The sequence below is a fragment of the Protopterus annectens genome, chromosome 1.part1 (genome assembly GCF_019279795.1).
Source record: "Protopterus annectens isolate FY-2018-M chromosome 1.part1, PAN1.0, whole genome shotgun sequence".
NCBI classification, from domain to species: domain Eukaryota; kingdom Metazoa; phylum Chordata; order Ceratodontiformes; family Protopteridae; genus Protopterus; species Protopterus annectens.
Window position 1 is genome coordinate 926746773 of NC_056726.1, and position 144179 is coordinate 926890951.

The following is a 144179-nucleotide window of genomic DNA, read 5'->3' on the forward strand; positions in this document are numbered from 1 at the left end:
CTCAAAGCACTTCTAGGAGTGGAGGACATTAACATTTCTGCTGTAATGGAGAGGTTGTTCACAGCAGCAGACAGCAGCCCTGCATTAACAGGCTATGATGCAGTCCACAGCTGTCAGTCTCCAAACATGGACCACACCCCTCCTCCACAGGAGGTGTTGTCTACATATTCATTATGGATATCCACACCTCCAGACTACTATCCCAGCATAATGCATCGGAGATACTTCTGGTACAGCTGCCTTTGGGTAATAATGCAATCCAGACCATAGCCTGCTATGGGTCCACATCTATGTCCCTAGACTGTCAATGCACATTCCTCAACACCCTGGCATCTATGAAGGTCCAATGCAACACTGACATAGTAGGAGACTTCAACTACCCCTCCATCACCTGGAAAAAGTAGCCAAGCACCACTACAGTGGTCCAACATGTCCTGGAATTCATTTCCAATTCCCTGGACCGACTCATACTGACACACGGTAGAGGATGCAACAACCTTGACCTATGTTGACTACTTACATAGGGGACTGTTGCTCATCCACGGTTGTCAATCCCTGCCTGGTGAGAGCCATCCAGGCTGTAATCAACATGGAACTCAACATGTCAGCCACACCCCCCACAAAGTTATCCAGCTTGCAAAACCTCTCCAAAGCTGACTTTGCAGCCATAAAAACAGGAGTAGATGACTTCACTGCACCCATGGCAATGGGAAATAGCTCCATGACTGTCAAATCATACACATATGCACTGTAAAAGCAGGTACATGAATGCATGGTACTAGCCATAGCTAACATAACCCAGACACTATCCTCCAAACACTGGGAGACAATGTGATGGTCCCCTGCCATTACTAAGGTGTACAACAGAAGAAGGACACTGTTGCAGAAAAATATGGTGTCCCATGACTGTTTAACCCCTTACTAATCTCAAACACAACTTGGGATACCTCATGGAATCCCCTACATGCATCTATAAAGGCAGAAATGCAGCAGACAATCACAAAAGCCTTTGATAGTTACATAAACAACATCTACAACATTAAACACAAGTGCTGTGAGTTACTGCACAATGCTAATTCTTATCTTGAGACAACAGATATTGGCCACAATCTTGGCAACGCATTCAGTTCCAGATTTACCCCTCTCTCCCCCCACAAGTGTACAATCACAATGGCAGGCACCCAGCAGTACTGCAGGCCAGGTTAGACCTGCATTGTCCACAGGCAAGAATACAGCTTCCATGGGACACCAACATATCCATGGCTGTGTTCTATATAACATACAAAGAGACTTTGGTCCAAATCTGTGTGCCCTGTTCAGTCACAGCCTCAACTCAGGTTTTTTCCCTCAAACATGGCACACTGCTACAGTCATCCCTCTACATAAAGGGGTAGCATCTATAGACCCTGTGGATTTTTTGCCCCTTAGCCTGACAGGTCTACTATGTAGGGGTATGGAACACATCATCAAGGACCTGGTTGACCAATATATAGGTGATCTCTTACCTCTGGCCCACACAGTTTGGCATTGTGAATGGAAGATCATGCCTGCTTAACCTGGTTAACGTTTTTGACTGAGTCACCGGCTGTGTATGACAGTAAGGCACTGCATACAGCCTGCATCAATCTGTCCAAAGTTTGTGATACCATCCCTCAGTGAGTGAGGTATTATTGATAAACCCCACAGACTAAGCATCAACCCATATATCATTGTTTGTTTTGCAAACTGGTTCACAGAGCACACGCGTATGACAGTGGCAAACGTCAGGTCAGACTGGCAAGCAGTCACAAGTGGAGTCCCACAGGTATCAGTACTGGGTAGTGTCATGTCCAGCATTTACTTCTCAGGAGTACAGCCAACATAGAGGAACTCTGGCTGACCAAGTTCACAGAGCACTGCAAGCTGGGAGCTATCATTAACTCCACAAGTGATGCACACATCCCACAGAAAGGACTCACTGAGACCACTGAGTGTTGTGGAGACCATGCCCAGAGGCTTAACACCACAATATGCATCATCAGCTCCTTTGGTAAAACATTCAGTTCCCAGTAAGTACCACACCGATGGGAGCCCAATGAACACTGTATGCATTATAATAGATCTGGGGACACAGGTTGACAGCAGGTTCCCCTTCAAGCACCACATTGCCACTGTGGTCAGGAAGTTCTTCTATATGGCACATTGCATTACCAAGGGTTTTGCATCCAGGAAGACAGAGGTTATGATCTCTGTCTACCATTCCCTCATTAGACCACTCCTTAAGTATTATGGCCCATTTGCCATGTACCTCACTAGACACCTGCAACAGCTGGAGATGCCACAGAAGCACCTTTCAAATGGGTTCCTAGGCATTACATACACATCCTACACAGACAGACTAAGAAGACTCAAAGCTATTCTCTGTGTCATATCATCCTAATTAGCGACTATCTCTGCTTGACTTACAAAGCCATGTGTGACCCAGCTGTTTTAGAGATGCTATATATAAAGTCATCCCAATCCATCCACACCACACGCTGCAGAGACTTCTACCTCATTACCACAATCACCACAACATGCTGGTGAGACAAGTCCCTCAGCAAGAGACTGCACATGCCCTGGAATACACTTCCCATACATGTAATGCAGAGCTGACCCTGTTTCAAAGGAATATGGATGATTGGATGGGTCATAGACAGTTCAACCCAAGAATCACTGCAGTGGCTCTACTTGATACAGCCACTGGGAAGTAACATCAGGTGGCACAATGGCAGGGCCCTTCTATGTGCTAGGCTTGTAAAGGCTCCTGGGCTATTAGCCTAGCACACACTTGTGAATGTATAAATGAAATAAAATTAACAGGACTGATAAAGTAGGGCAGTGTGTGGGAAACATATCAAAATACTTATGCTTGCAAACATACACACCCACATTTGCCAGATACAGGAGTAGAACCTATGACAAAGTGGTTATTTGTAGTATAGTGTGAAGCATTTATCACATGCACTACTGAGCTTATAGGGCTGACAGCTGGCCAAAGTTGGTGATAAGGGACTCCCATCATCTGGACTGATAAAGTGGGGCAGTGTGAATTGTTATGGGTGGGACTGGCATAAAACTGTTTCACCTACAAACACACAAACACACAACTCCCTTAGTTTTGCACACACCACTATCAAACACAAACACACACACACACACATACACACACACACACACACACACACACACACACACACACACACACACACACACACACACACACACACACACACACACACATTTTCCAGTATTAAGTTTAGAGCTCCTACCTATCTACTTACTTGTACTATACAATTTGCCAGTATTAAGTTTAGAACTCCTACCTATCTACTTACTTGTACTATAGTGTTACACATTTATCACATGCACTACAGAGCTTATACAGGTAGCAGGTATCCAATGGTACTTCTAAGGTAACTGACAACAGCAGATCTTGTGCAGATGGCCAATGTGATGTGTACTGAGTGGGAACAGTCTGCTAATACTTAGGCCAATAGACACACAAACACACAGGCAGGTGATGTGATCTTAACACCTGGCCCTCACTACTATTACACAATAGGGATCACCTTTTATGCTTGCACATGCATCTGTTTAAAAAAGTATGCTACTGTCCACAGCAGGACATCACTGTATGCCATTCAGGGTAGTCATGTGTGTGACCCATGCTGCTGTTTGTATCCCCCTGTGTGTCTCAGTCTGTCACTGTCTGTCACTTCCCCAAATCTATGTGTGTGTATGCTTGACATATATAGTTATCTTTTGGACATGTATGTATATCTGTGTGTCACACACAACAGATGCAGATATATTGCATATGGGCCACCTACAGCTAGCTGTGGGTAATCCTGTCTGATGTGTGTGTATAGGGACAGTTAAGGTGTAAATATCTGTTTGTATGCACAGATATATCTACACAATATAGTCATAAATAATGTAGATTCCAACATTTCCTGTGCATCTGTGAATGCCCAGTGTGACCTTGTATAGTTAGAGTGGGACTCCATTCAACCTGTCCTGTGATTCTGTTAAGTGTAGGAGCATGCCCAGTGTGACCTTCTTGTGTGGTTAGAGTGGGACTCCATTCCAGAGATAAGTGTACTCTTGTCCAGGGTTTTGTGTGCTACAGGCATACCTCTCAGGAATACAGAGGATTTTCCTATAGGTAATGGTTTGTTTTGGTAGACATTTTCTGACATACCTGTAGTCTGACAGTGCAATGTATTGTGCCATTACCTAGTGTTAGACATCCTGAAATCATCACAGTGCTGTACCAGGAGAATACTAGTTGTCTGATGTGTAGACTGATATTATGATGGCAGCTGTGTGTATTCTTGCCCAACAAGGCCAGTTGAGAGGTGTGGCTACAGCCAGTTGAGTGAAAGTTCAGCAATATGTTGATATACTGGCTGGTGATCTGCTTCTGTGGTATCTGTGTAACCTGAGATGTCATATCCTGGTGTGGCCATACCTGTCTGCTGTAAACATCTGGTACATTGTCCAGCTGTTTGGCTACAGGTTCTGTCCAGTCTGCATAAATATGTGCTTTTATGGCAAGTTATTTCAGTATAATTGAAGAGTGATGTTACAAAATATTGACAGAATTTCTGTGTTAGCCTACATAACCTTTAGACAATTCCAAGTACTGCAAACCCCTTACCCTACCAATTGTCTCAGTATGACAGAGCAATATTTACAACACATGCCTATCATTGTGTTTATTCCACATTTCCTTCTGCCCTTTTTCAGACATGTTGCTGTCAGAGGTTTGGTGTTATAGGTGCAGGTACAAACAGCACTGTACTGTGCAGGCATGCCCATTATATACAAAAGCAGACATAAAACAAGGAAAAAGCCACATTGACAACTGATGCATGATTATTCACAAATGCCATAGCACATAGGCTACACAGGCCTCAGGAAGTCCATTCTATGTGTAGTATATTCCACATAGCACTGTGCCTTCCAGGTATGTTATTTCACAGAGCAATAGGTATCACTGAAATGCATAATTATCAGCACTGCAGTTATCTGAACATGGCTCTGTGACAAACAGCCTGTACCTAGGGCAGTACAAGATGACAGGCAGGAGAATATTCTGGCCAGATCCTGACAGTATTCACCACACATGCACATAGCTCATTGACCCCTGCATATTCAGCATATGCAACATTTACATGGGTATTGGGACAGACTTACCAGTCTGTGTTATGCTGCTATTTCCATGCAGACATACATATTACTGCATTTCTGTGGGTATATGGGGACACACACCTGTCAACTGTAGACATTTGCATAGACTGTGCTGATATTTGCTTTACATTTTGTTTCCATTTACCATACGATTGTGTCCTGTCTTGGGGACTACAGGCATGTCAGTTAAGAGCACAAGTGAGATTGTACTGGCATACATTTGCATGTCAGACTTGTTCCCCTTCAGAGCCTTACTGTCACTGTGAGACCTGCTGTGTTATGACTGAGTGGGTCTTTGGGGGTGATTTCACATTGCTGCCATTTGTGGAGCTTTGCCAGACATTTCCCTCCTGTTTTCTACAGCTGACTTGCTGCGTGTGTCTGGTGGTGGGTATGGGACCCACACTGACATCCATGGCTGTGAGCTATGACCCTCCCCCAGTTAGTTGCCCATACACACATATACTGCTGTGGGATTTCCCACCTAGGGTACTAATGCATAGTGTTGGGAGGCCAGTACTGGGCAGATATTACCTGCTGTCCCACACAGCTGTCAGTTGTCTGCTGCTATCCTAGTAGTCCACCCCATTCTCTTGCATGCATGCAACAATACCATACAAGTGTTAGCAGAACATAATGATACATTAATTTGCAGTTAAGGTACTGACTTACCTTGTGCCTGCAGAAGTTGTGTTTACAATGCTTGAGGGCTGCCTATGCTGGATGCACACAGTACACTGCCTATACATGCTAGGTTACAGGTAGTGTGTTGTGTTTTCATCCTTTTTTGCTGTCTGTGTGAAAACTGAGAGGTGTCAGTCTCTGGGTGCCTACAATGCAAGTGCGTGTGCTATATGTTGCCTCTTTGCCAAGGCCTGAGCATACTGGGCATGCCTCTGTCTGCATACAGGGGCTGGCTCAGGGGGCTCCTCGTCGGAGTCCCTCTGTGCCTGTGGGAACCATGGTAATGCTGGGGGGGGGGCTGGGTGGCCATTTTCCATCCTGTTTCTGCTGCAGCTATTTCCACAGGATCATATTGTGTAGCATGGCACATACTATGAACATGTGTGCACATGTCGGTGGAGAGTACTGCAAGGCTCCATCAGATATGTCCAGTCAGTGGAACCATGACTTGAGCATCCCAAACACATGCTCTGTAATGATCCTGGTTTGTGTATGTGCCTCATTATGGCATTCTTGCATGAGTGTGTGTGCATTTCTGATGGATGTCATCATCCACGGCTCCAGTGCATAGCCAGCATCCTCCACCAGATGACCATATGGGATGCCCCCCCCCCGGCAAATCCCTTAATCAGCTTTGAGGAATGCCAGATGTGGGAGTCATGATAGCTTCCAGAGCTGACAGCACACACATTCATGATAATTCCCTGTGCATTGCACATGACCTGGCAATTGATAGAGGGGAAGCCCTTGCGGTTTATGTAGACCCTACCCTGCTCACCAGGTGGTGCTTTGATGTGGATGTGTGTGCAGTCTATTGCACCCAGTATACCTTCAGGTAGTCTGCTACACAGTGGAAGGGATGTATATTGCTGGTCAACTCCTCACATGTGTGGGGGAAGTATATGTGCTCATGGGCATGTGGTACCATGGCATCCAGGAACTGGTTGGAGTACTCTGGGTGCAGATGCCTATGAAATCCCCATGATGTCCCCAGTTGGTCTTTGGAAAGTACCTGTAGGTAGTATTCTTAAAACTACACATACCTTAGTACCCACTTGGATGGGATCCCCTCTGTTTGTTCTGGCTCTGAGGTGAGGCCAGCACAGCTCAACACATTGCTGAAGTATGTCCCCATCCATACTATCTCCAGGTCATGTAGCCCCTGGTAGGTTACCCTGGGTCTGAACACTCTTTTCCTCCTCCTGAGTCTGGGGTGGTTGTTGGCATTATCCTCCTCACCACTGTCAGTCTCCAGCACATACTGATGGATCAAAGCAATGGCAGCCCCTAACATTTTTCAAGTTAAAATTTCCCCACATGTATACACCAATGGTGCAGAGTTTATGGGAAAAAACAGAGTGTAAGGTGCTTCCAAAAGTTTATACTGTTGTGGTGAAGATGCTGCCTTTGTGATTGGCTGCCTATGATACATTCCAGCTGCCAGCTATATTACTCATGCTTTGAATTGACCACCATGAGTGTTAGAGGCATTAGTGGTAATGTGTGTATGATTGCCTTTATTCTGCTGTTGCCCTATTATTACTTTATTTAACTTATATCTCCTCACATTTTCAGTTATGCAGCCACCTTCCAGCTCTATTGTTGTGTGCTTTCAATAGCCCATTGCGAGTTGCACGAGTCCCATATTAGAGATTTCAAGTGAATTTTTCTTTTATTGTGCTGTTACACTTTTATTTTTCTTTCTTTGTTACATCTCCTCCCATTTTCTGCTATGCAGGCACCTGCTTGCAATATTATTGGCTGCTTTCAATGCCCCATAGTGAGTTACGGAGTGTCAGTTAATAATTTATACTACATTTCCCCTGTTCTTCCATTTCCTTTTTTTTTTCCTAAATCCTTCCTGTTTAAGCCTTGGGGCGCACCGCACAAACCCGTTCAACAAGTGTAAACACTGCTAAAAAGGAAATGGCTTGCCCTGGTCACGAACACTTTTAGCTAAGCACAGCTAAGCTAATGACACCCCCCAGCTTAGCTGTGCTTAGCTATGTACAAACTCAGACAATAGAGCTCCAATGTGCTTACAGCAAGGATGACACACACCCTTTTGATGTCATCTAACTTTCTTGCTTACACAGCCATCTTAGAGCACCTATACGGTTAGGTACAGTCTGACACTTAGAGGAAATTTGTGATTCAGTACAAGTCCCGTCATTAACATACCCCACTGCCTTAATCCATAGTTACTGCACTCACACTGAGCCTTTCCCCTTAGCAAACACTGTTCCCTAGTCTTTCATTCTGCATGCTATTGACTATAATGGCAAAATGCAGATTTCACATTAATTTGAGTTTTTACATTTTTTTTATTTTCCCCACAATCCCGTTTGCGTGGCACTGCCCTTTGCTTAAACGGCCGAGATTAGCCAAAAAAATGTTTATTTTATAAATTTTTATTTATTTTTCCATGCCAATGGCTATATATTTGCCACTGGCATGCCTAATTAGGGGAATGCATGCTTTCTTTGTGGCTGGCATGCTTCCATTTTGTATTTTGCAGAAGTGTATTCGGCTACTAGCCGAATACATTTCTGCAACCTACACTGTTCCTGCATGGAGTTGTACCTGCTTCCTGGATCACTAATTCATCTCATTTGCATGATTTTCACCAGTAAGTGAGCTGATTAGCATACTGCAGGGCTTTCCATGCAGGAACAGTGTAGGGCCGCTCGTGCACATTAAAACAGCCGTTCCTGGATAGTTTGGCAGCCATAGTCCATGCACGAGCAGCTACACTGCTCCTGCAAAGAATATTTACTTTAATAAATCCTGGGGCATGTTTTAATATTAGAATTTCAACTAATTAACATATCCTTACATCTAAGGATAGATAATCACTTGTGGGTAGTAAAACATGCAAATAACAAGTGTTGAATCAAGTTCAGATTAATATTTATGTGAATATACTTGATTTACACATGTGCATTGAAACAATTTTGTGTTCAACATAAAGAAACACTGTACTGAATGGTTTGAAACTAGTATGGTGAGCATTGTTTATAAAACTGATTGTTGTGTATTCAGAAAGATACTGTTATAAGGGATGCAGGCATCATTGCTCATAATGATTTTGCCTTTGATGGAAATGTCCCCAGAGTGGTTTGAAAAGCATTTAAAATACCACACCAAATTCTGAAAGAAACATTAAGAAGAACCAGAGAAATAAGTATGCCACTGAATGCAACACTTATTTGCACAACTGCAAAGCACAGTATAGCTTTAAGTACTCAACCAATGAAACAAATGTCTTACTTGTGAAAGTTCAAAAGTGTTTTCATAAAATAACTGGTGCTTACTAGGGCTCACACTAGGTTTTACTTGAAATGCTGTGTGAAGAGCTGACAGAACATGGCATTAAGGCCAAAAGGTATGTCCTACTAATAGTATGTAAAAAGTAAGGAAAAAAAAAACAATCTTTTTGTGTCTACCTAGGTTAAGAAACAAAGTTTAACAACTCATTGAAGATGAAGATATTAAGCAGCAGCAAACTTGCTGTTCAGACCTGTTTGTTAGGTTAACAAACTTACCCAAGTAAAGAGTTTTCCACAGAGGTGGCAGAAACTAGCGACACACACACACACACACACACACACACACACACACACACACACACACACACACACTCTCTATACGTGTATATGTATATATATATATATATATATAGATATAGATATATATATATATATATATATATATATATATATAGTGTTCATCTTGAAGTGCTTCATTAATCAATTTATTAATATAATAGAAATGAAACCCAGTTCAATGGTTTAGCATATTATTAGACTTTCCATGCTGTGTCAGTGTGTATGAAATTTCTGCTCATTTTTGACATTTTGAAAATATTTCTTTAATTTACTTTTTAATAGAAAATAAAGCCTAATACGAGTATTTATAGTATAATGTTTGCAAGCTTTTTTCTTACATAGATGTCTTACAAAATGGTAATTTATCATGCCTGTCTGACTACTGTGGGTTTTATATTAGAGAACCTACATTTCTTAATAACTGTTGACTAATTACTGAACTGAATTTGTAAAGGGTAACATTACAAAACTAGTAGTTGTATGAACACAAATGCATATCTCAGATTGGTAAGAGTCATTTTAGGCAATAAGTGATGCTTCCTTTCCAAAACCACATGAGTTAGCTTTAATTTTATTATAGTTGCAAAAAGAAGGTTGAAACAGTATTATGTTGAAAAAAAAAATGTTAGAAAGTTTTACAGAAAATGCTAATCATTCCAAACAGAATTTAAAATAATGTAAATCATCATTTGATGTATATACATAAAATTATGGAGATTTTTAACTTGTCAAATAGAAATACTCAGCCTAAAAGAAATATGATCATAGTTAATATGCCACGTAAATATATGTGCTCCTATTAGTAATGTGCATTTCTCTTTCAAAATGTTTTTAATTTATGTTATTTAACTGTTATGTTTTCTTCTAAAGGAAATGCTTGCCCAGTGGACTCACAGGACTGCTGCCCAGTATTGTTCATCAGATGAAGCTAGCTCTTTCTAGATGACTGCTCTATAGCAGTAGATCTCCAAGGGTGTGCGAGCAGAGATTTTATGTGTTTTTGGAATTATCCATCTGGTGGATTTTGCTACAGCTGGATTCCCCCTTCCCAGGCAATAGATGGGAAGGAAGGCAACTAGCACCAGCAAAGATCTGGGAATCTATGTTATTGCTCTTGTGTGATTTCAGAATTAACCAGCAGTGAAGCTTTCTCCATTGTAACACCCGCTGCAGCAGGTGAGAAAGAAGGCAATATAATGTCCGCAAATCTTTGTGGAACTGTAATCATTCCCTGAGATTCAATAAACTTTATGTAGGCTCTGCGCAAAGCCTACACAGAGTTTACATGTTTGAGAGGAGGTGCATTATGAGCAGCATGGTGCAATGCATACTAATGCTGTGCAGCATGCCTAAGCTAGGTTTCATGGCTGGCAACAGTGCTGCTGGCCATGAAACCATGCAAGGGAAAGTCAATATCAGTTCTGTTTCAAGCAGAACACATATGGTCTGTGAATTTACATGAAATGCCACAAGGATCACCAGAGCTTCACAGATAGCTCTCGATCTGCACAAAGGCCGCATAATGTGTGGACATTTAACCAAAAAGAGGGACATATTTGACATAGATTTCACATATAAATATATTAGAATGAAACTCAAACATATCTCTCAACCTGTTAGAGCAAGAAATCTGAACAAAGCCATAAATAAAGGGGTCAAATTAATATTAATATTGCTCTTACAAACTTGGAATGTTGATAGAATAATAGGTTGTAGAGTAGCCTGCACTTTCTGAAGAGCATGCAGTTTGAAACTCAAATGTTTATCATTAGTTTCTGACTTAAATCTGCAATGACATTACAATGATTTGGCAGAAAACCAAAATGTTATAAGGAAAAATCAAAAATATGAGACAAAAGCTGGACATTCTGCCCAAATCAGGACAGTTGAGAGGTATGAAGACAAATATATGTAATACTGACTCAGAACAGTCCTGAGATCATCCCAGTGATATGTCAGAAAGCCTCAAATCTGATAAGGAACACATCTGGACATCCTGGGAATATCTGGACAATTGAGAAGTATGAATGCAAAATTATGCTCCAAACACAGTGCAGGATAGCATACCTACAGTGCAGAGTATTGTGATATCCCATTCCTGGCTTTGTATACTGAATTTGTGTAAATGATCTGTAACAAGACATGGACTGCCATGTAAAATGAGCACTCAGGGGGAGTGTGTGTATTGAATAGAGACACACACGATTTGTAGGAATGAACACAGGGAAAGAGAACAGGTGAAACTACTTAATGCACAGCAGAGAAGGGCATGTCAAAGAAAGATGTTTACAGCAGCAACAACAATCACATATCTATATGATACAGTAGGGACTGTACAGTGAAAATGTGTTTTATGTGACTGTTACACAAGGTGACATAACAATGTGGAGGATGTCTGTGTGAGATAAGCATTCTTACCTGAATAATGCAGAGGACACCTGTCAGTCATCTGACATACATTTGGGGTAGGGTGCATATTGTGAAGCTATGCAAACTGACATGCCTGAATATAGGTGTAGTCTCAGCAGAGGTCTCCAGCAAGGTGTGCACAGGTAAAGGCTCATGGAAAACATAATGTCCATATATGTCCATATGTCCATACAAGAACTGACTACCATCATGGACAATATCAAAATAATACCACCAGTAATACCATGCATCTAACATAACATATGTGATTTACAGTGATAAGAGATGAGTCTGCACACATACACTTGAACAACTGTTATGATGCATCTATATTCTATGAGTGTAATCACGCACACTTTCCTGGCACTGCAACATTTGCTGGAGATGTTAAAAGGGACATCACTACCCCAACAGCGATACATTTGTTCATCCATTGACCAAAAGAACATATACCTTTAACTGTTATGCCACATGTAATACTACCCATACTGTATATCTAGCAACTTGTGTGAAATGCTATTGTTTTATATTGGTAAATGTAGTTGTAAGTTTAGGGAATATATCACTGAGCATAAGTCAAATATACGTAGAAACATCCAAGCAAATACCCTCTGTAAGCATATTTTGGATACTCACCCTAGTCCCGTTTTTAAATTTAGAATTATTCATATGGCGCATAAACACATTAGGGGGAGATTTGAATAATCTTTTGAAGTATATGGAATATAGTTGGATTATTAGGTAAGGAGCTGATTTAAAACCTGGTTTGACTAGTGTTGCTAGTATAAAACCTGCATTGGTTAGAAAACAAATGCAGTTTCAATAACTTATTTAGACTTGTTCTTTTGTTTTATTCATTATGTACTTTTTGTATTTATGTTTATAATTATATTTCACATTATTATACATGTTAACATGTGAATTTTCATATTGGCTGGCTGTCATGATATGTTTGTTTCGCACTTCCTTAACTTAAGATACTGTTTCATGGAATGCACTAACACTGCGGAAGGGTTGTTACCCGAAAGTGTTGTTCTTGTTAATAAATGGTTTTCCATTTTTAAGTTGGAGATACCTGGTTGTTGCTCTACCTCTGGCTTGTTTATCCACTGCATATCCTTTCTGTCCCAGTCTGATGTCTTTCACATACCCAGTACTTGTGTTACATTCAAGAGTAGTCAGCACTGTGACCACATGTTCATGGATGTGCCACTTACCATCTACCCCAGCACATGGGTCACATACATATAGATCTAATTAAAGGGTGCAATGTCCACATTATACTTGGGAGGGGGTGTTTGTTTCCTGAATTAACAAATCCACCCATGTGTCTTGTCAATGCAAGGTGTTGTCATGCCTGTGGCAGCAGTGTTTGCTATGTGCTGCTACTGTCTGTTTTATACTAATATCATGGTTGGAGTCAATGATTTCCCACATTTTGTAGCCCTTCAGGCAGGAGTTTGGGTACAGCATATGAGTGTCATCTGTGATGTCCCTCACTTAATTAATGGACAGGAAAGGGCCTAGCAAACAGACCTGATCACTGGACCTGAGATCATGTCAACATAGTGAGATGCCATGTATATGATACACTCATCTACGCATTTAGTGATGTAGCTGTTTATGGTCACATATGACAGTATTCAGTTAATACCTCAGTATGGGTTTGTGCTTGACCTGGCCAAGTTGCACAAGATGATACTGTTGTCATCATGTATGCCCACAATGACCTCTTTGAGAACATCTATCAGCTGTAACAGACATGATGTAACATTAATAACTCACACTGGTCTGTTGTACCACCAGAATATGACTAGTATACTTGTAGAAGAGCTCCATGATCACATATCGGTCTACCTCACAGTCTAAGAGAGTCTGGATGTCTCTATACATGCAGGAATCAAGTACTGTCCCCTCTACTCAAGATGGATGCATGTTGACATACACCTTCATATGTGAATACAGCCTGAGTAAAGGTTGTGTTGAAGTTTGTATTTAACAATATTAGGAAGGTGTATGCGCTGATTCATGCCATAAGTTATCTGTGATGTTGTCATAGGCCATTGCTTCTATATGATAGGCCTGGATGAAGGTAAGACAGTGTATACTGCCTATCATGATCTGGCCTAGGTATTTTTTTTTTTACACAATTCTCCATGCAGGTATCCCAGCTGGGAATTAACCCTTATGTCAGTAGATGGGTAACCAGTTTGCTCACTGACAGAACACATACTGTGAAAATTGGTGAATCAACCTGTACTAGTAGAGCTGTCACCACTGGCAAACCCCAGGGATCTGTGCCTGGCCCTTCCCTGTTTGGACTCTATTTCTCAACAGTTCAAGCTAATGTATATGGCCTTTGGCTTACTACATTTGTTGATTCTTGCGTATTGGGTGTAATCATTAAGTCCATCAATGATGATAACATAGAACAGGAGAAGCTAACACAGACAAATGAATAGAGACAACGGCACACAATCTACAACTAAATGCAGAAATTTGTCCTTTCTTTGTTGTCCATCTGAAAAGTGGAATTCCATGTTAATCACAGCATTGACAACAGTCCTGCTATACTGATACCCAGTGATGCCAGCATTGGGAACACATGTAGGTAGTACTCTGAACCTTGAACAGCAAGTGTTGACACCAGTATTGAAAGCCTATGTTGTGTACATCATACATCATGCCGATATATTCAGACATTAGAATGGTATGACAGCACTGTAGTCAAACCTCATCAGAATAGTAATAGAGTATAATCTAGTCTTTTGCATGTACCTTATTAGACACATGCAGCAGCAGGAAAGACCACAGGGCTTTCCCAGCAAGATAACACAGGGCCTACAAACCATGTCATGATGAATGTAGCTAGAGTTAAAATCATGTCACTGTAATCTATCTGGTATAGGATGAGGTGTCATCTGCCTGGCCTCTAGGCCAGTGTCTGATGCTGTCCTGGTGGGAGTACTGCATATCCAAAAATCTGATACAGCTAATGATATCAGCAGTGGCTGTTTGAGGATAATATGGTAGGATAATATGGTAATAACAGTGTCCCACATGCTGATGTAAAAGGGTCTCTGTAAGGTCAAGCAAGAGCTCACATGTGCACACACAGTTGGCTGCAGTGAGAATAGAACCCCTCCCTATCTAAGTACACAGGATACAGAACTCAGTATTTTATGCAAGCACCACACACAATTCTGTTTTGTAGTGTGTCAGACAAACACTTTATAGCTGACGACATCAGTAGTGTCTTTTGAGGAGAATATAACACTGCCCCATATCCTGGTGTAAAATGCTTTCTGTAATGTCAAGTAGAAGCTCACACACACACACACAGTTGACAGTAAGAGTAGGACTGCTACTTATCTAAGTACACAGACTATAGAAATCAGTAATTTACACAGGCACCATGGCACATGTCAGACTATTACACAAATGCAGGTGAATTTACAGTAGATGACATCAGCAGGCCATGTGGGTGGCAGGATGCTGGGTGGGCTGCATGAAACTGATGTGTAGGCATCTGCAAGAATGAAAATACTGTGAATCCATGGTATTGCAGCAGTAACTGTGGGATACACACTTCTGCTCTTCTTTCTACACACACACACACACACACACACACACACACACACACACACACACACACACACACACACACGCACACACACGCACACACACACTTACATACACACACACACACACACACACACACACACACACACACACACATGCGTGCGCGCACACATATTTTGTCAGCAGCACCAACTGGCCCTGTACATAAGGGATATTGGTGCCACCCCAGAGGTGATGTTACAATCACCCAACCAGTAATTATGGTTGGGGTTGAACAGGGCCATTGAGGAGCACTGCTTCACATGCAGTGGGAGCCTATTACAGAAGCATGTGAATCATTGGTTGATATATCTTTCCCCCCAGCATGTTCTTTTTATGTTACAGGTTAGGCTGAGAACCCTGGGCAAGTCATTCTTGACCCATTTGATTTGCAGATGTCCATTATTTCCAGAAAGTCAGAGTCAGAGACTGCTCTGTGTAGCCTGCATAAGACTGAGTATAGTGACAGGTCTTTCAGTCTTTCCATGTATGTCATGTTTGGAGCCTCTGGAGTCTCCTAGGCACAAACCTATGTTTTCTCCAATTGCTGCAGCTGTCCGGTGAGATACAGATGGATAAGAACATGGTACTCAAGTAGAGATCTGATAAGGGTAAAGTACAGCAGAGGTATGACAACCTTGGTGTTGGATGTGATGTCCATATTTATGATGTGCACAGTGCAGAATGAAGGTGTCACCACTATGGACACATAATGATGAAAGTGTAAATTTCTATCAACGTGTTCTCAAGTCTCGCAACACTGTGTATGAGCTTAGAGGGGGTGCTATGTATATCATAATTAGCAGGGGTACTTCATTGCTAAAGGGGACAATAAGGCTTTGTATGCTTTAAGGTGCCATTCATGAGTTTGGCACCAGTCAGTTGTGTACGGCAGCCCCCTTCTGTAATATGTTAATATTTTTCGGGGACTCATTTACTAGTCATCTGCAATCTTGGTAATCAGGCCATCTACCATTATCTGTACTTCAGGGAAGTAGCCTGCAAATGGTTGAGGGCCCAGCACAGATCTTTGTGGTATTCTAATGGTAAGTGGGTAGTGGTGGAGGTGCAGTCCCCAACTTTGAAAGTATGTGTTCTATCAGTGAGCAAGCTGCCTATCCCTGTAGTAAAAAGCACTAAAAGCATCCCAAAAAAAAAAATGAATAAGTGGTAGCAGCAACTAAAAATCAATCAACTCCACTATGGCAACCTCAGGAATCATCCAGTGTAAACAGTAGCCTTATCATAAAAAAGTTTATTCACTTTCATCTATAACAAACTTCTTCAGAAACAAATAAGTACAAAAACTAACTAACTATATATATATATATATATATATATATATATATATATATATATATATATATATACATATGTATATATATATATATATATACATATGTATATATATATATATATATATATATATATATATATAGAGAGAGAGAGAGAGACAAGTAAATTAATTAACACACTCAGCAATCTAATCCTATCTAATAAATGTTTAATCATATATTTTAACAAACTTTTGAAAGAGCTTTGATATACTCCTGAGTATTGACACTGTATAACATTGTATTGCTACTTAATGCCTTGTAATAATCCTGTAACATTGCTGTTTAATGCTAATTTATAATGAAAATTGTATAATATGTTGGAGATTTTCTCTCCGTGCCTCCACTGATAAAGGGCTCTTCAGGTCAGTCAGACAAACCCAGTCAACAAATTTTAAATAAATAATAAAATAAATTTTTAAAGTACCATTCCACAATTATGTAGAATATATACTAAAAACAATTGTTCTTAATCTTGTACTTTCAAACTTCTTTCATTAAGAAAACATTTGATGTTAATTGATTCATTTAGTCCTGGAAAAAGTGTTGGCCCCCATTTTAAATTACCATAGAGTCTCCCTTTGCTCTATTTTGTTCTTGTAATCCCCCCTCATAGGATCATAGGAGATTACTAGGTTCTTGGCCCTGAGGCCTTTATAAGCCTAGCCAAGAGTTTAGTCCATGTTTAGACAAGTTAGCACCCAAAGCCCCTGTCCAGCAAGGACACAAGTGGAATCCCAGGGGTGTATTTTCTGTTTCCCATCCAGCTATCCAGGTTGTGCTTAAAAGGAGATAATGAGATACTCTGAGTGATGTGAGAGGGAGTCTATTCCACAGATGTGGAGTCTCTAGGACAAAAATCTGTCCCACCAACAAGTCCTGTTGATATCACAGACCAGGTTGAGGTCACGTGTATGGGTTACTCGAGTGGAGCTTGACTTGAGGATATGCAGAAGTCTGATTAAGGTGGGGTCTGCAATTGCTTTGTATGCAAGACAGAGGTCACCTCTGAGGAGTCTATATGAAAGTGAATAGAGGGACAGGGTTTTTAGCCTATTTGTGTAGGGTAGATGTTTGAGGCCCTGGATTCTCCAGGTGAGGGACCTCTGTGGTCTCTCCAGTGGCTGCATGTGCTTTGTGAGGTACATGCCGAAGGGGACATTGTACTCAATAATTGGCCTTATAAGGGAAGAATACAGGGATGTTATGACCTCTTTGTCCCTGGATGAGATACCCTTACTTATGAGGTGGGCCATGTAGAAATCTTTCCATACAACATGGTGGTTAAAACTCAGGTTGCTATCAACCTGGGTGCTCAAATCCATCACTACTGATTGTGTACTTAAGATGTTTTTATTAATGTGATAATATGTGGGAATGTCAGTCTCCCCAAAGGGGATGATGATGCATTTTTTGGCATTCAGTTTGAGGCCATGTTTCTAGCACCAGTCATTTGTTTGGGTGAGACCCTCTTGGAGGATGTCCATATCACTTGGGGAAGTCGCACCCAGCTTGCAGTCATCTGTAAACTTGGTCAGCCACAGCCCATTGGTTTTGGCCTGCACCTCAGAGAAGTATATCCCGAATAACAGAGGCTCTAAGTCCGATCCTTGGGGTACGCCACTCATTACAGGTCTACTGTTTGAGGTGGTTTCCCCTATTTTGATAAGGTGGATTCTATCAGTGAGCCAGTTTGCTACCCATCTGAAAACATATGGATTGATACGTAGTTGAGAGAGTTTATCTATTATGCCCGAGTAGGGAATAGTGTCAAAGGGTTTGGCCAGGTCAAAGTAGGTGATGTGCAGCATCTTTCCCTCATCCATGGCTTTGGTGACTGCCTCAAAGAAGTCAACCAGATTTAACCGACATGACCTCCCCTGGACAAAGCCAAATTGTGTGGGGTTTTGTGCTTGGAAGTTGCCAATGTCCCTTTTAATGAGGTCCATGATAATCTGTTCATGGCCTTGCAGATCAAGCTAGTAAGGCTGATGGGTCTATAATTTCCCAGATCGGTGGGCACGCCACCTTTGTGTAAAGGGATAACAGTGGCTGTCCTCCACTTGGTTGGGACAAAGCTGTTACTTAGGCTTTGGTTGAATAGGGTGCCTAATGGTGCTGCAAGTTCATGCCTGAGTTCATGTAGCATGCAGCCTGGGATGTTATCAGGTCCCATGGAGACTGTATTTTTTGCCATTTAGAGAGCAGTGATGACAAGTCCCTTAGAGATAAGGCATGGAGAGCAGGTACTGGGGATGCCCTAATTTACTGATGGGAGGACAGAGGGGAGATGTTTTTGCTGAATCTGTCAGTCAGTAGATTGGCTATATCTACAGCATTTGTGTTAATGGTGTCCTTGACCACCAGTTCTGAACAGATCTGGGTGCTTCCTTTGAGACTGCAGACATATGTGAAGAAGGCCTTATGATTGTCTCTAGTAGATGTGGCCAACTTGGACTTAAAGTTGGCTTCAGAGGATTTCACTAGTGCTCTTATTTGCTTGTTCAGGCTAAGGAGAGATTGCTTCCAGTTGGGCACCTGCTCCTTTTTGGCCCTGGACAGCAATTTTTTCCTTTTGTTATATAGTTTATTTATTGCAGATGTCCACCAGACAGGTTTACTCTTCCTTGCAGAGAATGATTTTGTCCTGTCAGGTACTCCTGATTCCATGTATCTATATAAATGCTGTATAGTACTTTGGTGTAGATTTGGACATTGGTGCCAGTTTCTACAGAGGGAGAGGGGGCTGTGAAGCTGTTTTATACCATCCATCAAAAGCATGTAATCAACTTTGGAGAAGTTTTTTTGTTTGACCTTAGCTAGTGGGGGGGGGGTCTGGGGAGATGGTGACTTTGAAAGTGACCACTTTAGGGTCAGTTCATACCTGTGAGGATGATACTGTAGGGGTGGTGCATTGGTTACTCATGTTGGTTAATACCAAGTTCAAGATATTATCACCTCTTGTGGGGGTATCAACTAGCTGCTTCAAGGCATTTGGATTGACAAAACTGAGGAATCTCTGGGCATTTGTGTTCTGGCATGAGTACTTTTCCAGTCTATGGTTGAGTAATTAAAGTCACCCAGGATCAGGGTAAAGGGTTGAATCTTGATTGATTTAAATAGGTCCAGATAGGTGGAGTGGACATCTTGAGTCAAACTTGGGGGCCTGTAGCTTGCTATGATTTGAATAGAGGTCTTGTCAATGGTTAACTGCACCTGTAGTGTCTCCTGTGCATCATTCTGTTTGACCAGCCTGGAGGTATGTGTGTCTTTAATATATATTAAAATTCCAGATCCTTTGGCTTTGCTTCCCACAGTTTGGGGTCTGAATGTATGATAGGTTGAGTAACCAGGTAAGGCTGAGATGCTCTTCTCAGCTTTGAACCAGGTTTCTGTGACTGCACAAATGTCAACATCTTCCAGGGTTAAGAATGCTTGCAATGAGTGCAGTTTCATGTTTAGACTCCTAGCATTTAGTAGCATGACCTTTAATTTGCTTTTTGTTGAAATTTGTATGTTGGTAGTATTGGCCTCATGACTTTTACTAAAAAGGCACCATGAGGGTGGCAAGAGCCTTTGCCAGAAGCCTGAAGCCCAAGTGGGACAGATGCAGGCTGGTTTACCTTTACAACACCGAATCACAGGGGTACAATTGCTCATATGAGCGAATCGTAACTATGAAAATCAAAACAACAACAACAATTTTAAATGTTTGAAAATCAGCAAATTGAAAAGCAGATTCACTGATTTTCAAACATAAATGTCGAAAAAAATGTAATGATGTGTAAAGCAGGGGAGCAATCTCACCTCTACACCCCATGTGGGGGGCTGCACCCCCCACACTCCCCCTACTTTAATATTCTAACTCCGAGATCACACTACAGTGGGAGAAAGGGACCATTTTCCAATCCTGACTATAGTGCAATCTGCCCCAAAATGCCAAATGTGTAATGAGTGAATGCCACTGTGCATTCGCTCATTGCACATTCAAACCTTTTTGCATTCAACGTTTGCAAACTTTGCAAATGTCCTTTCGCACATCTGCTGTTTGCCCATGTGCAAAATGCACACATGAAGGTAAACCATGCAGGCCATCTCTATGAAAGCATTGTGGTCTGCCGATCATATGTTCCCAGGCTGTCAGGTACTGGATCCCCCTGTAATGACACTGGAAACTAAACCAATTGTTAAAGTTAGTGGTCTCAGGTCATTAGGAACATGATCAAGTACAGTACACAAAAACCTTTTAAAATCATACATTGTTTTATTTTTATATAAAGCATTATTAATGTCTTTAGTTTTTATAGAATAAATGTGTTCCCTGACCCTTTTCTGCAAAATTCTTTCAGTCATCCCTATATAATAACAGTTGCATTCTGAACACACTGCTATATTAACTATCCCTTCAGTTTTGCAGTTGAAAACCTCTGGAATGGGTAAATTATTGGCCAAGTGTTTCAAACTCACAAAAGGCCTTTCTAAAATGTACATGCAAAAAGAGCAACAACCACATTTATACATTCCTTTAGTTTTATTAGACTTTACTTTTTGAGAAATAGCCTTTGTTGTATCATTTTACAACAACTTCTTAATATTATAATTATTCCTAAATACCAATTTAGGGGGTGATACCAACCACTTTAAATAAATATACATTTTCTTCTATTATTTTACAATTATTTTTTTATAGTAGAACACATATCAAAATTATTCACAGTCATATTGAGGCAACAAGCAATCGTATGATCCATATTCTTATATTGTTCATTCTTCTTGTTCAATGGTCTGGAAAGGATCAGAGGAAACTCTGCTTTTTTCTTAGATTTAATTTCATTAGCTGTTTTCACTAACATATCTTCCTTGTATCCCCTACCAACAAACATAGATGTAATAAATTGTATCTTATCTTCAAATCTAGAATCATTATAAGTCATCCTAGAGGCCCTGATAAACTGGCCTCTAGAAATATTCTTCTTAATGAAATGTGGATGGTTACTAGTAAAATGTAGATAATTATTGGTAAAGGTTGATTTTCAATGTATCTGACTTTCAAATCTAAGTTTGCCTTTGTTCCAAATAATGGTTACATCAAGAATTTTTACCTGGGTACCTAATTTTCCCAAGGTGAACTTCAAAAAATCAGAACTTTTATTCAATTCATTCAAAAATACGTCTATTTTGGTCACCTTCTGTTATAAAAATCATATTATCTACGTGGCGATGATAATAATGTTAAAGTAGTTGGTGAAATGGGCAAAACAAAATGTTCCCACCACCCTAGTACTACATTAGCAAATGCTGGAGTGGTGGCACACCCCATAGCCAGCCCCCAAACTTGTCTATAGGCTATTTTGTCAAACAAAAATAGCTGTTACTCAACATAATGCCTAACAGACCACAGATTAAATAAATGTCATTAGTCAAATTTTCTATTTTAAACAAATAATTTGTAATGTAATCAATACCATTTCAAGGGGTTTACAAGTAAAAAGGGGACAAATATCCACTGTAAAAATCAAATTATAATTATCTCAAAAAAAATGTGTCATTAAAACATCTAACTTTATCTAAAATGTCCCATGAATCCTTGATAAATGACTTCATTCTCTGAACTACTGGGTTCAAAATATGGTCAAAGAACAGGGAGATCCCTTCAGTACTGTAATTAGGAGCCAATACTATTGGCCAAAAGGGTTGATGGATAGGATTTTTATGAACTTTGGGTATCCCAAAGAGAGTAACTAGTACAAGATGGTCAACTTTCTTAAAATTAGAGATGCCGAAAGTGAAAATCCTTCCATTAAAAATTTATACAGTAACCAATGAACCTGCCTAAAACTATTTGCTTCCAAAAAATTAGGCTGGTACATATTCATCATTGTTGGCCAATAATTTCTTCATAGATTCCATGTAATCTTCCAGATATATAATCACCATTCCATCACCCTCATCTGCTTTCATAAATCTAAGATCAACCATCATACTAACATGTATTAAGGCACAACATTCTTTTATTTTTATTTAAATAATTCTCTAAGATCATTTTCACAGGCCCTTTCAAAAACTTTCATAGTGTTAACTAATGTAGGGTTAAAAGTATATGGCTTTTTAAATTTATTAGTAGGAAATTCAACATCACTCAAAACATGATAAAACAAGTCCTGCATGTTTAATTTACGATTATACATTTTTAATTCTAAAAGCATTTTACCAAGTTCAAGCCTTTTAGAAGGTGCAAAGTTAAAACCAAATCTTAAAATGTCCATTTGTTCCTTAGAAAAAAATCTTCTCAGGCAAATTAAACATTTTTAAGTCAGTACTTGCTAGGTCTCATTTACAGCATTCATTTTGCTCCTTCCCCTGGTTAACACCCTTGGCACAGTCACTCTGGTTTCTCCTTTACCATAAAAAAAGAAGATTTATCTTTAGGATGCACTCCTAATGGAATCCCCGGTATACTTGTATGTCTAGGGGAATAAAGTGGAAGTTCATCAAAATCTGTGTTGTTGGTGCTTTCAGTGATGGTAGATCCATCTTCCTGCTGTATTGGCATCCTCTCTACAATTATGTCACTTCCTTTAATAGGGTAAAGCTCAATGACAGGGCTCTGATTGATAGCTGTCTTACCTGACACCATTCTTAAGGTGGAATCATCATGGCCAGGATCTTGTAATTTTTCTTTTTTTTTCCTTAGGCATAAAATAGGAGTAGGTGGTTTTGTTCTTATAAGCTTCTATATCTTGATTTAGCTTCTTGGTTTTCCAGTAAACTACAATTCTTTCATAACTTTCAACTGCCAAAAGCCTGTTGTTAAAACAATTTTTAAGATATGTGCTTTGGATAGAAGGTACATTTGTACATTTTAGAAGGGCCCTTTTGTGAGTTTGAGACACATAAACAAGACTTTACCCATTTCTGGGGTTTTCAACTGCAAAACTGAAGGGATAGCTAATATAGCAGTGTGTTCAGAATGCAACTGTTATTATATAGGGATGACTGAAAGAAGGTTGCAGAAAAGAGTTAGGGAACACATTTATTCTATAAAAACTAAATACATTAATAATGCTTTATATAAACATAAAACAATGTGTGATTTTAAAAGGTTTTTGTTTACTATACTTGAACGTGTTCCTAAAGACCTAAGAGGGGAGATTACAGGAACAAAACAGAACAAAAGGAGACTCCTGGCAACTTAAAATTGGGGCGGACACTTTTCCAGGACTAAATGAATCAATTAACATCAAATGTTTCTTAAAGATTGAAAGGTGAAAGTACAAGAGTAAGAACAATTGATTTTAGTATAGATTCTACATAATTGTGGAATAGTACTTTAAAAATTTTATTAGATAGGATTAATTGGATTATTGAGTGTGTTAATTAATTTACTTGTGCATATATGTGATTAGTTTTTCTACTTATTTGTTTCTGAAGAAGTCTGTTATAGATTAAGCTGAATAAACTTTTTTTATGCTAAAGCTACTGTTTACACTGAATGATTCTTGAGCTTGCCATAGTGGATTTGATTTTTAGCTGTTTCTATCCTTGTACTACTGTATGGTTTAATTCCCACATGGGAGATCTTCACTATGAGACATGAATGGGGGATACTGTCAAAGGCCTTGGATAACTTAACATAGATGGTATGTCCTGTTATACCTCATCCAGGTCTTTGGGGTCAATATCTAAGAGGTCCACAAGGTTCAATAAGCAAGATCTACCCTCGACAAAACAAAATGGGTCAGGACAAATGTGTTGAAGGTCAACTATGTCCCTGTGCATATGGTCCATGCTGATTCCATCCCTAGCCTTGCAGATAAGTTTTTTTTTAAGTATATGGGATTATAGTTGTAGTTCTGGATGTTATTGGATTTATGTGCATTGCATAGCACACATTTGATATTAAATTTTGTAGTGTGATTGTTATATGTGTGGAAAAAGTATTGAGACATAAGGGTTTTGTGGCTTGGGGGGGGTGGCAGCATGAGAATGTATTGTAAATATGTGACATGTTAGATAGGCTCCTCAGTTTGTAATGTTTCCACATGTAATTTCATGGCATACACTGGAAATAGAAATAGACCGTGAACAGCAATAATACAGCATAATATGTACATTTCCATAGTGTAGTGAGCAGTGGGTTGGTCCAATGTTTTGCAAAGTGCATATGCACGTGAGATAGACATGTTTGAGTGTAGCTAAGCAGTGCACAAACAGGATTCACATTGCTAAACTCTGACAGTTAGTATTGAGTTTATGAAATACAACTGCTACTACTTAACTGGCTCTGTGGCCACACTTGTTAATGCATTGTTATATTCCTTTTTTGGGGGCAGATGGCACCGGGTTCAAATACAGGTGTATATAATACTTTTAAATACTTTTCATTGCAAAGTGATAATGCAATGGCATGAATAGTTTATACGAGATGTGTTGCCATAGCACAGTGGTCTTAAACAGCATTGCATGGGAGTAACCACATCTGTTTGCCGCCACTCACCTCCACACAAACATGGACATGCTGGGAAGGGATCCATTGCTTTTCCATCACCTTTTGTGTGTTTTGTATGATTCTATTTTTTGACCAGATTAAAGTGGTGAAATGAGGTGAAATGGGGAGCAAGCAAGGGGAAGAACAAAGGAAAACTAGGACAGGAATGTGATGGAGGGAGGTAGGAAAGAACTATAACTATCCATTTCTTTAACAGTGTAGATTGAACATATGTACAAAATATTAACTGAATTCGGACTGTTACTTCTAGAGAGAGAGGCTTCCACACATAATCATGTTGTATAGCCAATTAGAACAAATCAAGTGTGTCAAGAAGACACATTTGCAAAATGGAGAGCTATGTATAGGATGATTTTTTTCAGGGACAGTTGTCCATTTAATTTTTATTTCAGAGAGATAGAAAAGTTGAGGAAGGGATGTAGGTATGTCTGGGTCAGGTAAGTTGTGTAGGTGAAGAAGCAATTGCAGGTAGACAAGACAAACAAGACAGGAGACAGGGGCAGTGATGGACAAAAAGGTTAGGGAACACCATAACTGGGGTGACAGTGGGGACAACCTGAGCCCATGGTTGTCAAACTGGGTGACAGTGAGAATCGAGTCCTCACCCACTGGACTGTCATCACTGTCACCTCACTCCTCCAGTCACTGGAGTGCTTGATGTCTGCTCCTTCTCCTCCTTCTAATACTACATAAAATAAGGGTGAACAGCCTGTCCAGCTGGCTTAGGTGTGAACAAACAGTGAGGTGCACAAACCCTACACACCATCCCTGGCAACTCAGTGCAGGTGATGAAATCATCACCTTCACCACTGCTCCCAGAGGGTACAACTGGACCAGCCTCTGGGGCAGGACTACCTGAGGGTGCGGGTAGTACAGAGGCAGCAGTTGCAATGCTGATAGGTTGGCTCCCAGACATGCTGGGCATTGGTGCTGATGCTGATGAGGGGGCAGGCAGATACATTGGGGCTGGTCTACCCCACTGTACTATTGAGCATTTAGTGATGTAGTCGACATGGATGACATGGACACATTTTGATGACACATAATAAAAATAAAAATAAAATAAAATATAAAATAAAATAAAAGTTTAGTTTTTACAATAAAATAAAAGAACATAAAATAAAATAACAAAATATTCATAAAATAAAATAAAAAAAATCACAAAAATATTTTTATAAATAATATGAAACAAAATAAAAATAAAATAAAAAAAGAGAGATAAGGGTTTTGGTGAGATAAAAAAGAGATATGATTTGTACCTTTATACACAGAGTTTACAGAGTTATGATTTGTACTTTCTTTTCCTGCACTGAGTTGCCAGGGTTGGTATGTAGGGTTTGTGCATCTCACTGTTTCTTCATACCTAAGCTGGCTGGACAGGCCGTTCGCCCTTATTTTGTGTAATACTAGAAGGAGGAGAAGGATGAGACATCAAGCACTCCAGCCACTGTAACTGCTTAACAGAATTCAACATACTGATGTAATCTATCCTGCTTTATGCTCTGAAAGTCTCTGTCCTGTTTGATATACTGATAGTCTACATGTATCTCACTGCATATTGAATTATCCTGTACATATTGTCACCTTTACTATTGTAAATACCTACTTTACTTTATTAATACTCCTGTATTTTTTAGTATTCTTATTACTTCCTGTATTTTTAATAATCTTCTATTGAAATCCTTTCATTTGCTATGTATTAATATTGATTTTTAATTTTTAATTTTTAAATTTCAATTTTTATTTGTTGTCACTGGAGCTTTTCTCCCCGGACCTCTACTGAAAATGGAAATATATCCAGTTAGACTAGCCCAGTTAACAAATGTAAAATAAATAAATAAAAGTAAATAAATAAATGTAACATACAAGGCATTAATACAATATTTGACTCTATTATCTTAACTTTTACATTTAAGACCAAAACCTTTTAACAGATGCACATTATACTACAGATTTCAGCAGCTAATCCTTGAAATGTGCATATAGTGCACATACATATGCATGTTCCAGTTATACAGATTACAGTTTACAGTAGGGCATTTGTGCCACTCGTATAGAGGTTTTAATTTAATGTAAATATTATTGAAGAAATAACAGTATTGTATAGTTGTGGTGTGGTATTTGAACCCACAACCTCTGACTAATTGCACTCTTGGATTGTGCTACAGACTAATGCATGCATACTGGCTTTTACAGTTGAGACATGCATGCTCAATTTGATACAACTCTATAAAATACCAAAAGAGCTATCTTTAACATTTACTGCTTTAATAACACCACTCATCTGCTGCACACGTACCACATGCTTCCCACATCCTTTCCAGTCTAGACCTGTGGGCTCAGCCATTGCATTCCTGATCAATAGCTGTGGAAAAAGCAGAAGAGAACAGAAGACCTTTATGAATACCAGTCTTACTTATATTCAGCTTTCTAAATCTTACAAGTACTCTCTGTAGATGATACTTACACAGGTGTGGAATGTCCACAGTCATAAATTCCTCAATGTAATGGTCAGGGGTATCCCTCTTCCTCCTCCGTAGGTCATGATAATGATGGCTACTTTGTTCATAGGTTCATACTAGGCTATCTGCCCTAGGGCATTTATAAGCCTAGCCAGAGTGTGTTTGGCTTTCACCACCCATTTTTAATTAATTTTGCTATGCCCTTTTTCAAGGTTATAAAGCCTTTGCAAGTAGGTTCATAGATTAGTAGTAAGCTAACTGCCCTTGCAAGCCTAGCCAATTATCCCTTGTGAGACTCAAACCCTGCACCTTGTGTTTGTAAGGCAAACACCTTAACCATTAGGCCACTCTCCCATGATCGGGATACTGGTGACACTGGATACAGCCTGGGCTAAACTATCCCAAGCCTTAGACTTGTACTGGGAGCCAGAATAGTCCTTCTGCAGAAGTCTTTGGCTGTGGTTTTTAACTAGGAGTTCAATGAATATCCTGGACTCCTGGATACCCCACCTTAGTGTCCTAAACCTGCTATCTTCCTCACAAATGCCTTCCATGACTACCACAGATCTAGACCAATGGAGACTGATGCTTTCCCACCAGTTCCAGTTATTGCATTTACTGGAGTACGCACACTGTATGAAATTGCTGAACTTACTATCACGGAAATGCATTGCTTGGGAGTGTGCACCCCCGACCAACAAGTTTGCATGATGGTAAGTGGAGAGCAGCAATGCCAAGCAGTGAGCCATTACATAATTGCAAATGCAATTGCAAGGCTATTGGATGTACAGGTAGTTATGTATGTGTCTTAGGCAAATTTGAAGGCCATACCAGTCCAGATAGCAAAATTATACTAACAGGGATATAGTACACAGTATACTCACAGTCATGCATCTGATAATAAATGTGTTAATACATAGATAAATAAATAACTTGACACAATAATAGTGTCACAATCCTCATACATATAAATAATATCAGATTCACTATCTCAAGTGTTATAAGAGAGAGTTACTATGATGGGAAGTGGAACAACAGTAAAAGTGTATGAAATATCTTGCATTCGAACTCGGGATCATATATATATGGCAATCTTACACTTATCCCTGTTGCCACAAGAAGATTGAAATGACACCTCTCTATCATTCAGTTCATTGCTATAAACTGCAATGTCATAACAGTGAAAAAAAAGGTTGCACACCCTGTACTAGAATCCAGGACCATCTGTACTCCAGCTTTACTCTTACATCTGCTGCCATAGGACTAGTCATATGACATTTCCTATTTTGCTAATCATTCTTAAGGTCGCACTGTTAACCACTTCACAACTCCATGTAGCACGTTTGCACAATGTCCAGTAACATTCATTGAATGTATCTGGTTTCTGTTTTTGGCTGTCTGGGTACTTTCTGCTTCCTGGGTGCTCCAGTTGTCCAGTTTGTGCACTACTGCACTTCTCACAAATGACATAAGCACAGCCAAACTTTCCATTCATTTCCTCCATTCCCTTGATTGGGCTGCATGCTGCATCATACAAACACTGCCCCCCCCCCCCAAAAAAAAAGAGACAGAGACAGAAAAGGAAAAAAAGGAAAAAGGTTCAAGTAGTTGAGATGAGGACAATTGACATATGGTGTACACACAAGAAAATGACGGCTCGTATGAGATATGCCTACATAGCACTGGATTTGAACTCTCACTCTAATGCCCCTTCTGAACACAGTTTGGGTGCCTTATCCCTCTTTGCCACACAAACAGCTTTGGGGCAAAGAACTTAACTCATGCTGCACACAGCCAACTACAATAGCATCTAGAGTGATATCAAACCATACAATTGTTATTATTATTTTTGGATGCAGTGCACTTAGTGATCACATTACCTGTTATGATTATTGCTTGCAAATATACAGCTCTGTCTTACCTTTCTGTGTTTGTTGGTCATTCTTCAGTTATCTGACCATTACTTTGAAACATGCAGTGTATAAACCATTCTGTATCATTGGCTTTAAAATGTGTGAGGATATTAACTGAAAATAATATCATATGCAGGTGCCAACAAACGAAACGCAAGTTGGACATTCAGGAAAACAACTTGAGGATTGTGTACTGCTTGCTTACATTTCCAGCCTTACATCTACCACTTTGTAGATCTAACCTGACATACCCAGTGGAAGTAAGGCAGCCTGCATTGCTGTTGTGTTTTACTTCTTCCAACCAGTAATAATTCATACTTACAATCCCTTAACAACAACACTGAAGGAGTGCCTGCACTATGTTTACATCTCCTGCACAGATACAAGTATTTAGGATTTAGGATTCAACAATTCTAATGAGTTTTCACCTCATTTGCATCCTCACCATGCTAACAGCCTTGAATCCACATCATCTAAAAAAGCAACTGTGTAGCTAGGTAAATTGATGGTGAGGAAACTTGTTTATGTTGGGAAGACTGCATATAAGCTATTAATTTAGGATATATCTGTACAGAGGAATACTGAACTTCAGAAGGTATACGTGTATTTTGTCAGCTACATACTGCATATACTGGAATGTATTTAAGAAAAATCTTAAGCAAAGACTTTTACACTTTTATCTGTATACATTACTTACAAGTATATTGAAACACTGGCATGTTTGTCAAGCCATTTCACTGGTATACATGATTTCCAATACATGAAAATGGAATGCTCTGTGATAAATATGTACAAATGCTTCAGGAGCAGCTCCTTTGATAGCATTTTTAGCATCTCAAAGATGATTTGTTACCAAAATGTGTTATTTTCCTGTACTTTGTTTGGGGGGTGGGGGGGCAAAGCTGAGTTACTGTTGTGGCACAAACAAGGATATGTTACTATTGTTACTCTCCTTGTTTTGCATCATATCTGTTGTTCATATTTCACATCCCTAAACCTTTTCTGTTTTATCTGGAAACACTTATTTTGTAGTTATGTGATACTTATTTGTATTATCCTTCTGTTGTATTTTTACACCTAGGAGTATGCCACCCAGGCATGTCAATCCTCAGAGAACCCCATTCACCAATGTTGAGAACCAGGTGATAGTGCATGCTTTTAGGCAACATGCTGCTTTTCTGCTGGAAAGGGGATAGGGATATATGGCACGCAGGATGTAAATTTGGTGAAAGATGGCTGACAATGTGAATGTTGTGGGTGGCCACAGCAGGACATATGAGCAGGTGCACCACAGGGCCACGACCATGATCACATCTTGATGAAGGAGAGCAGCTATGGTGGACCATGACCAGATGGTTACCAGAGGAGCTCCTGCCAGAGAACCATCACTAACAGCCAATAACACACAGGAGAGTGCAAAACAGCATGTTCTGGATGTGGTAGCAACACTTTCAGAGACAGCAAGTACATCCCAGTAAGAACTTCCAGGTAGGCTTTGGTATCTCAAAAGCTGAATACTGTTGTATAGTAAAACAATATGTTACTTTTATTCTACATGATTTTTTTTTTTCTATGGGGATTGAAGATTGATACAGTTATTAGTTTAGGTTGGAGTTGTCAGGCACTTTCTTGTTAAAACTAGATTTAATGGACATATAAAGGGGTGGGACTATATTATCTGAACCAAGTTCTATAACTTTGAATACCATATGATCGACACCATATGGCCAAAGTTATAAAACTTCGAAAACTGAAAAAAAAAGAAAAACAAAGAAGTGACATAACAGGTTAAAGCAGGGGGGCAAACCCCCCTGCACCCCCCCACACACACTCCGTTCTATAAATATACCAACTCTGAGATTGCACTGCAATGAAGTAAAGGGAAGTCTTCCTTTTGCTGCATTATAGTGCAGTCTCTGAGTTGTTATATTTAAAGAGCGGGTATGTGGGGTGCAGGCATCTTGCCTCCCAGCATACATCCCTTAGTTTAGGGTTTCTTCTTTTATTATTTTATTTTTAGTATTCAAAGTTTTATAACTTCGACCATATGGTATCAAGCATACAGTATTCGAAGTTATAAAACTTTGTTAAAATAATATAGACCCAAATGGGTAAAGGCATTGGGTCCCCTTCAGAGCATCAAAACTTCAGAACATCAAACTTCTGATCTTTGAGCATCAGAGGATCAAAATTCTGAAATACGGAACTAAAAAAAAGATGTGAAAACTTATTTTGTGTTTTTACAGGGAGGCAAGGCCCACTGCACCCACCACACACCCTGCTACTTAAATATACCAACACTGAGATCACACAACAGTGAAAAGAATCGTACTGTACAGAATGGAATGGGAAATTTACCGTTCTCTTCACTGTAGTGTTATCTTGGAGTTGGTATATTTGGGCAGCAGAGGGTGTGGGGGGAAACTTAAAAGAAAACGTTTTATCTTTTTTTAATGTGTTCTACTTTAATGTTTGTTGTTGTAAAACATCGATCATCTCGTCCTCGAAGATGTGTGGCTTGATGTTCTGCAACTTCGATCATTTATTTATTTGCCATTTGTTGACTGGGTCAATCCAACTGATCTAAAGCAGTTTTTCAGTGGAAGCCCAGGAAGAAAAACTCCACATTCAAAAGTGATACAAGTAACAAGTATACAAGTTTTACAGAAACAGAAGAAAATTATTCTAAATATACAACATAAACAAGTAAAGTTCAAAATGCATTGTTCATTCAAAAAAGGAAAAAAATATTCAAGTTTGTAAGCAAATAGCAATTGTTATGTCCAAAGGATATAGCAAATGAGACTTGCCAGATTAAGTTACAATAGGAATAAAAGAGGTATATGCAGTAAGAAAAAAAACTGTAGTCGCATATACTGGCATTGGAGTATGATGTTTAGGGGAAAAAACATTGCTGATATGTAGACAGTTCAGAGGAAGGTGGATAAAACAAGAATGCAGATAAAGATACAGGGGTTGTAATTAAGAAAAAGTTATAAGTAGGTCGAATAATAGTAGGGAGGAGGAAGTAAGAAGAGGTTGATATCAGAATAGTTGTAAGGAAGGAGAATTGGGAAGGAGAGACAGGGAGGGATGTAAAAAAGAAAAGAAAAAAGAAAGCAGGAAGGGGAGATAGGGAAGATAATTCCAGTGGGATGATTGCAGTGACAAAACCAATTGGTGTGGAGGTAATTTCTGAGAGTTTTCTTGAAACTGTTTCTATGGGAAATGTCTCTGAGGGCAGATGGGAGATTATCCCATGACATGGATGGGAGGTAGCTGTAGAGGTTTATTCCTGTTAATTTCTTAGGTTTATGAATCTGTAGAAGATATTTGTCAGAACATTGAAGTGAGCATTTTGGGTTATAGAGCGTAATGAGAGTGGATAAGCTGGGGCAGAGTGTGGACTTATTTAGAATAGTATGGATGATGAGAAGGTGAGTAAGTAAGAGTTGGTTAGGAAACTCAAGCAAACTAAGTGTTTGAAGAATGCAACAGTGGTGAGATTTAGGTGGGAGGTTGGCTGTGATACAAGCTACTTTGTTGTAAGTAATTTCAAGTTTGGATAGTAGAGTGGTCTGTAGGTTAATAGAGCTTTGAGAGCAGTAGAAGAGGTTGGCAAGTGAGATTCTAGAGTTGGGAGTAAGGACCCTTTTGTTTCTATATAGTAGGTCAATCTTTTGGTGTCTTTTTTGATACAATGGTGTATATGTAAGTTGAATTTAAGTTGTTCATCGCTAATTACTCTGAGAAGCTTTATGTGGTGTTCAACTGAGATAGAGGTGTTGTTAAGGGAGGTGATTGTGACTGAGGATTTAAGATGGTGGAGAGATTTAGGTAAAAATAGGAGAAGTTTTGTTTTATTAGGGTTTAGTATAAGTTGATTGTTAGTAAGGTAAGATTTGGTGAGGTTAAAGGAGGTTTGTGTCAGGGTAAGCAAGTCAGAGGGGTTGTCTGCAACTGTAATGATAGTGGAGTCATCTGCACACTGTATAAGGGATGACTATGGACAGGAAGCATAAAGGTGATTAGTAAAGTTGTTAAAGAGAAGGGGGTGTAGAATTGAACCTTGAGGAACTCCCATTTGTGTGGGTAGAAAAGGAGATAGGGCAGAAAGCCATTTAACAGATTGTTGCCTGTTAGTAATGTAGCTGGAAAACCAGGAGATAGATAGAGCGAGGTTTAGTTGGGAAAGTTTAGACAAGAGGATGGAGTGAAATACAGTATTAAAGGCTTTGGAGACATCTCAGAAGAGGCAGGACACTATTTTTTTTAGAGTCTGCAGCTAAAGAGATAGTGTTAGTAAATGAGATTAGAGCTGTGGAGGTGCTGTGATAGGGGCAAAAGCCATGCTCGGTAAGAGTGATTAAGTTATTTGAGTGAGATAAGCAAGTAGCTGTTTATGGATACAGTGCTCAGGGATTTTGGAGAAAGGAGATAGTATGGCTATAGGGAGATAATTAGAGAGATCAATAGAGATTCCACCTTTATGAATAGGAATGGTGTAGAATTTCTTCCAGAGTGTAGGAATGTTGGATTCTCTGATTAAGCGGTTTATGAGACTAGAGACTGGGTAAGCAACAGAGCTAGCAGCACCCTTTAGGAAAAGGGGTGGAAGGTTATCAGCTGTTGGGGAACAAGATTTCAATTTAAGAAGAAGATTTTTAATGTAGATAGTGGAGATGGGACTAAATGAGACAGAGTGGTTCTGTAATTGGGAGATGTTAGGTGGTGAGGGATTGGTAGCATTAGAAGATGCCAAAAGTTGGCAGATAGTATCAGTAAAGTAAGAGTTGAAGACCGAAGCAGTTTCTTAACATTAATTATTAGGGCAATGTTAAGTTGTAGATTGATAACTTGTGTGGAGAATGTGGTTAACAGTATTCCAATTTTTTGAGATTGCTATTTTGTGAAGTAAGGGGTGTATACTAGAAATTTGTCTTGCCATTGTTAATATGTTTTTTTGGCCAGATTTCTAAGCTCCCTATATTTTTGAAAGTGTAACTGAGACTTGGTTTTTATCTAGAGTTTCCATGCAGGGTCTCTTTTTTTAATAATACTGGGTGGTCTTGGTGAGCCAAGGAGAGCAGTGTGATATCATTCAGACTATTTGAGGGGGTGGGGCAAGAGAGTTAAAAGTGTTTAGGAAGATGGAATTAAACTGATGAACAGCTTCATCAAGAGCTAGGTGGTAGAGGATGGACCAGTCAATTGCGGACAGAAGACTGTTGAATATTTCAGGGTTAAAGCTGATACTTTTATGGCATTCTCTAAACTTTTGTGGTATAATGAGGTGGGGGGAGTATCTTTGGACACGAATTGGAGAGTGATCACTGAATGAGTCAGGCAAGGACTCAGGGTGGTGATAGAGGTTAGGATGGGAAATGAGGATCCAGTCAAGGATAGAAAAGGTATCATTTGATTTATGAAGGAAAGTAGGTGAAGAAATAAGTTGAGTGTAGCCATAAAGGTCAATGCTATTAGTAGAGGAGTTAGAAGTGAGTACAAGCCTATTGATATTAACATCACCCAGAATGATAGTTTCATTTGATATAATGTTAGAGAGCCAGTGAAGGATATATTCCAATATGTTGTCCCCGGGAGGGGGGTATATAGATGGCAACTATAGTTAGGGTTTTATGTTTGTTTAGTTAACAATTGGCGATCATGATTTTATCTGGGAAAAACAAAGGGGGTGGGCTGCTTAAGGGGGTTAAGGTTAAAAGTTCAGAGCACATAATGGCAGCACCTCCACCTTTTTTGTGAGTTCTATTATGGTGTAAGATGTTATAGCTAGGAGGGAGGAATTCAATGTCAGTATTATGAGGTTTCAACTATGTTTCTGAAAGAGTGATTATATTAGGTGAATACTGAGCTATCCACAAGTGGAATTCAGTGGTCTTATTAAGGATGCTATGGATGTTGATGGAATAAAGAGAAAGATGTTTGAGACTTGAGTTTTAAGCTTGCAGGGGTGAGAGGGAAATATCACCTGAGAGTTGAAGAGTTGACTGGAAATATAGTAGATTATGAAAAGTGGAGTAGTATAGTAGGATAGTAGGAATTTTAGTTTGTATTTATGTTGCAAGAGGGACTTAGAATGAAGTTGGATCTTGCGGAGAATGTATTTTTTGCAAGAAAAAAGGGTAGGTGCTATTGGTGAGAAGACATGGTTAGCAGTACTTATATTATTAGAAGAGGTAGGTGAATAAGGGAGTAGGTGTAGTTGGGGGTGATAGGAGTTATGATAACATACAAGAGGAAGAAGAATTTTAAAAAGGAGATGGTGGAGCATAATGTTATTGAGGGAGTTAGAAAGTAGGTAAATGAGGGAGGGGAAAGGTGAGTAGTATTATGGTATGTAAGGGGAATGGGTGGAGGTAGTGTGGAAGAAATAGTAGGAGTGGTCTAGGCAGGAGAGGTTAGAGTTAATTGGATGAGTTAGAAGGAAGTAGAAGTGTGGAAGGGGGTGGGATATTATTTATTTAGTTATTTATTTATTTTATTTTACATTTGTTAACTGGGGGTGTCTGACTGAGATGAAAAGGCCCTTTTTCAGCAGATGCCCTTGGAGAAAAGCTCCACATAGAAAAATTACAGATACATTTAGATATTTAGACATGATCAGTATACACACAAATTACAATAGACATGTTTTTACCATGGTATGCAGCACATCAACAGCAGTGGAGAGAACAAACAAGAAAATATTAATTTAAAAATAAAGGTAATTAATAGATTTGTTATGTACAGCTGAAATTAGGAACATAGATAGAACACATACATAGTACACAGGTACAGTACATACATTGTACCTTAGCCAGTGTTTGTGAGTAAGAGTGAAAACTGTTATTAAGTACTCTAGATTTAGTATGTGGTATGGTTAACTATAAAGGAAATTGATGCAGGGGTGGGTGAGAATGGGGGTAGGGGAGTGGAATGAGCCCAAGCGCAGCAAGGGTGAACGAAGTGGGCAGAGTCCCAACATGACTAAGCGCAACAAGAAAAACAATCAGACTGTGGAAAAAGTAGACCCAAAGTATTACCTCCTTATGACATGTGATGATGTTGCCCTTACCTTTTGATTAATCTCTTCAAGGACCATCTAGTTTGCAACAGTCAATATCACCTGCAGATGGTTAGTCAAATATTTTTATGTCAGCACTGCTGTCCAATTTAAGGAAATATCTTAGTGGGTGATGTTAATGTCAGGCCAGTTGTGTGTATTTACATGAACCAGGAAGGTAGCAAATGGAACAATGGACCAAACCAGCTCACTGACGACCCAGAACACTTGTGTAAAAGAATTTGTTTATTCGTAAAAAAACACACAATCCACTGAGTTTAGCACTTTCTTTCCAACTGGAACTTCCTCAGAACTCAAATTACTCTAAAACATGAAATACTTAAATATAAAATTGTTAAAATCACTTGTTCATATTAACAATTTTATATTTAACAATTTTAACAATTACTAACCATGTTGCAGATTCACTGGATCAGATGAATGACACATTGGAATGTGGATTATCTGCAATGGACTAAGGGGTGTCTGTCATGGAATGAGCAGTATCTGTGATGAAACATCTGCTGGGAGGGGCACGGCATCCTTGTGGGCATAGGTCAGCCACATCATCTGCTGTTTGCCAATGTGGCCATGCCCCATCATGCTCTCGTAGTTGCAGTACTTCCACTGCTCCATCAGTGAGTGTGCTGTCCACACCCAGACATAGCAGACCATGGGGCCATGGTCTTGGGTATCTCCATGAAGCCAACTTATCCAGCAGACAGTCATGTTCATGTAGCAGCCATGGGCGTTGACATGCCAGTGCAACTCCTGGTAGAACCAGTTCTCAATGTCAGGGACAATTACAATGAACAGCCACCTTTACCATGCAAGGCTCACACTTGTCTGACATACCAAGATGTTGAGCCATCACAGAGCTTGGCTGTGTTCATGCAGACACTTACACACCAGTTTCACCTAGATGACCCCTACAGACACACGTACGACAGTTACATGGTTCAACCGTGCAGGTTAATGCTCATTTTGTCTCACTGGCCATTTGTAGGTTCATCTAGATGTCTGCCTGCTTCTCTTTCTTACTCACATGCACTCACTGACCTTTTGTGTCAGCCTAGGCCTCCTGCCCCCCTCTCCCCTCCACAACACACTGAGCAAGTTATGATAACTGTGCCATATCCCTGTTTTCTATCTTTTGGATTCAGAGATACGTAAGCTGTGTGTCTGAAGCTCACAGTGCATAGTTGAGTTAAAGTGATTATTATATCTGCATCTGTTGTGTTGAACTATAAATTTTACCTTTGATTTATATTGGCCTTGGAATGTTACACAATTGATAGCATCAACATTTCACAACTTTATTGTGAATGATCTTGTGTGGGTTGTGAAGACAGAAACTGCAATGTGTATCATTACTTTCTAACTTCTCTCTTTAATGATTTTCCATTACAAATGTAAGGTGCTAAACTGGGCAATGTAGTACCATCACTAATTTTGAGGGGTATGACTGTGGGAATCTTTGGTGCTTGAGGCCTTCTACTTAATAATGAGCACTTATAAATCACACAAGTCTCTCCTGTCACATGTTAAGATCTTTTCTGTACCAATCTCTCACCTTTCACTTGCTTACAGTATCAATTAGTGAAATACAAGAATATGCACCACTCATTCATAATATTATACAGTACACTTCCAGGTTCTAGACTTACCTTGACCCAAGTTGTAGTTCACGGCTGGCTCTGTCTGATGCAATCAGTACACAGCAAATACATGGGGAGATAAAGTTTGTGTGTGTTGCCTGGCATCAATGTTGCTACATGTATATGTGTAGGAAGAAAGTTTTTGGCACCTAGGTGGTGATTAAATGTGTTACGCATTGTCTCTTAGCCAAGGAAAGGGCATACTGAGCACTCCTAGATCTACCTGTACCCACAACAGCTTATGGTTACCCCTCTGACTCCTCATTTGCCTGTGGTTGTGGTAACCTTGGCATTGGTGGTAGGATGTGTGCCCTTTCACTTGCTGATCCTGGTGGAGCTGTTTCCTCAGGGTGATGTTGTGTAGCATGGCACATACTGTGAATATGTGTGTACATGTCCGTGGATTGTACTACAGGGCTACCCCAGATTTATCTAGCCACCAGAACCATGACTTCAGCAGCCCAATCACATGCTCTATGATATTTCTGGTTTGAGCTTGTACCTCATTATGGCATTCCTCCTTGGGTGTGTGCGTTTCTGATGGGTGTCATCAGCCATGTTTCCAGTACATAGCCTACATCCCCCATTATATAACCCTGTGGGATATCCCTTCTAGCAAATGTCTGGTACAGTTGGGAGGTGTACCAGATATATGAGTCATGATAACTGCCAGAGCTGCCAGCACATATGTTCAAGATGATTCCCTTGGCACTACACACAACTTGGCAGTTGATAGAGTGGTAACCCTTTCTGATAATGTAGCACCTACCCTGTTCCCTGGGTGGTGCCTTAAGCTCTATAAGCATACAATATATGGCACCAAGTACTTCAGGGTGTGCTACATGGTAGAACTCCTGCATATTTCTGTCCCTCTCTTCAGAACTATGGGGAAAATATATGTGGTCACTGGCATGTTGGAGCATAGCATTCAGGAATTGGTGGAGGATCCTGGATGCTGTTGCCTGTGACACTCCCAGGCATGTCCCCTTTTGGGCTCTGAAAGGTACCGGTAGCAAGGATTCTAAGTGCTACACATACTTTGTCTCCACTGGGATGGGTGCCCTTGGTTGTCTCTGGCTCTGAGTTGAGGATGGCAGAAGTCACAAGAGTTTCTCTAGTGTTTTCCTATCCACCCTGTAGCTCTCTGCAATTTCCACATAATGTCGGTTGTGAAAAGTTAAATGAAACCTGAAAACTCTTCTCCTTCTTGGCCTAGGCCTGTTGGCAGCAGCAGCAGCATTGACTTCAGCCTATAGTACATACAAATGAATTAAAGCAGTAGTAGCCCCTAACATTCTGTCTGTGTAGACTCCTTTCCATGGCTGTATTCCAAATGCTTTTGAATTCACAGGAAAAACCAGCACAGAGTCTATACTGTTGACTTATAGCTTGTTGAATTGCTCCACCAGGATGGATTGGTTGATTAGCATGCAATTCAGCTGTTTATGCTGTAATTAGCATGTCACAATGTTTACCTTGTTTGCACAGGGGTGCACACTTCTACACTGTGCTTACTAAATTTAATACTTGTTGCTACAGTGTGCACATCACACAGCAATGTGCACATGGTAGAAAATGACTGTACAGGGTTTATTGAATCCCTTGATTGTCTCTTGTGCATTCTTAGTACTATCCAGCAAGTGAAACTTGCTCTATCTTGATGCCATAGTCACTAGCCACAGAGAGGTAAGAAAGCAATACATCTGATCACAGACTTCTGGAGATCTATGGATGTTTCAGCTTGTGCTCTTCTAGTACTGTCAAAGCCTGCCTCATCTGGATGCCCCAGTACCCAGCCACCAACAGGTAAGAAGGCAATGTATCTCCCCACAAACCTCTGAGGATATGTGGACATTGTTTCTTATGTTTTTTGTACTGCCCATCTGGTGAAGTTTGCTCTATCTAGATGCTGCAGTCTCCAGTAGCAGACAGGAAAGAATGCAATACAACACCTGCAAATCTCTAAAGGTATGTGGTCATTGCCTTACATTTGTTTTTACTATTGTCTAGCCAGTGAAGCTTGTTCTGGATGGTTTCTCCGCTACCAAGTAGCATGTGAGAAAGAAGGCAATACAATGTCTATAAGGCTCTGAATCTGCGAAAATTGTCCAATTCTCTTCTTAGTATTGTCCATCTAGTTGATCTTGCTCCAGCTGGGTGCACTGCTTCCCAGCAGTAAGTAATATAGGAAGCAACGTAATTCTTCACAAGCCTCTGGTAATCTGTGGACATTGTATTGTGTAAGTTTTTAGTATCGTCCATTTGGTGAAGCTAGTATCATCTGGATGTTTCACCTCAGATGCAGCAGATGGAAAAGAAGGAAGCATAACACCCAGCAAACCTCTGTGGAACTAGGAGAAGAGGCTTTTGGGTGTTTTTTGCACTGTCCATCTTATTAAGATCGCTGTATTTGAACACACTCTTATACCATTATATTGCATTATTTCTTACCTGCTGGAAGGAAGGGGGTATTAAAATGCAGAAAGAATGTAATACAACTCTCAGATAACCTCTGGGGATTGGTGAACATTGCATTTTGTGTTTTTAGACATGGTCTCAATTGTCTTGAGCATCTGAAATCCAGAATAGCCAGGTCCACACTCCTTCCCTTCATGTATTAGCATTATCTTTTATTCTGGTTAGCTACCAAATAGGGCTAAAGTATGGGTATTTGCAGCTTCTAAGTATATTGAGCTGTCCTTCCTATTTTTTTGATAAAAATAGAACTTTGGTGGTTGGTACCAAGGGTTGACACCTAAGCTTCAGTTCCTTCAGCTAAGTCTGTCTACTTTGTGAATCTGAAGAAGTCCCTTAACCAGATGGTGTTTTTGGGCTCACTCTGAAAATGATTTCCAAAAACCAAACCAGCAATAACTACAACAAAAAAACACACACACACACACACACACACACACACACACACACACACATACATATACTGATCTATCCATCTATATATATATATATATATATATATATATATATATATATATATATATATATACACACACACACACACACACACACACACACACACACACACACACACACACACACACACACACACACACACAATATTTTGGAAGCTCGAAGTTTGAAAGCTTCAAACTTCATACTGTCAAGACCATAAGATCGAAGTTTTGAAACTTTAACCGGTTTAAATAGAGATTGCCATACAGACTGGAATGGGAAATTTACTGTTCTCTTCACTGTAGTGTGATGCCAGAGTTGGTGGATTTAACGAACACACATAATGTCCAAGGATTTAACAGAGTAAGTATTGAGGTGGCCAACAAGGAGGAATTTGACCTTTTCCCCACTGTAAAATTGGTATGTTATGTTAGGGGGGTGGGTTTGAGGTAGTGCAGAGTGCTTCGTTTTTAGATGGTGGCCAACTGGACACTTACCCTGTGAAATGTTTCAGCACTGTAATCGTTCATTAAATTCATGGTTTGGCAATGTCGTCTTGGCAATGGCATCTTTGGTAATGTGTTTTTTTTTTTTCTTTTGAAGTTGACCCATACATACCTATATATATATATATATATATATATATATATATATATATATATATATATATATATATATATATATATATATATATATATATATATATATAAATATAAATATATATACACACATACACACGCACACACACGCACACACACACACACACACACACACACACACACACACACACACACACATATATATATATATATTTATATATATATATAAAAAGGCTGCACTTACTCATGTCCCTTCTATTTATTATCTTAGTATCTATGTCCATATACTACCATATCAAGTAACTCTCCTACAACTGCTGCCTTGATATATCTTCTACATTACATTTGTTTCTTTATCAGTTAGCTTGCCTGTTATTGCCCAGTAGAAGTGTGTTGCACTATTATTTGAGTAGTTATGAAAATTTTTGATGCTGATGTTTAGATTGTAGCTTTTTTGGGGGTGGGCAGCACAAAACACCCTGTCCAACTGTTCTTATTTTGCTAACTGTAAACCTTAATGTTGGATATCGCATGTTCTAAGGATAGTTTTACTGGCATAGAGCACTCTATGCAGCTGTCTACATTTTGCTGAATACAAAGCTGAATTTTGGATCTTCAGATGGTAAGGCTGCATTTTGGCAGTTTTGCAGTCACAGAACAAACACTCAATGCTACCAGTTCCATTTTGCTGATAATAAACCTTGCTGTGATGATATATTTTAAACTGCTTATAATTTTGTGTTTGTGTATGTTATCATATTTATGGATATTACTAGATAATGTATTTCTCCAGCTGCCTCTGCAATTGTATTTATCTCTTTTTAAGTGAGCTTCTTCTTAATACACTCTTTATATGCTTTCGTTTCTGTCTCTAAGTTAACCTCACTCTATTCTTCTCTTTTCTAGTCTGGCCAATTTGTTGAAGCTCAATTTATGTGGGTGGCCCATCCTGCCATCCCCAGCAGCAAATGGCAAGGAAAGCAAACCTCTAGGAGACTGTGGACATTTTTTCTTGTGTATTTTAAAGTGTGGCTACATTTGCCTTAAGTAACTGACATCTGGGATGCCCAGGTCTGCTCTGCTCCTCTTCATGAATGAGCACTACTTTTTATTGTGATAAGATTACAATAAGAGCTGTAGTCTTGGTATCTGTAGCTGGTTATTGCCTAGATGTCCCCCACTTACTTGCTATGAACTGGGCTTGAGTGCTTTGCACCAGTACTGATACCTAAGTCTCACTTCCTTCAACAATGTCAAAAACAGCCCAGTGGCTGAATGTGCAATGCTCAGCTCCTTAACCAGGCAATTATTTCATTTTGCATGTCTGGAAGATATCACTTTATATTTCTGTTTGCAGCACAGGTTTTCTTCAAGCCTACAGATGCACAGAGTGATTGATTCTTGGTAATGTGTGGAGAGTGTCTAACTTTACACTTCTTCCCTTCCCCAACTAACCCATCCCCACCACAATTATAGGGTGTTATCTCCACCCTTCCACATCCATATAGATCATCCCCCTTTGCTGTCACCAGTATACTGTATCTCTGTATATCATCAAGTATCATTCAAGGAACTCCAAGCTCAAATACTCTATTGCATTTCCTGTTTACTATCTGTATTCTTAGCAAGGTGTTTTGTCTTTTATCTCCCTCCTTTCACATTACTGTGTCAAAACCATGCTTAAACAATCTCTGACCCTCAAAATCAGGCACTTTATGCCACTAATCTTAATTTGCCAAAACTCCCAAATAAACACCTACCTTTCAAACACATTCAATTCCTAGTCCTTATACCATGCTAAGCCTATGTTGACACCTGCACCATTTACCCATAATATCTGTCTTCTTTTCTCACCATCACACACACAAAAAAAAAAAAAAAAAATATATATATCTATATATATATATATATATATATATATATATATATATATATATATATATATGTGTGTGTGTGTAGGATCACTACGGAATACTGAAATTCCACAATCCCGAGACTCTAAATCCTGAGGACCAGAATCTCAAGACTGCAGGATCTTGAAAATAAAAAAAAAATAATAAATAAATAAATAAAATATCCAACAAACTATTCTAACCTGTATGGAAGGGGGCAAGCCTCCCTGCACCCCACACCCATTGCAACTTAAATATACCAACTCTGAGATTGCACTACAGTGGAGTCAATGGCAAAGTTCCCATTCCACACTGTATGGCAATCCCCATTCACTATTTCGAGATTCTGCAATCTCGAGATTCTGGTCCTCGGGATTTAGAGTCTCGAGATTGTGGAATTTTGGCATTCCACAGTGATCCTATATATATATATATATATATATATATATATATATATATATATATATATATATTTATAGAGAGAGAGAGAGAGATGATAATGATCCCCACAGCTCTGCTAACCTCTTTCTTGATATCAACTTCCCTACTTTTCCTTAGTTTATCAGAAAAAGACCCTTTGTTTACTGTCTGTGGTTTCTTAAACTTCAAACTCTTCCCATAACCTCTTCTTTACAAGTTAAAATAATTTACCACTATGACATTTAATTTGTAGTAACCATCAAAACCTAGAATATCTAACTAACTACTACTATTATCTAACTACTCTTTTTCCTTCTCTGTGCAGGAGCACAGTACCCTCATCCTTTCAAAATCTTCTTAATATTCACCATCAAACTAACTCTACTACTAGATGTCCTACTACTGTGCCATCACCTAAAAACAAATCTAAGCCCCCAACATATTCTTAACACTCATCCAAACAATCAGACGCTCTATGCTCACCCCCACCTCCCAGCTCCCCCATACATTCCCTCAAAAATTAAACAGACAAAAAAAACTACTGATCTCTAAGCAGTCCTCTGTTAATGCTGGAAGTATCAAGCCGAATACATTTGAGCATGTATTTCCACTGAAACAATAGACATGCAATCCAATACAAGCCTCTCTGACCTGCCAACCAAGTTAGAGTACAACTTTACTCAATTAAGCACCTGGTTTACTCTTATTGGGTAAAACAGGAGAGCCCAAGCTGCCATTCCTTAGTTATTCTCATTTGTACAACTCCAGATCTGTGTCCAGAACTCATGGGAAGACTTTGTTCCTTGCAAATGACTGCCATAAAAGCCAGTCCTATTTTGAAAACTCCTCCCAGAATGACAATGACCAAACCCGGCTAGCTATTAATTTAATCTCCAAGCCCTACATTTCTCATGCTTTTACCACAGCATACCTCCCTCTAGTAGCCAATCATAAAAATATGTAAACCTCATACCTGATATCTTCAAACACCCCAAAGCATGTGGTGACGTTTTCAGGTTTGGTGATTTTAATATCGATTTCCTCAAAACTTCTTATACATACATCCTTGACACCATCACCAATCGTGGTCTCCCCAATTAATACAGTAGCCTTCTAAGCACAACTATGTCACAGGCAATCATTCCCTTCCTGATCTTCTCCTCAACAATATTCACAAAAACACCTCTAGCATTTCCTTCCTTCATCCTCATAGGTGACGACTGTTTAATTGCATTTGCACTAAACATCTCAAACAACAAAAATACTCTTATCCTAGTCCCTTTCTGACCCAGAGCCTGACAAAACATTGAAGCACTAAAAAACAAGAGCTGATGAACCACTTGTGTCCCATTTCATTCAAAATTGGACTCCAATGTCCTATTTCTCTCCCATACAAGGAAAGAAAGACGAATTGCAACCAACAGTGTAAAAGCTTTGTTCCTTACATAGAAACAGGAAGAAAACTATTTTAGTCCTAATCTGTTATTGAAAGAAATAAAATGCTTAGCATGGACATTAAATAAAACTACCAAATATAAACCTGTAACATCGAGACACTCACTTGCTAAAGACTATTGCCACTTTCTGAAGTCCTCTAAAGCTGGCATAACTAAAGCATTTCCCCACCAAGAAAGAACAGGAATCTTCATTCCTTTTATTTTATAACTTCTGGCTTCTTATGTGACAACCTTTCACTTTTTCATAATTTTAGTGAAACAAATCATGCCCCTTTTAGTCCAGCTTAACAATTCAGGATATGAAGCCAGCAAAATTTATCACATCTTTCTAAGGTTTGCAGCTTAAAAAAATGCTAAATCATTTGCTCATGACCATTGTCTCTCATCAGGTACTGTCCCACCAGCATTCAAGCATGCAACTTATGAACCCACTTACTGAGTCACTTTTATTAAAGGGATGAAGGATTTCAGTCTTATATCAAATCTGCATCTTAGAACTAAAATATTTGAAATAAGTTTTATACAAACAACTACTTAACCACATTAACAGTTTTGACCTGTTATGCAATGCAACGCATGGTGTCCACAGTGCCTTTAGTATCTTGATCACTATGGTAATGATGACCGATAACATTTATTGTAACCAGAATGGGGGACTCATTACTGCAGTCTCTTTCCTAACATATCAGGGGCTTTTGAAACAGTCAACCATATTCTTCTTCTCAATAATCTGAAAAGACTCAACTCTGATGACAATACAAGTCTATGGATTCTGAAAGGCAGAACCTTCCAAGCAGTAGTGTCTCATTCTCGGTTGTTGATAGATGTTAACTCATGTGCATTGCGAGGTTCTGTGTTAGATCCTTTACTCTTCTTCTTGGTATTCACCTCAGCCAATAAATTATACACTATACCTCCTATCCTCTTAATGGGAACATGGCAGCTTATGTCATTGAACAGAAGTACCCAGGCTTTATAATTGACTCTGCTCTCTCTTATACCACGCATACAGATACTGCAGCTAAGAAAGTCCTTGCTCAGTTAAAACTATGCCACGAGATCAGTTACCTCCTCTCACCCATTGCTCGCAGGGCCATTGCTAAAATATTTTAAAATCCACATTGGAGTATAATCTTTCTTTTTTCATTATGCAGTTTATAATACTCATAAAATAAAGACTGCAAGAATAAAATCTGCAAATTTTTTCTATTACCAGACCGCCAAATGCACTATTTCAATGTGGCAAAAAAAAAGATAATAAATGAATAAAATAAAAATAAATTTGGCTTTTTTTGTCTCACAGGATAACTTTTCTTCTAAGTTCTCTAATTTACAAGGTAGTAAAGTCTGATTAATTACCTTCTGTAAGAGTGACACAGCCTTTACAAGGCAATCCTTATGAACTGAGAAATACAAAGGACAATAGTTTCTTTTTGATATGACATCCATTTAAAACTACTGTAGGTGGGAGATCTTTCTCCAGATTGTGACCTGCGGCCTGGAACCATATGTCCACTGACATTAAAAAGGGGAAAACATTGAAAGATTCAGTGCACTTAAAGTGAAACTCTTTACAGCATTTACCTACAACTGTTACCACAATAATGGTTAGATAACTTGGCAACCTATATCATAGATAATAAAAATATTAAAGAAACTTTTCTCAGTCTCATAAAGTATCATTTTATATGTGTATATTTCATAAAGGTACATGAGTATATGTTTATGCATTTTAGTCTATGATCACGCTATATTTTATGTACATCTTGGCTTATATGTTTTCTTTGTACTTCTCTCAAAGCAATCTGATTGGATTTTTTTAATCTTACCCTGTCTGTGTTGAATATATCATTAAATAATGAGTTCCACCATTTACTCATTATGTAGATGCTATAGTTGATTATAAAGATCTAATGTATTTTCTGCTTTTTGAGCATGGTTCATAGCTGAAAAGGGATAAATGACCAGCCCACTTATTGAGTAAGTAGACACTAATAAAAAAATAAATATAAATGCCCTCCTTTACTTACAAAACAAAGTGTTCCCTAGATTTCATGCTTTCTAGAGCCATTGTTAAATTGATGCCTAAACAGTGAACTTCTTGAACTCATGATCTCATGGAAGAAAATAACCACTCCTGAAAACAGGCAACATTTCACTCTGAAACCTTATATCACCTCAAACACCATTGCAAAATAATCAGCTTATGCTCTGAAGTCTTGTCAACCATATCTCTATCTGACAATCCAAGAAAAATGTTCTTCAGAAAGACAATCTCCACTTCAGTTTCTTCACTATCATCCAAGAACTTTCTAAAGGAATTCTCCTAACTCTCTCTCCACTTCCCAGTACCTCAAGCTCTACTTTTCCTCTACCACTAGCCTCTTTTGACTCACTGTCTTGTGCTTCAAATTAAATATATTCAAGAAATTAACATCCTTATACCCTTTTTATCAAATTCTCCTGACAATGCCCCATCCTTGACAACGCCCCATTCCAAGTTCAGTTAAGATCATTCCCTGAGATTGAATAAATCCATGTAGGCTTCTCACGAAACCTACATGATGCTTACGTGTTTGTGAGGTGAGCAGCAGCACTTAATGGATATTCATGTCATGACTGGCCTTCAAACACACACAAAACAGAAATGAATAACAAAAAACACACTCCACACCAGAAACAAAGAGAAAGGCTTTACTGGTGCATCCAGTACCTCGGCTTTCGCCTTCAAGGAATAATCTTACATTCAAACAGCTTGAGTTTTATACACCATGTAATTAGATAATCTATTGTACATTCCCAATTAATGAAACAATCAATCAATTTGTTCAAAGTCAGTGTATGCATAAGATTCCCTACCTTAATTATACATCTCTTGCACAATATTGGATATGTATAAGTGCATAAAAGCAAGAAAGTACATAATATACATAATATATAATAAATATGAAATATACTTCCTACCTACTACATAAATACTTCCTACAGACTTATGTCAATATAAACATATACTAATACAGAGATAACTAGTAAAAACATGACCAACTCCTCTATATATATATATATATATATATATATATATATATATATATATATATATATATATTTCTTCCGATGTAATATGATAATTATTTCAAGAAAAATCAGCTAACATTCAAATTAATATCTAAATTTAATCCCTTAGGATATAAAGTTCCATAATTGATAATGCTTTTAGTTTCCAGTTGAACCAGTTTATTTACAAAATCTTCTCCCTGACAAAAATAAGGCTTGGCTAACACACTGAAAAAAAGAGAAGAATCAATACTTTCATGATATATGCAAAAATGTTGAGCAACTGGACTCTCCATCCTGCTCCCTTCTTATATCATTAAGATGTCTCATAATCCCCTTCTTCACAGCCCTTTTAGTTTGACCAATGTACCACTTTAATGTAGGACATCCACACCCCAGGATATATATATAACACCTCTGGTATCACAATTATAATAATTTTTAGCCCTGTAGGCTTTGTTGTTTATTATAGTTCTAATTTTTTTTATTCTGTTGCAAACCCTACACTTACCACAGGGTAAACTGCCTATTCCACACTTCTTCTCTAACAACATACCCATGGACAATAATTCCCTAAGGTTCTTAAACCTACTACAGGAGAAGGTAACTCTATCCGGAAAAATATCCCTAAGTTTGACATCATTAATTATTGTGGGCCAAAATCTCCACACTAGTTCTTTAAGGATTTCAGATAAAGGAGAGTATTTATTCACAAAAAATCAACTTATCTAACTCCCCATCACTTTTCTGTTTGTTACCATACCCCATACCAGTGATTCTTTGTCCACTTCTAACATTGTGTGCCAAACCAAATTTATTTAATACTTTATTTTTAGCTCTATTCAAATTTTCAGGATCATAACCTCTATTTAATAGTTTTTGTTCAACTTTCCCCATTTCATAAAGCCTTTTTCTTTATTTCTGGTGTGGAGTGTGTTTTTTGTTATTTGCCTTCAAACACAAACAAGCAGGGTTTCGTGGTGGCCAGGAAACCATGTAAAGCAACATGGATAGCAAACTTAGTTACAACATAGCAAAATGAGTTAGTGGATTGTGCAGATAGCCACATGGACCACCAGGGTTTTTCATATATTGATGCATTATGTTGAGGGGACAGGACATTGTATATGTACACTCAGCATACTGAGCTAGTGTGATTGTGTAGAATACCACATGAACCACCAGTGTTTTTCATATATTAATGGATTGTGTTGCGGAGGCAAAAGAGGACACTGTATGTATACACTCCAGCATACTGGGCTATCGTGATTGTGCAGAATGCCACCCAGACCACCATGGTTTTTCATATATTAATGTGTTATGTTGCAGGGACAGGACAGGACAATGTATGTGTACACTTCAGCATACTGGGCTAGCGGGATAGTGTGGAATGCAACATGGACCACCAGGGGTTGTTCATATATTAATGTACGTGTTGTACAACTAGGTCTACTAATTGTCTACAAACCCAGGAAAAATATAGGGGAGTCACTATACAAATACTCAGTAGCCCACTCCTGGAACTCACTCCTCATAAGTCCCAGTTCAAACTTGAACTTAAACACTATCTCCTAAACACCCGGTCCTGTCCCCGTAAAGCTCCAACTTTATTCCAGCTACCCCCTTCCTAAATCCACTCTCTTCTCTCACATCTCTCTCTCTAGCCTCTGTTTTCTCCTAAATTTACTCTCTTCTCTCATATCTTTCACTTTCCTCATTTCCTGCTCCTCTCCATAATGCTAATACTACAACACACCAACACCCCACTTCCTTTAATAAATCTCTACATCCAGACTTACTTGTTGCTACTGTATAGATACACAGTTAAACCTGTACATAACTGTTAAACTGATTATTTTTACTTTGTTGTATAGTTGTTTTGTTATATGCCATCTCTGATATACATGTTTGCCTTGAATGATTGTAATTGTAACTGGAGCTTTTCTCCTTGGGTCTCCAATGAAAACGGGCCTTTGGCTCAGCTGGACCAACCCGGTTAACAAATGACAATACATAAATAAATAAATTGTAGGAACAGGACAGTATATATAGTGTTGAGTATTGGGGAATCCCATTCTAGGCAGTCTGTACAAGTTGTTTCAGTGATCTGTAAGGGTACATGGACTGCCACTTATAAGAAACAGTCACGGGAAGTGTGTTTATTAAATAGGAACACACACATGAGGTTTAGGGATGAACACTGGGAAGGAGGACAGGTGAAACATTATAATGTACCACACATGAGGAAATGCAAAAAGAAGACAGTTGCAACAGGAACACTAATCACATCTCTTCATGGCACAGTATGGAATGCACAGTAACACATGTGTATGAGGTGACTGTCACACAAGGTGACATAACAATAGATGATGTCTGTGTGATATAAGCATCCACACATGAACAATGGAGAGGACAGGTATCATGGATGATAAACACAATTGGGGTTGGATGTATATTATAAAGTTGTGCAAACTGATTTGCCTGATTATGCTTGTATTGTCAGCAGACAGTTCCACCAAGTAGGACACAGATACAGGCTCATGGCAAACAGTAAAACCATCACACACAACCTTGAAGAACATCAGAATAATACCACCAGTAATACCCATGTCTTTGACACAACATATGTGTTTCTGAGTGAGCATAGGTGGTTCTGGACCAACAGTCTTGTACAACTATTAGGACATGTCAGCAATATATGAGTGTAATCAAGCACACTCTCCTGACATTAACATAAGCAGGAGGTGTGAGCAGACACACTTGACATTATGATCATTACAGACTAGTTGATGGGTGTGCATGGCAAAGATATATATGGCACAATACGCACTGTCATGAATGTAAACCATGCCATCCATATTGTTAAACAGCTATGTATGTCATGAGTGCATCACTAAAACAAATATCATACATGTATGTGATTTACACCTTGATGGGGTTTCTGTTCCATCAGACAGTAATGTTTATGCAACATCTTGATGGCCATCAGACAGTAATGTTTAAGCAACAAAACTAATGCCTAGGTATGCACAAATAGATGTGTAACAGCACAGTGACAAAGGTGGTACACTTTAGTTACACATCATTGGAAGATGTGCATGGAGATACATGAGGAAGGGTGCGTTGTACTCAGGTATTGGAGTAGTGAAGGCTGTGAACTATGAAAGTATTATGGCCTGTCATGTGGATGTCCTGCACATACTCGTTAGTTGTGTTACATACAAGGGATTACTCACCATCATGGACACATGCTGGTGGGCATTCCACATACCATATATCCCAGGACACAGGACACATAGCAAATGGTCTGCTGATAGGGTGTGATGTCTACACAATCCTTGGTTTCTGCATTTGTTTGCATAATGAAACAAATACCTGCATGCTTTTTATTTCATCTCATGTGCTGTGGCAGCAATCTTTGATGTGTGCTGACACTGTCTGTATTATATCAACATCACAGTTGGAGTCAATGATTTTCACAATCTTTAGTCCTCCAGACAGCTGTTGGGACACAGAATTTGTATGCCATTCTTGACATCTGTGATTTCAATCATGGACAGGAAAGGGCCTGGCAGACAGTCCTGATGTACACACTTAATCACTGTACACAAGATATAGGTCATGTTTCTACATATTTAGATGTCACGTATGTGATCTACTGTTCTAACAACTTAGTAATATAGGTGTTGATGGCTACGTCTGTCATTGTGGAGAGAATACCTCAGTGTGGACTCCTATTGACTGCATTGACCTTTTCAAGCTCCACAGAATGATGCACTTTGACGATATCTGACAGATGTAAGACATAGATGTAGCATCAAAAACTCACACGTATCTGTCACACACAGCTGGGATATTACTAGTGTCTATTTACAGCAGGTTCAAGATGACATGTTGGCCTACCACACAGATCAGAAGAGTCAGGATGTGTCTATACATGCATGCATCAAGTGCTGTCCCCAATCCAGTCAAATAGATCCATGCTGATGTACACCCTTCTATGGGAATATAGTCCACCTGGAGGGTGTGTTGAAGTGTGTATCACACCATGTGAGGTAGGCATATGTTCTGAGTCATGTTATAGGTTATCACTGATGTTGTCACAACCCATTGTTTCTGTGTGATAAGCATGTATGAAGGTAACACAGCATATACTACCTATCTTGATCTGCCCTAGGATTTGGACACAATCCCTCTACTGAAATATCATTGACAAATGCTACAAAATGGGAATGAACACATGCATCACTAGATGTTTATCCAATGTACTCAGTGACAAACAACATGCAGTGAAAAATGGAGAATTAACCTCTACCACTGTAGCTGTCACCACAAGTGTACTCGGATGATCTGTGCTTGGCCCTGTGCTATTAGAAATCTATTTCTCAACATGCCAGGCTACAAAATATGGCTGCAGTTTATCAGGTTTGCTGATTCATGCATATTGTTTGCAATCAGTGAGTCCATCAATGATGTGACTATAGAACAAGAGGGCTAACACACACAAATGATTGGTGCCAAAGCCACACTGTTTACAAATAAATGCAGAATGTGCCAGGAGTTGTGCCTTATGCAAATTGGAATTTCCTGGTAAATACACCATTGACAACACCCCCCCCCCCCATACTGAAACCAGTGGTGCAAGATTTGGGAATGCACATAGATAGCAATCTAAACTTTGACCGATTGTCCATAGTGATATGAAAAGGAAACATGGTGCACCTCAGAAGTCAGACCATTGTATCCAGATGTGAGGAGGATGTAACAGCACTGTACTCAAATGTCATCTGAACACTAATACAGTATAATGCTTCCTTTCACATGTACCTCATCAGCAGACAACTGCAACAGCTAGACAGACCACAGGGTTTTCATGCCAAGAAAATACAGGTCCTAGAAACAATGCCATGACTTACATGGATATACTGAAAGCCCTGTTTCTGACATCTGTATTGTAAAGGATGACCTGACTTGTGCCTGGACTACAGGACATCTCTGACCCTACCCTGATGTGTGTACTGCACATACGTAAATCAGCAGAGTCTGTTGAGAGGAAGATAATGAAAGCAATGTCCCACATGCTGTTGTAAAATGATCTCTCTATTGTCAAGCAAGTGCACACACACACACACACACACACACACACACACACACACACACACACACACACACACACACACACACACCTAATTGACTGCAGTGAGAATAAAAACCCTAAGTACCTAGCCTACACAATACAGTACTTCACACAAGTGCCACAGCCCATTGGAGTGTCTCACTTTATAGCTGATGACATCAGCAGTGTCTGTTGAGGAGAATATTACAGTGTCCTACATGCTGGTGTAAAATGCTCTTTCTAATATCAAGGGCACAGCTGACTGCAGTGAGAGAACAGAACCTCTACCTATCAAAGTATACAGACTACAGAACTCAGTACTTTACGCAAGCACCACAACACAAGTCTGATTTTTACATGGCTGCAGGTCAACTTTTAATGAATGACATCAGCAGTGCATCTTGGAGAGAAAAAGTTGGGAGGCCTGCATGAAATGAATCTGTAGGCAAGTGCAAGTATTAAAATACTATCAACGCATGGGATTGGAGCAGTAACCACAAAATACAGACTTCTGCAATTCTGGCTAGACACACACAGGCAGTTGACTGCAGTGAGAACAAACTTCTACCTACCTAAGTATACAGTCCGCAGAACTTAATACTTTATGCAAGTGCCACAACAAAAGTCTCACTTTTATATGGCTGCAGGCCAATATAGTGGATGGAATAAGCAGTGCATCTTAGAGAGAAGAATTTAGGAGGCCTGCATGGAAATGGATCGGTAGGCATGTGCAAGTATCAAAACACTGTCAATTCATGGGAATGGAGTGGTAACTGCAGGATACACACTTCTCTCTTCTGGCTAGGAACACATACATACACACACACACACACACACACACACACACACACACACACACACACACACACACACACACACACACACACACACACACGACTACAATGAGAACAGAACTCCTACCTATCTAAGGTACACAGACTTAAGAACACAATATGTTACACAAGCACCACGGCACAAGGCTGACTTTTATAAGACTGCGGGTGAACTTATAGTAGATGACATCAGCAGGCCATGTGGAAGACACAATTTTGGGAAACTTGCATAGGTTCATAGCTTCATATGTACATAGGAGGCTACTAACCTAATGACACTACTTTGTTTAGAAGCCTAGCTGTGCAATAACACAAGCATGCCTATTGAGCATAGTTGGATGGTCATTGTTTACAGAGAAATTTTATGAGCAGCAGCACCTGGGCCCATCCATGAGGGACATAGGTGCTACCCAAAGGTGACTTTACAATCACCCAACCAGTAGTCAAGGTTGCTCTTAAACAAGGTTATGGAGGAGCACCAATTCACACCCAGTGAGAGCCTATTACAGAGGAGTGTGAGTCATTGGGGGATATATCTGTCTCCCCAGCATGTTCTGTTTATGTCACAGGTTAGGTTGCGAACCTTGGTCCAAGGTATTCTTGTCCCATTTGATATTCAGGTGCACAGCATTTCCAGTAGGGCAGAGTCTGAGATTGCTCTTTAGGGCAGGCATAGGTTCATAGGTGTTTACTAGGTTAATGACAACAAGGGCCTTTGTAAGCCTAGCCATGCACCCCACATCACTGACAAGTTCTGATACTCTTGATAAGTGTAAGCAGGGTTTGGGAGATTAACCATTTACAGGTTATCTGTGTCCATTAGAGACACAGGTGCCAAACCAGGGATTAATTTCTGGTTTCCCATCTAATTGTCCAAGTTGCACTTTCATTGGGTTAGGGAGGAGCTCTGCTTTACATGCATGAGGAGCATGTTCCATAGATGTGGTAGTCTCTGGGATACATACCTATCTCAACAAGGGGACCTACGTATATCATAGACCAGGTTTAAGTATTTAGAACAGGTAATTCCGGTGCTGTTTGTTTTGTGGATATGCAGGAGGTCCATCAGAGTGGGGTCTGACAATGCCCTGTATACCAGGTATAGATCTCCCCACTAAAGCTTTTAGGACACAGAATACAGGGATAGGCCATTGATCTGGTCTGCATAGGACATTTTACGAGCACTCTGTATTCTTTTAGTGAGGAACCTCTGTGAATGCTCCAATTGTTGGATATGCCGGGTTAATTACATACTCAATGATAGGTCTGATGAATGCCAAATACAGTGGAACAATGACTTACCTGGACTTAGATGCCATACCTTTGTTTATAAGTTGTGCAATATAGAATGATTTCCTCACCAATGTAAACACATGATAGTCAAAGGCTAGATCAGACTATCATACGGTATTATTTTAAAGCATTTTCCTGTGATTTCTGAACTCTGTAATGTCGTTGTGTTGAAGTAATAGGATTTGTCTGGTGTTTTTATTATTTATTATTAAATATGTTTAAACCATTCAACTGTGGCTGTTTTGTGTATAGATAATTTAAGCTCTAGAGTACTTGTATGTATTTGGTGATACTGTAGTAAGCCACTCCAGAATAGCCTTAGCCCTGCATCACACTGAGTATTGAGGTCAACTCTAAGGGATGTTTTATCAATATGATAGTTATAAGGGATGGATGACTTCCCAAAAGATATTATTATGCATTTCTTGGCATTTAGTTTTAGTCAATGGCTCTGACACCAGTTGTTTGTCTGTGTCAGGCCCTCCTGGAGAATATTTGTGTCAGTGTGAAATTCAAGAAAGCTCCTAATTTGCAATCATCTGCAAATCTATCAGTCGGAGACCACTGACATTGGTCTTGACTTCAGAGAAGTAAATGCCAAAAATGAGCAGTCCAAGGACTGATCCCTGAGGGACTCCACTTGTAATTCACCTCTTTGTAGAAGTGGACTGCCAATTCTAACTTTTTGAGTCTTGCATGTGAGCCAGTTGGCTATATATCGGGTGGCATATGGGTTTGTACCTAACCTCTTGACTTTGCCAACAATACTTGAGTGGGGTATTGTGTCAAATGCCTTTGCCAGGTCAAGGTTGGCAGTGTGAACAATTTTGCCTTCATCCATTGCTTTGGTGACTTTCTCAAAGAAGTCCACCAAGTTGAGTAGGAATGATCTGCCCTTGACAAAACCAAACTGGGTTGGGTCCTGTGTCTGGAAGTTTACTATATCTTTATTGATCCTCTCCATGATAATTCTTTCCATGGCTTTACAAAACAACTAGTGAGATTTATGGGTCTGTAGTTTCCAGGTTCTGTAGATGGCCCAAATTTTTGAAGATGGATGACTGCTGACTTTCTCCATTCATGAGGCATGAAACCTGTTTGGAGGCTACAGTTAAACAGTAATTCTAGAGCCCCTGATAGGTCATGTTTCATGCTATTTAGAAGACATCCTGGATATTGTCTGATTCCATTGATGTAGTGTTCTTTGTCTTAGAAAGAGCATTAAGGATCTATTCCCTACAGATAATAGGGGGAGATATATTTTATATTTCTTGAGGGAAGGTTGAGGGGGAGAGGGGGTAATGTTGTAGCTGAATTTATCAGCCAGGATGTTTTCTATGTCTTCTGGTTCAGTATAGGGGGCTCCATTTACAATGAGCTTTGCACACAATTGTGTATTGCTTTTGAGGTTGTTGACATAGCTAAATAATACTTTGTGGTTGTCCTTGGCCTGGAAAGACAAACTTACCTCAAATTTGGCTTTGGTAGACTTTCCCCCGGATTCAGAAAACCTCTGTGTAAGCCTTAATATGTCTTACTCGGAGGCTGCAGCTGAATGGTATGAAGTCAACGTGCCATGAATATTCATGAGGGCATGCTGACTCAACCGTAAGCCTTACACAGACCGTGTAAGAAAGCAGGGGGCGTGTCGGATTGCCGAGCAGTCTAAATTTCCATGCCCCTGCAAGTGTTCCAAAAGTAAAAAACACACACACACAAGAGCGACACCACTCAAATGTGCCTGCACCCAACACTACACCCCCTGATATTGTAAACCCCTATCATAGTTCTAAAACACAAAATATTAAATATATTTTTTAAATCCCCAAAATAGCTGCCCATATTTGCACATGCGTGTGCGTGCGTGCTCATTGCTTAGCTGCAGTTAGCAATTCAGACATGGAAGAGCATATGAAAGAATCTTTATGCAAATCACACCAAATAGCAATAGCGTAATGGTAGAGCGTTCTCACAAACAAGAGGCATTCACGGTTCGAGTCCCACCACTCCTCTTTATATTTATGTTTTAAATCAGTATATGAAATAATACCTGACAAATATGTTTAAACCTTACTAAAAAGCAGTGAAATGGCCAATGTATCAGTGAAGAAAATAAATATTTTAAAGGATCCTGATATAAAATTGCCTGCAGTTAAGCAGCGCTTCACCCAGCGCAATAGGCTTGCCCCTAGTTTAATAGCGCTTAATCTAGTGCAATAGAGGTGCCCACAGTTTAACAGCCCTTTACCCAGTGCAATAGAGGTGCCCACAGTTTAACAGCGCTTTACGCAGCACAATAGAGTTGCCAGTAGTTCAATGGAGCTTAACCTAGCGCAATGTGTTTGCGTGGAGGTGCACGCCGCGCCAACCAGGGCACAGTAGGGCACCGAGGAGCAACGTAGAGCAAAGATGCTTAAATGCAGCCACACCCCCTAGCCTGTCTGGACAGTATGAAAATAAAATGAATGCCAAGTTTCAAACCCAGGACTCTATGCATTAGAAGCAAAGTACAGAACCACTAAGCCATGACAACATAGGGGAAACATACACTGTTAACATTCATATACCTCTGAATGATAGTTAATTAATAAGCATGTCTGCAGTTAGCCGAGAATTATACAAAATGGCCAATCACAAAAAAGTGTGGGAAATGCAGCATATTTAAGCCTCACAGGTGGGAATACATGCCATAACTGATTGTAGCTCACATCTGTGGTCAGAATGTCTGGTGTCAGAGAGGGAACGCGCTTCCGAGCACAGAGATGGGGCATCGAGCAGTCCAAATACATGGTTTGGCTCCTTGTCCACTGTCATGAGTCAAGACTCCTGCAGGGCCAGTTCCAAGGGATGGAGTACAAGGCAGAGGCTTGGAACCAGTTAGCTCATGACCTCACCAGTGCCACAGGCATTCCTCGGACTGGTGAGCAGGTCCATCATCATCATGTGGACCTGAAGAGATGAAAGCAGGACCACCTGAACCAGTGGATACAGGAGGCCCGTGCGATGCAGGATGCCACACAACTGAGTATGTAGCCATGGAATGCAGTATGTAAGACTTGATAATGGAGAATATATAATAGATAGGAATGTCTCAGTATCCCTTCATTTACTTTACAGCTGCAGGTGACCGTGTTACGAATCAGCAAGCCTATGCTGATAGGCTGCTAAGGTTGCTCCACCAGACAGGTTAGTGATTATTTTGCATATATTGTTATATAAAATATGGGAGAGAGCATGAAATAAAGTGTTGTAGTCCAATAATACAGCCATAAAAAATGGACTGAATAAGTACTCTATATGTACTGTCAGATAAAAATGTTAGAGAGGCAGAAAAAGAGTGTAGTAACACATTAAGAAAGGTAACAAGTGTCTGGAATAATATCTCTGCAGGCACTGTCATATAAAATAATAAGTGAGTGAGCCTGAAAAAAGAGTGTGCTAACCTATTAATAAAGGTATAATATGTCTTGAACATGTCTGCCATATACACCGTTAAAACAAATAAAGGAGTGAGCCTGTGGAAAAGTGTGTAATGTCATTAATAAAGGTCTAAAACCAAGAGTGTGTCTGTTTCACTTAGTATGAAATGTTGTACCCTTGCATTATACAAATAGTACTGTGTTAAAAAGTCCTGGCAACCAAGAGTTCTACAGTCTCATCTAAAGTGGGTGATGGAAGTGCTAGTAGCTGTGAAGTATATATACAGTACTCAATAGTCAGTTACTGGCTGGCATGCATTAGTAAATCTGGCACATGAGTAGCATGCTAATATGTTCCCCAGAAATGTAAGTGTGCTTCAATAAATGCAGGGTTCTGTACAATTTGAAGTGAAAATGTCATGTGAAAACATCCAGATATGTAGATAAAGAAATATAAATGCAACCATGAAATATGTAGCAGTAACATCTGCATCCTGGACAGTTACTATTAAAGATATAGGTCAAGTATGGATTGAACTAGCCAAACTCACTACACAACCTAATGCATGGTGGCAAGTGTAATAATACATGTAGGGAATATACACCTGCAGTAACTGGGAATGTAGTGTAGAGTAAAAGTGTTTATAAGATGTTAACAGAGGTTTTTTCTACACCCTACTGTTTGTGCATAAACCATGCAATTCCACACCTCAATGGGTATGTGTAATCTTAAATATTTTTGGGATATATGTCCTTTTGTTCTATAAATATTTGCATTCATGTTGATGCATGTGCCCTGTTCAAACACCATGTTCATGGTGTCCTGTTGCTACCAATCATCCCTGCATGTGGTTGGAATAGCCACTGTCATTCAATATATGCATGTGTTATGTTTGCTGTTCAACTGTTGGAACTGTGGTGTGTTGGGTTAATGGGAATATTACTGCATGCTGTTACAACTAATCTGGAATGCTGTTGTTTATGTTGTAATTAAACACACCTAATCACAGAATGTATGGGAAGGCCGGTCCCAGTGGACTGACCTGTCCCTCCTCAGTTGGTGAGTGCACCTGGCACCAGTGGCTCTGGTGCCCAGCCTGGGCTCAATCCTCCATTGGTCCTGTGCCACCTACTGGTGGAAGCACTGCAGGGGATGGAGCTCATCCCCCCATGCAAGCGTGGGCAGAGAAGGGCCACCCGTCACCCTTCGAAGGGTCCGGGCAGTGGTGCATAGGGAGATCCAGCATTCAGTCGCTGATCCCCTATGCCAGCTTGAGGTGAGAGTGGTGCGTCTCTCAGGTGAGCCTGCCCATCCTATTCAGCCCCCAGCACAGCCACCCCTGAGGCTGTGAAGGTGCAGTGGTGACTGCCCATGGGTGGGGATCTCAGTTCCACTGTTACCATCTGTGGGCTCATGGGCTTGCGATTTGCAAACAACCTTCCCCATCAATTGTGTTCACCCACCCCATGTGTCAAATGCTGCCCCTGTATGCATCTTGTTTGTCTTGTCTGTTTACCTCCCCAACCTACCTCCCAAACTATATCTACTTCCCCTACCTCACTTACCACTCTCACCTAAAAAAAAGGGCAATCTGTACCCGAAAAAAAATTACACCTCATACATAGCTTCCCATTTCGCACACATGTCCATAGGACATGTACACATATAATTCTAATTGGCAGTGCAACAAACTATGTTGTCCTCACCCCTCTCTCAGGGGTGGAAGGTTTCAAAACTCACTCCAAATTTTCAACATATGCACAGCTGTTGCTGTTAAAGAAATGGGCAGCTATGGGCCTTCCCTACACCCTTCCTGCACATCCCGAGCTTGTTTTCCTACTGTCTTTCTCTCTCTGTGCCCCCTTTTTCACCACTTTCCTATCTCCCCATTTTCTTTTCTTTAAAATAAATTAGTGCGGGGGTTAGCGGGAGTAAACACTTTTAAGCAGTAGTAAGCAGGTTTAAGCGAGAGTGCGCATGTGTGAGCTTAGCTAAGCATCATGCAAACCCATGCAAACCTGCTTACAACTGCTTAAAAGTGCCTTAGTCACTCTGTATGACAGGGTCCTTGTATTGCTCAGCAGCAAAATAAAATACACCTGTCAGCCTCGAACCCCAGACCTTGGGCTTACCAGTCTGCATGAAGAGCCACTACACCACAGCAGATATACAATAACTTGGTGCAGAAATAAATATATCATGCATTACAATGAGTGTAAAGGGAGAATAGGAATGGCATAACACAAATCATGTTCTGTGGCCCTTAACCAGCAAATGTTGTGGAATTGCATGACATGACTGTGAAAAGAGAACCAGCCATGCTAATAGGGAATAATGTTACAGTAGTACCTTACAAACCCCACACCATATCAGAGCAGGATAAACACTGGCATATTTCAATAGGTCAGAGGCCAGACCTCCCAACTGTGACTGATTTACAGAGATGTTCTTGATTTGCAAACAAATGTTAGCTGTGCCCCTCAGACTCCCTGTGAAATGTAGTAACAGTAGGCAGAAAGGTGGGGAATCCCACTTAATGATAAATGTCAATAAGTGAGAGTAGACAGTGCTTGCACATCAGACAAGGTGTAGTAATACATATGCTCAGAATCCCCCAAAGTTACAACTGCAAAATATCTGACATATATCAGAGGTGCATCCCACTGATATGTACCTTTCCCTGAGGCTGTTCAAATATATACCCGAGAGTATCTGAGGCCTGGAAGAGTCAGAAACACACAGGAATATCAGCCTGTCTGCTGTTACACACTCTGCAAATAGCTGTAGAATGAATTCTACAAGCATGCCCTTATGTAGGGGTACAACACAGAAATATCAAAGGATGTAGCCATGTACTGCTAGCAACCACATGTGACAATGCCATTGTTCAGGTGCTGAAATGATTGGTGTGGTGCACAGTCAATGAATATTAGGCTAACCTCTGTCTACCATCTGGATATGTCCATAGGTGGGAGCTACTCAGACAGATTACTAGCCTTTATAAACGTACAGGTACACAGCAACTCTGCATGTTCAGAAAGATAAACATCACACGATAATAAATAATGCACACTGCAGTTCTGCACCCCTACCCAAAGGTATTACATACCCATGTAGTCAGGCACGACCAATGGTGTAGGTAGGCATACACAGTAGTGAAATATGACCAGCTGTCCTGAGCAGACTGTGCTAATGTCAACACAAACATACCACAAACTGTTCAGAAGTGAGTAACTTACTAATGACAGTATTGCAGTTCACAAACAGTGCATGTGCCTGATATTCATAATTGGTAGTACAAAATACTTAGTTGTCATCACCCCTCTCTCAGGGGTGGAAGGTTTCAAATATCCCTCCTAATGTATTGCATATGCACAGCTGTTGCTGGTAAAGAAATGGATAGCTATGGACCTTCTCCACACCCATCCTGTACATCCCAAGCTGGTTTCCCTACTGTTCTCCCCTCTCTGTGTACCCTTTATCACCATATTCCTATCTCCCCATTTACTTTTCTGTCAAAGTAATGATCGCAGGGATTAGCGGGAGTGAGCACTTGTAAATAGTAGTAAGCGGGTTTGCACCAGTGTGCGCATGTGAGCGCTTAGCTTAGTATTGCTAAGATATGATAAGCTAAGCCAAGCCTAGCTTAGTATAGCGAAAATAAAATAAGCTAAGCTAAGCTTAGCTTAGCATCGCTAAGTGTCATGCAAACCAGCCCAAACCCGCTTACAACCGCTTAAAAGTGCCTTAGTCACTCTGTATGACAAGGCACTTGTACTGCTCAGCAGCAAAATAAAATACCCTTGTCAGTCTCAAACCCCATACCTTGGACTCCACAGTCTGCATGAAGTACCACTAAGCCACAGCAGACATGCAATCACTTGGTGCTGAAAAAAATATAACATGCATTACAATGAGTTAATGTAAAGAGAAAATAGGAAGGCCATAGGAATACATTGCAATAACTACTGTTGTATGCCAGTTACTCCTCTAATTTGAAAAGAAGTACACACTCCCATTTATCCAGTGTTAGCATTAGGAGGTGTGAGTAAACCTACACACTGAGAAGAGTGTACTGGAAGAAGCAACAGTCAGGTTTCAGTACAACATGCATTTCACTGGCTACAACCCAGCTGCAGATCTGAGACATATACCAACTTTCTGACTGAGACAACAGTGTCCACAGCAAACAAGTATGGTCCCCACCTTGCAAAACTGAAAGGGCTATGCCTACATAACCTATCATTTTATAGCAGTGTCCTGCAATCACAGTGAGAGCTGCAATTACCACACAGCAGGCTGCATGCAATTAGTAAATGGTGGGCACCAATTGGTGCAGAAGCCATCACATGCACATGTGCAGATACATAGAAAAGCAGCCTGCATCTGCTGTCCACACATGCAATAATATCATTGCACCAACTGGGAGAGAGAGAGAGAGAGAGAGAGCGCAAGCTAGATAGACAGACAGAGACAGACAGACAGATGGATACAAACAGGCAGTAGGAGACAGGCACTGAAAAGAAAGACCAACACACAGAGGAAACCAAAACCAAAAAAAAAAAATAATAAAAAAAAAAAACCTACAACACACAGAGGTGGTGAATACAAAGGTAAGGTATGTAACAGATATGTATTTGCTGACATCTGAATGATGTGTCCGAAGGGTACTCTACATACTGTAGATCATCCATATGTGGCAGCAGTCCGTATCTATATGTACATGCACATTTGCATAGGGCAAGGGACATACTGCAACTGTTAGTGAAGGCTGGACATATGTATGTTGTTAAAGGCTGCTATGTGCACATGTGTAAGTAGGTGGTAGTGTGTGGCATTGCAGACAGCAAGCAGTGCCGGTATATGTCATGTGGTGATTAAACGCTGTGGGACTGAGCTACAGGCAGTGAGGCCTGCTATAGTTATATAGCCTGAGGACAGCAGAATGCATTCTGCACAACATTGTACAATAGTATTACATAACTGTATGTCTCACAACTGCTGCATAATTGAAATCCCCACCATGAAAGGTGCCCAGTATATCTGCCTATATGTGCAGCTATATGTACAGCAATGGATGTTTAGATGTATGTATATATATATATATATATATATATATATATATATATATATATATATATATATATATATATACATATATATAGAGAGAGAGAAAGAGGGAGACACGGGGTCATATGTACTGCAACAGGTGCCTGTTGTCCAAGACATGGACTGAACACCAGTGTTGATGCTGCAATGCCATACCCCATTCAAAAGCACTGTACACAGTAACTACCACATAGGTGGTAGCCTGCCTAACACCGAAGGTGTCAGAAGGGAACATGGGACACAGGTGGACAGTAGGCTCCCCTTTGATAATCACAGTGGCGCAGTAGTCCTGTGATCTGTCTACGTGGTACGTGTCATCACAAAAGGTGTATCATCTAGGGAAATATAGGTTGGTTTTCCCCTCTACTCATCACAATGCCCCATGTGGTATGTACCGCACATGACAACTACAGTAAGTGGAAAGGCCGCAGACATACCTAACAAAGAGTAATACTGCCCTCAAACACATGCCGTATGCAGACTGACTCACAAAACCACAGCTAGAGTGCGTTGCATACCGTCCACCCAGAGGTTACCACTGCTGGACATACATAGGTATGTCACGCCCATAGCAGTCGGCCAACCACCATAACAACACCTCACAATACCTCCGGGCTACATGACCTAGGGCCCTAATCCTTGTCACCTCACTAAACAGCACATGCTGTAGGTACAGGTTCCTATCCACAAATATGCCATACTCTGGACTGAACCACTCAGCATCAACAAACAAGGCTCCTCATTAGCAAATGTCATACATACCCCTGATGATTGCTTAGGAGATTGGTAATATGCCCTGGGAGTCACCTCTGTGTATCTGGTTGACAGGAGCAAGTGAAATCACATTACATGTGTGTCAAAGGGCAGGGTAGCGTATGGCTAGGCTGTTCTAGGCCCTAGGGCCAATACCGTATTACCTACTTATGATACAATGCACACACACATGTACTCAGTGCAATACCTGCTATGTGAGGTGGAATGAGTGTGACAGTGACTGTGTACAAGGTTTGTAAAGGTGTGATAGCTTAGTATGAGGTTGTGTCTGTTATGGTAGTGTGTGTCCTATGTGTGAGGCCAGAGAAAGATGTGTCAGTTATTGGGATGCAGACATAGTTGGATGGCATATGTTATGACATAGTTCATTGTGTACGACTGTGGTGTCCCACTGTAGTCTGAAGCAATACATGTATGCTCAGTAAGTGGTACAGTTGGTGAATCCAGCTCACATATGAACTGTTGTACTACCTGAAGCTGTAGGCCTTAATATCACAGTATGGTGTATGTTCAAATTCCCCTGTAACACTGTCTTGTGTGTTTACTGTAGTCTGCACAGATTACATACCTCAGGAATAGGTATCCGTAAGTAGGGGCACACAGTACTATAAGGTACACAGGTAATGCTCATCAGCCTCTGCATACATTTGTGTGCTGTATGTATGTCTGATGTGTGTGTAATGATGTCTGTACCATGCCCACAATCACATGTGTGTTACAGGGTATGTGTGAGTACCTAGTAACATGTATACTCTGTTACAGCGGTATGCCAGCTATATAAACAACCATGCACATATGTTAGGTAGGAGTATTGCATCAAAAACTGGGGTGGTTTACTGGTAATACTGTACATGTACATTGCATTCATTGCATTGGATGACATATATGTCTTCATACATTAGCTTGATATGTACCTCCTGGGCGAGGTTGTGCATTGTATCCCAAACAGTGTGCCGACTACTGGTGTATACTGGTTTGTTAAATGGAGTGTGGCAGGCACTGTCAGACAGTTGTGGGCTGAGCACTGATATGTGGTATTGAACGTGTGTATCCTCTGATAGACAGATGCGATATATGGCAGTTAAGTGATATCTGTAGTTCATAATGTTAAGTGTGCCACATGACTTGCTCACACATATCGTGTAATTGTCTTACAGGGATATGGCTCATCAATGCAATCCATTGTACACAGCTGCAGAGGAGCAGGAAATCCAGAACTGCCTGGTGCAGCACTATGAACTGCTTTTTTTCAGGGCCAGCCAGCACCATCATGAGCGTACTGCACTGTGGCAAGAACTTGTTTGCCGGGTAAATGACATAGGCATGCATAACTGGACATATGAGCAGGTACGCCATCACTGCAGTGATTTAATTAGACATGTCCAGCGGCATGCGACTGATATCCATAGGCAACAGCTTGCCACAGGTGATGGGGCAGCCATACATCCCCCCCCCTCACCAGAGTGGAGGAGCTGCTCCTAAGCGTGGTGGCTCCTGGCCTACAGCAGCACCAGCATCACACATGTGTTATCATGGAGGCCAGAGCCACACAGTAGGTTGACATAGAGCATGCAGGTAATATGCCCTCGCTGTAGACTACCATTACCTGTATAGTTAGCATATGCATATGTGCGATGTGTACTGTGTGTTTAACAGTTATTCTGCCTATTGTGTAAAGTACTGATATTTGGAATAGTATCTGTACACCTGTGACTGTTGTTCCACTATAGTTAAGTACACTAATGGTAGCAATGCCACAGTTGTGGCCACTGACAAACTGTGTCAAATTCTTGTAGGTCCCTCTGGTGTGACAGCAGGGCAGACGATACATGCTGGTGAGTGTGTTAACACCTTAATATTGGTAATGAAATGTGCATGTCATAGGTGAGGTGTAGGTCATGTACATGCAACACACCTATGCATAATGCATGCTGGGCATGTTTGCTGTGATACATGAATCATCTCAGTAAAGTCAGTAGCTGACTCAATAACATGCAATGCACAGTGCAGCAGACACACTTGTGGCAACTCTGTACTGCACATTGGATATGCATAGTTGCTACAGCTGTACACAATAGAACATGTTTATCATACACAGTACACAAAAACATGCTACATCTGGCATCACCACACACTTGCTGTAACGTCACACTTCAGTATCCTACATGTCATGCACACACACATGATGTACCTCAGGGGTAGAGGCCTATCACGGAGCTGTGCAACACCCTGCAACACATAACACAGTTATGTTAGGCAATGCTAACTATTGGGCACCTCACACACACATGTACACGGTGGCTGTGTAATTGTGAACGTAGCCACGGCAGTGCAGTTCAGGTACAGGATACTAGGTGGTGGTATTGCACACATTAGCAGCTGTGAGTGACCACAAGATGTTGATGATGGCACAGGGTATTACACCCCATCCAGTTACAGTGACCACAGTATTACTCATAGCAGTCATTGCTTTGCACATCAATGTTGTGCATGTGTTCATGTGTGCATGTGTTCATGTGTGCATGCACGCATGTATGCACTTGTGCATGCGCGCATGTGTATGCACAGCAGTCGCCATCCAAACAAAGTGTCACATATATGTCCTGGAATGCTAGTGGGTGTATAGGTAACCTGACACACATTGGGTATGTGTGGTGTTTGATGTTGCAGTTGTGTAGCATGCCATGCCATGTCTGGCACCAAAATATCTGCAATATGTCCCACACTCACCAAAACCACTGTACACTGGCCATGTCAAGCATTCGAATTCCTTCATGTCAACATGCACCACTCATCCCGTGTGTGTACATAGCATGCATGTGCTACATCCGTGCCCACTATTATCTGCTATGGACACAGACATTGTACTCAGACATGGATATCTATGTGTCACACAGATAACACATGCAGCCATGGCATGTATACTTGTGAGTGATGGTACACAAGGCATTTCAGAGCTGATAATACATGTATAGCTGTGTTGTGTCCATGTACACATAGTGTTCCAGGGTGCAGCCAATCACTAAACTACACAGTTGCATCAAAGCCATGTATACTGCCATTAAATAGGGGCATCTACACCTGCACAGCATGGTCTTGTGCACCACATATTCTGCATGATGACACGTGTGTGGTGGCTGTTTACCTTGTGATACCAACACCCACCTTCACCCACTATAGAGTATGTGTTGGATTGCTGGTGTGTGTGTGTGTGTGTGTGTGTGTGTGTGTGTGTGTGTGTGTGTGTGTGTGTGCTGTAGTGAGGCATGTTTATGTGTGCACGTGTTCATGTTTGCACATGTTCATGTGTGCATGTGTGCATGTTTGCATATGCATGTGTGCATGTGTGCATGTGCATGTGCACATGTGTATGGGTGCATGTGTGCATGTGCGCATGTATTCATGTGTGCATGTGCACATGTGTGCATGTGTTCATGTGTGCATGTGTGCATGTGCACATGTGTGCATGCATGCATGTGCGCATGTGTGCACATGTGCATGTGTGCATATGTGCATATGTGCATGTGTGCATGTGCCCATGTGTGCATGTGTGCATGTGCACATGTGTGCATGTGTGCATGTGTTCATGTGTTCATGTGTGCATGTGTGCATGTGTGCATATGTGCATGTATGCAGGTCTGCATGTGTTCATGTGCTCATGTGTGCATGTGCACATGTGCGCATGTGTGCATGTGCACATGTGTGAATGTGTGTATGTGTGCATGTGTGCATGTGTGCATGTGTGCATGTGTGCATGTGCGCATGTGCGCATGTGTGCATATGTGCATGTGTGCATGTGCGCATGGGTGCATGTGCGCATGTGTGCACGTGCACATATGTGCATGTGTGCATGTGTGCATATGTCCATGTGTCCATGTGTGCATGTGTGCATGTTCGCATGTTCGCATGTGTGCATGTGCAGATGTGTGCATGTGTGCATGTGCGCACATGTGCATGTGTGCATGTGTTCATGTGCACATGTGTTCATGTGCCCATGTGTGCATGTGCACATGTGTGCATGTGTTCATGTGTGCATGTGTTCATGTGTGCATGCACGCATGTATGCACTTGTGCATGCGCACATGTGTGCACTTGTGCATGTGCACATGTGTGCTTGTGTGCATGTGTGCATGTGCACATATGAGCATGTGTGCATGTGTGCATGTGCACATGTGTTCATGTGCACATGTGCGCATGTGTGCATTTGTGCATGTGCGCATGTGTGCATGTGCACATGTGCGCATGTGTGCATGTGTGCATGTGTGCATGTGTGCATGTGCGCATTTCTGCATGTGTTCATGTGTGCATGTGTGCGCATGTGTCCATGTGTCCATGTGTGCATATGTGCATGTGCAGACCCTAAAGTGTGTTTCCTGTCTTCCTCCCACAGGTGCTGAGTTAGGGGTGGCCGCAAGCTGTAGGGAACCTGAAGCCACTGCCATGAATAGTGGTGATGATGAGACATGTATTTTGACACAAGAAGGTTTGACAGGGTCTGTCATTGGTCCACCAGTCGACAGTACACAGTGTTCAACCCGATTTATGTGCACACTCATACTGTCAATACATCGCTCACCACCAATGGCCATAGGCGAGGGACAGCATACAGTTGGCACTGACCAGGAGAGTGTGGTACCCATGGCACTTGCATCCCCTCACAGCAGCCATAGCCATATTCCTGGAACAGTACCACATAGGCAGAGGTGCAGGGGTTCTCCACGGAGCACTTCTGGTCATATTGGTGCCCTCACAGGTTTTACAATGTCCAGTATGTTCCGGGCTGTAATGCAGGCTCAGGCATGTATGGAACGGTACACCAGGCAGGGACTTAGGGCGCAGAGGGCACATTACACTGCTATCAATGACAGCATCCGTGACCTTGCTGGTGCTATCCGGACTTACACCAAGGTCATTGATAGACATTGGGGGGAGATGTTAGATGCCCTCCACAATATGTCTTCCATGAGTCAGGACCATGCGGGATGGCTGTAACATCGATGCGGACACATGCCAGCAACAGCTGGCAGTGGTCACGGATGGCCCACAGTTTACAGCCGCTGCCGTAGTGGCAGTACCAGACCCAGCAATACTGGGGCTGGCCTATCCATTGACCGTCCCAGTAGGCCACGTGCACATGGCTCTGGCCAGTCCCAGCAGGGACATGGGTCCAGTCGTCGTAACTCTGCCTCTGATGACAGTACCCAGTCAGGGTTGGTACCCAATAACGTCCCTAGCACCCCTGCCAGGCACAGATACTGTGCCCATGGCCAGAGATAGTGATCTGTACAGCATAGCAGGTACAGTCTATGGCTGTCCCACAAACTACCATATATGGCAGCCACATGGTGGAGCTGTGTGCATGCAGACACACACACATTAACCAAACAACTAGGGCTCACACATACACACACACATTACATCAACATTGGCCCATGCTGTACTGTTGTCCCTCACACAAACACACACACACACACACACACACACACACACACACACACACACACACACACACACACACACACACACACACACACATGTCGATAGGATGGGCCAATAGTTAGGCTCTGGCAAACAATAGAACATCCTGTGCATTGACGTCATTCATAGGGGATACAGTGTCTGTCAGCCTGTGGTGACATGGTCGACATGCCACATAGCTTCACTATGGACAGCTTGCACCTGTCACCCTTGGACCTTCGAATGCTGGCTAAGGCTCTTGCTACCACCATAGTGCATTTGTTGAGCAGGGCTCAAAAGACAAACCCACCTACATGGACATTACAGGTTAAGAGACACTAAGGGTAATACTGCTCAACACCAGATGTGTTACCCTCATATTGCGGCCACTCAGGACTCTCCTCAGTATGGAGGATAGCAATATCTGTGCACTAACAGACGCCTTTTTCAGGCTCACATATGCACACCAGCACTACCAGGTTATGTTTCATACCATGCTTTCCAACCACAGGACTTGGAACGGACAACACAACTAGGGGGAGTATCCATATACATCACAGATACACACACTTCCGGATTAGTAGCACTGCACAAAGCATCACAGACCATACATATACAACTACCATTGTACAATACTGACTTTCAGTTTGTTGACTGCTACTGACCACCCTTCCATACTCAGGAACCACACTCAGCATTCCTGGGACCAGTGGAGAATATGAAGGTCTACACAAACACCATTATATTGGATGGGTTCAAATACACGAATATTGACTGGGGATACTACTCAAGCCCCAACACCCTTGCCCTACAGTCACTGCTATTTTTTAATTCATATGCTATGGCACAACCAGTCACCACAGCCACAAGGGGAATACATATTGTACCTGATCATCATCAACATGGGGACTCTATGTTCTACACCAGCGATATACCCCTTATTGGTTAGGTCAGAACATACATATATCTCACTGGACATGCATATACCCTCCACACACGCATCCTGGGTAATCTTGGTGAACTTCTCATGAGCCAAGATCTCACTTCACCAAAGCATGGTGGTATCCTTCAGAGACCATGAGACAGTGGCGATTACGGCTATGACTGCTGAATCCTTTACATACACATTCTATGGACACCTGGTGGACTGCATGGATTGTGCTATCCCAAATAACAGCAGGACTCACTCCTCCAATGGCAGGGGACCTGTCTGGTAGACCCAGCCATTATTAAGCTGTGCAACATCAGGAGGAAGCTACTACATGATAGAGCACAATCCCAGACAGGGAAAGCATCTGTGATCTGTACTAGCAGACAGCTATGATCACTCATGAACTTATCTAAGGGCTGCTTCTCACGGACAATTGCACCAGACACATAGGACTATCACAAGGCCTTCTTTGGTTATGTCAGGAACCTGTGTGGACACTCACTGATATGCTGCGTGTTACTGCATACTGACTAAACTTACCCTGAACCCACTGGCATTGCCAACATCCTGGCAAAGAGGTTCAGTATAGATGTCTCCCCCCATCCCCCCTAGGGAGCAACTATCCATCCCAACAGAGTGTCAACTCCTTGACATCACACAGTAACAGGTGAGTGCTGCCCTCCCCAAAGCATACATCACAGCATCAATGGGACCAGATGGCGTCCCAGCATGCATCTTACATGAGCTTCATGACAGACATAACCATCACATTACATCACTGTGCAATTTCAGAGTTACTACAGGATGTGTACCCATGGAATGGTGTTCAGCGACAGTGGTCCCACTACACAGGGTTGGTGCCACAACAGACCACAGACAATATTGCCCTATAAGCCTAACTAGTCGGTTCTGCAACGCTATGGGGCGTATTGTCATGGGTCTCTTACACATACACATCGGGAACCTACAAACACTGTGTCCTACACATTTCAGAGTTGTTGTAGGCAGATCTTGCCTCTTGAACATGTTTGTATTCTTTACACGGTTAACAGGTCCATCAACATAGGGACAGTTGTCCACACAGCCTACCTGAACCTTGCAAACCCCTTCACACAGTAACTCACTAGGCCATTATGCATAGGCTCACCAGCGTCGATATGGACACATATCTCACATGGTGGATTGTTACCTGGATCAGGGTTAGCACCCACATGGTCAGAATTGCAGGTGCCATGTCTTACTATGCACCACTTACATGTGGCATCCCACATGGCTCAGTCCTGGGTCCTCTCTTGTTCAGTATATATTTGTCTGATGTACAGGCTACCACAGGGGGAATATGGCTGACCTTGTTCGCACTTGACTGCAAACTAGGTGCCATAATCAACTCTCCAGCTGCCACATGCATACTCAAACAGGGTCTCACAGAGATGGATGACTGATGCCTGAGCCATGGCCTACAGCTTTCTGCCATTGGTTGCATAGTCATCCCCTTTGGGAATAACAACATGCCTACACATTACCACATAGGTAGTATTCCATTAGATACAGTAGGGGTTGTTAGGTGATTGGGGACATAACTTGTTTGTACTGTCGCCTTTGACATTCACATTGCCAAAGTGGTTGGACAGACCTTCTATATAAGCCACCTTATCCCATATGGTTTCACATGTTGATCGAGTGTGGTCATTGTGTCCCTATACTCATCACAACCATGCTTGGTTACAATGACACATTTGGGTGTTCCTTACCCAACACCTGCAGCAACTCTACTGACCACAGAAGTTCCTCAACAGGCAGATGTAGGGACTCACACAGATGACCAGCACAGTTCAGATGAAGTAACTCCAGCTATACTCAGTCGCCTACCACCTTCTCGGATATGATGTGTGCCTGTTGTTTACAGAAATACCCAACCCAAAATTACTGGACATGCTACACATCAGGATATCCGACTCCCTTGGAGCAACACACTCCAGGGACATATACCTCAGCACAGATGTTAATTGGACATGCTGGAGGGACAGCTTCTTATTCCAGGGCCTCCACTCACTCCAGACTGTGATCACAGTTTAACATAGGCAGAGCCACCCACTGACCACCTACAGGGGACATCTTGATGGCTGTATGGGTGATCGTATGTTTACCCCTGGAATATCTTCTGTGTCCCTGCTAGACAGAGGCACACTAGCCTAGACATACTTGGGCTATCTTGTGTGACCTACTATTCACTGGCACAGTGTAGTAGTCTGACAGGGTTGAGAAAGCCAAACACACTCTGGCTAGGCTTGCACATGCCCTAGGATAGATGGCCTAGTATCAACCTCTGAACCTATGCTTATGTTCGGGATGCACAATATTTATTGCTGTTACTGTTTGCGGGTCTTTATTGACTTTGCTTTCCCAGTTTCTATGAACAACTTAGGTATCTGCGGAACATATTTGATTATGACAGGGTTCCACTATATTATATATGTGTCTGTTGTCATGTAACTGTGTGCACAGGGCAGATTACTGGATAGTGAGTGGTTCCTGGGTTTACACCTGCAACTGCCAGATATGTGTGGCCCACTGCTGTATTCAGTCATGGCCTAAGTGTGTGAGCATGCCCAGTTCAGGCTTTCCATGTTTTGTTGCCCTAACATTTGTCTCATTTATTCAAGTGTGTGAGCATGCCCAGTGTGACCTGTCGGTATGTTGCGATCTGAGGTCCACTACATTTGTGTATGTTTGTGAACATGACCAATATTAACATTTATACTGTGTGTGTGTGTGTGTGTGTGTGTGTGTGTGTGTGTGTGTGTGTGTGTGTGTGTGTGTGTGTGTGTGTGTGTGTGTGTTGGAAGTCAAGTTCTGTTCTTACTGCAGGAGTCACCTTTGTGTCATGACTCAACAGGGATTATGCTGTGCCTGCAGGGTTTCCATGAGATACTTTGCATTGACCTATCAACATTCCTTCATACTGGCTGACCACTACAATACTGTCATGGTTTAGGGTTCAGTACTTTAACTGTAGTGCACAGTATCCTTGGTTCGAGGCCCATCACTGCTTTATATTTTCATACTGAGCAGACCAGACTGGTTAAGGGCCATTTAAGCAGATATGAGCATTTTGGCTTTTGTTCAGCTATGCCCTACTTAGACCAGGCTTGTCCAACATTGCTGAATATTCACAAACTTTGCTGGATGTTGCACAATATTACTCAACATTTACCACAGTTGCACTAGCTGGTGTGTGGGATCCTGTTTGCAGAAACTACATGGTGGTAAATGCTGTTTAGCACTGCTTTACATTGCTTAACACACAACAATCATGCCTCAGGTGGTGCTGCAGGGCTGCCTATGTCGGATGCACATACTACATTCCCTGTACATATTTGAAAGCAGGTTGTGTCAACTTAGGCATCCCTTTTACTATATGTGCGCGTCAGAGAGAGGTACCATTTCCAGTGTTCCTACTGAGCCAGTGTATGTGCTATATGTTGCCTCTTTGCCAAGGCCAGAGCATACTGGGCATGCCTCCTTCTGCCTAATGGGGTGGGCTCAGGTTGTTCCTCCTCTGAGTCACCCTGTGCCTGTGCAGGTCTTGGCAATGGTGGAGGGCTGTTTGGCTCTGCCCCAAGCTGGTCCTGCTGCAGCTGTTTTCGCAGGATCATATTATGTAGCATAGCACATACCATGACAATTTAGGTACATGTAGTTGGTGAGTACTGCAAGGCTCCACTAGATGTGTCCAGGCATCGGAACCATGACTTGAGCAGCCCAGACACATGTTTGATTACATTTCGTGTTTGTGCATGTGCCTCATTATGGCATTCCTGTTCAGGTGTGTGTGCATTTCTGATGGGTGTCATCAGCCACGGCTCCAGTGTACAGCCTGCATCCCCCACTAGGTGACCATGTGGGATGTCCCCAATGGCAAATGTCTGGTACAGCTGCTTCAGATGCCAGATATGGGAATCATGGTAGCTTCCAGGGCAGCCAGCACACACATATGTATTATGCCCTGGGCATCACACACAACCTGGCAGTTGATGGAGGGGAAGCCCTTGTGGTTGCAGTAGACCCTACCCCGTTCACTGGCTGGTGCTTTGATGCATATGTGCGTGCAGTCTATTGCACCCACTACCTCAGGGTATTCTGCTATTTGCTGGAAGAAATGCATATTGCTGGCCAATACCTCACGGGAATTGGGGAAATATACATGATCACCGACATGTGCTGACATGGCATCCAGGAACTGGTGCAGTACCCTGGATGCTGATGCCTGTGATATCCCCATCATATCACCAGCTGGTCTCTGGAAGGAACCTGTTGCTAATATTCTTATTCCAACACATACCTTGGTTTCCACTGGGATGGGACCCCTCTGTTGGTTCTGTGTCTGAGGCGTGGCCTGCACAGCTCGACTATTTTCTGCAGGAGGTCTCTGTCCACTCTATAGCGCTCCACTATCTCCAGCTCATGTAGCCCCTGGTAGGTTACCCTGGGCCTGTACACTCTTCTCTGTCTCCTCAATGTGGGTTGTCCGGCAGCATTTCCATTGTCACCACCCTCAGCATGTTGCATATGTCGCCTTTTGACAGCAATGGCAGCCCCTAACATTTCTTTGTCTCAGAAAAGCTTTTTCAGTTTTCACTTCTATTAGCTTACTGCAGTGTCTCTTGTGAGAAACAATATTGACTATTGTTTGTAGAGTTTTAAGTGCTAGGCTGCGCTGGGCTAGTGTACTGCCTGTGTAATTGCCTGATTCTGATTGTTTTCACCTGCTAGCTCTGCTAGTACTCCCTGGTAGCCTCCTACTATTTAATGTGCTTCCTATTTTTTTTCAGTTTCCTCAGGGGGGCAGCACCATGCACACAAGCGCAAACACACTCACAGCAGCTCACATGTGCGCACACATGCTTACATGGACTACAACTTGTTTATTCGTGTTGAAATGCGCACACACCAGCGCAAACACACTTACAACACTTTAAACTGCCTTATGCATACTTACTCCAGATTATACACGTGCACTCATGCTTACACGCGTGCACACAGTCTTACTCGGGTTTACAGGTGCGCACACGCGCGCATACCCACTCAGCAGGAAACTTTGGTGTTATTCATGGCATACACCTTCCATTTCTTGACTTTACCTAGCCTACCTGTTGACACACCTCTTTCAATGATGTGTAAATGACAGCTGACACATGCAACTGTGCTCCAATGAACTTCCCTTCATTCATACATACCCCACTTGTGATGTCACCTATCTTCTACTCTGTTACTCCCCTTATCCTTCTCCTACACTCCACTAACTGTGCTCATTTGCTATGTAAACCTGCGATTCACTATCCTAACCCTACTTTGCATAGGATTGCCTACTAATGCTTGGTTACATCTCTTAGACTGTGCTTCCCCCCTTAGCAACCTCTATTCGGTGGCCATGTTGTCTTCATCCTGCCATTCCCTTGCATTGTAAATTAACAATTTACATAAAATCCACATTTGTGGGTTTTAATTTTTGTTTTTCTGGTTTTTACAGCACAGCCCGTTTGCGCGGCACTGCGCTACACTTAAACATCGGTAATCGGAGAAAAAATATTTATTTTTTTTCATATTGCATTAGGAAACATTGCCATTGGCCATATATTTGGCCAATGACATGCTTCCTGCACTGGATGCAACCTTTATTTGGAGCTGTCACGGCTCTGTTTTGCTATTTGCAGAATGGTACTCAGTTGTCAACTGAGTACATTTCTGCAGATAACACTGCTCTTACTCGGACAGGTTCGGGTTTCCTGAATCACAAATCTACCTCATTTGCATGCCTTTCGCGTGCAATTGAGGTAATTTGCATAATCCGGCCCTGTCCGTGTAAGAGCCATTTTAGGAGCTCTCTTGCATGCCCCTGCAGGCTGTTCCTGGATTGCTTGTTGGACATGATGGCTTCATGGAGTCTTACTCTACTCTTTCACTTCATTCAAGCCATCGTGAATCTGGCCCTTTATTTGTTCTCTGAGTTTTTTTATTTTAGTTTAATGAGAGTGTTTTTATCCTGCTAGGTGTTGCACCTCCTAATTTTGCCATGATTTTCTTCATCCTGTTATACAGCCTATTGATTTTGCAATTCCACCATGGTATCTTGTTTTTTTAGTTAGTTCTGTACTTCTTCCTGGTGGGTACAACTGCCTATATGCAGCTATTAACATGCTTGTACAGGGTTTCTGTGAACAGTTCTGCATAGGCAGCAGTGTTCTCAGGATTTATGGTGGCATGAAATTTTGCCAGGTTTTCACTTAATAGCAGGAGGCTAGCCTTAGAATAGTTCCTGAATATACCAGGTTTAGCTGGTGATCCAGGTTTTATTTTCACTGCAAAGGAGACCAACTTGAGGTCTAATATTACCAGGGAAGACATTACAGTAGGAGGTGTGCAGCACTCTCCCATATTAGTGAGGACCAGATCCAGTATGGTGGTACCCATGGTTGGTGTATTGACTATCTGGTCTAAGGAGTTTGTGTTTACAAAATCCAGGAATCTCTGTGCACATATGTTTGGTGTCATACAGGATTCCCAGTTAATAGTGGGGTAATTAAAGTCACCTATGAATATGGCGATGGGTTGGATGTTTAGTGTTTCTAATAAGCTTAAATACATGATATGGATTACCTAGGTCATAGAAGAGGACCTGAAGCTTGCAAGGACGTAGTATCAGATTTTGCCTATGATGATTTTAACATGGAGAAGCTCAAGTGCATTGTCCTGTTTGACCAGCCTTGAAGTATGTTTATCTTTGATGTAAAGAGAGACGCCTCCATCTTAGTCTCTGCCTGTGAAGTAGCTGGCCTAAATTTGTGGAAGGCATTATAACCTACCACTGTTGGTGTGCTTTCCACAGCTTTAATCCATGTCTCAATGAAGCAGATATGTCAGAATTCTCTATGGTAAAGAGAGCTTTTAGGGAGTGTAGTTTTTTGTTTAGACTTTTAGCACTGAGCAGTAATACCTTTAGATTTTCTTGTTTTTTATTTGCTATGTCGGAAGTACTTTCAGTTTGGTATTGCCTAAAGAAAGGCACTATGGGGGAATTCGATGTTTTAGCTAATATTCCAAAGCCTAGAGGGGTGAGGTGCAGGCTGTCCCTGACAAAGCAGCATGGTCTTTTGACCAACTCCTTCCAAGCTGACAAATATTGCATCCCCTTAGAATGACACCAGAAACTAAGCCAATTATTAAAGTCAATCATTTTTTGTTCATATTGTGGCATCATCCTCGGAGAAGGTAAAATGCTGCTCAATGCTAGGCTTATACCAGCCTGAGACACATATTTTGAGAGCTCCATGATGTCATCATCATCATCATCATCATCACTCCCCTTTTCCCATTTTGTCTACATTGGGTCGGGGTATCGTGTTAACTGTTGCCAATACTCTTGATTCAGAGCCACACTTCTGCCTTCTTCAACACTCATGCCTGACTGTCACAGATCTACTTTCATACACTCCATTCAACTCTTTGCTGGATGTTCTCACTTCCTCTTACTGTCTTCCTGTCTGTCCCAAATTTTCCTCACCAGATTGTCTTCTGCTTTTCTGCACGTGTCCAAACTACCATAATCAATCCGTCTTTATCTTTTCGTCAACTGGAGCTACTTTGGCTTCTGCTCTTATGTCCTCATTTCTTTGTTTGTCCCACAGTGTGAATCCAACCCCTCTTCTCAGGCACTTCATTTCCATCACCTCTATCTTCTTCAATTGCTCTGTCTTTACTGCCCAGGTTTCTGTACTATACATTAGTACTGGTAAAAGCACTGTCTTGTACACCTTACTTTCCGGCTTGTTTGACATTCTTCTGTCATAGACTACACCTGACACTCTATTCCAGTTGACTACAGCCACTCTGATTCTAGCTTTGACCTCTTCATTCAGACTTCTCTTCAAAACCATCCCTCCCAGATACTTGAAGTTGTTTACCTGTTACACTATCTTCCCTTCTATCTCTATTCTTAACTTCTTCTGCTTTCCCCCAATTTGCTGCCATTGACACCATCTTATCTGTGCTTAATTTCAACCCATGTGCAATCAGCTTTGCATTATATTCTCTTACCTTTGATGGAGTTTTAGTTCAGAGTCTGCCTATTATGCCACATCATCTGCATACAGCAACTTTGTTGATCTGTCCCCTTCAACCTGTTTGCTAATGTAGTCTGTGACACCTGTGCACTGGCCCAGTAATCAAGGAGCCGCAATCCTCACCACTAGCACCAGTGAGGGCCGTGCACAATGGGAGGTATAAGAGGTACACACACAGTAAAGTACAATTTCTCCTAAGAGCAGACAGAGATCACAGTCTGGGGCTGGTTTCTCCATTTTTCTCCAGATCCCCAATAAGTCTCCTTACTGACACATTTATAAGGTACAGATCTCAGCCTAGTGATCAGTCCAAAACCTCCAGCACCCTCTCTGTAAAACCAGTGCTTTATGCTCCTGCCCAAGTAGCTGACACACACACACTTTGAGATATGAGTTATATACAAACACACAGACACTCCTGGGGAAGACTAGCAAAGGTTATTCAGCTATGCCCCCTTCTCTCCAAACTATAAGGTAGAAATCACTGCCACCAACCACTAATATCAGCTACTTTAAGGCCCTTCCCAAAGGGTGACCAATTTCACTGTGTAATCTTACTGTTATCCAAATAGTAAGTATGACCCAGGGCTAAGGCTATTCTGGAGTGGCTTAGCACAGTGTCACCAAATACATGCAAGTACTTTAGAGCTTAAATTATCTCTACACAAAACAGCCACAGTTGAAAGGTTTAAAAATATTTAATAATAATAAAAACACAAGTCAAATCCTATTACTTCAACACAATGACATTACAGAGTTCAGAAATCACAGGAAAATACTTTAAAATAATACTGTAGAATAGTCTGACATAAATATAGAAAACAGCTAGACTAATCTGGCTATGTCTATCTATCTCTAAGAGAAATCACTGTTCTAAATAAATCTTCCTTACAGAGCAAAGGCAGAGTGCTGGTGAGTTGATGTTCTTCAGACAAAATCCAAAAAAAATGCTCTCTCTTTCTCTCTGAGAAAATCTTAAATTGATACCACAGTACTGCTGAGTCATTTCAGATTACATTTTAACAGTTCTGATTGAGTTTCCTAGGCTCACAAAAACTCAAAATTTACATTTCTTAGTAAGCTGCACCTGGCAAGGAAGCCACAGCAATAAAAGACATTATACATGCAAAACCTTAGTAATTATCTCTTAAATCAAAACAATAGTAAGAATTTCCTGGCCTAGACATCCTGTCTCCGAGCTTGAGATCAAACAGTCATGCAATGCTTGACTTATCAGCTTTCTTCCAGCAGAGGGCATTGTGGTTACATTTTTGAAGCTCAGTACAATATATAGCTTATTCATAACATATAGTTCTCTTTGCATTTGTAAACCAAGCCTGTGGATTATATTAATATTTACAAATGACATAGAATTATCCACAAAATTCTATCTAGCTAGGCTGTCAGCCTTCACATACCCCCCCCCCTGGAGAATTCAAGCTAGGTTTTTAAGTGAGCTTTGAGAAACGTTGCTTGAGAGGGTTAGGACTGTCTGGGTATACCTTACCCATTCGCTGTATTGAGAGAACATCTGCGTTGGCATTGCTAATCCCACTGTGGTTCTGCACTGACATATATGCTTGCAACCCCAGCATCCATCTTAGCAACTTGGCTTTTTGCTGGCTGACTCTATGTAACCATGTTAGGGGGTTGTGATCTGTAACTACAGTGATTTTCCTTCAATACAGATAAGGCTGAAGTTTCTGCAGTGCCCATACTATGGCTAGGCATTCCTTTTCTACAGCTGCATAGCATTCCTCCCTGTGTTGGAGTCTATGAATGAGATAACTCACTGGGTGCTCTTCTCCCTCTGAAGAAATCTGGCTAAGTACAGCTCCCACCCCATGGTTCAAAGCGTTCACCTGCACAGCAAATTCTTTGCTGTAATCTGGACTGACTAACACAGAGGGTCCTACTAAAGCAAAGCTTCTTTAAGCTTCTGGAATGCTTGCTCACATGCTGGGGTCCACACTACCTAATCTGCCCTTTTTTCTTGCCAGGTCTGTGAGGGGAGCAGTTATGGTACTATAACTGGGGATGGACTTTCTGTAGTACCCTGCTGTCCCCAAGAATGCCCTCACCTGCTTTTTTGGTAACAGGTGCAAGATATGCCTCTAAATGGCTTCCACTTTGGTAGGTTCTGGCCTGATCTTTCCACTCCCCACTCTATGTCCCAGGTAGGAGAAATTTGCCATACTCACCTGACATTTGCTTGGCTTAAAGGTCAATCCAGCCCTCTGTAGTCTGGCCAGCACTTGTGCTCTCGCCAGGAATGGCTGTAGATGGCTACATCATCTAGATAAGCAAGGGCAAACCCTACTGTTCCTGCTAGGATATGATCTACCAGCCTCTGGAAAGTTGCTGGGGCATGTTTCATCCCAAAGAGCATCTTTGTGAACTCATACAAGCCAAAAGGAGTCACAAAGACTGACCTCTATTTAGCACTGGGAGTCAAGGGATCCTGCCAGTAACCTATGGTAAGATCAGTGGTGGTAAGATACTTAGCCCCATCAAGCTGCCCTAGGGTCTCATCTGTCCTAGACACAGGGTAAGCATCTGAGTCTGTGTGACTATTTAATTTCCTGTAGTACACACAGAACCTGGTTCTGCCATCCTTCTTTGGCATCAGCACCACTGGGGAGGCCCAGGGACTGTTTGATTCTTGAATTACCCCTAGCGCCAACATATCCTGTATCTGCTCCCTTAAAGTCTATTTAACTCTCTCAGGCACCCTATAAGGGGCCTGCTTAATAGGCCTTTGGGGTCTTGTATCCATCTGATGCTGCACCAGATGGATGCACCTTGGTTTCCCAGTGAACATCTCTCCAAACACCTGTAACACTGCTCGGATTTCTCAAACTTGGGAAGGAGATAGCTGCTGAGACATTGCGATCCCTTCCACTGAGGTGTCAGTCCGAGCCTCACTGAGGAAACCAGTCACCAAATCTCCCTCAGACTCCTCCTGCAATCCACTGCAAATACTCAGCACAATGGCATCCCTATCAGGGTAATGTTTCATCATGTTAACATGGCACAAGATGTGCCCCTGCCTCCTTCTTAGCAGTTCCACCGTGTAGTTAACATCACATACCTGTCTTACCACTTTGTAGGGTCCATCGCAAGCTGCTTGTTCTGTCTGACAGGAATGAGAACCGTTACCTGCTGCCCTACAGCATACCCTCTAGCTCAGACTTTTTACTGATGTTGGGCTTCTGCCAGGTTCTCCTGGGCCAAGCCCATGATTTCCCTGACCCTTGTCCTGAGGTTAAGGACATAAGCCACAACTGACTACTTGTGAGATTCACACTCACCTTCCTACTCATCCTGAATTAAAGCAAGAAGTCCCCTCACCCTATGCACATACAAGAACTCAAACGGTGAAAAACCTGTGGATTCCTGGGGAACCTCTCTGTAAGCAAACAACAGATGGGGAAAATATTTATCCCACTCCATCTTAAACTGGTCTACAAATGCCTGTAGCATGAACTTGAGTGTAGAGTTTAACCTCTCAACAATACCATTAGTCTTGGGATGGTAGGGGGTGGTCTTCAGGTGTTTCACCCCACAGTACTTCCACAGACAAGTCAGCAGGTCTGACATGAAATTGGTACCTCTGCCAGTCAGTATTTCTTTTGGGAAACCTACCCTGCTGAAAACCTATAACAAAGCATTTGTCACCTTGTCCGCCTCAATGGAGGACAGAGCCACTGCCTCAGGGTATCTTGTAGCATAATTTACTACCATTAGTATATACTTTTTCCCTGTGGAACTTGCAGTAATCAGAGGCCCCACAATATCCATAGCTACCCTCTGAAATGGCTCCTCAATCACAGGCAAAGGTATCAAAGGAGCTCTCACCTTGTCTCATACCTTGCCTACCTTTTGGCACTGCTCATAGGTCCTGCAGTACCATGTTACATCTCTGGAAATTCCAGGCCAATAGAAGTTCTGAATAATATGTTTCTTTGTATGTTTTATGCCCATATGACTTGCAGAAGGAATATCATGTGTTATGACTAGAATATGAGTTATATACAATCACACAGACACTCCTGGGGAAGGCGGGCACAGGTTCTTCATCTATGCCCTCTTCTCTCCAGACTATAAGGTAGAAATCACTGCCACCAGCCACTAATATCAGGTACTATAAGGCTTTCCCAAAGGGTGACCAGTTTTACTGTGTAATATTACTGTTATACAAATAGTAAGTGTGACCCAGGGCTAAGGCTATTCTGGTGTGGCTTAGTACAGTATCACCAAATACATGCAAGTACTCTAGAGCTTAAATTATCTCTACACAAAACAGCCAAAGTTCAAAGGTTTAAAATATGTAATAATAAATAAAAAAACACAAGACAAATCTTATTACTTCAACACAATGGGCCGGATTCACGAAACCTCCGTGTAAGACTTAATATGTCTTACTCGGAGGCTGCAGTTGAACGGCATGATGTCAGCGTGCCATGAATATTCATGAGGGCACGCTGACTCATCTGTAACTCTTACATGGACTGAGTAGGCAAGCAGGGGACGTGTCCGACTGCCGAGCAGTCTAAAAGTCCACGCCCTTGCAGGTTTTTGTAAAGCATAATGTCAACAGACAAGATCGAGTTCACTCAAATGTACCTGCACCCAACACCACACTCCCTGACACTGTAAACCCCCGTCAAAGTTATAAAATGTAAAATATCTTTTTTTTTTTAATCCACGATATAGCTGCCCATATTTGCGCTTGTTTGCACAGGTGTGCCCATTGCTTAACCACAGTTAGCAATTGTGACATTGAAGAGCATATAAGAACTACTTATACAAATTAATCCAAATAGCAATAGCATAATGGTAGAGCATATGCACAAAGAGAAGGCCTTCACAGTTCGAGTTCCACCACTCCCCTTCTTATTTATGTTTTAAATCAGCATTTGAAATAATACCAGACAAATATGAATACAATTTTATTAAAAGCAGTGACATGGCCAATGTATCAGTGAACAAAATATATATTTTTAAAGGACCCAGATATATAATAGCCAGGTGATAAGCAATGTTTTACACAGCTAAACACAGGTGCCCATAGTTTAATAGTGCTTTACGCATCTAAACAGAGGTGCCCATAGTTTAATAGCACTTTATCCAGCTAAACAGAGTTGCCCATAGTGTAATAGCGCTTTACCCAGTGCAATAGAGTTGCCTAATGTTTAAAAGTGCTTTACCCAGCACAATGTGTTTGCATGGACATGAGTGCCGTGCCAACCAGGGCACCATAGGGCACAGGGGAGCAATGTAGAGCTAAGTTGCTTAAACGCAGCCACACCCCCTAGCCTGTCTAGACAGCATTAAAATAAAAGAATGACAAGGTTTGAACCCAGGACCCTTTGCATCATAATCAAAGTAGAAAATCACTAAGCCATGACAACATAAAAGAAACAGCCACTATTAACATTCATAAACTCAGGAATGGTAGTTTAACCATTACTAAGCAGGTCTGCAGTCAGCCTAGACTTTTACAAAATGGCCAATCACAAAAAAGTGCAGGAAATGCAGCATATTTAAGCCCCACCGGTGGGAATACACGCCATAACTGATTGTAGCTCACATCTGCAGTCAGAATGTCTGGTGTTGGAGAGGGAGCACGCTTCCGAGCGCAGAGATGGGGCATCGAGGAGTCCAAATACATGGTTTGGCTCCTAGTCCACCATCACAAGGCAAGACTCCTGCAGGGCCAGTTCCAAGGGATGGAGTACAAGGCAGAGGCTTGGAAATGGTTAGCTCGTGACCTCACCAGTGCCACAGGAGTTCCTCGGACTGGTGAGCAGGTCTGTCACCACCATGCGGACCTGAAGAGACGAAAGGAGGACCGCCTAAACCAGTGGATACAGGAGGCCCATGGGATGCAGGATGCCCCAGTACTGAGTATGTAGCCATGGAATGCAGTATGTAAGAATTTCAAATGGAGTATTTATAATGGATAGGAATGTCTCAATATCCCTTGATTTACTTTACAGCTGCAGGTGACCGTGTTATGAATCAGCAAGCCTATGCTGATAGGCTGCCGCAGGCAGGTTAGTGATTATTCTGCATGTATTGTTATATACAATATGGGAGAGAGCATGAAAGAAAGTGTTGTAGTCCAATAATACAGCCATAAAATAGATTGAATAAATCCTCAGCATGTACTGTCAGATAAAAATGTTAGAGAGGCAGAAAAAGAGTGTAGTAACCCATTAAGAAAGGTAACAAATGTCTGGAATAATATCTCTGCAGGCACTGTCATATAAAAGAATATGTGAGTGAGCCTGAAAAAAGAGTGTGCTAACCTATTAATAAAGGTATAATATGTTGTGAACATGTCTGCCATATATAATGTTAAAACAAATAAAGGAGTGAGACTGTGGAAAAGTGCGTAATGTCATTAATAAAGGTCTAAAACCCAGAGTGTGTCTGTTTCACTTAGCATTTTCAAATAGTAATGTGTTAGAAAGTGCTGGCAACCCAGAGTTCTGCAGTCCCATCTAAAGTGGGTGATGGAAGTGCTAGTAGCTGTGAAGTAAATATACAGTCCTCAACAGTCAGTTACTGGCTGGCATGCATAAGTAAATATGGCACATGAGTAGCATGCTAATATGTTCCCCAGAAATGTAAGTGTGCTTCAATAAATGCAGGGTTCTGTACAATTTAAAGTGAAAATGCCATGTGAAAACATCCAGATATGTAGATAAAGAAATATAAATGCAACCATGAAATATGTAGCAGTAACATTTGCATCCTGGACAGTTAGTATGCGAGATATAGGTCATGTATAGATTGAACTAGCCAAACCCACTACACAACCTAATGCATGGTGGCAAGTGTAATAATACATGTAGCGAATATACACCTGCAGTCACTAGGAATGTAGTGTAGAGTAAAACTTTTTATAAGACGTTAATGGAGGTTTTTTCTACACCCTACTGTTTGTGCATAAACCATGCAATTCCACACCTCAATGGGTATGTTTAATCTTAAATATTTGTTGGGATATATGTCCAATTGTTCTATAAATATTTGCACTCATGTTGATGCATGTGCCCTGTTCAAACACCACATTCATGGTGGCCTGTTGGTACCAATCATCCCTGCATGCATTTGGAATAACCACTGTTGTTCAATATATGCATGTGTTTTTGTTTGCTGTTCAACTGTTGGAACTGTGGTGTGTTAGGTTAATGGGAATATTACTGCATGCTGTTACAACTAATCTAGAATGCTGTTGTTTATGTTGTAATGAAACACACCTAATCACAGAGCATATAAGAAGGCCAATCCCAGCGGACCCACCTGTCCCTCCTTAGTTGGTGAGTGCACCTGGCACCAGTGGCTCTGGTGCCCAGCCCAGAATCCCCTCCTCCATTGGTCCTGTGCCACCTTCAGGTGGAAGCACTGCAGGGGATGGAGCTTGTCCCCCCGTGCAAGTTTGGGTGGAGAAGGGCCACCCATCACCCTTTGAAGGGTCCTGGTTGTGGTGCATAGGGAGATCCAGCATTCAGCCTCTGATACCCTATGCCAACTTAAGACGAGCATGCCGCTTCTCACGGGTGAGCCTGCCAGTCCTACTCAGCCCCCAGCACAGACACTCCTGGAGCTGTGAAGGTGCAGTGGTGACTGCCCATGGGTGGGGATCTCAGTTCCACTGTTACCATCTGTGGGCTCATGGGCTTGCGATTTCCCAACAACCTTCCCCATCAATTGTGTTCACCCACCCCATGTGTCAGATTCCACCCCTGTATGCATCTTGTTTGTCCTGTCTGTTTACCTCCCCAACCTACCTCCCCAAATATACCTACTCCCCCTACCTCAGTTACCACTCTCACCTGAAAAAAAAAAAAGGGCAATCTGTACCCAAAAAAATTACTCCCCATACATAGCTTCCCATTTTGCACACATGTCCATAGGACATATACACAGATAATTCTAATTGGCAGTGCAAAAACTATGTTGTCCTCACCCCTCTCTCAGGGGTGGAAGGTCTGAAAACTCACTCCAAATTTTCAACATATGCACAGCTGTTGCTGTTAAAGAAATGGGCAGCTATGGGCCTTCCCTACACCCTTCCTGCACATCCGGAGCGTGTTTTCCTACTGTTTTTCCCTCTCTGTGCCCCCTTTTTCACCACTTTCCTATCTCCCCATTTTCTTTTCTTTAAAAGAAATTAGCATGGGGGTTAGCGAGAGTAAGCACTGTTAATCAGTAGTGAGCTAGGGTGTGCTTAGCTAAGTATTGCTAAGTGTCGCACAAACCCATGCAAACCTGCTTACAACTGCTTAAAAGTGCCTTAGTCACTCTGTATGACAGAGCCCTTGTATTGCTCAGCAGCAAAATAAAACGCCCTTTTCAGTCTCGAACCCGGGACCTTGGACTCACCAGTCTGCATGAAGTACCACTAAATCACAGCAGATATACAATGGCTTCGTGCTAAAAGCAATTTATCATGCATTACCATGATTGAATGTAAAGGGAAAATAGGAATGGCATAACACAAATCTTGTTCTGTGGGCCTTTACCAGCAGGTGTTATTGAATTGCATGACATGACTGTGAAAAGAGAATCAGCCATGCCAGTAGGGAACAAGGTTACAGTAGCAGCTTACAAACCCCACACAATATCAGAGCAGGATACACATAGGTCACAGGCTAGACCTCCCAACAGTGACTGCTCTACAGTGATGACCCTGATTAGTAAACAAACGTTATCTGTGCCCCTCTGACTCCCTGTAAAATGTACTAACAGTGGGCAGAAAGGTGTTGAATCTCACTTAATAACAAATGTCAATAAGTGAGAGTAGACACCGCTTGCACATCAGAAAAGGTGTAGTAATAGAAATGCTCTGAATCACCCAAAGTCTGAACAGAAAAATGTCAGAACTATATCACAGGTGTATCCCAGTTATATGTACATTTCCCTGAGGCTGTTCAAATATATACGTGAGAGTATCTGAGGCCTGGAAGAGTCAGAAACACACAGGCATATCAGCTTGTCTGCTGTTACACACTCTGCAAATAGCTGTAGAATGAATCCCACAAGCATGCCCTTATGTAGACGTACAACACAGAAATAGCAAAAGATGTAGCCATGTACTGTTAGCAACCACCTGTGACAAAGCCATTGTTCAGGTACTGAAAAGACTGCTGTGGTGCACAGTCAAAGAATACTAGGCTGACCTCTGTCTACCATCTGGATATGTCCACAGGTGGGAGCTACTCATACAGACTACAAGCCTTCATAGACTTTCGGGTACACAGCAACTCTGCATGTTCAGCAAGATAAACATCACATGATAATAAATAATGCACACTGCAGTTCTGCACCCCTACCCAAAGGTACTATATACCCATGTAGTCAGGCACAACCAAGGGTGTAGGTAGGCATACACAGTACAGAAATATGTCCAGTCATCCTGAGCAGACTGTGCTAATGCCAACACAAACCACAAACTGTTCAGATGTGAGTAACATACTAATGACAGTATAGCTGTTCACAAACAGTGCATGTGCCTGATATTCATAATTGGTAGTACAACATACTTAGATGTCCTCACCACTCTCTCAGGGGTGGACATTTTCAAATATCCCACCTAATGTATTGCATATGCACAGCTGTTGCTGGTAAAGAAGTGGGCAGCTATGGACCTTCTCCATACCCATTGTGTACATCCCAAGCTAGTTTCCCTAATGTCTTCCCCTCTTTGAGCACCCTTTATCACCACAGTCCTATCGCCCCATTCATTTTCTGTCAAAGACATGAGCGTGGGGGTTAGCGGGAGTGAGCACTTGTAAACAGTAGTCAGCTGGTTTGCACCAGTGTTCGCATGTGTGCGCCTAGCTTAGCATTGCTAAGATATGATAAGCTCCGCCAAGCTTAGCTTACTATTGCTAACATAAAATAAGCTAAGCTAAGCTTAGCTTAGTATTGCTAAAATACAATAAGCTAAGTGTAGCGTAGCATCGCTAAGCATCACGCAAACCCACGCCAACTTGCTTACAACTGCTTAAAAGTGCCTTTGTCACTCTGTATGGCAAGGCCCTTGTATTGCTCAGTAGCAAAATAAAACACCCTTCTCAGTCTCAAACCCCACACCTTGGACTCACCAGTCTGCATGATGTATCACTAAGCTACAGCAGGTATACAATAAGCCATGCTGAAAGAAATATAGCATGCATAACAAGGAGTGCATGTAAAGGGAAAATAGGAAAGCCATAGGAATACATTGCAATAAAGAAATATATCATGCATTACAAGGACTGAATGTAAAGGGAAAATAGGAAAGCCATAGGAATACAATGCAATAAAGAAATATAACATGCATTACAAGGACTGAATGTAAAGGGAAAATAGAAAGCCATAGGAATACATTGCAATAATGACTGTTGTATGCCAGTTAATTCCCTAATTCCAAAAGAGAGTACATACTCCCATGTATCTAGTGTTAGCATTAGGAGGTGTGAGTAAACTTATACACTAAGAAGAGTGTACTTGAAGAAGCAACAGTCAGGTTTCAATACAACATGCATTTCACTGGCTACAGCCCAGCTTCAGATATGTGACATATACCAACCTTCTGACTGACACAACAGTGTCCACAGCAAACAAGCATGGTCCACACCTTGCAAAACTGAAAGGCCTACGCCTACCTAACCTATCATTTTATAGCAGTGTCCTAAAATCACAGTGAGAACTGCAATTACCACACAGCAGGCTGCATGCAATTACTAAATGGTGGGCCCCAATTGGTGCAGAGGTCATCACATGCACATGTGCAGATACCTACAAAAGCAGCCTGTACTTGCTCTCCACACATGCAATAATATCATTGCAGCAGCTGGAGAGCGAGAGAGTGAGTGAGAGAGACAGACAGACAGACAAACAGTTGGAGAGACCAAACCAAAAAAAAAAAAAAAAAACAGAGGCGGTTGGAGACACCAACCAACCAAAACAAAAAAATAGAACAAACAGAGGCAGTGGAGTACACCAACCTAAACAAATAAAAATAAAAAAAAAACATAAACAGGTACAACAGACTGAGGTGAGAAATACAAAGGTAAGGTATGTAACACATATGTATTTCCTGGCATCTGATTGATGTGTCTGAAGGGTACTCTACATTCTGTGAACACTCCTTATGTGGTATCAGTCCGTATCTATATGTATATGCAGATGTGTATAGGGCAATGGACATACTCTAACTGTTAGTGAAGAATGGACATATATATATATATATATATATATATATATATATATATATGTGTATTTGAAGGTTGCTATGTGCACATATCTATGTAGGTTGTAGTGTGTGGCATTGAAAACAGCAAGCAGTGCAGGTATATGTCATGTGGTGGTTAAATGCTGTGGGACTGAGTTACAGCCAGTGAGGTCTGCTACAGCTATACGGCCTGAGGACAGCAAAATGCATTCTGCACAACACTGTGCAATATTATTACATAACTGTATGTCTCACAACTGTTCCATAACTGATATTCCTACTATGAAAGGTGGACAGTATATCTGCATATATGTGCATGTATATGTACAGCAGTGGCTGTTTACAGGTATGTATATATATATATATATATATATATATATATATATATATATATATATATATATATACATATACATATATATATATATATATATATATATATATATATATATATATATATATATATACTGTACAACTTTAGCGCTTTTGTCTTATTTATTATCAAGACTTCTTCAAAAAGACGTTTCTTTCTGAAGAAGTTTGATAATAAATAAGACGAAAGCGCTAAAGTTCTACAAGAGTTGTTGGTGTGATTTACTATTTCTTTGAATGCTTTTATTGTCACGAAGTTCATTTTATAGTTACAATTTCTTCTCTTCGTTCAATTTTTTTTGAGTGCGGTTAATTTTATATATATATATATATATATATATATATATATACATACATATGTATAAATACACACAGATATATATATATATATATATATATATATATATATATAGATATATATATATATAGATATATATATATATATATATATATATATATATATATATATAGAGAGAGAGAGAGAGAGATATGCATATATACATATATATATATATATATATATATATATATATATGTAGATATATACATATATACACATATAGATATATATAGATATACAGATATGTAGATATATACATATATAGATATATAGATATATAAATATAGATATATAGACATATATAGAGATATATAGATATATACAGATATATATGGATATCTATGGATATATATAGATATGTATATAAATATATATATATATATATATATATATATATATCTACATATATATATATATATAAGTATATATATATATATATATATATATACATATATGTATATAGATATATATAGATATGTATATATATAGTGATATATAAATATATATATATGTACATAAATATTCATATATATAGTGAGAGAGGGAGACACAGGGTCAGACATATTGCAACAGGTGTCTGGTGACCAAGGCATGGACTGAACACCAGTGTTGATACTGCAGTGCCATACCCCTTTCCAAAACACTTTACCCACTAACTACCAGATAGGTGGCTGCCTGACTAACACTGAAGGTGTCACAAGGGAACATGGGACACAGGTAGACAGTAGCCTCCCCTTTGATTTTCACAGTGCCACACTAGTCTTGTAATCTGTCTACGTGGTACGTGTAATCACAAACGATGTGTCATGTACAGAAATATAGGTCAGTGTTCCCCTGTACTCATCGCAATGCCCCATGTGGTATGTACCTCACATGACAACTACAGCAAGTGGAAAGGCCACAGACATACCTCACAAAGGGTAATACTGCCCTGAAACACATACCCTATGCAGACTGACTCACATAACCACAGCTACAGTGCGTTGTATACCGGCCACCCAGAGGTTACCTCTGCCAAACATACAGAGGTATGCCACACCCATAGCAGTCAGACAACCACCATGTCATCACCTCACAATCCCACATGGCTACATGGCCTTGGTCCCTAGTCCACGCAACCTGACTAAACAGCACATGCTGGAGGGATAGGCTCCTATTGGCAAATATGCCATATTCTGGAGTAAACCACCCAGCATGAGCAAACAAGGCTCCTCAGTAGCAGATGTCAGACATACCCCTGATGATTGTCTGGGAGATAGGTAACATGCCCTTGGAATCACCTCTGTGTATCCGGTTGACAGGAGGAAGTGAAATCTAATTACATGTGTGTCACAGGCCAGGGTAGCATATGGCTAGGCTGCTGTAGGCCCCAGGGACAGTAGCATATTACCTACTTATGGCACAATGCACACAGACATGTACACAGTGCAATACCTGCTATGTGAGGTGGAATGAGTGTGACAGTGAATGTGTGCAAGGTCTGTGACAGTGTGATAGCTAGGTGTAAGGTTGTTTCGGTCATAGTCATTTGTGTCCTATGTGTGAGGCCAGAGAAAGATATGTCAGTTATTCGGATGCAGACATAGTAGTATGGTATATGTTGTGATGTAATTCCTTGTGTACGACTGTGGTGTCCCATCATAGGCTGAAGCAATACGTGTATGCTCAGTAAGTGGTACTGCTGGTGAATCCATCCGACATAAGAACTGTTGTACCACCTGAATCTGTAGGCCTAAACAGCACATTATGGTGTATGTTCACATTCCCTGGTAACCTGTCTTGTGTGTTTCCTGCAGTCTGCACAGATTACATTCCTCAGGCATATGTATCTGTAAGTAGGGGCACATAGTACTGTAAGGTACATAGTAAATGCTCATCTGTGTTAGCATACATTTGTGTGCTGTATGAATGTGTCATATGTGTGTAATGATGCCTGTACCATGTCTGCAATCACATGTGTGATGCAGGGTTTGCGTGTGTACCTAGCAGTATGCCAGCTATATTAACAACTGTGCACATATGTTAGGTAGTGGTATGGCATCAACGACTAGGGTGGGTTACTGGTTATACTGTAACTGTACTTCATATTCATTGCAATGGATGACATATATCTGCATGCATTAGCTTGATATGTACCCCCCTGGCAAGGCTGTGCATTGGATCCCAAACAATGTGCCGAGTACTGGTGTATAATGGAGTGTCATATGGAGTGTGGCAGGCACTGTCAGCCAGTTGTGGGCTGAGCATTGATATGTGGTATTGAATGTGTCTATCCTTTGACAGACAAACAGATGCTATATATGGCAGTTAACTGATTTCTGTACTGTATAATGTTGTGTGCCACATGACTTGCTCATACATATCGTTTACTTGTCTTCCAGGCTTATGTCTCATCACAGGAACCCCTGCTGCACAGCTGTAGAGGAACAGGAAATCCACCACAGCCTGGTTCAGCACTATACCCTGCTGTTTTCAAGGACCAGCCAGCACCAGCAGGAGCGTACTACACTGTGGCAAGAACTTGTTCATCAGATAAATGACATAGGCATGCATAACCGGACATATGAGCAGGTACGCCATCACTGCAGTGATTTAATCAGACATGTTCGGCGGTATGCATCTGCTAGCCACAGACAACAGCTTGCCACAGATGGTGGGGTGGCCATACATCCCCCCCCATCACCAGAGTGGAGGAACTGCTGCTAAGTGTGGTGGCTCCTGGCCTACATCAACAACAACATCACACGTGTCGTCATGGAGACTGGAGCCACCCAGCATATTGACATGGAGCGTGCAGGTAACATGCCCTAGCTGTAGACTACTGTTACCTGTATTGTTAGATTATGCATGTGTGAGATGTGTACTGTGCTTAGCAGTTAAGCTGCCTATTGTGTCCAATACTGAACATTTGAATAGTATCTGTACACCTATGCCTGTTGTTCTACTGTAGTTTAGCACACTCACAGTAGCAATGCCACAGGTGTGGCCACTGACAAACTGTGTCATATTCTTGCAGGTCCCTCTGGTGTGACAGCAGGGAAGACGTTACATGCTGGTGAGTGTGTTAACACTTTAAACTTGGTATTGAACTTTGCATGTCATAGGTGAGGTGTAGGCCATTTACACATATCACACCTACGCATAATGCATGCTGTGCAAGTTTGCTGAGAGATGTGAAACATCTCAGTAATGTCAGTAGTTGCCTCAATCATATGCAATGCACAGAGCATCAGACACAAATGTGGCAACACTGTACTGCACATTGGATAGGCATAGTTTACACAAATGTACACAACATAACACGTTTGTCATATGCAGTACACCTCAACATGCTACACATAGTGTAACTAGATACCCACTGCCAGGTCACACTTCAGTATCCCACATGTCATCCACACACCACACATACCATAACTGAGGGGTAGGGGCCTAGCATGGGGCTTGCAACACTCCTCAACACATAACACAGTCATGTTATGCAATGCTCCCTATTGGACACCTCACACACCCTTGTGCAATGTGGCTCTGTAATTGTGAACTTAGCCACAGAACTGCGGTTCAGGTACAGCATGCTAGGCAGTGGTCTAGCACATGTTAGTGGCCTTGAGTGACCACATGATGCATGATGATGATGGCTAATGGTACTGCACCCCATACTGTTACAATGGCCATGTCCAGGATTGGTATCCCATCATGTATACATGCACCACCCATCCCGTGTACATAACATGAATGTGCTACACCTGTGTCCACAATCATCTGCTACAGACACAGACACTGCAATCAGACATGGAAACCCATGTGACACACAGATAACACACGCAGCCATGGTATGTATACCTGTGTGTGATGGTGCACAGGACATTGCAGAGCTTATAATACTTGCACAGAAATGTCGTGTCTTTGTACACATTGTGTTCGAGGGTGTAGGCAATCACTGTACATGTACACACATGCACCACAGCCATGTACACTGTCATCAACTATGGCTGTTTACACTCACACTGCAGGGACTTGATCAACACTTATTATGCATGCTGACACATGTGCATGACTGTTTGCCTTGTGATACTGTCACCCACCTTCAACCAGTATTGAGTATGATTTGGAAGTCTGTTGTGTGTGTGTAGCTGCTGTAGTGTGGAGTGTGCATGTGTTCCTGTGTGCATGTGTGCCTGTGTGCATGTGTGCATGTGTTCCTGTGTGCCTGTGTGCATGTGTGCCTGTGTGCATGCGTTCATGTGTGCATGTGTGCATCTGTGCATGTGTGCATGTGTGCATGTGTGCATGTGCAGACCATAACGTGTGTTTCCTGTCTTCCTCTCACAGGTGCTGAGGTAGGGCTTGATGAAAGAAGCAGGCAACCTGAAGCCAATGCCATGGATAGTGGTGATGATGAAACATGTATTATGGCACAGGGAGATTTGACAGGGTCTGTCGTTGGTCCACCAATCGACAGTACACAGTGTTCAACCCCATGTATGTGCACACTCATAGGTTAGTAGGTTCATAGGTTCATACTAGGCTATCTGCCCTAGGGCATTTATAAGCCTAGCCAGAGTTGTGTGGCTTTCACCACCCCTTAGGTTAAAGAATACTATACCCATTAGTTTGCCATGCCTCTGTCCAGCAGTGATAGAGAGATGATCCCCGGGGTAAACCTATGATCTCCCATCCACTGGTCAAGATTCCTCTTGAACAGAGCCAGTGAGGTGCTCTGTCTCACATGGACTGGGATTCTGTTCCACAGCATAGGGAGTCTCTGGGTGATGAATCTGTCCCTCCAGCACGTCCTATTTATATCCGTGTTGAGGTTTAAGTCTCTTGCTCTTGTGGCTCTGGTGGATTTGGATTTTTTGAGGTGGAGCATGTCCATTAATTCCGGGTTGGACATGGCCTTGTATGTCAGGCACAGGTCACCTCTGAGCAGACGGTATGCGACTGAATAGAGCTGGAGTTTCTTCAGTCGAGCAGCATATGGCATATTTTTGAGCCCCTTTATCCTTTTGGTGAGGAACTTTTGGGGTATTTCCAATTGCTGCAGGTGTCGGGTAAGATACATTCCGAATGGGGCATTGCACTCAATCATTGGTCTGATAAGTGAAGAGTACAGGGGAACAATGACCTCCCTTGATCTGGATGTGAATCCCTTCATAATCAGGTGGGCAATGTAGAAGGTCCTCCTAACCACTTTGGCAATGTGAGTGTCAAAAGAAAGGTTACTGTCAACTTGGGTCCCCAGGTCCCTGATAACCTCTTCTGTGCTTAATGGATTGCCACCTATGTGGTAGCTTGGGGTTACCTTGTTTTTACCAAAGGGTATGACTATACATTTTTTGGCGTTTAGCTTAAGGCCATGGCTCTGGCACCAGTTATCCATTTCTATGAGACCTCTCTGAAGGATATCTGTGTCTGATGGATTTTCAACTATGGTGCCCAGTTTGCAGTCATCTGCAAACTTTGTCAGCCACAATCCTCCTATGTTTGCCTGCACTTCTGAAAAGTAGATGCCGATCAAGAGGGGGCCCAGGACTGAGCCCTGTGGGACACCGCTTGTGACCGGCTTGGAGTCTGACATGGCACCAGCAACTCTAACCCTGTGGGTTCTGTCCTTGAGCCGGTTTGCAAATCATCTTGTGACATATGGGTTTACATTTAAGCTGGTGAGCTTTTCTATGATACCCGAGTGGGGTATTGTGTCGCAAGCTTTTGCAAGGTCAAGGTAGGCTGTGTGAACTGCCGTACCCTCATCAATGGCCTTGGTGACTGTTACAAAAAAGTCGACTAAGTTCAAGAGGCATGATCTGCCCTTGACAAAGCCGAATTGGGTAGGATCCAATGTCTGTAGGTCCCCTATGTCTTTATTTATGAGTTCCATTATGATCCTCTCCATAGCTTTGTAGACCAGGCTTGTTAAGCTTATGGGGCGGTAATTACCAGGGTCCGTAGAAGCACCGCCTTTGTGGAGTGGGACCACAGTTGCCGTACACCACTCTTTGGGTACGTATCCTGTAGTAAGGCTAAGATTAAACAGCAGTCTTATTACATCCCTCACCACCATTGGCCATAGGGGAGGGACAGCATACAGTTGGCATTAACCAGGAGAGTGTGGTACCCATGGCATGTGCATCCCCTCACAGCAGCCATAGCCATAGACCCACAAGGGTACCACATAGGCAGAGGTCCAGGGGTTCTCGGGGGAGCACCACTGGATGTATTGCCCCTGGTAAGCATGCCCTCACAGGTCTTATGATGACCACTATGTTCCAGGCTGTAATGCAGGCTCAGGCACGTATTGAATGGTACACCAGGCAGGGACTTAGGGTGCAGAGAGCACATAACACTGTTATCAATAACAGCATCCATGACCTTGCCGGTGCCATCCGGATATACACCGAGGTCATTGATAGATGTTGGGGGGAGACAATAGATGCCCTCCACAACATGTCTTCCTCAAGCCAAGACCATGCAGGATGGTTGTGACATCGATGCGGACGCATGCCAGCAACAGCAACAGCTGGCAGTGATCGCGGATGGCACACAGCTCACAGCTGCTCTGGTAGTGGCAGTACCAGCCCCAGCAATGTTGGGGCTGGCCTGTCCATTGTCCATCCCAGTAGACAACATGCACGTGGCTCTGGCCAGTCCCAGCAGGGACATGGGTCCAGTCGTCATACCTCTGTCTCTGATGACAGTACCCAGTCAGGGATGGTACCCGACACCATCCGTAGCACCCCTGCCAGGCACAGGTACTCTGTCTGTGGCCAGAAACAGTGATCTGTACAGCCAAGCAGGTGCAGTCTGTGGCTGTCCCACAAACCACCATATATGGAAGCCACATGGTGGAGCTGTGTGCATGCAGACACACACACATTAAGCAAACAACTAAGGTTCACACATACACACCCACATTACATCGACATTGGCCCATGCTGTACTATTGTCCCACACACACACACACACACACACACACACACACACACACACACACACACACACACACACACACACACACAGACATGTCAATTGGATGGGTCAATGTCAGGCTCTGGCAAACAACAACACACCCTGTGCATATGATGATACCTGTGCCACCTCCTGTCATCTGCATTATCGACGGAGGGACAGATTAACATGGTGCTGATGCACAGGGTGACACTATAGCAGTGTAGCTATAATAGTGAGTTGTCAACAAGGAAGTCTGACTACATTCTTGTAGATATATCTGAGCAGACAGTATGCATCAAAGCTCTGATTGTCAATGTAGCATTGTTTACACCACTGTTAGGTCTGAGTATGTATTATCCACCCATGTGCCACTTGGCTGATGTGTGATGTGTTGCCAGCATGTGTTAGCGAGTGGACAGTATGTGTGTGATATGTGCAGTACAGATTAGCAAGTGTACAAGTGTGAACATGGTGGGTGTGCACTGTCTGGATGTACGTGCATAGTGGACACATGGGACGTGTGGCATACCCTGTCGTACACATTATTAACAACAAATTGCATCTTTCAATGGCCAGTATGCATTCTACTACAGTTATGTACTAACATGGGTAGACATGTGTATGACATGGGTTGACACTATGCTGTGGGTGATACAGTTAATATCAGTCAATGATTTGCAGTCTGGTAGTATACACAACCTCAACAGCATGACTATAAGCAATCATTGGATGATGTCCTGACAAATGATACACAGTAGTAAAGAACCCAGTATCAATTGAATCCTTCTGGTGCTACACTATAACACTAACCAGTGGTGATGACCACCACCCATTACTGTGACCACACCTGTGTGTCATATAGCCCCCTTAGGTACATGCAGACACACTAGGGATGTGTCCATCCAAATCTGTGAATGCATGGAATGGCATACAATACATTACCTGGATGGGACACATATCCTACAGAAGGGTATCATACAGACAGATACCTGATGTGTGATACATGCTGTATAGCAGTAAGCTGACTATGGCATAGTCATCCTCATGTACTATACATACTATCCCATCAGTACCACACCGGTGGTAGCCCTCAACATGTATGTCGACTACCATTGTGTACATACAGACCCATGTTATGTCATGTGTCCCTTGGTATCCACATATCCATAGGTATTGTGGAGTCCCAAGGTGTATCACAGACATTAGAGGCCTGAATGCATATCCACAAGGCAGTCGTACACCTATAAAGACTGTCCATTCTTGGCAGACTTTGTTGTGTATGACCATGTCTGACATATACCCCAGGCATATAACCTCACTCACACTACTCTTAAGTAACTGTCATGGCTGTGTGTGCCACAGATGACCTTGGCCACAGAACATGACAGTGGATGGCCATGTCACATACATACATACATATGTGACCGATGATCTGAGTAGCAGCAGCACAACCTGTCAATGGAAACAAATTTATTCATGTAGTATGCAGGCTTCACACCTATGTACTGATTGAGGTGACATGTACACATATATATTTGCCATGCAGATACCTGATGTCTGCAATGCACTTACTGTTGTCATCGTACTATGTCATACTATAGTAAAAGCAAAATCCACATCGTGTTGACCAACAGTGACACACACACAGTCAGCATTTGCAGGATTCAAACCCCTACCTATGTTATGATACTAAAAAGTGACACATTAACACGGCACACTATTTGCTTTACTGGCTGGTTTCCCTTCTCCTGCTGTATTTGTAGGATGATGACATCATCATACCTTCCAAAGAGGAATGTACCTCTTTTAGTGTGTTTTCACAGTCTCCGTAAAGGACACACCTTTCAAAGACACCTACACACACACACACACACACACACACACACACACACACACAAACACACACACACACACAGTTTGCAGGATTCAATCCCCTACCTACCTATGTTAAGATACTAGAAAGTGATGTTTTAACACGGCGTGCTATTTGCTTCACTGGCTTGCTTCCTTTCTCCTGCTGTATTTGTAGGATGGTGACATCATCAGACTTTTCCAAGAGGAATGTACCTCTTTTAGTGTGTTTTCACAGTCTCCAAAAAGGACACGTCTTTTAAAGACAATTGCACACACACACGCAACCCCCCCCACACTGTTTGTAGGATTCAAACCCCTACCTAACTATGTTATGATACTAGAAATTGACACATTAACACTGCGTGGTATTTGCTTTGCTGGCTGGCTTCCCTTCTCCTGCAGTATTTGTAGGATGGTGACATTGTCAGACTTTCCTAAGAGGAATGTACCTCCTTTACTGAGTTTTCCCAGTCTCCAAAAAGGAACACCTTTCCAAGGAAACTGTACACATACCTTTGCAAGATTCAAACCGCTACCTAATTAAGGTTACGTTACTAGAGAGTGATAGCATTAACATGGCATGCAACTTGCTTTATTAGCTGGTTTCCCTTCTCCTGCAGTATTTGGAGGATGGTGACATTGTCAGACTTTCCTATGAGGAATGTACCACTTTTAGTGTGTTTTCACAGTCTCCAAAAAGGACACTCCTTTCAAAGACAATTGCACACATACTCACAACCCCCCACACACAAACAATCATGGTTTTCAGGATTCAAACCCTGGCCTATGTTATGATACTAGAGAGTGACACATTAACACAGTGTGCAATTTGCTTTATTTGGCTGGTTTCCCTTCTCCTGCAGTATTTGTAGGATGATTACATCGTTAGACTTTCCTAAGAGGAATGTATCTCCTTTACTGAGTTTTCCCAGTCTCAAGAAAGGAAAACTTCTCAAAGGAAACTGTGCACATACACACACCTTTGCAGGATTCAAGCCCCTGTCTATGTCATAATACTAGCGAGTGATGCATTAACACGGTGTGCTATTTGCTTTATTGGCAGGTTTCCTTTCTCCTGCAGTATTTGTAGGTTGGTGACATTGTCAGACTTTTCTAAGAGGAATGTACCTCCTTTACTGAGTTTTCCCAGTCTCCAAAAAGGAACACCTCTCAAAGGAAACTACACACATACACACACTTTTTCAGTATTCAGTCCCTACCTATGTTATCATACTAGAGAGTGACCCATTAATACAGCGTGCTATTTGCTTTACTGGCTGGTTTCCCTTCTCCTGCAGTATTTGTAAGATGGTGACATCGCCGGACTTTCCAAAGAGGAATGTACCTCTTTTAGTGTGTTTTCACAGTCTCCAAAAAGGCCACTCCTTTCAAAGCCAATTGCACACATACACACAACCCCCCACACACACTCACTGTTTGCAGGATTCAAAACCTTACTTAATTATGCTATGATACTAGAGAGTGATGCATTAACACAGTGTGCCATTTGATTTATTGTCTGCTTTCCCTTCTCCTGCAGTATTTGTAGGATGGTGACATCGTCAGACTTTCCTAAGAGGAATGTACCTCTTTTAGTGTGTTTTCACAGTCTCCAAAAAGGCCACTCCTTTCAAAGACAATTGCACACATACACACAACCCCCCACACACACTCACTGTTTGCAGGATTCAAAACCTTACTTAATTATGCTATGATACTAGAGAGTGATGCATTAACACAGTGTGCCATTTGATTTATTGGCTGCTTTCCCTTCTCCTGCAGTATTTGTAGGATGGTGACATCATCAGACTTTCCTAAGAGGAATGTACTTCTTTTAGTGAGTTTTCACAGTCTCCAAAAAGGCCACTCCTTTCAAAGACAATTGCACACACACACAACCCCCCACACACACTCACTGTTTGCAGGATTCAAAACCTTACTTAATTATGCTATGATACTAGAGAGTGATGCATTAACACAGTGTGCCATTTGATTTATTGGCTGCTTTCCCTTCTCCTGCAGTATTTGTAGGATGGTGACATTGTCAGACTTTCCTAAGAGGAATGTACCTCTTTTAGTGTGTTTTCACAGTCTCCCAAAAGTGCACGCTTTTCAAAGACAATTGCACATAACCTGCCCCCCCCCACATACACACATTGTTGGCAGGATTCAAACCCCTTCCTAATTATGTTATGATACTAGAGAGTGACGCATTAACACAGCGTGCTATTTGCTAGTTTCCCTTCTCCTGCAGTATTTGTAGGATGGTGACATTGTCAGACTTTCCTAAGAGGAATATACCTCCTTTACTGAGTTTTTCCAGTCTCCAAAAAGGAACACCTCTCAAAGGAAACTGCACACATACACACACCTTTGCTGGATTCAAAACCCTACCTAACTATGTTATGATACTAAAAAGTGACGCATTAACACAGCGTGCTATTTGCTTCATTGGCTGGTTTCCTTTCTCCTGCAGTATTTGTAGGATGGTGACATCATCAGCCTTTCCTAAGAGGAATGTACCTCCTTTACTGAGTTTTCCCAGTCTCCAAAAAGGAACACCTCTCAAAGGAAACTGTACACATACACACACATTTGCAAGATTCAAACCCATACCAAATTATGCTATGATACTAGAGAGCGACACTTTAACACTGCATGTTATTTGCTTGATGGGTTGGTTTTGCTTCTCCTGCAGTATTTGTAGGATGGTGACATCATCAGCCTTTCCTAAGAGGAATGTACCTCCTTTACTGGGTTTTCCCAGTCTCCAAAAAGGAACACTTCTCAAAGGAAACTGCACACATACATACCCCTTTGCAGGATTCATACCCCTATCTATGTTATGATACTAGAGAGTGATGCATTGACACGATGTGCTTTTTGCTTTACTGGCTGGTTTCCCTTCTCCTGCTGTATTTGTAGGATGGTGACATCGTCAGACTTTCCTAAGAGGAATGTACTTCCTTTACTGAGTTTTCCAAGTCTCCAAAAAGGAACACCTCTCAAAGAAAACTGCACACATATACATATCTTTGCAGTATTTAAACCCCTACCTAACTATGTTATGATATAATAGAGAGTGATGCATTAACACGGCATGCTATTTGCTTTACTGGCTGGTTTCCCTTCTCCTGCAGTATTTGTAGGATGGTAACATTGTCAGACTTTCCTAAGAGGAATGAACCTCTTTTAGCGTGTTTTCACAGTCTCCAAAAAGGACACTCCTTTCAAAGACAATTGCACACATCCACCACAAACACATTCATTGCTTGCAAGATTCAAACCCATACCTAACTATGTTATGATACTAAAAAAGGGATGCATTAACATGGTGTGCTATTTGCTGGCTTCTCTTCTCCTGCAGTATTTGTAGGATGGTGACATCGTCAGACTTTCCTAAGAGGAATATACCTCCTTTACTGAGTTTTCCCAGTCTCCAAAAAGGAACACCCCTCAACGGAAACTGCACACATACACACACCTTTGCAGGATTCCAACCCCAACCTAACTATGTTATGACTCTAGAGAATGACACATTAACATAGCGTGCTATTTGCATTACTGGCTGGTTTCTCTTCTCCTGCAGTATTTGTAGGATGGGGACATTGTCAGACTTTCCTAAGGGGTATGTACCTCCTTTACTGAGTTTTCCCAGTCTCCAAAATGGAACACCTCTCAAAGGAAACTGCACACAACTTTGCAGGAGTCAAACACCTACCTAACTATGTTATGATACTAGAGAGTGACGCATTAACACAGGATGCTATTTGCTTTACTGTCTGGTTTTCCTTCTCCTGCAGTATTTGTAGGATGTTGACATTGTTAGACTTTCCTAAGAGGAATGTACCTCCTTTACTGAGTTTTCCCAGTCTCCAAAAAGGAGCACCTCTCAAAGGAAACTGTACACATCCTTTGCAGGATTCAAACCACTACTTAAATGTGTTATGATACTGGAAAGAGATGCATTAATGAGGCACGCTATTTGCTTTAGTGGCTGGTTTTCCTTCTCTTGCTCTATTTGTAGGATGGTGACATCATCAGACTGGGCATGGTGATGTGTGTACACTTTGTTTTATGCCATTCCAGGAATGGTCCATGTGGGTCAGCAGGTGTCAACAGCTTGAACATGACCTCAGTATCCTTACCTTGTGTGATTTATCTGTGGACACATTGACATTCTGTCATGTATCAACACATATTTTTGCACAGCTTCTTGGTTTTGTGGATACTACATGTGTCTGGGATGTTGATAAAGGGCTATTCAAAGTCTATGTGACACATGTGTATATGTGTTCATTGATGTATGTCCTGGGTGGCTGCCTTGCACACAGTCTAGCATGTTTGGGAACCATGATCCGCACATGAACATACCACAGTTGGTAGGGTTGTGTGTGTGCCAGCTTCTAATAGCTCTGTTTATGACTGCAGCCATGATGGACTCCATGACCTTGCAGATCAGACCTCATAGGCATACTGGACTTGACTTCCCATGGTGTGTTGTGCACCAACACTTGTGGGGAGTGCCATATGTAGCTGTGACACATTCAACAGTTCTACCTACTCAGCACAGACTCCATGTGGGCCAGCAGAGTAATCCAGGCTGCAGAGAGCTGAATAAGCGACTTTTCTTGATACTAAGTATAATTTTTGTTGCTTTCAACATCTGAATACCTAGCGACTGTATTTCGCCTGCCTTTCTGTTACATTGAAGCTGTTTATACTGCATTTAACTTAATATTGCACTTGGAATCCTTGTTTGTTACTATTTGACTGTATTTGTAGCAAATTCTTCTGTGTAAGCTGTAGTAGCTGATTCATAGCATTTATAAGTGTTTGCTGTACCTGTTTTCTGCCTGTTTTGTGAAAAAAAAAAAAAAAGAAAAAATATCTCTTGCTTTCCTGCTTTACTAGTTTAGTCCAGTTTCAGAGTTGCTGATTCCTGGGCTTTGGTTGTGGTTCCTGTGTACTGTTTCCTTGCCTTATTTGGGGGAGAGGAAGTTACCTTGCTTACCAGTGAGAGGGGGAGGCATTGAACTGCCTTTTGTCCAGTTTTGTGAGGTTTCAGCCAGTAACTAGTAGTTTATTGGTCGTTTTGGGCCAGTTTCTAGCTTTTTCCAGCCCCTGGTATAAAACGCGGTAAACGTTTTCAGCTTGTACCTACTCAGCACAGACTCCACGTGGGCCAGCAGAGTAATCCAGGCTGCAGAGAGCTGAATAAGCGACTTTTCTTGATACTAAGTATAATTTTTGTTGCTTTCAACATCTGAATACCTAGCGACTGTATTTCGCCTGCCTTTCTGTTACATTGAAGCTGTTTATACTGCATTTAACTTAATATTGCACTTGGAATCCTTGTCTGTTACTATTTGACTGTATTTGTAGCAAATTCTTCTGTGTAAGCTGTAGTAGCTGATTCATAGCATTTATAAGTGTTTGCTGTACCTGTTTTCTGCCTGTTTTGTGAAAAAAAAAAAAAAAAAAAAATATCTCTTGTTTTTCCTGCTTTACTAGTTTAGTCCAGTTTCAGAGTTGCTGATTCCTGGGCTTTGGTTGTGGTTCCTGTGTACTGTTTCCTTGCCTTATTTGGGGGAGAGGAAGTTACCTTGCTTACCAGTGAGAGGGGGAAGCATTGAGCTGCCTTTTGTCCAGTTTTGTGAGGTTTCAGCCAGTAACTAGTAGTTTATTGGTCGTTTTGGGCCAGTTTCTAGCTTTTTCCAGCCCCCTGGTATAAAACGCGGTAAACGCGCGTTTTTCAGCTTGTACCTACTCAGCACAGACTCCACGTGGGCCAGCAGAGTAATCCAGGCTGCAGAGAGCTGAATAAGCGACTTTTCTTGATACTAAGTATAATTTTTGTTGCTTTCAACATCTGAATACCTAGCGACTGTATTTCGCCTGCCTTTCTGTTACATTGAAGCTGTTTATACTGCATTTAACTTAATATTGCACTTGGAATCCTTGTCTGTTACTATTTGACTGTATTTGTAGCAAATTCTTCTGTGTAAGCTGTAGTAGCTGATTCATAGCATTTATAAGTGTTTGCTGTACCTGTTTTCTGCCTGTTTTGTGAAAAAAAAAAAAAAAAAAAGAAAAAATATCTCTTGTTTTTCCTGCTTTACTAGTTTAGTCCAGTTTCAGAGTTGCTGATTCCTGGGCTTTGGTTGTGGTTCCTGTGTACTGTTTCCTTGCCTTATTTGGGGGAGAGGAAGTTACCTTGCTTACCAGTGAGAGGGGGAGGCATTGAGCTGCCTTTTGTCCAGTTTTGTGAGGTTTCAGCCAGTAACTAGTAGTTTATTGGTCATTTTGGGCCAGTTTCTAGCTTTTTCCAGCCCCCTGGTATAAAGCAGCGCAGCGTTTTCAGCTTGTACCTACTCAGCACAGACTCCACGTGGGCCAGCAGAGTAATCCAGGCTGCAGAGAGCTGAATAAGCGACTTTTCTTGATACTAAGTATAATTTTTGCTTTCAACATCTGAATACCTAGCGACTGTATTTCGCCTGCCTTTCTGTTACATTGAAGCTGTTTATACTGCATTTAACTTAATATTGCACTTGGAATCCTTGTCTGTTACTATTTGACTGTATTTGTAGCAAATTCTTCTGTGTAAGCTGTAGTAGCTGATTCATAGCATTTATAAGTGTTTGCTGTACCTGTTTTCTGCCTGTTTTGTGAAAAAAAAAAAAAAAAAAAATATCTCTTGTTTTTCCTGCTTTACTAGTTTAGTCCAGTTTCAGAGTTACTGATTCCTGGGCTTTGGTTGTGGTTCCTGTGTACTGTTTCCTTGCCTTATTTGGGGGAGAGGAAGTTACCTTGCTTACCAGTGAGAGGGGAAGCATTGAGCTGCCTTTTGTCCAGTTTTGTGAGGTTTCAGCCAGTAACTAGTAGTTTATTGGTCGTTTTGGGCCAGTTTCTAGCTTTTTCCAGCCCCCTGGTATAAAACGCTGATGCGTTTTCAGCTTGTACCTACTCAGCACAGACTCCGTGGGCCAGCAGAGTAATCCAGGCTGCAGAGAGCTGAATAAGCGACTTTTCTTGATACTAAGTATAATTTTTGTTGCTTTTCACATCTGAATACCTAGCGACTGTATTTCGCCTGCCTTTCTGTTATATTGAAGCTGTTTATACTGCATTTAACTTAATATTGCACTTGGAATCCTTGTTTGTTACTATTTGACTGTATTTGTAGCAAATTCTTCTGTGTAAGCTGTAGTAGCTGATTCATAGCATTTATAAGTGTTTGCTGTACCTGTTTTCTGCCTGTTTTGTGAAAAAAAAAAAAAAAAAAAAAAAAAAAGAAGAAATATCTCTTGTTTTTCCTGCTTTACTAGTTTAGTCCAGTTTCAGAGTTGCTGATTCCTGGGCTTTGGTTGTGGTTCCTGTGTACTGTTTCCTTGCCTTATTTGGGGGAGAGGAAGTTACCTTGCTTACCAGTGAGAGGGGGAAGCATTGAGCTGCCTTTTGTCCAGTTTTGTGAGGTTTCAGCCAGTAACTAGTAGTTTATTGGTCGTTTTGGGCCAGTTTCTAGCTTTTTCCAGCCCCCTGGTATAAAACGCGGTAAACGCGCGTTAGTGCGATTTAGCGCGGAGCTGCCACTGTTGCACACTAGGGCAGCGCTGGTTAAACAGGTTTAAACTATTCGGGCTACCTAAAGTCCACTCTTCAATTTTTCCCTTAAAACTACCTTCCTCGAACTATACTACTGATCTAATCAGCGTATCCTATAATTAAAAAGATCATCTCTACTTGACTCCAAGTAGAATATTCTCTATCTGTTAAACATAGCACTTGCTCCTACAGTACTTATTACCCTGATACGGCACTCTTGTCATAGATAGTACCCCAAAAAGGCAACCCCCCATTTCTCGGTCACCCACGTCCCCCCGGAATCTTTTTAAAGCTTTTTTGTCTATTCCTTCTAGCATGTCGAGGGATCAGTTGCTTGTGTCCTCTCCTGCTCAGCTGGTGAACCTGGGAATTTTGAGGCAATGTTACAATTGCCTCATGTACACAGACAACCCTCTCCTCCTCCCACAAAACACAAATACATGCGAGAGATGCAACTATACGGCCAAACTGGAGGCTGAGCTCTCTCAACATAGGACTGGCAAGACCAGTCAGGAGGAGAAGGTTACCACACACACTGTAGACCCAGTCTCACATAGTACCATTACAACCTCAAATCATACACATAAACACACAAAGACATACTCGGAGGCTCTGATCAAAAATTTACCAAAACAACAAAGGCCACCAAAGCAGACACCCAAACAACCACCACCTCAGAACACAACACCTGCAACACATAGACCTCACAGTCAGAGTGTCAAACAGTCACAGCCCTTAAGGCCAAACACAATGCCAGACACACTTGTCATTGGTGACTCCATAGTCAGACACACTGACGTCCCGCTCACCAGACTGAGTAAGGAGAAGGGCACAGTAAGCTGCCTGTCGGGCGCTAGAATCCGCCACATAACGCAAGCACTCAAGTCTCTCAACAGCAGGTACAAATATGACTCAGTCATTGTCCACGCTGGTGTAAACGACCTGAGACGTACCTCCTTGGACTACATGAAAAGAGACATTGAGGAGCTCTCTGATTATGTAGCCCAGGCAGGTATGACCCTGACCTTGAGCAGTATCCTACCTTCACCAAGAATGATGCCACAATACAGAGATAAGATGATCAACTTTAACAATTGGCTTAAACACTGGTGTCATTCAAAGGGGATCCAGTGTCTGTCTGCCTGGGATGACATGCTGGACAAGCCACGCTGCTTGAGGGCGGCTTGCACCTGTCACCCCTGGGATTCGGATATTGGCAAAGGCTCTTGCCACCCCATAGTGCCTTTTTAGGCAAGGCTCAAATTCTAAACCTACCACCCTAGAACACAAAAAGGAAAAAACTAAGGGTAATGCTGCTCAATGCCAGAAGTCTAAATCTCAAAATGCACCTTTTCGAGGCCCTTCTCAGTATGGAGAACATCGATGTCTGTGCTGTGACAGAAACCTGGTTCAAGGCTCGAGAGCACCCCAGCTATCAGGTTTTACCTCATATCATGCGTTCCGGCCCCAAAATCCGGACAATACCAAGAAAGGAGGAGGGGTATCCATATTCATCAAGGACACCCACACCTCAAGACTGGTGGCAACGCACGATGCATCGGAGACCATCCAGGTGCAATTAACCATAGGCAAGACTGCTCTGCAAATTGTAGCATGTTACAGGCCACCCTCACAAACTCAGGAACCTCACATGGCCTTCCTGAAAACACTAGAGGGATAAATGTATCACCAAACACCATCATACTAGGTGACTTCAATTACCCTAATATAGACTGGGAACATTACTCAAGCCCAAACACCTAGCCCAAAAGTTCCTGGAATTCATAAATTCAAATGCCATGGAACAACTAGTCACCATCCCCACAAGAGGAGACAACATACTTGATCTCATCATCACGAACATGGGAGCACAATGTTCAACACCGGAGGAGTACCCCTCACTGGTGAGATCAGACCACAAACTAATCTCGCTGGAGGTCCTCATCCCACCCCACCTGAAATAAAAAAGACCACAGTAAAGAACTTCTCAAAAGCCGACTTCACACTTCTAAAGACTAGTGTGGCCTCCTTTAAGGCCCCCGAGCGGAAAACAGTACTCAAGCCGCTGAATCACTTACAAATGCCTTCTACCAGCACCTACAGGACTGCATGGATAAGGCAATCCCAAACAAAACAAAGACTCTTTGTACCAAAGGCAAGCGTCCAGTCTGGTGGACCCCAGCCATAAACAAACTCTACAACAAAAGGAGGAAGCTACTACAAGATAGAGCAAAATCCTTAAAAGGTAAGACACCCTTGATCACTATAAGTAAAAAACTAAGAGCTCTCATAAAATCTTCCAAAGCAAATTTTGAGAGAAAAATAGCTAAAGACTCAAAAGACAATCATAAGGCCTTCTTTAGCTATGTTAGAAACCTGGGAGGAAACTCCCAGATATGCTCAGAGCTAGTTCAAAATGATGTGAAGATTACTGATCCTACAGACATTGCCAACATACTGGCTGACAGGTTCAGTGCAAACTTCTCCCCTCCCCAAAAGGAGGGATATCTATACCAAACGATTGCAGCCCCCCAAAAATCTCCAGCGTCCAAGTGAAAACTGCTCTCTCCAAAGCAAAAAATACAGCATCCATGGGACCTGATGGTGTCCCCGGCTGTGTGCTCCATGAACTCAATGAGAATTAAACCCACAGCTAGGACAGCTGTTCAATCAAAGTCTTACCTCTGGATACGTACCCAGGGAGTGGCGCACTGCAACTGTGGTACCACTTCACAAAGGCGGTGCCTCCACCGACCCTGGAAATTACCGGCCCATTAGTTTGACAAGTCTTATCTGCAAAGCCATGGAGAGGATCATAATGGACCTCATAAATAAAGACATAGGGAATTTGCAGACTTTGGATCCAACCCAGTTTGGCTTTGTCAAAGGCAGATCATGCCTTTTAAATTTGGTTGACTTTTTCGAAACAGTCACCAAAGCCATTGATGAGGGAAAGGCAGTCCATACAGCCTACCTCGATCTGGCTAAGGCCTTCGATACAATACCCCACTCGGGTATCATTGAAAAACTCATCAGCTTAAATGTCAACCCATACATCACAAGATGGGTTGCAAACTGGCTGAGTGACAGAACCCACAGGGTCAGAGTTGCTGGCGCCATGTCAGACTCAAAGCCTGTCACAAGTGGTGTCCCACAGGGCTCAGTCCTGGGCCCACTCTTGTTTGGCATCTACTTCTCCGAAGTACAAGCAAACACAGGAGGGTTATGGCTGACCAAGTTTGCAGATGACTGCAAACTGGCCATAGTAGAAAACACATCTGACACAGATATCCTTCAGAAGGGTCTCACAGAAATGGATAACTGGTGCCAGAGCCATGGCCTAAAGTTAAATGCCAAAAAATGCATAGTCATACCCTTTGGGAAAAACAAGGTTACCCCTAGCTACCAAATAGGTGGCAATACACTGAGCGCAGAAGAAGTTATCAGGGACCTGGGGACCCAGGTTGATAGTAGTCTGTCATTCGACACCCATGTAGCTAAAGTAGTTAGGAAGACCTTCTACATTGCCTACCTTATCATGAAGGGTTTCTCATCTAGATCAAGGGAGGTCATAGTCTCCCTTTACTCATCACTCATCAGACCAATGATTGAGTACAATGCCCCATTCGGAATGTATCTGACCCGACACTTGCAGCAGCTGGAGAGGCCACAAAAGTTCCTCACCAAAAGGATAAAGGGTCTCAAAAATCTGCCCTATGCTGCCCGACTGAAAGAACTCCAGCTCTACTCAGTCGCTTACCGCTTGCTCAGAGGTGACCTTTGCCTAACATACAAGGCCATGTCAAACCCAGATTTGATGAATATGCTTCACCTCAAAAAATCCAGATCCATCAGAGCCACAAGGGCGGGAGACTTAAACCTTGACACGACTATTAATAGGACGTGCTGGAGGGATAGATTCATCACCCAAAGACTCCCTATGCTGTGGAATAAAATCCCGGTACATGTGAGGCAGAGCACCTCGCTGGCCTTGTTCAAGAGAAATCTTGACCAATGGATGGGAGATCGCAGATATACCCCAGGGATCACCTCAGTGTCATTGCTCGACAGAGGCACAGCAAAATAATGGGTTTATTTCCCCATACTAAAGGGGTGGCGTAAGCCACAAAACGATGGGCTAGGCTTGTAAATGCCCTCGGGCAGATAGCCTAGTATGAACCTATGAACCTATTGTGTAGGGGGTGCGGCTCAGCTAACTGTTCAAGTGCATGATCAGTTTGTTTTGTAGTTTGTGCATGACACATATTGGAAATCAATGTATTCCACCTGCTGCCATGCTTTTGGCAGTGGGGGTAGCTGCTCATCCATTCTACATGTAATATCTCCTGGTATGATGATGTGGACTATTGTCAATGGGGGATGGGTATGTACATATGGGCCTGTCTGTCATGATGTTGGCATTGATACTCAGGTACAGTTGGCCCTGGCTCAGGACATATATGTGTGTTCATTGATATTTATGACATAGCTGAAGGAGGTGTCATGATTCAGTCTGGACTCCTTCTCAGCTCCTCTTTGCAACACACTAAAGAACATGAGCACTAATCCCTGTTATACTCTTTTACACACTTAACACCCTACTGATCCTTTGTGATCAGGCTACAGAGTATGTCATGATGATATCCTGGCATGTCCAGGGGTCGGTTTTGTGGGTACTCTTCAGTCCAGCTGGTGGATATTGTGATATTGACACAATGTCACATCTGCCTCATGTACACAGACCACCCTTTCCTCCTCCTGACAAACTCAGATATATGTGTGAGATGCACATATATAGAAATACAGGGAGCGGAAGTCTCTCGACCCATGACTGGCACAGTGTATCAGGTGGTGAAGGTAACCACACGCACCACATATCAGTCTCACATATCCTCTAGCAACAGCACTCAAACCACATTAACACACATTGACATACTCGGATGCTGTAAATGTACTCTACTTAAGCAGCAGAAACCTCAAAAGCAGACACACACACACACACACACACACACACACACACACAAACACACACACCTGCTACCCCACTATAATACCCACATATCATTAAGTTCACAATGTCAGTGTACCACACAGTCACTGCCCTTCGGGCTAAACAACACACCTAATACACTTGTAATAGGCGACACTTATGTTCAGACACACTGACATACCACTCACCAACCCTGACAAGGGAATAGTCACTATGGGCTGTCTGTTGGATACCAGGATCTGCCGCATAGCACAGGCAGTCAGGTCACTCCAAAGCAAGTACAAGACTGGCACCATCATTGTCCATGCTGGTGTGTGTCATCTCAGACGTTACTTCCTGGACCACATGACATGATACATGGAGGTGCACTCTGATCATGTAGCCCAGGCCAGTATGACCCTGACCTTGTCTAGCATCTAACACCCACAAATTATGATGTCACAGTATATGGACACACATATCACATTTAACAGTTGGCTAACAAATTTGTTTCATTCATAGGGGATACAGTGTCTGTCAGTGTATGGTGACATGCTCAACATGCCACATAGCTTCACTATGGACAGCTTGCACCTGTCACCCTTGGACTTTGGTATGCTGGCTAAGGCTCTTGCTATCACCAGAGTGCCATTTTTATGCAGGGCTCAGAAGACAAACCCACCTCCATAGACATTACAGGCTAAATGAAACTAAGGGTAATGCTGCTCAATAACAGTTGTGTTAACCTCATATTGTGGCCACTCAGGACTCTCCTCAGTATGGAGGAGAGCAATATCTGTGCACTGACAGACACCTGCTTCAGGCTTGCTTATGCACACCAGCACTACCAGGTTATGTTTCATCTCATGCTGTCTGACAACAAGACTTGGAACAGACAATACAACTAGGGGGAGTATCCATAGACATCACAGATACACACACCTCCAGGTTAGTAGCACTGCACAAAGCATCACAGACCATACATATACAACTACCATTGTGCAATACTGCCTTTCAGTTTGTTGCCTGATACAGAACACACTACCAAACTCAGGAACTACACTCGGCTTTTGTGGGAACTATGGAGAATATGCAGGTCTTCACAGACACCATTATATTGTGTGACTTCATATACACACATATTGACTGGGGATACTACTCAAGCCCCGACAACCTCACCTGACAGTCACTACAATTTGTGGACTCATATGCTTTGGCACAACCATACAGCACAGCCACAAGGGGGAATACATATTGGACCTGCTCATCACCAACATGGGGACTCTGTGTTCAACACCAGCGATATACCCCTCATTGGTAAGGTCAGAACATACATGTATCTCACAGGACATACATATACCCTCCACACACCCATCCTGGGTAATCTTGCTGAACTTCTCATGAGCCAACACCTCACTTCACTGAAGCAAGGTGGTATCCTTCAGAGATCCTGAGACAGTGGCATATACGGCTCACACTGCTGCATCCTTTACATACACATTCTATGGACATCTAGTGGACTGCATGGATTGTGCTATCCCAAATAACAACAAGACCCACTACTACAATGGCAGGGGACCTGTCTGGTAGACCCCAGCCATTAATAAACTGTACAACATCAGGAGGATGCTACTACATGATAGAGCACAATCCCAGACTGGGAAGGCATCTGTGATCTGTACTAGCAGACAGCTACAATCACTCATGGACTTTTCTAAGGGCCACTTCTACCAGACAATTGCACCTGACATGTAGGACCATCACGCGGCCTTCTTCAGTTATGTCAGGAACCTGGGTGGACACTCACTGATATGCTGTGAGTTACTGCATACTGACTAAACCTACCCTGAACCCACTGGCATTGCCTACATCCTGGCAAATAGGTTCAGAGCAGATGTCGCCCACCCATTCCCCCTAAGAAGCAACTATCCATCCCAACAGAGTATAACCTCCCTGAAATCCCACAGTAACAGGTGAGTGCTGCCCTCCCCACAGTGTACATCACAGTATCAATGTGACCAGATGGTGTCCCAGCCTGCATCATACACGAGCATCATGACAAACGCAACCCTCACATTACATCACTGTTCAATATGTGTACCCAAGGAGTGGCGTACTGCGACAGTGGTCCTGCTCCACAGAGTTGGTGCCACAACAGACCACAGACAATATTGCCCTATAAGCCTATGTAGCCTGTTCTGCAAATCTATGGAGCATATTGTCACAGGACTCCTACACATAGACTTTGGGAACATACAGACACTGTGACCTACTCATTTCAGCATTGTTGTGGACAGATCTTGCCTCTTGAACCTGTAGGTATTCTTTGAATAGCTAACAGGTCCATCGACATAGGGAAGGCTATCCACACAGCCTACCTGAACCTTGCAAAACCATTCAACACAATAACCCACTGGGCCATTATGCATAGGCTCACCAGCGTCTATTTGGACACATATCTCACACAATGGATTGACACCTAGATCAGGGATAGCACCCACATGGTCAGGATTGCAGGTGCCATGTCTGACTATACACCAGTTACACATGACATCCCACACAGCTTGGTCCTGGGATCTCTGTTGTTCAGTATATATTTGTCTTACATACAGGCTATCACAGGGGGGATATGGCTGAACATGTTTGCACTTGACTGCAAACTGGGTGCCATGATCAACTCTCCAGCTGCCACATGCATACTCAATCAGGGTCTCATAGAGATGTATGACTGGTGCCTGAGACATGGCCTACAGCTAAATGCCATTAGTTGCATAGTCATCCCCTTTGGGAGTAGCAACATGCCCACACATTACCACATAGGTAGTACTCCATTACATATGGTAGGAGTTGTTAGGGGTTTGGGGACATCACTTGTTCGTACTGTCGCCTTTAACATTCACATTGCCAAAGTGGTTGGGCACACCTTCTATGTGTGCCACCTTATCCCATATGGTTTCACTTCTAGATCGAGTGAGGTCATTGTGCCCCTACACTCATTACATCAATGCTTGGTTACAATGCCACATTTGGGGTGTACCTTACCTGACACCTGCAGCAACTGTACTGGCCACGGACGATCCTCACCAAGCAGATCTATGGACTCACACAGATGGCCTGCATAGTTCAGATGTAGTAACTCCAGCTCTACTCAGTCGCTTACCACCTACTCAGATATGATGTGTGCCTGTTATTTACAGCTATACCCAAACCAGTATTACTGGACATGCTCCACCTCAGGATATCCAACTCTCTTGGAGCTACACACTGCAGGGACGTATACCTCAGCACAGATGTTAATAGGACATTGTGGAGGGACAGATTCTTATCCCAGAGGCTCCACTCACTACAGAATGTAATCCCAGTTTCACATAGGCAGGGCTACCCACTGACCACCTACTGGAGACATCTTGATGACTGTATGGGTGATTGTATATTTACCCCTGGGATATCCTCTGTGTCCCTGCTAGGCAGAGGCACACTAGCATAAACATACATGGGCTATCTTGTGTGACCTAGTATTCACACACACAGTGTAGTAATCTGACAGGGTTGCGAATGCCAAACACCCTTTGGCTAGGCTTGCACATGCCCTAGGGCAGATAGCCTAGTATCAACCTCTGAACCTATGCTTATATTCATGATGCACAATGTTTATTGCTGATACTATTTGCAGGTCTTTATCTTCTTTGCTTTACCAGTTTCCATGAAGAACTTCAGGATCTGCAGAACATATTTGATTATGACAGGGTTCCACTATATTATAGATGTGTCTGTTGTCATATAACTGTGTGCACAGGGCAGATTGCTGTATAGTGACAGGTTCCTGGGTTAACACATGCAATTGCCAGATATACGTGGCCCACTGCTGTATTCAGACATAACCTAAGTGTGTGAGCATGCCCAGTGTGAACCTTCAGTATGTTGCTATCTGAGGTCCACTACATTTGCTGATGTGTGCAAACATGACCAATATTAACATTTATACTGTGTGTGTTGGAAGTCAGGTTCTGTTCTCACTGCAGAACTCACCTTTGTGTCATAACTCAACAAGGATTATGCTGTGCCTGCAGGGTTTCCATGGAATACATTGCATAGACTTATCAACATTCCATCATACAGGTGGACCACTGCAATACTGTCATGGTTTAGTGGTTCAGTACTTTGACTGTAGTGCACAGTATCCTGGGTTAGAGGCCCATCACTGCTTTATATTTTCATACTGAGCAGACCAGACTGCTTAAGGGCCTGTTAAGCAAATATGAGCATGTTGGCTTTTGTTCAGCTATGCCTTACTTAGACCAGGCTTGTCCGACATTGATCAATATTCACCAACATTGCTGGACATTGCCCAATATTACTGAACATTGACCACAGTTGTGCTAGTTGGTGTGTGCGATTTTGTTTGCATATACTACATGGTGGTAATTGCTGTTTAGCACTACTTTATATTGCTTAACACATGACATTCATGCCTTCGGTGGTGCTGCAGGGCTGCCTATGTCGGATGCACATACTACACTCCCTGCACATGTTTGGAAGCAGGTAGTGTCAACTTAGGCATCCCTTTTGCGAGTTGGAGAGGGGTATCATTTCCAGAGCTCCTACTGAGCCAGTGTATGTGCTATGCGTTGCCTCTTTGCCAAGGCCAAAGCATACTGGGCACACCTCCTTCTGCCTACTGGGGCAGGCTCAGGTTGTTCCTCCTCCGAGTCACGCTCTGCCTGTGGCGGCCTTGGCAATGGTGGGATGCTGTTTGGGCCAGGCCTATGCTGGTCCTGCTGCAGCTGTTTTTGCAGGATCATATTATCTAGCATAGCACATACCATGACAATTTGGGTACATGTAGTTGGTGGGTACTGCAAGGTTCCACCAGATGTGTCCAGGCACCCGAACCGTGACTTGAGCAGCCCAAACACATGCTCTATTACATTACGTGTTTGTGCGTGTGCCTCATTATGGTGTTCCTGTTCAGGTGTGTGAGTTTTTGATGGGTGTCATCAGCCATGGCTCCAGTGCATAGCCAGCATCCCCCACTAGGTGACCATGTGGGATGTCCCCATTGGCAAATGTCTGATACAGCTGCGTCGGATGCCAGATATGGGAATCATGGTAGCTTCCAGGGCAGCCTGCATACACATTCAGTATTATGCCATGGGCATCACACATGACCTGGCAGTTGATGGAGGGGAAGCCCTTGTGGTTGAAGTACACCCTACTCCACTCGCCGGCTGGTGCTTTGATGCATATGTGCGTGCAGTCTGTTGCACCCACTACCTCAGAGTATTCCGCTATTTGCTGAAAGAGATGCATATTGCTGGCCAATACCTCATGGGAATTGGGGAAATATACATGATCAATGACATGTGCTGACATGGCATCCAGGAACTGGTGTAGTACCCTGGATGCTGATGCCTGTGATATCCCCATCATATCACCAGATGGTCTCTGGAAGGTACCTGTTGCTAATATTCTTAGGCCAACGCATACCTTGGTTTCCACTGGGATGGCTTCCCCTCTGTTGGTTCTGTGTGTGAGGCATGGCCTGCACAGCTCAACAATTTGCTGCATGAGGTCTCTGTCCACTCTATAGCGCTCCACTATCTCCAGCTCATGTAGCCCCTGGTAGGTTACCCTTGGCCTGTACACTCTTCTCCGTCTCCTCACTGTGTATTGTCCAGCAGCATTTCCATTGTCACCACCCTCAGCATGTTGCATATGTCGCCTTATAACAGCAGTGGTAGCCCCTAACATTTGTTTGTCTCAGTAAAGCTTTTCCAGTTTTCACTTCTATTAGCTTACTGCAGTGTCTGTTGTGAGAAACATAATGGACTGTAGTTTGCAGAGTTTTAAGTGCTAGGCTGGGCTGGGTTAATGTACTGCCTGTGTAAATGCCTGATTCTGATTGTTTTCACCTGTTAGCTCTGCTACTGATTCTGATTGTTTTCACCTGTTAGCTCTGCTAGTACTCCCTGGTAATTCCTACTGTTTGTTGTGCTTCCTTCTTCCTTTCTGTTTCCTCAGGGGGAGCGCCGCACACACAAGTGCAAACACACGCACAGCAGCTAACCCGCGCGCACACATGCTTACATGGACTAAAACCTGCTTATTCGGTTTAAAACGTGCACACACCAGTGCAAACATGCTTACAACTCTTTAAACAGCCTTATACATGCTTACTCCGGCTTAAATGCGTGCACTCACGCTTACAAACGTGCACTCTGTCTTACTCGAGTTTACAGGTGCGCACACGCGCGCATGCACACTCAGTAAGAAACTTTGGTGTTATCCATAGTATACACCTTCAATTTCTTGGCTTTCCCTAGCCTACCTGTTGACACACCTCTTTCCATGATGTGCAAATGACAGCGGACACATGCCACTCTGCTTCAATGAGCTTCACTTCCTTCATACACCCCCCCCTTTGTGATGTCACCTATCTTCTACTCTGCTACTCCCCATATCCTACTCCTACACTCCACTGACTGTGCTCATTTGCTATGTAACCTAGCGATTCACTATCCTAACACTCATTTACATAGGATTGCCTACTAATGCTTGGTTACATGTCTTAGACTGAGCTTCTCCCCTTAGCAACCTCTACTCGGTGGCCATGTTGTCTTCAGCCTGACATTCCCTTGCATTGAACATTACCACTTTCAATAATATCCACATTTGTGGGTTTTAATTTGTAGTATTCTGATTTTTAGAGCGCAGCCCATTTGTGCACCGCTGCGCTACACTTAAACATCGGAAATCGGCAAAAAAAAAAATTATTTTAATTTTGCATCAGGGAACATTTCCATTGGCTGTATAATTGGCCATTGGCATGCTTCCTGCACTGGATGCAACCTTTATTTGGAGCTGTCACGGCTCCGTTTTGCTATTTGCAGAACGGTACTCAGTTGTCAACTGAGTACATTTCTGCAAATAACACTGCTCTTACTCGAACAGGTTCGGGTTTCCTGAACCGCAAATCTACCTCATTTGCATGCCTTTCACCTGCAATTGAGGTAATTTGCATGTTCCAGCCCTGTCCATGTAAGAGCCATTTTAGGAGCTCTCTTACACGCCCCTACAGGCTGCTCCTGGATCGCTCATCAGATATGATGGCTGTATGGAGTCTTACTCTACTCTAAGACTCCATGCAAGCCTTCGTGAATCTGGCCCAATTATATTACAGAGTTCAGAAGTCACAAGAAAATGCTTTAAAATAATACTGTATTAAAGTCTGTCATAAATATAGAAAACAGCTACACTAATCTGGCTATATATATATATATATATATATATATATATATATATATATATATATATATATATATATATATATATATATAAGAGAAATCACTGTTCTAAATAAATATCTTACTTGCAGAGCAAAAGCAGAGTGCTGGTGAGTGGATGTTCTTCAGACAAAATCCAAACAATGCTCTCTCTTTCTCTCTGGGAAAGTCTTAAATTGTAACACAGTACTGTTGAGTAATTTCAGATTACATCATTTTTAACAGTTCTGATTTAGTTTCCCATGCTCACAGAAATTCAAAATTTACATTTATTAGTAAGCTGCACCTGGCAAGGAAGCCACAGCAAAGAAAGACATTATACATGTAAAATCTTAGTATTATCTCTTACGTCAAGATGATAGAAAGACTTTCCTGGCCCAGTCATCCTGACTCTGAGCTTGATACCAAACAGTCATGCAATGCTTGACTTATCAGCTTTCTTCCAGCTGAGTGCACTGTGGTTACATTTTTGAAGCTCAGTACAACATATAGTTTAATCATAATATATAGTTCTCTTGACATTTGTAAATCAAGCCTGTGGATTATATTAATATTTACAAATGATATATAATTATCTACAAAATTCTATCTAGCTAGGCTGGCAGCCTTCACATAGTCCATCACAAGTATGAACAGCAGTGGGCTCAGAGCTAAACCCTGGTGTACACCCACTGCCACTGAAAACCCCTCTGTGAGGCTGAACACTGTTCATACTTGAGTCATTTGGTCCTTGTACATAGCCTACACTAATTCTACAAATGTTTCTAGGACTTCAAACCACTGCAGTACTGCCCAGATCAGCTTTCTTGGGACCTTGTCATATGATTTCTCCAAGTCTAGGAATACCCAGTTGGACTCTATCCTCATCTCTAGCTTCTTCTCAAATAACTGTCTCAATGTAAACATCAGGTCAATTGTGCTGCATCCTGATCTGAATCCAAACTGCTCATCTCACATCTTACATTCTACTACTCTGTGTATCCATTTATCAATAACCTCTCCAGAGCTTTCTCAATGATGTCTCTCTTCATATAGTCTAGGGAGGTATGTCTCAGGTCATTTACTCCCACATGGACTATGGCTGAGTCATATTAGTAATTGTGGTCCAATGACCTGAGTGCCTGTGCAATGTGGTGGATCCTAGCCCCTGACAAGCAACTGACTGTGACTTTCTCCTTACTCAGCCTGGTGAGAGGGACATCAGTGTGACTCACAATAGAGTCTCCAATGACTAGAATGCTGGATTGTGTGGTGGCTTGCCTTATGGGCTAAAGGTAGAGGATCCATGAGATATAGCTCTATGTGTTGATGTGGGGGGTTGTTTTGAAAGAGTGTATTTGGGACTGCTGAGGGTTTTTGTTATGTGTACTTTTTCTAGGAGGTCTTTGTGGTTTAGGAAAGTTACAATTAAGTGCCTCAACATATGTGGTTCGATATGTCTGTTTTGAATTGTGCATGATGAGTGCAGCGTGTGTGCTACTGACAACCTTATTGACATTAGGAGTACTTTAATGTGAGAGCTTTGCCTCCAGTGACATTGTGTAAATGCACCTCTCACATATCATATCAGTTTGAGAATTAGCTGGTTGTCAGTAAACATGACACAATTTTTACATTGCCTCAGGATGCCCATCTCCACCAAGCTGGTAATGGAGACAGTACAGTAGGAAAGTTCATATCCATGGCAACAGACACTTTTTTATTGAGTAAACAGTTGGAGTGAGAATATAAGTCACTGTCAAGAGTATACAGTTTGTAACTATGGGGACAGTGCTTGTCACTGCTTACTAGTTGTCTTGTATGCAATTAGGTATTGGAGAAATTTCAATTGTGCTTTTATAGGAAATATGTCACTCAAGGTGTCTGAGTCTATAAAGAGCACTGCCAAACACTTGAAGGGTAAATAATACTCAGACCCTGAAAATTTAAGGATTAAGTATTTAGGCGGATATTCTGAAGTTAGAAACAAATCAGGCAGTACTTACTAAAAACAAAGAATTAGCTTGTCAAGAATGATAGAAAGAGGGGAGTCACATGAATAGCTACTGCCTGGCTACTACTAATGCTGGTTTCATCACTGCTTCACTCTGTTAGGTACAATGCTCCTTTGCTTCTTCTCTCACCAGAAGCAAAATGTTAGTACCAATCCCAGGATGAGAAGAAGGCCACACCCTGGTTAGTTATCTCCAGTTTTGTCCCAGATGATATAAGGGTTTGTAGGCATCTAGCCTTTTCCTGGTAGATGCCTTGAATAGCAACCAGACCAATCAGGAACTTTAAACACAGACACTCATTCTCCAACCAGAAACAGTCAGGAATCAATGCACTCTGCTCCTTCTCTCACAAGGACCAGAATATAAGCACAGCTTCCAAGCTGTCACCTATAAAGCAGTTATTAGGTTTTCTGGTGATCAGCAGTCTCCAGGAAATGTCCCTGTACTCCTTTCACCAGGAGAAAACAGAAACACAAATTCCAAGACTACTGAGAGGCAGAATGAGGGCTCTCCAGTAACCGGTGGTCTTGCAATAGATGTTTAAAGGTAAGATGAAAAAAAATGGTTTATCCTAAACACTGCAGAGTACACTAAGCAGTTAGATATGAAAGTGGGTAACTTAGGTTTTAGCTGTCTAAGCAGAGAGCCACTATTTTTAAAACAGCAAGACAGATTGAAAGGGGGTGGGCACTTTTGTATTCTGGTACTATGGAATACAGTGGGATGGCCAGTAAATTTAAATAGTTGAAGGAGAGTGATTTCACAAAATGATAGTTTTGTGCTTACTCACACCACCCAGTGAAGGAGAAAGGGAAGGAGATATATGGTCAAATTAACACAACGGGCCGGCAACTAGAAAGACAGTGGTGTTTAAGAACACAACAATAACAGGATGGGGGGGGGGGGTAAAAATTCTGTCTGACTCACAATAGACACAGCTGTAATTTCTTTGCAAGTTTTAATATGCAATTAAAAGCAGAGTACAAGAAAAACAGCATAAATAAAACAAATCATAGTATGCAAAATAGAAAAAGGCAATAAAGTAATACAATGTACAAGAAATCAAAAGCAGACTAACCTTTCACTCACAGAAAGCTGTGGCAGACTCTAGGTGAGCATTTTCAGCAAAAGATCATCCCTCAGCAGCCTGTATGATACTGAGTGTAGCTCTTCTTATGTGCATTAAGGATACATTGAGGCTTGGTTGTTCATTTAAGTAGTTTATTGTATACAAATGCAACAGGATGAATAGCAGGAACATTAAACTTAAATGAACGATCTAACTAACTGACTGACTACATACTTGCAAGCTCTCATTCTGGCTGCTCACTCAAAATGGTACTCTTCCTTGCACATGCACATTACTTACTGTTTATGCATATGCTGACTCACTGGAAAGCTTCTTAAAGGTATATCACACACTCTGATCTACATCCTCCCTCTTTACTGAGCTCTCTCATATAAACAATGGCATTTCAATAATCATGCAATTATACAGACACTAATAAAAAAAAAAAAAAAAAAAAAAAAAAAACAGCAGTCATATCTGGAAGTAGGTTTCGAGATGTGACCTGATCTTGTGACATAATAGTTAGGACTGGGTTTAACAACAGAGACAGTCACTGGGGAATGTTCTGCTTGAGGAGTCTCAGGGATGTTCTTAGGAACAGGGATTGCTGAAGGAATGGCCTCTGGAACAGGTATATTGGACAAGTCATTCTGAGAACTAGAGCCTTTTTCACAGGCACAATGCTGTAGCATTGGTTCGGACACTGGTAACAAATGTTTCTGATTTCATCTGAATTCCACTCCTTGTGATTCCACAATGTGCAATGTTGGCCCTTGACACAAACATACAGGAGAGAGCATCGTACTCTATTAGTGGTCTGATGAGGGATGCATACAGGGAAGTTATAACATCCTTAGCTCTGAATGTGATGTCCTTACTTATGAGATGTGCAATATAGAAGTCCTTCCTTACCACTGAGGATACATTGTGATCGATGGTAAGGCTGCTATCAACCTGCATTCCCAAATCTCTCCCCATAGGGTTTGAGCTAAGGGGGTACTGCTAATATTGTAATTTATAGAGACTTCCCCTTTGCCAAAAAAGATGATAAAATGTTATTGCATTTAGTTTATCTCCTTGACTTTGGCACTAATCATTTGTTTGTCTAAACCCTTTTTGTATTATGTCAGCATCCTTGGGGGACTCAATGACTGCACCCAGTGTGCAGCCATTGGGGACCTTGATAAGTCACAGGCCATCTATTTTTCATCTGGACTTCTAAGAAATAGATTCCAAACAGTAGGGGGCCCAGCAGAGATCCTTGTGGCACACCACTGATAATTGGTCTACTGGTAGAGGTGGAATCCCCGACTTTGACTGTATGCATTCTGTTGGTGAGCTAGTTGGCTTCCCATCTAGTGACATATGGGTTAATTCCTAGCTGGGTGAATTTCTCAATGATGCCTGAGTGGGTGATTGTCTGGCTAAGTCAAGATATGCTGTTATGTACTGTTTTGACTTCATCAAGGGCTTTCATAACATTTTCATAGAAGTCCACCAAGTTTAATATGCAGGTTCTATCCTTAATGAAGCCAAATTGGGTCGGGCAAGAGTTTAAAGTTAACCTATGTCTTTATTGATGAGGTCCATGATAATTCTCTCCATTGCATTGCAAATAAGACTGGCTAAGCTTAGTCTATAGTTCCCAGGGTCAGTTGATAGAACCCTTTTGTGCAAGGGAATTACTGTTGCTGTTTTCCACTCTGCTGGGACAAAGCCAGTAATAGACTGGTAGAAGAGAGGGCCAAGTGGTTCTGCTAGGTCCTAAGACAATTTGGTAGGTAGCATGGGATGTTATCCAGTCCCATAGATGCTGTGTTTTTGGCCATGGAAAGGGCAGTTATGACATGATTTTTGCAGGTGCTAGGCAGAGGACTGGTTAGAGGTATACTTTGGGGTAGGTCTTGTGGGGACAGAGGGGTGACGTTTGCACTAAATCTGTCCATTAGAAAGTTGGTAATGTCCTCAGGGTCAGTATGAGTGGTACTGTCCACTACTAGTTTGGTGCAAAGCTTGGCCTTCCCTCTTAGATTTCTGACATAGCTAAAGTATGCCTTGTGATTATCCTTAGCTAGGGATGCTAGTTTAGCTTCATAATTGGCTATAGAGGACTTTACAGGATATCTAATTTGCTTGTTCATGCTGTGCATGGTGTCCTTCCTCTACCGAATCAGATTTCTCTTGTTCTAAGATATTAGTTTCTTCCTCTTGTTGTATAACCTATTTATGCTTGATGCCCACCAGGGTGGCTTGTTTTTTTGTGAGAACACTGTTTTGATCCATTCACGTACAGCTGAGTCTATATATTTGTTTAGGTATTTATACAGGGCATTTGTGTACACCTATGTATAGCAGTCATTGTTAACAGTGGTAGCAGGAGGTTTGCAACTATTTGGCATCACTTAGGAGGCTATAGTTTGCTTTGGAGAACTTTTCCATCCTTAATGCTCCTAAGGGGTGGGGGGGGGAGATCAGGTATGACAGTTAATTCGAATGAGACTGAATTATGATACGATCTGAAGAAGAACTATTCGAAAGCACTTATCATTGGACAAGGGACTTAATTTTTATTATTTTTGTTCTTATTTTGTTTTATTTCATTCTTTTCATTAAATTCTGGATTTTAATAGAACTTTTATTATTGGATTGCACAGACAGTTTATTTGCTTTTCAGCTCAGTGTTAGCCTGGGTAAACTAGCTGTCCTTTGGTGTGTGAATTATGATCGGACCTTACCAGAGAGAGCAACACACAGGGGGTAGTGCAGAGACATCTTATGTTATTGAGTACTAAGTCCTGGACATTCAAGCCCCTTGTGGGGGTGTAGACTAACTGTTCCAGGGCATTTGTATTAACAAAGTCCAGGAAACTTTGGAAGAACATGTTTGTGCTCATATATGACTCCCAATTGAGGGAAGAATAGTTGAAATCACTCATGACCAAGGTGTTTGGCTGCATAATGAGTGACTCAAGTAGGTCCAAGTAGGCAGAGTGGTTCTAGTGGCTCATGGTGGGAGACCTGTAGCTAACAATGATATGGAAGTTGTTTTACCTACAGTTAGTTGGTTGGACTTGGAATAGCTCTAGGGAGTCTGTTTGACAAGTCTTGAGGTGTATTTGTCTTTATTAAAGATGGACACACCTCTGCTTCTAGTTCTTTCATGCTTGCTTTGAGTTCTGAACATGTGGTCGGCATTATAGTCTTGCATAGCCAGGGGGGATCTCTGTGGCCTTGAACCATGTCTCTGTGAGTTAATATAAAAATAATAACCAACCATGCTTCTGTGACTGCACAGACATTGGCATCTTCCATGGTATGGAGTGCTTCCAGTGAGTGCAGTTTCTGAATTAGACTCCATGCATTAAGTAGCCTAACTGCAAGTTTGTCTCTAGTGGATTTTTCTACATTGGGAATTTTGTTGTTATGACATTCCTAAAAAAATCACTATGGTGGAGACAAGTATCTTTGCCAGTAACCAAAAGCCAAGAGGTGAAACCTGAAGACCATCTCTGGCAAAGCAGTGTGGTCTGCTGACCATATCTTCTCAGGCTGATAGATAGTGAATCCTCCCAGATTGACAACAGAAGCTAAGCCAATTGTTGAAGTCAATCATTTTTTGTTTATATTAAGGCATCATCCTGGGTGAAGGTAGAATGCTGCTTAGGGCTAGGAACATACCTGTCTGGGATACATAATCTGAGACCTCAGTCATGTCTGCCTTCATATAGTCATTCATTCCAGCATAGACTATGACTGAGTCATAACGGTATTTGTTGTTGAGAGACTTGAGTGCATGTGTGATCTGATGGATCCTGGCATTTGACAGTCAGCAGACTGTGTCCTTTTTCTTGTCCAGCCTGGTGAGGAGGATATCTGTGTGTCTCACGATGGAGTCGCCTGTGACCAAGACATTTGGTTTTGAGGTGTTGTGCCTTAGGGGCTTATTGGGTGAGACACTGTTGTGTGTATTATTATGTGTAGTGGATTCTGTTGGATCTGCAATGTGTGCTGTACGTTTGTGCTTGGGAGGTCTTTGATTTTTAGGTAGTCTTGCAGTGAATCCCTCCACCTATTTGGGCTTATCTGTTGTGAGCTTATTATGTTCAAAAGGTGAACAGTGTGTGCTAACAATCTGTTTGATATCTGGTTTGTCGTTAGGTGGGAGAATTGATTTCAAATTCATAGTATAGATACGGCCCTCACATATTGCATTTCTTTGGTTTAGAAGTAACTGGTTTTCAGTATACATGAGGCAATTGCAACATTGGCTCAGGATGCCCACGTCAATCAGGCTGGCTGGAGAAATGGTGGGAAACTGATGTCCATTATGGCAGGTATATACTGTACTAACTAGTGGGGAATGGGCTAGATTGGTCAGGTTTTGCTGCAAGACTAACAAAAAGCAGCTATGCTATGGAGGGCTAGGGGTAGAAAACGTCATCAATACTTCACAATGCACAACTGAGCTGCTTGCTGTGTAGCAGTGCAATCTTTGAGCAACTCTGGTAAACTGAGCACAAACCCACACAAACACAATGCTTAAATTAAAGAGAAGTTAAACAATTTTAACAAAGTAACCAAAGGGAAAGCCAAATACTGGGCCTTATTCCAGCAATCCCCAACTCAGATGAGTCCTTGCCTGCACACTCCTGCCACAAGGGTGCAGGAGGGCCTTCTTAATGTAAGATGGCTGGTTGTACTGCTCAAACCAACCAGTCTAGAGTCAGCAAGCCTGGGTCTAGCTTATGCTTTAAAATGCAGCAGTGTTAGAAATTCATAGTGCCAAACGTCCCAGTCACAACAGCAAAAAAAAAAAAAAAAAAAAAAAAAAAAACAGACAAAAAACAGTTTCAGAAAAGCAGCAATTCAGTAGAATACTTCCACAATAGTGTAGACCACAAACCTTCCCAGTGTGAAATAACTGGTCTGGAACCAAAGTGCTTAAACTAGAACAAATACACTGATAATAACATGCACAATAAGCCACCACCAGCAATCACCAGCTTAAAAGGGTGTGGGCTCCTGGCACAGGAGTCTAGACCACAAGCCTTCTTAATGTAAAATAACTGGTTTGGAGCCCAAGTGCTTAAACCAGAACAAAGACACTTAGAATAACAGGCATAATAAGCCTTCAACCAGCAATTGCCAGCTCAGAAGGGCAGAGGCTACCCTCTCCTCTCACAAGAGTGTAAACTACAAACCTTAATGTAAAAACAACTGGTCTGAAGCCCAAGTGCTTAAATCAAAACTAAGAGGCTTAGAATAATAGCTACAATGTAATGCAATACCAGACAGATGACAGTGACATGTCTTTTAATCATGGCATGGTTAGTAGGCCTTGTGCTATCTTGATGAGAAAGCCCGGTAGTGGTCCAGCTGCTGCATGTCTCTGCTGAGGTTCCTGAAAAAGAGAGCATTATACTGTATTGCTGTTCTGATGAGTTTGACTACAGTGCTGTCATACAATCTTGAGATCTGAATATGATGGAATGTCTAACAATGTTCATATGATGGAGTGTCTAACAATTTTCACCATAAGTATGTACTGGAAAATATTAAAGAGAAATGTTAGAAAGTAATGAGACACACTGCAGTTCCTGATGTCACAATCTTTGAAGAGAATACACTAGAAAGTACTGACTTGATGATTCTATCCACTGTATAATTTGTCAAGGCAAATATCAATGGCAGGTATAATTATCAGTTCAACAACACAAATGCAGATATAAAAGGCACTAATGTGGCTATGCAACCTGTGCATCAGCACAAAGCTTATGTATCCCTGAATCCAAAAGAGATAAAACAGGGATATGACACAGTTATCACTTGCACAGGGTTTTGCGTGGGGGGCCAGGAGACCTTAGATTGACACAAAAAGTCAGTGAGTGTGTGTGTGGGAGTAAGAAAGGGAAGCAGGCAGGATGAACCATGTAAGTGCTGTTTGTGAGTCCTCCATGTGAAAGTGGTGTATGAGAGTCTGCATGAACACAGCCAAGCTCAGAGCTAGCTCTATGTCTCGGTATGTTGGTGGGAGTGAGCTATGATGGTAGAGTTGACAGTTCATCGTTGTCACCCCTGACAGTAAGAACTGGCTCTGCCAGGAGTTTCACTGTCACCTCCACATCTGAGGTCAGATGCAGTGCTACTACCTGAACATGACTTGATGTCTGGTGGCCTAATGGTTAAGTTGTTTGCCTTACAAACACAAGGTGCAGGGTTTGAGTCTCACAAGGCATAATTGGCTAAGCTTAAAATGGCTCGCAAGAGCAGTTAGCTTAGTACTAATCTAATTAATCTAATTGAACATGCTCACTTCACGGGAGTTCCCAGGACCATGATCCCATGGCCTGCCACATCCGGGTCTGGACAGAATACTCATCAATAGACCAGTGGACGTACTTCCACTATGGGAGCGTGATTGGGCCTAACCACATTGGCTATCAGCAGATATTGTGGCTGACCTATGCCCACAAGGATGCTGTTCCCCTCCCAGCAGGTGCTGCATCACAGACTCTGTTTGTTCCATGACAAAGACCTCTCAGTCCACCACAGACATCCCTCATTCCAAAGTGTCATTCATCCGATCCAGTGAATCAGCAACACAGTAGAGGCAGTAATGCATGACAGCCTGTGTGACATTGACAACCCTGATCATTTGTCTGGAGCACCTTTCTGAACATGCCTGTGACTCTATGATGGCTCTAAATATACATTGAGTGACACAAGAAGAGACACCTGCACCAGGTGGAGGAGGGACAGCGGGCCCCCTTCCAAGCACCCCTATCAACCCTCCTGCAAGGCACCTCACCAATACTTTGGCTATGGATAGACTCAACAGGCACTGAAGCTGCAGTTGCCACACTTCCCTGATCATTGTCTTCACCCTCCACCTGTCCAATATCTGCGGGTTCAATGGACTGGGTAGGTGTAGGCCTATTGGTTGTGTCTGGGGATAATGAAAGGGGTGGATGGATGTCAACCTCAGTGTCAGATTCAATCTCTGCAACCCACTGACTGTTCCACAGTTTTGCCACCATCATCATCAGTGTCTGATGCGACATTGACATCAGCTGGCAAAGGGCCCACACTCCCACTGTCATGATCATCTGTCATAAAAAGGAGGGAATACAGGCATACATTAATACCTGTAGTACTATGGTGCAATATATGCTAAACAACTAACAGTGCTGCCACTATTACAGACATGCCTATGTCACAAGAAGGGTTGCCAACTGGCTCACTGACCGAACCCACACTGTAAAAGTTGCAGACTCCAAATCTGACTTCAAACCAGTGACAAGTGGAATACCACAGGATTCAGTCCTGGGACCTCTCCTGTTTGGTATCTACTTCTCTGAAGTACAAGCTAACACAGAAGGGCTCTGGCTATCAAAGTTCTCAGATGACTGCAAACTAGGAGCCATAGTCAAGTCCCCAAATGATGTGGACATCCTATAGAAGGGCCTCGCTGAGACAAATACCTGATGTCAGAGCCATGGCCTCAAGCTCAGTGCCAAAAAGTGCATTGTCATCTCCTTTGGTAAAAACTCTGTACCCATGAGCTACCACATAGGCAGCAGTCTACTTAACACCAAATGTGTGATAAGAGAACTTGGGACACAGGTGGACAGTAGTCTCTCCTTTGATAATCACATCGCCACAGTAGTCAGGAAGTCCTTCTACATGGCACACCTCATCACAAAAGGCTTCTCATCCAGGAAAAAAGAGGTCATTGTTCCCCTCTACTCGACTCTCATTAGACCCATTATTAGAGTACAATGCCCCTTTTGGAATGTACCTCACAAGACGTCTGCATTAGCTGGATAGGTCACAGAAGTACCTCACAAAGAGGATTGCTGGCCTCAAACAGATGCCCTACACTGACCGTCTCAAAAAACTCCAGCTTTACTTCATAGCATATCGTCTACTCCAAGGTGATCTCTGCCTAACATATAAAGCTATGTCAAACCTAGAGCTGTTGGACATGCTACACCTAAAGAAATCCCAATCCCTCCGAGCTACATGCTCTAGGGACCTAAACCTTGTCACCACAATAAACAGGACATGCTGGAGGGATAGATTCCTGTCCCAGAGACTTTCCATACTCTGGAAGAAGCTACCCATCTATGTCAAGCAAAGCTCCTCATTAACACTCTTCAGGAAAAATCTTGATGAGTGGCTAGGAAATAGGAAATACACCCCATGTATCACTTATGTGGCTCTGCTCGACAGTGGCATGAGAAAATAACTTTCTTCGGTTGTGTAAGCCAGGGAACCTTGTTGGCTAGGCTTACTTAGGCCCTTGGGCTGATAGACTAGTACCTACCTATGAACCTAAGTACAGACATAGAGACAAGAGGCCTAAAAGGACACATGATATTTCTTTAAATTGATCTGCATTACTGACATATATTTATTTGGATTACCATCTGCAGGAATCATACATTGCTGGAGTCCTGACGGTCCCGAAATAAATTAAGCAAGCGGTAAGGGCAACATCATCACATTTAACAGTAAGACAGGGGGTAATACATGTACTCCTGTATATCTGCATTAACTGTACTTTCAACAAGAGCATGGCTGACAACTACATACTGAGTTGATCAATGTACCAATCTTCAACCCCCCCAAGAAAGACATGTGACACAGAAGTAACTTTTATTTCAATTGTTTTACTATGCAACAGCATTTAAGTAGTCATATAACAAAACCTCTTGGGACTTAGAAGGACTGCCACCCACATCAGTGACATGCTGTGGCCCACTCTGCTGGGAGCATTGGTGTTGGATATTTGCCAGGAACTATTCATTGGGGTGATAGGTGGTTCTGTAGCAGGCAGTTCCCTAGTTACCCATTGATGTCGGGCAACTGCAGCTGTTTGCCTCCATGCAGAGGTGATCATGTCAGTGGCCCTGTGGAACACCTGTTCATATGTCTGGCTGTGTCCACCCACAGAACTGATGTTGATAATATTCTGCTGACATATTCATAACCTTTATTGCATATTGGGCCGACTCCTTCCCAGCAGAAATGCCCCATTGTTGATGGGGAGTGTCAACAATAATATTGTTCTCCACTTCACTTAAGGTGGACTTGCACCTCACTGACATTGTTTGTGTCTTAAAAGATAACAGAATGATAATATACATAAGTATCACATAACTACAAAATAACTGTTTCCAGATAAAACAGTAAAGGTAGGAAGTCAGTAGTACCCACTGGAAAAAAACATAAAACAGTCTACAGATGTAAAATACCAACAACAGGCAGAATTCAAAACAAAGAGAGTAACAAGAGTAACATATCCTTGTATGTGCCATAGCAGTAACTCAACTGTGCTCTCCCACAAAAGAACTGCCCATTCTAGTTTGTGACATAACAGTAACTTTTTTTTTTGCTCCCCCTACCCACAAAAAACAGGCACCTGAACAGTTTGCTGATAAAACATCTTTGAAATGCTAAAAGTACTTTCAAAGGATGTGCCCTGAAACATTTGTACATATGTATCACACAGCTTTCTATTTCCATGTTTTGTCAATCATGTGTACCTCTGAACTAGCTTGACAAACATGGCCATGCCATCAGTACATTTCTAAATAATGCATACAGATAAAAGTGTAAAAGCCCTTGCTTCACATTATTCATTAATACAGTCCAGCAATGCATTATGTAGGTAATAAAATGGGATCATACCTCCTGGAGTTCAATGCTGTTCTGTAAAGATATCTTAGGAACACATTTGCTTTTGTGAAGCCCTGAAAACATGTAGCAAGTGTTCTTACCATCAGTTTGACTAGCTACACATTTGCCTTTTTATAATGAAGTAGATTATTAATGGCTTGCATCTGTCTTAGTCTGTGTTTCAGATAAACTAATTATAGAATAATCAGCTGATTTGCATTCTAATCAACCAATCTGGTGGAGCTATTCAACAAGTTATATAGCAACCGTGTAGACTCCATGCTGTTTTTTTCCTGTGGATTTCAAACATAGTTCAGTACAGACACAGAGAGTCTACACAAACATAATGTTAAAAGCTGCTGCTGCTTAACTCTATTTCTATGTAATACAGCCTCCAGGCAATGCTGCTGCCAATAGGCATAGGCCGAGATGAAGGAGAGTTTTCAGGTCACATTTAATTTATCACAACATGGACATTATAGAGTGCTACAGTATAGACAGGGCCACAATATAGAAACTCTGTAACCTCTGCTGGCCTCAACTCAGTGCCAGATGCTTTACCTCCCCATGTATTGGCTGTGTACTACTTGCATCACAGTCAGCCCTGAATTAACACTGTGGCAACTGCTGCATTTACAAGGTAAGTCCTGAACATGTACTGTTATTGTATAATAATATTATGGCATGTCCTTGTATTTCATTACTTGGTACAGTAAGAAAGTATAAGGTGGGAGATTTGTACACTAAAGTAAAATGTGGCAGCATAGAGTTATTTGACTTGAATTTGTCCATTAGCAAGTAGTTGGCCTCAGAAATCAAAGATTCAGACATTGATACATCTCCAAAGTACTGCTGATCACTGCATGCCCTAATTTAGCCCCATATGTTTGTAATAGGAAATTCTAAGAGAGAGAGGTTAGAAAGTAATAACACACATTGCAGTGTCCGACTTCACAACCTGCACAAGACCAAACAGGCAGGATGCAAAACAAGGTGAGTAACAAGAGCAGCATACCCTTGTTTCTGCCATAACCGTAGCTCAGCCTGATTCCACCCCCTCAAAAGAACAGTGCACCATTACATGTGCCATAACAGGAACTTACCTTTGTTCCCCCCCAAAACAGCAGTCTATACTAGTTTGTGCCATCCAACCTGCACTTCATTTGATGGCAACTGTGTATCATAGTGTTCCCAGGTAGTGTCCTCACACATTTTAAGGTAAATGATATAGACTGGCCTACACATTGCATGTCTCTGAGTACTGGTCAGATAACTGATGAATGACCAAGAAACACAGAAAAGTAAGACAGAGCTGTATATTTGCAAGGAATAATCATAACAGGTTCTGTGATCACTAAGTGAACTGCATCCAAATATATTAGCTATAATACATTTACAAATAACAGGTTATACCTTGATATCAGTGCACATTCACTTGCACTTGGTTGTGTGAGAAATTACTTCATTTATTTTCTATAAAGCTGCTTGTGTGGCAAAGATGAATAAGACACCCATTCTGTTTTCTGAAAGTGCATTGGAGTGAGAGATGAGATCCAGACATATGTAGTCATATCTCATGTGTACTAACATTTTTTACTGTGTATGTCACAGATAGATCTTCCTCATTTCAACTCTTTCTACTTTTTAAATTTTTTTTTGTGTGGCCACTGTTTGCGTGATGCACCACTTAGCACAAATGGATTTGGTTATGCTCATCTCATTTGCATGTAGAGCGGCAGTGCACAAACTGGATGAATGGACCACCCAGGTAGCAGACAGGATCCAGAAAGCCACAAACATACCCTAGATGCATGCAATTAATATTATTGGCCATTGCACAAACATGTTGCCCGGCAGTGTGAACCCCTGCTTACCATATTTGGGTGATGGTAAAAGATGCGCAACACTTTCAAATGTTGCAGAACCAAAAAAGGTGCACTTCCAGTAAGCACAATACCTGCAATTGGTGGGAAAACATCATTCTACATTGGTATTGTTATGTGGTAGGCATGGAAGGCATTCACAGAGAGTTTTTGAGATTCCATGATTAAAGCTGGGGTGTTCAGGAGTCCAAAGTTTTTGTTGGACTCCTAGTGAATGAATATGGGCCCAAGCTTTTGCAGACGGGCTATCATGGCCCAGATTACAAGGCAGAGGCATGAAATGGTCTGGCCCATGCTATGACCAGTACTATCAGTATCCACTGCACTTGTGAACAATGTACTAATGATTACAGAGACCTCTGGTGAGGAAGAGAGGAAAAGGGATACCCTAGACCATTAGATTGAGGACTGTAGGACTGGAGGCACCCCACAGATGTGCAAGTATTACTTACAGAGACTACTTGTAAAAGTTAAAAGCTGGATATAGTCAGGATTAATATTCATAAAGGTATTCTGTTCTTTCTGCTTTTTTCTGCAGCCATCAGACCGAGAACTGAATGAGTGAGCTCATGCCACTAGATTGGCATAGATGTGAGAAGCATGTTGTATGTACGCCTCCAAACAGTACAGTTATTTTAGCATTAAAAGTAAAGACACCTTTATTGGTTTATTATATAATTATATCAAATTAAGAATTCATCTCTTAACTGTAACAGGAAAGTATGCATGCAATAGTCTGGAGGCCAAAACAACAGTTCAGTATTAGATAGTAGCCAGAGGTTGCGGGTTCAAAAACCACACTTCCCAAATAAACAATACTGTTAAGTTTCCATCAGTAATGCAATGTAACATCAGAGCTATGAAGCATTGGTGCCACTGCTTTAGAGCTCTGATGTTACATTGCAATACTGTTAAGTTTCTATCATTATTGCAATGTAACATCAGAGCTCTAAAGCAGCGGCACCAATGGCCTGCTATAATCGGTATAATTGGAACATGGATATGTGCAATATATGCTTGCTGCAGTCTCATATAGTGTGCATCTATTATAAGCTGGGTAGTCTTAACAGTAAAAAATGTATTTTTCAGGAGTTGGTAGTCTTAAAAAAAAACAAAGGTAACAGAATAGAGTCAAATAATTGCATCAATGCATTGTATATGACATATGAAATTGCTAATGTTCTCCCTTGTTTTTCTCTCACCCCAACCCTTATCGTCTCTCTTTTTTTTCCACAGCTCACAGAATAGACCTGCCCTACATGATCCATCTGCTGCCACTCTACTGGCTACGGCACAGAGGCCCAGTATGTTTGGAATGCAACCTGGTAGCACCCCTTCTGCTGCCTCTACACTACCTGGTCCGTCAACTAGTTCTGCCCTGCAGGATAAGCCAGTGGTTCACTCCGAGAGTAGTGACAGAGGTAGTGATTTTATCACCTGTGATGAACTGCCAGTATTGGTGCATAGAATTGTGTGCCACACGGTTGGTGCATGCCTGCACCAAATGGAGACACTGTTTTCCATCATTGTATTGAATAACACAAGGAGATGCAGATGTCAGACACTGCAGCCAGCAATGCAGTTAGATGACAGTGATAACAGTCCAGTGGGTGATGACTTGATTCTCACTGTCACCCAGCTTGATGTCCTAGGGTTTGCAATGTCATCACCCTCTCCCAATCCATGGTATTCACCCACCTCTTTTGTCATTCACCATCCCGGTCTCTTATCTTGTTTGCCTTGTCTGTCTGCAATAGCTTCCTCACCTACCCAACTTCCCTCATCTAGACATTCCTACATCCCTTCTCCAACGTTCCTCTCTCTGAAAAAAAAACGGGCACTTCTCCCACCAAAAAAAAAAAAAAAAAATTGGCCCATACAGAGTTGTCCATTTCACACACTAATCTTCATGACACACTTCATTTGGTCCAATTATCTACATAACATGGTTGTGCTGTGGTCACCCCTCTCTCTGGAGGTGACAGTCCAAAACCATCTAATATTATCATGTTTTATTGCTGAAGAAATGGATAGCTATGGTTCTTTCCTACATCCCTCCTGCACATTCCTGCCTTCTTTTAACTTTGTTTTTCCCCCTGCTTGCTCACCATTTCACCACTTTCCATTCTTCCCCATTTCTTTTCTTTAAAGGATTATTGTGCGCTGGTGTGCATTGCGAACTAATGGGCAGCTATGGTAAAAAGCAGTTATAACTGTTACATACAGCTGTATTGGAAACCAGTACCATCTAGCTGTATTTTGAAGACTTCATACCAACTATCACACTTCATTATTTAGATTTACTCAAAAAAGTATTTGAAACTGTTACATATACTTGGATTCAAACCCAGTACCATCTGACTTAAAAAAAAAAAAAAAACGAAATAAAAATGAATGGATTGATGCATTAACAATGGTGCTGCAGACTCAGTTGTATAGATGTATTTTAGAGACTGAATAGCAAATGGCAGACTTAAGTGCTGTTGCATTCACCTACTACTTAACTGACTCTTTAGCTGCAGGTATTAATTCACTTAATGCAGTAATATATTCCTTTTTGGAGCCAGATGGTACTGGTTCTGAATACAGCTGCAGCTTATGCATAGAACTACTTTTCTATTAGCATTCTGTATTGTGCACCATATTGCACAATCGCTTTATAAAACAAAATAGGTATTGTGCAATAATGTTTTACAAAACAGTACTGGTATCTCTCAATGCTGCTTTATATAAACTTAATGGGGAAGCTATGACATCGGTGATATAGGGAGCAAGCATGGGGGAGTACAAAGGGAAATCCTTGCTAAACTGTGTCAGTTACTATGGATTATATAACATACATCTGTTGTCTAACTGAATCTGGCAGCAGGTGTTAATGTATTGTTGTTAGAGGCAGATGTTATTGGGTTTGAATGTAGGTGTAAGTAGTAATTTTAGATGTGTGCATGATACTTTAAATACATCTACTTATATTGCTGCTGTTTACCATTGCTTTGCTTTGGTGTATGATGCACACCATCACACAATAATTATTTAAAGAAAAGAAATGGAGAAGACAGGAAATTGGTGAAATGGGGAGCAAGCAGCAGGAAAACAAAGTGAAAGGAGGGCAGGAATGTGCAGGACGGATGTAGGAAAGAACCATAGTTATCCATTTCTCCAACAACAAAAAATGATCATATATGCAAAATATTAGCTGAATTTGGGCTGTCACCTCCAGAGAAGGGGTGACCACAACACAGTCATGTTGTATACCCAATTGGACCAAATCAAGTGGTTCATGAAGACACATGTGCAAAATGGACAGCTACGTATGGGACAATTTTTTTTATGAAAACAGAGGAGTGTTGGGGAAGGGGTGTAGAAATGTCTGGGTGAGGTAAGCTGGACGGTGAGGAACCATTGCAGGCAGGCAAGACAAATAAGACATGAGAAAGGGACAGTGATCGATAAAAGAGGTGGGTGAACACCATAGCTGGGGAGAGGGTCAGAAATCCAGGTCCCACGCATGTCAAGCTGGCTGACAGTGTTCAACAAGTTCTTACCAAGTGGACTCTCATCACTGTCACCTCATCACTTCACTGCACTGCTAGCTGCAGTGCCTGACACCTGTACCTCCTACAGGTAGACTGGACCAGGATGGAGAGCAGGCTCAGAAAATGCTGTCTGCTTACTTCCACCATAGGAAAACAGTGCAGCCTGAGCACATTTTCAAATAATACACTTGCAATGCTATATAGAAAACAAATGTTTAAGAGCTAGACTAAAAGTGTAAATGTGAAAGTTGTTCAGTAGACAATGATCTTTCCAACGGTGTAAATATCAATAGTGCGTATCTAAATCATTATCAAATATATGTGAAGGAATGCTGATGATATAAGTATTTTTACCTTTCTGGTAAAACAAATCACAATATCTTGGTGAACATACCATATGGATCCATATAGTTTGTAATTAATTTGTTTGCATGAATGTCAGCTTTAAAATAATAACTTAACCATTACTGTGTGATGCTCCTTTACTGAGATATTGATTAATATTATATTGCTTATAATCTGATAATTAAGCAAAACATAATATCTCATCACATGTAACAGAGACTACATATCACTGAACTTGCTGTTGCTCAATGTCAGCTTCAAAATGATACATCATGTGTGTTGCCACCATGCTCCCTTGCAAAGATATGGGCACAGTAATGAGAAATATCCTAATTTCCATAATTATGACAAATAAGCTGAGTATCTAAGTTCTGTCCTTGTTATAGGGCTTCTTTATTCTTCTATGAATGTTACACTTCAAACCTGACCTTGCCTTACTTCCTAGCACACACATATTCACAGAAATATCACAAAATTATTAATTTTCATAATCCTGCAACCAAGCAAACTGTAACATCTGTCCATGTATGATACTCACAATTCATATTATAGCATGAGGTTGTGCATTTTCATAGTGGCTTCAAAAGGATTCCCCACTCATCACCTTGCCATCTTTCCTAGTAGAGTTATTTACCAAAATATGAAAAATTATACTACTTTACATAAGCTAGGTCAAAAACAAACTGTGATGTTTTTACATGTCTACAGCATACATAGCAAAGTTATTTATAAAAATATGAAAAAAATCATAATTTTCATAACCTAAGTCTTAAAAAAATTGTGATATCTATACATGTGTGCAGCATATAGACACAGTTCTTTTATCATGTTGTAAGTACTAATGCCGTCTTCAAAATGAGGTATTACTTAGCATGTTAACATGTTCCTTAGCAACGTTATTTACCAATATGTGAAAAAATTATCATATAGCCGTAACCCAAGTCCTAAACAAATTGTGATATCTGTACATGTCGACAGCATACCATTTTAATATTATGTTTTACTTAGCATGTTGCAAAGTTCCCTAGCAGACTTATACAAGATATGAAAATTACCATTAATTTAGTTCATTATATCATTAATACTAGTTAGCAGTAATTCGCAAAAATATGAACCATATAGCCACAAAGAAAACCTTCACATTTATCCTAGAGTAGAACCAATGATAAAAATGATAGAAAAAAGGGACTTCACATTGACAGAAACCAAAATCTGGCATGTGCATTTATCAACGTGGTAATGATGTTTAGTAATGTGAATAACAGTGAGAGCTGCTGAGAGTTTTATCTGACAAGTGATAATGACTCAGCGTTATACTGTAACTACACATACTGTAAATAAATTACATGATAATGAGTTGCATTTCATTACTGCAAGGTTCTACATGCTCAGACAAAGGTGATAATGTTTACTCAACAGGTTATGTGCAGCAATGAATTACATTTCTGGTGCAGGTGTAATGTAAGACTGAGTTATTACCATCTGTTAGGAAAACACCAGAGTAAATCAGAAAAAGTACTATAACACTTTTATATTACAGAGCCCTTCCTCTCACTAAATTCCACACATAGCTTCATAGGTTCATATGGCTCTGGATCCTTTACAAGCATAGGCCCATAGGATTAACCTGGCATTATACCACCCGACATTAGTTCCCAGTGCCTCTGTTGAGTAGAGCCACTGGAGTGATCCTGGGGTGAATTTTCTATTTCCCATCCACTCATCAAGATTTCTCTTGAAGATGGCCAGTGAGGTGCTCTGTTTGACATGTATGGGAAGTCTATTCCATAGCATGGGCAGTCTCTGGGTTTATGACCCTGTTCCTCTAGCATGTTCTCTTGATTGTGGTAATGAGGTTGAGGTCTCCAGAGTGTGTGGTGCTGAGGGATTGGGATTTCTTTATATGTAGCATTTCTAACAGAGCTGGGTCAGACATGGCTTTTTAAGTCAAGCAGAGATCACCTCTAAGTAGGCGATAAGAGAACGAGAATTGTTGGACTTTTTTGAGTCTGTCCATATACGACAACTGTTTAAGGCCTAGAATCATCTTTGTGAAGTACTTTTGTGGCCACCCCAGTTGTTGCAGCTGTCTAGTGAGGTACATGCCAAATGGGGCATTGTACTCGATGACTGGCCTAATGAGGGAAGAGTAGAGAGAGACAAACTCTTTTTTCTTGGATGCAAAACCCTTAGTAATGAGATGTGCCACATAGAAGAACTTTCTGACCACAGTTTCAATATGGTGGTCAGAAGAGAGGTTGCTGTCAACCTGTGTTCCCAGATCTCTAATAACACCTTCTGTGTTCAATGGACTACCATTGATGTAGTAACCAATTCATAGAAACCAACTTTTTCCCAAAGGGGATGACAACACATTTTTTGACATTCAGCTTAAGGCCGTGGTTCTGACACCAGTCATTGGTCTCAAGGAGGCCTTTCTGCAGGATGTCAGCATCACTTGGGGAGTTAATAGCTCCCAACTAGCAATCATCAGTGAACTTTGTCAGCCAGAGTCCCTTCATGTTGGCCTGGACTTCAGAGAAGTAGATATCAAACAGGAGAAGACCCAGGACCGAACCCTTTGGGACTCCACCCGTGACTGGTCGGCAGTCTGACTTGGACTCAGCTACTGTCACACTGTGGGTACTGTCTGTGAGCCAGTTTGCAACCCACCTAGTGATATAGGGGTTGATGATTAGCTTAGTGAGTTTTTCTATGATTCCTGACTGGGGAATGGTATCAAAGGTCTTGGCCAGATTAGGGTAGGCTATATGAACTACCTTTCCTTCATCCACAGCTTTGATGACTGACTCAATGAAGTCGACCAGGTTGAGCAAACATGATCTGTCCTTCACAAAATCAAACTGTGTGGGATCTAGAGTTTGGAGACTCCCTATATCCTTGTTTATTAGGTCCATGATGATGAATTCCATAGCTTTGCATATCAGACTCATCAGGCTAATGGGGCAATAGTTCCCAGGGTCTATAGTGGCTCCTCCTTTGTAGAGAGGGATGACAGTAGCAGTGTGCCATTCAGTAGGGACAAAGCCTGAGGTGAGGCTGTGATTGAACAGGGCACATAGATGTGGTGCCAGTTCACACAATAGTTCATGTAGAAAACATCCAGGTATATCATAAGGTCCCATTTTCTTGGCCTTGGACAGTGCTGTTTTAACCTGTGCAGCAGTAATACTGGGTGCCTGGCAATCTACTGGTATTGTGATTGGTCCTTTGCGAGGAGTGGGAGAGGGGTAAAGTTGGCACTGAATCTGTCAGCCAGTATATTAGCAATATCTGTTGGCTCGGCATAGGAGGTACCATTGTGCATTGTAGCTCAGAGCAAATCAAGGTATTGCCGTGGAGATGCTTTACATAAGTATAGAAGGCCTTGTGGATGTCTTTACTATCTGCTGCAATTCTGTTTTCATAACTAGCTTTAGAGGATTTGATGAGGGATCACAAATTTTTGTTGAGACTGATAAGGGAGTTTTTCCATTGTTGGAGCTTCACCTTATTCTGCATTAGTTTCTTCCTTCTGTTGTAGAGTTTGTTTATGGTAGGGGAGCACCTGATTGGCTTCCTTTTTTTAGAGGAGAGTGTCTTGGTTCTATTGGGTATGGCGAGATCCATGCATTTGTGTACGTGTTCGAACAGTGCATTGGTGTATGATTTGGCAGTCATGTAACTATTCTCCATTTGCGTGGGTGCTGTGAAGTTAGCCACCTCTGTTTTTAGGAGCCCAAAGTTAGCTTTGGAGAAGTTTTTCATGGTGGTTACCTTTGTGGGGGGGGGGTGGATGGATGTGGATTTCCAAGATGATTAGTTTGTGGTCGGATATAACCAGGGAGGAGTTGACTATTGGTGTTGAGCAACAGTTGCCCATGTTAGTAATGACCAGGTCAAAGATGTTGTTACCTCTAGTGGGCGTAAGAGCAAGCTGGTGCAGGGCATTGGAACTAATGAATTCCAGGAAATGTTGGGCAAGTATATTGGTACATGAGTAGTTTTCTCAGTTAATGGAGGGGTAGTTGAAGTTGCCCAGTATGAGAGTGTTAGCTTGGACCCTAATATTATCCAGGTTACTTAGGAACATGGAGTATGAGACTTGAGACATAGTTGGGGACCTATAGCAGGCTATGACCTGAATCGCTGTCTTACCCAATGTTACCTGCACCTGAAGTATCTCTGATACGTTATGTTGAACTACCAGTCTGGAGGTGTGCACATGCTTTATGAATATGGAAACACCACCGCCTTTGGAGCTTCAGTCCAAGTTCTGGGGCCGAAAGGTGTGGAATGAGTTATAGCCTGGTAGTGCAGGGGTGCTTTCTGCTGCTTTGAACCAGGTCACTGTTACAGCACAAATGTCGATGTTCTCCATTTTAAGGAGTGCTTTGAGTGAGTGCATTTTGAGATTTAGACTTCTAGCATTTAGCAGCATGACCCTCAGATTGTATTTGTTTGTAGCTGTATTGTGGTAATTTGGTCTTTGGAACACAGCCTAAAAAGGCACTATAGGGGTGGTAAGAGCCTTGGCTGGTAGCCAGAAGCCCAGGGGTGACAGATGCAGGCCATCTCTGGCAATGCATTGAGGTCTGTCAGTCATGTCATCCCAGGCAGACAGATACTGGATCCCTTTGGAATGACACTAGAAACTTAGATAATTGTTGAAATTGTTGCCCAAAATATATGGTTGCTCCATGTCAGAATTGGTGTACCCCCCTGTGGTCAGGGTCATGCAAAGGTGAACCTGTCCCATCTGGCTCATTATTGGTAATTCACATTAGCCACACACCCAGAATGCTTCATATTAATGTGGTATTATTTTGGCAGTGATGCAAGAGATATCACACTTGCCTTTGGTGCAGAAGGCTGTGGGTTCTATTCCCAGAACAGGTAAAGGAATTACAGCCACTGCAGGGGAGCATAAGGGGGTGTCATCCTTCAGATGAGATGTTAAACCAAGGATCCTTCTGCTTGACTTGGTGGTACCTAAGTTGGGTGTAAAAGATCTCAAGGTGCCTAACAAAAAGAGTAAGGAAAGTTCCCCAATGCCCTGGCCACATTTCCCCTAGTAGTATAAATATCAACTTCGGTCATATCTAAAAACAGGCCAATAGCCTAGTGGGACTAACCCCATCAACAATTAAAAACATACATTATAACACTTGGATCACCGTGTTAAGTACAGTATCCAGTAT